Below are 103,026 nucleotides of genomic sequence, written 5' to 3'. Positions count from 1 at the left end.
GTCAGGATGATCTCATTTGCGGGGATTATTTGGTGTAAGATAAGCATTCCCGGTTCTTGGGATGGGGAACCAGGCTTCTAATTATTCCTAATTACTAAAAAATCTTAGAAGGGAGAGAGGAAGGAAAGGAGGGTCTTTCTTTTTTCACCTTTTCTATTTAGTCTTCAAGTTTTTCAGTAAACTAAGTAAGTGGATGCTCACACTTGAATACTGACTGTTTAAGTGCATTCCTTTTTCACTTGCAAGTATAGACTTTAGACCAAATATATTATTTAGGCCAAGCATATTATCCTGGCAGGTGTGCTAAGGAATGAGAAAAGAGCCTGAAGTTGGAAGAAATTTATCATGGGAATCAAAACAAATGGAACCTTCTGGAAAATATAAATGGCAGAGGAGTAATTTAAGAGAAAAGATCTCTGCAACCTGTGTTGGACAATCTTTCTAATAATAATCACTTTAGTTTAGACTCATTGATGCCTATCACTAAATCTTTATCATTTAAATTGCTTTTCACTTTTAGATACCTATTGCATTTCAGGACAGCTAGGTGGCACAGTGGATAGAGCATCTGACCTGGATTCAAATCTGTCCTATATGACTTTGGGCAGGTCACTTAACCCTTTTGCCTAGCCCTTATCCTTCTATATTAAGGGAGAAAGTATAGGTTTAAAAAGTGAACCCATTATCTATAAATATTTTGGAGTATATAGGGACTTTTTTCTTATTGATGGTTTCCTTGGGGGTATAAACCCAGTAATAGATTCTTTGATTCAAAGGGTTTAGGTATATCAAGTACTTTATTTGCATAATTCCACATTGCTTTCCAAAGAAGTTTTATTGTTTCATAACTCCACCAACAATGTATTAGTATATCTATCTTCCTGCAATCCCTCTCACATTGATTGTTGCCATTTTTGTCAATTTTTCCAATTTGTAGGTTATGAGATAAAACATAAAAGTTGTTTTGAATTGCATTTCACTTATTATTATTGATTTAGAAGATTTTTTAAAATGTGACCTTAAGTTTGCAGTTCTTTTGAGAATTGTTTGTTCATATCCTTTGCCCATTTAACTATTGGGGAATGAATATCAGTCCTTTCTCTATTTGTTAATTGTTTATATATCTTGGATACCAAACTCAGTGAAATTTGATACAGAGATTTTCCCCCATTAAATTGTTTCTCTTCTTATCTTTGATCCATTAATATTGTTTTTGCAAAAGTATTTCAGTTTCAAATGACCAACTTGTGTATTTTATTTTTTGTAATTATCTCTATCTTTTCCTTTGTCAAGAATACATTTCTTTATGTACAGCTATTAGCTATGTGATTGATTTCTTTTTTTATTTTTTAATAGTTCAATCTATATTATTAAAGCATGTAAAGTATTGTGGAGTGTGGTGTTGTAAGTGTTGGTCTGAGCCTAATTTCTATCAGTTTTCCCAGCAGGTTTTTCCCATGATAACTTATGGTTTTCACTTTCTCAAACACTGGGTAATTGAGTTCTATTGTTCCATCATCTCCTCTGTTCCATTGGTCTATCTCTATTCTTTAACCAACACCAGATGCTTTTGATGACTGTTGCTACATAATATAGTTTGAAGTCTAAAAGTGCTGTTTCCCTTTGCTCTTTACTGTTCATCATTTTCCATGATAGTCTAGGTCTCTTGTTTTTATATTTTCCAAACGAATTTTGTTATAATTTTATCAAGCTCTGTAAAGTGTCTTCTTGGTAATTTGACTGGTATATATGATTAAAAGTGCAATTAATTTTGATATTATTGTCATTTTTATTTTTTTAGCATGTCCTAGTCATAAGCACTGAATATTCCTCTAGTGATTTAGGCTGTTCTTTATTTCTTTAAGGTGAATTTTGTACTTGAAACTAAACAAGTCTTTTGTGTGTTTTGTGAGGTTGATTCCCAGATATTTTAAACATTTGGTAGTAATTTGGAATGGGATTTCCCTTCCTATGATTGCTTATTATGTTTTGCTATTATTATGTAGGAATACTGTTGATTTTTAGGGACTTATTTTGCAGTCTAAAATGTTTTTGAAGGCATTGTTTCAGTTAATATTTTTGCTGATTCTCTGGGGTTTTCCATGCAATCCATGAAGCCATCAGCAAACAGAATTTTCCTCTACTCTTTTCAGCCACCTTATCTATCTTTAATCCTTTAATTCTATTCTCTTGGGTTTTTTTATTGCCAGAATTTTCAGAATCATATAAAAGCATAGTGGGGAGAAAAGGTATCCTCATTTCACTCCCACATTTGCTAGAAAAGGTTCTAGTCTGACCCATTCCATATGGAGCTTGTTTTTGGTTTTAGGTAGATGTTTTTTATGATATTAAAGAAAGAACTTGCTCTGCTAATAATTAAGTATCATTTTTAGCACAAAAGAGTGTTAAATTTTGTCAAAGACTTTTTCTGCATTTAAAATGATCGTGTTAGGGGCAGTTAGGGGGCTCAGGATTGAGAGCCAGGCTCAAAGACGGGAGGTCCTGGGTTCAAATTTGAACTCAGACACATCTTAGTTGTGGGACCCTGGACAAGTCACTTAAACCCCATTGCCTAGATCTTACCACTCTTCTGCCTTGGAACCAATAAACGATATTGATTCTAAGAAAAAAGGTAACATAAAAAAAAAGATGATCAAGTGGTTTTGCATGTTTTGGTTTTAATATGATTAATTATGTTGATTGTTTTCCTAATTTTGAATCATTCTTGCATTCCTGGTATAAATCCCATCTGATCAAAATAAATATCACTGTAATATTTTTTTATAGAATTCTATTTAAATGTTTGGAGTCAATATTCATTAATGATATTGGCCTATGATTTTCCATTTGTGTTTTATCTTCCCCTAGTTTAAGTATTAGTACATATTAAAACTATAATTGTTTCATAAAAGGATTCTGATAGGATTCTTATTTTTTCTATTTTAAAAAATAATGTGTGAAAATACTGAAGTGGTTTGCCATTTTCCATTCCAACTCATTTTACAAATGAGGAAACTGAGGCAAACAGGGTTAAGTGACTTGCCCAGGGTCACACAACTAATAAGTGTCATTTATTAGGTTCCTAGTTATGTATCAGGATGGTACACTTATAGAGTTGTACAGAGAGAAAGGGCCTGTAGTCTTATTCTAAGAAATTTCCACATATTCTCTGAATAGGGCTTTACCCAAGGCTTTTTCTAACAGTTTTTATCCAAATGAAAAATTTAGGAAACTAAGACTACAGTGTTTCTTTTAAGGTTCTTAAAAGCCTTATTAAAACATAAGTTCATTTAACAAATTAATGAAATATATTTAGCACCCTAATAAAATCTGTTTGATACATAGTATAAAATATTGATATCTAAAAAAAGGAATAATTTGTGAAACATGAGTACTAACTGTTCTTTAAAAGTTTGATAGAATTCTCTTGTGAATCTATTAAGTCAAGGAGATTTTCATTAGATAGTTCCTTAAAAGTTAGATCTATTTCTTTTTTTTTTGATACTGGACTATTTAAGATCTCTTTATGGCAGTGGTAGGGAATCATTTAGAGATTGCATGCCTTGCCCTGTCCCCCATTAAATGTCAGGTGCACCCCCACCCTCCTCACCTTTACTCCACACAGGGGAGGGAGAAAGCGCTCCCATCAGACTGCTGGGCAAAGAGGCAGATGAAGTGAGGAATGTCCTCAGTCCAGGCAGAGATGGGGAAGGGAACAGCTTCACCTGAGTCCCTCTGCCATGCTAGGAATGAACTGGGGGTGGGGGTTTACGGGGAAGTTGGTGGAATTGCACAGAGTGCTCTTTGTGCCATCTTTGACATGTGTGCCATAGGTTCACCATCTTTGTGATATGGTCTTCTGATTGTTTGGATATTTTGTACACATTAGAGACTGTAGTATTAGAATATAAATGCCATGGTCCCACAATTACTGATGAATAAAATAATTTGTGATCAAAATCTCCACAGATCTTCATTTTTTAATCCCTGCATTTTTCTTGTCATTTCATTCCTAAATACCCTTGAGATTGAAGCCAATAGATGTGAAACAGTATTCTTTGTTCTCTTTGTCTGTTTACATTTGTGAAAAGCGAATCCTTTATTCTTTTTGCCTAGTTGGAGTTGACACTTTGGTTAACATTAACTTAAGTACCCCTACTTAGTATCTTACTAGACTGAAGACAGGATTACCTCTCCTTTGTCTACTTTTAAAATGAATCAACAAAAGATTGAATACCCTACTTAATGCTAGGTGAGAAACCAGCAAGATACTTGGAGAGCTTCATGCTTTTTTTTAACCCAATCAGTCAGAAACTTGTGAATTCTTTTTTTCTTCTTTTTTTAAACCCTTACCTTCCGTATTGGAGTCAATACTGTGTATTGGCTCCAAAGCAGAAGAGTGGTAAGGGCTAGGCAATGGGGGTTAAGGGACTTGCCCCGGGTCACACAGCTAGGAAGTGTCTGAGGCCAGATTTGAACCTAGGACCTCCCATCTCTAGGTCTGACTCTCAATCCACTGAGCCACCCAGCTGCCCCCCTGTGAATTCTTTTAAGAGTTCACACCCTCAGAAATGGTTCAATCAAGAAAATGTGAAACTTTTTGATGAGAAATTGACCTTCAGAAGTTGAGAAGTTGATACTACAGACACTGCCCCCTGGGCAGTGCTAGACACTTTGGAAACTGTGATTGGCCCCTGTAAAGAGGAGAAGGGACAAGAAGTCACCATACAATCAAGCCCAAAGTCCCTTAGAGCAGGCTGTCTGAAGAGATTGTCTTTTGGAGAAAGTTTTCTAACTGGGGAGAGTCTTTGAGGGAGTTTTGCTGGAGACTGCAACTTGGATTGTGGGCTTGGAGCTCACCTTCAATTTAGACTTTGACTCCTGGACTACTTTGTTGGGTAAGTGAAAGACTGACTACTTTCCTAGTTTCCTAAGAGACTAGCTTCCATCTTGGAGGAGGCCGCTTGGTTAGTCACCACCAGCCTTCCTGGTTGAGAACTAATTAATCTCTGCCTGGATTAAGCAGACCCAGGGCAAAACATTTAGGCTGATGGGATAGATAATTTCTCTATCCCCTTCACATTTCTCATCTTTATTGTTTCATCTCTATTTATAAATACTTATAAATAAAATTCTGACTTGAAATATAATAAATCAGAATCACTTATCCAGCAAAACTGAATATATTTTTTCAGGGGAAAAAATGGTCAAGATTTCCAATCATTCATGATGAAAAAGATAAGATCTAAATAGAAATTTTGATGTCCAAACTCAAGACCCAAGAGAAGTCTAAAATGGTAAATAAGAAAGAGAAAATTTAAGGTCAAATTGTATGTACCATTACATGGAAAGAGGATATTTTTAATTCTTGAAAAAAAAAATTTATCAGTAATAGAGCATTGATGAAAAGTACACATAGATAGAGGGTATGGAAGTAAACTGATTAAGATGGTATGATATGCAAAAAAAAAATCAAGGGGTGAAAAAAAAAGAGGATTGCACTGAGAGAAAAGGGAAGGGAGAGATGGAATGGGATAAATTATATAACATAAAGAGATGTGAAAAATTAGTACAGGGGAGGGGAGTATGAGAGTGGTGATGGACAATGCTTTAATTTTGCTCTCATCATAACAAAACATACATATCATATCATATCACAACAGAGAGGGAATATCGACTATATTCATTGAAGTACAAAATCCTATCTTACCTTATAGAGAGGTAGAAAGGGAATAAGACAAGGGAAGAGGAGTGGTAATAGGAGGGAAGGGGAAGTAGGAGGAAGGTTGATAAAAAACAAAACACCTGTGAGGAGGGACAGAGTAAAAGGAAAAAGGGCAGGATCAAAACGGGGTGGGGGGGGGTAGATGGAGGAGAATATACCATTGGTAATAATAACTATGAATGTGAATGAACACTCATTTCTGTTTTAAAAATAAACACTAGAAAGCAGAGGAATAAATGGTTCATTCCTTAAAATGCTAAATAGTATCTTCATAAAATATTAAGGAAGTATCATCTGTAATGAGGATGAGTTTGAAGCCTTCTAAATAAGATCAGGAGTGAGGCAAGGATACCCACTATCACCACTGTAATTTAATATTGTATTAGAAATGCTAGCTTTAGTGATAAGGAAAGAAAAAGAAATTGAAGGAATTCATGTAGGTAGTGAGGAAATTAAACTATCACTCTTGGCAGATGATATGATAGTATACTTAGAGAATCCTAGAGAATCAAATAAAACTAGCTGAAAATATTAATAACTTTAGGAAAGTTTCAGAATATGAAATAAATCCATATAAATTATCAGCATTTCTACATATTACTGATAAAGTTCAGCAACAAGAGTTAGAAAGAGAAATTCCATTTAAAATCACTCTAAACAATATAAAATACCTGGGAATCTACTTGCCAATGCAAATATAGGAATTATATTAACACAATTTCAAAACATTTTTCATACAAATAAAAGTCACATCTAAATAATTGGAAAAATATCAATTGCTTATGGGTAGGCTGAGCTAATATAATAAAGATGACAATCCTACCTCAATTAATTAATTTATTTAGTGCCATATCAATCAAATTACCCAATAATTATTTTAAGGAACTAGAACAAATAATAACAAAATTCATCTGGAAGAACATAACACCAAGAATATCAAGGGAACTAAAGGAAAAAAAATGTGAAGGAAGGTGGCCTAGCGATACCAGATCTCAAACTATACTGTAAAGTAGCAATCATCAATCCATTCTGGTACTGACTAAGAAATGTAATGGTAGATAAATGGAGTAGATTAGAGACACAATATACTGAGGTAAATGACCTTAGCAATCTAGTATTTGATAAACCCAAAGATTCCACCTTCGAAATAAGAGCTCACTATTTAACGAAAACTGCTGGGAAAATTGGAAAACAGTAAGAGAGATACTAGGTATAGACCAATATCTCACACTCTACACCAAGATACGGTCAAAATGGATATATGATTTAGATATAAAGAGTGATATCATAACTAAATTAGAAGGATACAGAATAATTTACCTGGCATATCTTTTAAGAAGAGAAGAATTTATCATTTAACAAGAGATAAAGAGATTTTTAAATGTAAAATGAATAATTTTGATTATATTAAATTTAAAAACTCATATATAAACAAAATGAATCTAACCAAGTTTAGAAGGGAAAAAACACACTGGGGGAAACATGTATAACAAATGTCTCTAATAAAGGACTAATTTTTCATATTTATAGAGAAGTAAATCAAATATCTAAGAATATAAGCCATTCCCCAATTGACAAATGGTCAAAGGATATGGACAAGCAATTTTCAGATTAAGAAATCCAAGCCATCAAAAATAATATGAAAAAATGTTCTAAATCACTCTTAAAAAAAAACCCAAAGAATGGTAAGGGCTATGCAATGGGGATTAAGTGACTTGTCCAGGGTCACATAGCTGGGAAGTGTCTGAGGTCAGATTTGAACATAGGACCTCCTGTCTCGAGATCTGGCTCTCAATCCACTGAGCTACCCAGCTGCCCCCTCTAGATCACTCTTGATTAGAGAATACAAGTTAAAACAATGATGAAGTACCACCTCACACCTATCAGATTGGCCAATATGGTAGTAAAGGAAAGTGGCAAATGTTGGAGAGGAGGGAACAAAATTGGGACATGAATGCCTTGTTAGTGGAATTGTGAACTGCTTGAACCATTCTGGAGCACAATTTGGAACTATACCCAAAGGGTTATAAAACTGTATCCTTTAATCTGGTAATAACACTGGTAATAACAATGAGTCTGTATCCCAAAGAGATAATAAAAACAGGAAAATGGCATACTTGTACAAAAATATTTGGAGCAGTTCTTTTTGTAGTGTAGTAGAATTGGAAATTAAGGGTATATCCATCAATTGTGGAATGGCTGAACAAATTGTGGTACATGTTGGTGATGGAATACTATTGTGGTATAAGAAATGATAAGCAAATGCAATGATCCTGGACAATTCTGAGGGACTTATACCCAAAAGGAAAACATATGATTGATCACATCGTTCAATGGGTATATGATTAGGGACGATGAATTTAAATGATCATTCTATTGCAAATATTAACAATATGGAAATTTGTTTTGAACAATGATACATGTAAAGCCACTGGAATTGCTTGTCGGCTTCAGGGGAGGGGAGTGAGGAAGGGAGGGAAAAAAACAGCAATCATGTAAGCATGGGAAAAGATTCTAATTTAATTAATTAAATAAATACATTTCAAAAAAATTGAAAAAAGAAATGATAAGCAAAATATTTTCAGAAAAAGTTAGATAGATTTACAGGAACTGATGCAGAGTGAAATAAGCAGAACTGGGTGAACGTTGTACATAATAACAGCAATATTGTATGATCTATGAAAACTTGGCTACTCTCAATAATGCAATGATCTGGGACAATCCTGAAATACTTATGACAGGGAATGCTATTCACCTCCAGAGAAAGAACTATTGGAGTCCTCTTTCACATTGTGTATTTATAGTTTTATTTTGGGGTTCTGGTCATGTTCTTGTGTGCTCTTGGAACAATGAGATTATCTGGTTTGATTAAGTATTTTTTCAAGTACTTTTTTTTTTGCTTCATTTTTTAATTACAAATGCTTTTAATGTAAATTAATGTTGTCCTTGGTTTCTATATTTCTCAGTATATTTCTCTCTCTATCTCTCAGTCAAGAAAGTAGAGTTGACTGAGGTGATTTCTAGGCTCTCTTGATCTCTTTGTCATGGACATTGATCTATCTCAGTTAAACTTCCACAGAAAATAGGAATAATCTATATCAACATCAGTTCTTTTATCCATTTGCATTTTTTGTGTTAACGACTAGTTTAAATCAGTCAGGTTGGAGTTAATTGTGCCCTAATATTCTTATCTTTATCTTTTCTTCTAATTTTGTGTTGATTATTATCTTTGCTCTAATAAGTCATATGCTAAAGGCAAAGTGATAATTAATATAAAATAATACATAGGAACAAAATAGAGTACAAGGTTAGATTTAAGGGGAATGATCATTATCAATTGAAGGAAATGCTTCACAGAGGAGATGATAAATTAAATTATTTATTTTCTGTCTATCAATACCTAATCAATGTAATTTTTTGTGATGGTATTTGAGGCTTGCTATCTTGAAGAGAATATTAGTTTTAAAGAGATAGGTTTTTGTGTTGTTGAATGTCCTATAGAATTTCCTAATTGGAAGATCATATAACATGTAACCACAATTGTTCAATGATCTTTTGGGTACCAATAGCAAATGAGGAATACAACATTTAAAAATATGTTCATCAAATGCATTTAATCCCATACTGGTGAATGTTTTTGACAAGATCCAAATGGAAGAGGCATTATCTGTAGATGGTAAGATTCTTCTGTTGCTCCTGCCTATGACATTGTCCTGATGGCTTCGATCCCTGGAAAAGTACAGGGTCTTCTCTGTAAGGGTTAAAATTATGACTGAGACTGAATGTAATAATATTTTTTGGTCGCTAAGGATTTTATTTATAAAATCCTAATGAGCACCCAAGTCAGCTGGGAATTTTATATTGATTTAATTGATAATGGAGTAGATTAAGTAGAAGGAAGAAGGAAAGGAGTAGGTCCCTCCCTCCCCCTCCCCCTATAGGTTAGTACAGAGTGGGGAGATTAGGAGATAAGATTTTGGAGTATAAAGGAGGAAGGAGTCAGGCTTGAACTCCAAAAGGGAAAGGGCTAAGCCAAGATGCCCGAACCTGAAATCAGCTCCAGGGAAAAACTCACCACCAAATCCAGACAATAGCTACCACAAGGCCAAGATGTCAGAACTTAGCATGCTGCCAGCCAGAGTCGTCTCTCCCGGGAAAGAGAGGAAGTGTCCTGCCTTGTATAGACAGTTTTACATCACTTTCCTGTGTCTCATTTGTACCAATGATGGCTTAGCTTGACTTAGGACAGCCCAGGGGTCTGTCCTTTTTCCTGCACATGTCTGTTGAAGGCCATTTCCTCAGATAATTAATCTTGAGTTTGATGCAGACCTCCCTAATCTTGTTAAACTAAGAAAAATAGAGAAATGTAGAGTTTCCAATACCTGATTCTGTTATTCCAAGTATCTCCATTGTTACTGATGAGGAAATAGCTAAATCACATTTTCTAAAGAATGGTCTGATTAGAGTGGAATAGTTTTAAAATTCACAACTCCATACTATTAATGATTACATAAAAGATATCAATGAAGTCAAAGAAGATAAACATTTTTTTAATTAAGAAAAACAAATGAAGGAAGAATCCCTTTAGAATATACTTTGGCATGCAGTAAATATGTTTGTTCCACTATATTATTCCTTCAGTTCATAAGTCTTGCACTTGAGATGAAGAATAAATTTATTTCATAACTGAATAGAATGGTACACTTTTATTAGTAAAAATTTAAAAAGTGTGTCCACAAAAGAAAAAAAATGTTCACAAATTTGACATTTCAATTAATAAAAAGGATTTCAGTTTGTAGGGAGAGTTAGAATGAGTTCCCCCCCCCCTTGATTTCAGTAAAATTTAAAAGAAAGTATTTTTAACTTTGCTTTTTAAGGCATAGCAATTCCAGGATGCCCAGAACCAGGTGTTTTGGAACAAAACTCTGGGAGGCTGTGGGTAGGTACTGATATTTGTTGGCAGATCATTCTGAAAAGGACAAGATGAAAGATGATTAAGAGGTTCCCTCTTAAGAGGGTAATAGTACTCAAATGCTTATTAAGAGTTAGACACATCTTCATAGAAACCTCTGACAAAGGTTTAATTACTCAAATTTATAAAGAGCTAAATCAATTGTACAAAAAATCAAGCCATTCTCCAATTGATAAATGGGCAAGGGACATGGATAGACAGTTTTCAGCCAAAGAAATCAAAACTATTAATAAGCACATGAAAAAGTGCTCCACATCTCTTATAATCAGAGAGATGCAAATCAAAACAACTCTGAGGTATCACCTCACTCCTAGCAGATTGGCTAACATGACAGCAATGGAAAGTAATGAATGCTGGAGGGGGTGTGGCAAAGTTGGGACACTAATTCATTGCTGGTGGGGTTGTGAATGGATGCAACCATTCTGGAGGGCAATTTGGAACTATGCCCAAAGGGTGCTAAAAGACTGTCTGCCCTTTGATCCAGCTATAGCACTGCTGGGTTTGTACCCCAAAGAGATAATAAGGAAAAAGACTTGTACAAGAATATTCATCGCTGCGCTCTTTGTGGTGGCCAAAAATTGGAAAACGAGGGGATGCCCTTTGATTGGGGAATGGCTGAACAAATTGTGGTATATGTTGGTGATGGAATACTATTGTGCCCAACGGAATAATAAAGTGGAGGAATTCCATGGGAACTGGAACAACCTCCAGGAATTGATGCAGAGTGAGAGGAACAGAACCAGAAGAACATTGTACACAGAGACTGATAAACTGTGGTACAATCGAATGTAATGGACTTCTCCATTAGTGGCAATGCAGTGATCCTGAACAACTTGGAGGGATCTATGAGAAAGAACACTATCCATATCCAGAGGAAAAACTGTGGGAGTAAAAACACAGAAGAAAAACAACTGCTAGAATACATGGGTCAAGGGGGGTAATGTTGGGGATGTAGACTCTAAATGAACATCCCAGTGCAAACAACATGGAAATAGGTTCTGATCAAGGACACAAGTAATACCCAATGAAATTGTGTGTTGGCTGCGGGAAGGGTGGGTGGAGGGGAGGAGGGAAATAAAGTGAATATTGTAACAAAAAAAAAAGTTAGATACTGTCCTGGACACTGAGGACACAAAGACAATAAATAAATAGCTCCTGAACTCAAGGAACTTACTACTGAGAGAAACAATATTACATAGAGCAGTAAACATAAAATAATAACAAAGGAAATACAAAGTATTTCTCATATGAAGGGAGAGCACTAACAGCAAGAGTGCAGGGAGGGGGTGGATCAGAAAGTACCTCATGTGTGAGGTGTCACTGGAGCTAACCCTTAAGGAGAAGTAGAGGCTGCAAGAAATAGGTGCAAGGAAGGAGAATGTTCCATACTTGGAGGAAGCCCTCATAAAGGCAAAGTGGCATGTGCTGGGATGCTGCATATGGGGAAAATCAAGTAGACCACTTTAAAGGGTATGCAAGGATAGAGATGATGAGTTGGCATCCATTTGAAAGTAGATTTAAATGCCAAATAGAGGGATTTGTACTTTTTCCAAGAGGCATTAGGAAGCCTCTGAAGCTTCTTAAGCAAAACATTTCCAAATCAGTGCTTTAGGGATATCAGTTTGGCAGCTCATGGGAAATGGCTTGGAAAGGGTAGAGATTAAAGGCAAAGAAACCAATAAAAAAGCTATGGCAGCAATTAAGATTAGGGGTGACGAAAGCCTGAACTAGGGCAAAGGCTGAGTGAATAGAGAGAAGACAGTAAATAGGGCAGATTTTTGTGGAGGTTAAATATACAAGTCTTGGCAACTGATTGGATGTGCTAAGGATAGCAGATGGGGGAGAGTGAAAAGTTGAGGATGCCCAGCAATGTGACTACTAGGTTCATATTCCAGAGATTAAAGATTGGGGAAAAGGCCTACTTATACAAAAATATTTATAACAGCTCTTTTCGTGGAGGCAAAGAACTGAAAACTGAAGGGATGTTCATCAATTGGGGAATGGCTGACAGGTTGTGGTACATAAATGATGTATGATGGAATACTATTATACCATAAGAAATGACAAACTGGATGATCACAAAAAAACCAAACCAAACCTGGAAGGACTCATAAAATGCATTATGCAAAACAAAGTGAGCAGAACCAGGAGAATGTTGTACACAGTAACGGCAATAATGTACAATGATCAAGTGTGAATGACTTGACTAGTATCAGCAAGTCAAAGATCCTGGACAACTCCAAGAAACTCAAGATGAAAAAGTCTCTTCCCCACCCCAGAAGGAACTGATGGAGTCTGAATGCAAATTGAAGCATAGCATTCCTCGCTATATTTTCTCCATGAATTTTTCTCTAGTGCAAACAATATTTGTCTTGTTTCACCACATGGCCAACATGGAATTCTATATTGTATGATGACATATACGACTTATATAATATTATCTGCCTTCTTGGGGAAGGAGGAAAAGTAGGTGAGAGCTAGAGAATGTGGATTGCAAAATGTCAGAAAACAATTATTAAAAATTATATTGACATGTAATCTGGAAAAAAAGTTAAAAGTGAAGGATGACACCAAAATTGTGAATCTGGGGAACTGGAAGGATTGTCTTCTTGGTAAGGGAAACACGTAAGATGTTTGAGGAAAGAAAGAGGAGAAAATGAGCTTTGTTTTGAATATGTTGAATTTGAGATATCCTTGAAACTGAGATCAAGGTATAGATGTTCAATATGAAGTCAGTGACACAGGATTGAAAGAAAAGAGGTCGGGACATGACGATTTAGTCATGGACACAGAGATAATAGCTGAGTTCCTGGAGGCTGATAAGATTATCAAAAGAGTAGAAAGAGAGAAGAGGAAAATGTCAAGGACAAACATCTGTGACATATGAAGAATGATCTAGAAAATGAGATTGAGAAGGAGCAGTGGAACAGATATGAGGAGTACCTGAAGATTGTAATAGATGGTAATTCCTGAGGGTGTATATTAATTCTCCTAGAGGACTAATGGATCAAGTTTGCCTATCCTCTTCCCAGTTTTCCTCCCTCTTCAAAAGCCTTCAGCTTCCCCTTCCCCTTTCCCTTCAAACTTCTTTCTAAGTCACTCAGGGTGAACTATGAGATTTCAGAGGAAATACTCTTTTCTCTTGATTTCTCAGGTAAGGGTTTATTGGGGAAGACAGGACAAGGGTAGAGGATAAGGTAAGAGAGATAGGTTTCCCTATTGTCTACAAGGAGGCTTGGTTTGGAGGATATTGGGGAAATGGCAGTTCTGTCACAACTGTGACACAGAGTCAGTCAGAGAGATATGAGGACAACTGTATGTCTTCTTTCTTCTTCTGTCAATCAGCTGTGAATTTTAAATTTTCTCAGACTCTACCTTGGAACATTATCTTAAGGTTATGGTTAAGTTTATTTCCCATTTAAACAATGGAGGTACTTGGTCAGGAATGTATTGGGAACTCTAACATTACTCCACCCATACTTAGGCATACTTTAGGGGAAGATAAAGTTGTAAAACTCCTTAGTGAACAATGAAGGTACTTAACTCATACTTATAGTGAGGCCAAACCCTTAAAGTAGGTCTATTTGTAGATCTAATACAAAAGGTGCTAAGTACCTATGAATGTCAAATTAATCACTAAAAGGTCAGGCAACTTGCAAAGAGCAAACTTAGCAAAGAGGTGTGAAATACTAAGAAGTTATAATCTTCCCAGAAGGTGAAAACTAAAAACTAAGAATGGGCTGTCCTAGGAAAAGCATCACTGTGATTGGTAGACGTGAAAATTTAGGGGAGGTGACACGAGAAATTTCTCTTTAAAAGAAGCTGTCTGAACCAGTTCAAGGGAATTCGATTTATTTCAGCTTAGGAAGCTGAATTGGATGTCTCTTGGTGGCTGAACTTAGTTGATCTCAGGAGCTGAACTAGAGGGTCCCTCTGAACACTAGAGTTTTGCTTGGGACAATCTTGTGGTGAGTGATTAAAGACTGACTTAGTTTTCTCTCTTAAAAGAAAGGCCTAGGCCATTGGCCTAGGCCCTGGCCTTCCTATTATTTCCTCTTACTCTGTCTCTCTCCCTTTCTTTAATTCCTTGATTTGTATTAATTAAAATCTCCATAAAACCCAGCTAACTTGGATATTTCATATTTGGGAATTTTTCCCATGGCGACCACTTATTTTTTATTTAAATCAAGACACTAAAAATTATCTTTATGCTTTTGGCAACTCAAAGTCTTGAACCCATATTTTTGCGGTCACAGTTTATGGCAACCACTCTTTTGTCTGTAACACAGCCAGATAAGTATCAGAGATGCAAATTAGCTCTTCAGGCTCAGATACCACCATCAGCCACCCCAAAAGCCTCTCTTCTTCTCCCCCACTCTGTCAGAAGCCCAAGGACAGTCCAGCCCACTTTTGCTGTTGGCTTAGCTCCAACTGTTTTTCCTGGTAACATTCCAAATGGAAGGTTCCTTTTGACTGACAGATGATGTCTTTTACATGCATGTATATTCTCTCTTTTACAAGATAAGAGGTTTACTAAGAAGGAAAGAATATCCAAAAGAAAAGACTGAAAAAAGGTCATTTTTATTTATCAGTGAAGGGATACGATGGAGGCAGAACATTACGTAATATTAGAGAAAGCAGTTTTAGTTAAGTGATAGGGAGATAACTAACATACAATAATACATGGAAGGAAAAAAGGCATTATCTGACATTCAACAGGGAAGGCCATTGTCAAGCAAGGGATATGGCTTCCCAGAAGAACTGGTTAATTAATTTTTTTTGTAGTAGCATTGTAACTCTCAAGCAGTGTCACAAGTACTTGAAGAAGACAGACTATCCAAGACAAATAGTTATCAATAGTGTCAAATGCTACAGAAGAATCAAGAAGAATAGGGTGGTTAGATTTAAAAGTTAGAAGATCATTGGTAACTTTAGAGAAAGTATGTGGACATGTTAGGGTCAAAATTTTAAAGATGAGGAAGACTAGGGCATGTTTGTAGATGGTGGAGGAAAAGTTAGTAGGTAGGAAAAGACTGAAGATTAATAGGGAGGGGAATGGTCAAGATGAAGAGTATGGGAGAAATGGGAAGTGATGGAATGACAGGTAGGAGTGAGCCTTACAAAAGAAAAGGTTCAACCAGCAGTGGAGAAGAAAAAGAAATTGAAGGTATTAAAATAGGCAATGAGGAGACCAAGCTATCACTCTTTGCAGATGATATGATGGTCTACTTAAAGAATCCAAGAAAATCAACCAACAAGCTAATGGAAACAATCAACAACTTTAGCAAAGTTGCAGGATACAAAATAAACCCACATAAACCCAGCATTTCTATATATCTCCGACACATCTCAGCATCAAGAATTAGAAAGAGAAATTCCATTTGAAATCACCCTAGACAATATAAAATACTTAGGAATCTATCTGCTAAGACAAATACAGGAACTATATGAACACAACTACAAAACACTCTCCACACAATTAAAACTATATCTAAATAATTGTAAAAACATTAATTGCTCATGGGTAGGACGAGCTAACATAATAAAATGACAATCCTACCCAAATTAATCTACTTATTTAGTGCCATACCCATCAAACTACCAAAAAACTTTTTTACTGAATTAGAAAAAACTAGAACAAAGTTCATTTGGAAGAACAAAAGATCAAGGATATCAAAGGATATCATGAAAAAAAAATGTGAAGGAAGGTGGCCTAGCAGAACCAGACCTCAAACTATAGCAGTGGTCATCAAAACAATTTGGTATTGGCTAAGAGACAAAAAGGAGGATCAGTGAAATAGACTTGGGGTAAGTGACCTCAGCAAGACAGTCTATGATAAGCCCAAATATCCAAGCTTTGGGGACCAAAATCCACTATTTGACAAAAACTGCTGGGAAAATTGGAAGGCAGTATGGGAGAGGTTAGGTTTGGATCAACATCTCACACCCTACACCAAGATAAACTCAGAATGGGTGAATGACCTAAACATAAAGAAGGAAACTATAAGCAAATTAGGTGAACACAGAATAGTATGCTTGTCAGATCTTTGGGAAAGGAAAGACTTTAAAAATCAAGCAAGAGCTAGAAAAAGTCACAAAATGTAAAATAGATAATCTTTGTTACATTAGATTAAAAAGTTTTTGTACAATCAAAACCAGTGGAACCAAAATTAGAAGGGAAGTAACAAATTGGGGGGATCTTTATAACAAAAACTCTGACAAAGGTCTAATTACTCAAATTTATAAAGAGCTAAATCAATTGTACAAAAAATCAAGCCATTCTCCAGTTGATAAATGGGCAAGGGACATGGATAGACAGTTTTCAGATAAAGAAATCAAAACTATCCATAAACTCAAGAAAAAGGGCTCTAAATCTCTAATAATCAGAGAAATGCAAATCAAAACAACTTTGAGGTATCACCTCACACCTAGCAGATTGGTCAATATGACAGCAAAGGAAAGTAATGAATGCTGGAGGGGATGTGGCAAAGTAGGGACACTAATTCATTGCTGGTGGAGTTGTGAATGGATGCAACCATTCTGGAGGGCAATTTGGAACTATGCCCAAAGGGCGATAAAAGACTGTCTGCCCTTTGATCCAGCTATAGCACTGCTGGGTTTGTACCCCAAAGAGATAATAAGGAAAAAGATATATACAAGAATATTCATAGCTGTGCTCTTTGTGGTGGCAAAGTTGGAAAATGAGGGGATGCCCATCAATTGGGGAATGGCTGAACAAATTGTGGTATATGTTGGTGATGGAATACTATTGTGCTAAAAGGAATAATAAAGTGGAGGAATTCCATGGAGACTGGAACGACCTCCAGGAAGTGATGCAGAGCGAGAGGAGCAGAACCAGGAAAACATTGTACACAGAGACAAACACACTGTGGTATAATCGAACATAATGGACTTCTCCATTAGTGGCAATGCGGTGATCCAGGACAGTTATGAGGGACTTATGAGAAAGAAGCTATTCACATTCAGAGGAATAAAAGCTCGATCACATGGGCCGAGTAGGATATAATTGGTGATATAGACTAAATGAACACCCTAGTGCAAATATTAACATCATAGAAATGGGTCTTGATCAATGACACAAGTAAAACCCAGTGGAATTGCACATCAGCTGTGGGAGGATGGTTGGTGGAGGGCAGGGAAAGAACATGAATCTTGTAATCATGGAAAAATATTCTAAATTAATTAAATAAAAATTGAAAAAAAGAGAAAAGGTTCACCTCTTCCTCTGAGATGAGAGCAAAAGGGGGAAGAAAATGTGTGATGAAAAGGATAGATGATAAAGGAGGATTCAACTGGGCAATCTATAGGGTCAACTGAAATGATAGAAGTGAGTTCCAAAGGAGGAGTGGACTATGAGAATAACAAGGGGTTGAGGAATTGTATATTACTGTAAAGACAAAGATTATATTTTAAATGGATGTGATAGAATGAGATGTTCTAGCAATCTGGAGGTGATGATCAAACAGAGAAATTATATGTACCAGATCATGGAAGTAGAACAATTATGAATAATAGTAAATCAATTAACAAGTATTTATTGATTTATTATATTGTTATTATTATTATATGGCAGTCAATCATTGTGCTTAGTACTAGAAATATAAATACAATGAATGAAAAAAATCCCTCATTGCAAAGAACTTACATTCTAATGGAGGAGACAAAGACATATAGTTGTACAAATAAAAAATGTAAATAAAAAGTAGTTTAGGAGAAAGGCCACTTGTAGTTGAGATTATGAAGAAAGTCTTTACGTAAATCATGCTAGAGTCATTTCCTTAAAAAAGAGGAATTCTTTGCTGCAGAGATGAAGAGCACAAAGACACAAAAATCAGGCAGAACAGAAGAAAGATCATTATTTGTTTGTTTGAAAAAAAAATTAATGCCTTTCTCATGTAAGTACACTTTTTGATAAAATATAATGTCTTTCCATTTAATTTTCCATGTAACACATATTTCCACACTATTCTCTGACAAAAGATACACATCACACATATAATAAAAAACTAATGAAGAAAATAAAGGGGGAAGTGGAATGCTTTGATTGCAGACTTTTTTTGCCTATAGCTAGCATTTTTCTTTTTTCCTAAGAAAAATGTTTTTAATTCACTCATTTATTCAGATTTTAGGTATCTATATATATTATTACTTCTCTACATTAGATCATAAAGAACTTTTGAAAAGGCAGTGTATCTTCTCGGGTAATTTAGTTGTATTCATTTCCTTCCTTGCATGGAACTCTAATAGATCATTTTACTTTCATAGTATATATTCAATAATTTCTCATCATAGAATCATAGAATTTTGGTGCTGAGATAATATATATAAAACACTTCAGAATATTTCCTAGAACCTAGTGATTTTTAAAATAGTGGATTTTCAACCACTCGTTTTGACTATTAACCATTTGAATGAAATGGATGACAGAATTTTTAGTTTTTTTCTTGCTCCAAAGAGCAATTTTCTAGGTGTGGAAGTCATGAGTTTTTTGTTGTTTTTTTAATTTTTTATTCTTGAGGGAAGAAAAAGTGGAAGGAATTAATGAGAATCAAAATTAACTCAGGAATATTTTTTATCTCAAATGCCTTTTCAAAGGCATTTTCAAAACCCTTTAAGAAATTCCCAATTATAAGTCATTTTCTCAGTTAGAGATCTTGTCATTCTGTCCAAAATTTCTCATTGTCTTAATAAATTTTCCTTCTTTTTTAGCTGTTGGTCTCTCTCTCTTTTTTTGTCTTAAATTTTTTTCAGTTACATGTAGAAACAGTTTTTGACAATTGTTTTCTGACATTTTAGGATTCATATTTTCTCTTTCCCTTCCTTCTGCCCCTGCCCCTGCCTCTAGTCAGCAAATAGTCTGATATGGGCTACACTTGTACTCTTACTTCTTTGGCTGTGGATAGCATTTTCATCATTAGTCCCTTGTGATTTTCTTAGATCTTGCTTTGCTGATAATGGTTTAGTCCCTCACAATTGATCATCATAAATATTTCTGTTACTGTATACAGTGTTCTCCTGATTCTGCTCACTTCACTTTGCATTAGTTCATATAAATCTTTCCAGTCTTTTTTTCTGAACTCATCCTGTCTGTCATTTCTTATGACACAATAGTATTACATTCCAATCATATATCACAACTTGTTCAGCCAGTCCCCAATTGGTGGACAGACCCATAGTTTCCAGTTTTTTATCACTATAAAAAGAGCTGCTAAAAATATATATTTTTTTACAGGTAGGTTTTTTTTCCTTATCTCTGATCTGTTTAGGATACAGACCCAGTACAATGGTATTGCTTGGATAAAGCGTGTGCATAGTTTTATAGATAGACCTTTGAGCCTGCTTATGTATTGCTCTTCAGAATGGTTGTATCAATTAACAGTTCCACCAACAGTGTATTAGTGTCCTAACTTTATTTTTTGGTCTTATTAGCCAACCTGATGGGTATGAGGTGGTAGCTCAAAGTTGTATTAATTCTCATTTTTCTAATCAGTAGTGATGTGGGGCATTTTTCATATAATTATAATTTTTAAAAATTTCTTCCCTTGAGAATCGCCTGTTCATATCTTTGAATCATTTATTCATTGGAGAATGCTTTATATTCTTATAAATTTACTCATTTCTCCATGTATTTGAGAGATTTGACCTTTGTTAGAGATACTTGCTATAAAATTTCCCCCACCCCAATTTGTTGGTCATAAATTCTTCTCTTATCCATGCCTAATAGGTAAACTTTTCTGTGTTCTCCTAATTTGTTTGTGATGTCACCCATTATTTTCTACATCAGGTACTCATTTTGACTTTATGTTAGCATATGGTGTGAGATGTTGATCTATGCATAGTTTCTTCCATACTGTTTTCTAGTTTCCGCAGCAGTTTTTGCCTAATAGTGAGTTCTTTCCTCGAAACCTCTTTGTGTTTAGCAAACCTTAGGTTACAATGGTTGCTATTTAATGAGATGATTACCTAATGTGCTCCATTGATCCGCTACTTTCTTTCTAAGTCATTAGCAGACTGTTTTGATGATTACCACTTTATAGCATAGAGGCTAGGCCTCTTATCGTCATTTAAAAAATTAATTTCCTTGATATTCTTTGCCTTTTGTTCTTCCAAATTAATTTTCTTCTTATTTTTTCTAGCTTTATGAAATACTTTTTTTTGGAACATTGATTGGTATGAATAGGTAAGTTTACTTAGGTAGAATTGTCATTTTTATAATATTGGCTCAGCCTATGCATGAGCAATCAATGTTTTTCAAATAGTTATGGCCTGACTCCATTTGTATTGAAAGTATTTTGCAATTGTGTTCATATAGTTGCTGGATTTGTATTTAGTAAGTAGGCTCCCAGGTGTTTTATTTTTGTGTATAGTTATTTTGAGTGGAATTGCTTTTCTATTTTTTGGTGTTGAGCTTTGTTAGTGATAAATAGAAATGCTGTTGTTCTATGTGGGTCTATTTTGCATCTTGAAACTTCACTAAAGTTGTTAATTATTTCTATTAGGGTTTTTTTGGTTGATATTTAGGTATACCATCATATTATCTGGAAAGAGTGATAACTTTGTTTCCCTTTTGCCTATTCTAATTCCTTCTGTTTCTTTTTCTGCTCTTATTGTTAGAATGAGAATTTCAAGTACAATATTAAATAACAGTGGTAATAATGGGAATTCTTACTTCACCCCTGATTGTATTGGGAAGAGTTCTAGTTCATCCTCGTTAGCAATAATACTTGCTGATGGTTTTAGACAGATTGCATATGTCACTTTAAGGAAAGCTTCATTTATTCCAGTGTTTTCTAGTGTCTTTTTTAAAGTAAAGAATGGGTATGTTATCAAAAGCCATTTTTGCACCTATTGAGAAAATCACATGGTTCCTATGGGTTTTATTATTTATATGGTCAATTATGCTGATAGTTTTCCTAATATTGAACTATCCCTTCATTCCTGTTATAAAAACTATCTGGCCATGGTAAATAGGCATTGTGATATAATGCTGTGATCTCTTTGTTAGTGTTTCATTTAAAAATTTTATATCAATGTTCATTAGGGAAATTGGTTTATAGTTTTCTTTCTCTGTTTTAGTTCTTCCTGGTTTAGATATTAATACTATATTTGGGTCATAAAAGGAATTTGGAAGGACTCCTTCCCCTATTTTTTCAAAGAATTTATGAAGGATTAGAATCAATTGTTCTTTGAATTTTTGGCAGAATTCACTTGTGAATCCATCTGGACCTAGGATATTTTTTTAGGGAATTCGTTGATGGTTTGTTCAATTTCTTTTTCTGTGGTGGGATTAAGCATTCTATTTCCTCTTTTGTTCATCTGGGTATTTTATTTTTTGTAAATATTCATCTTTTACATTTAGATGATCAGATTTATTGGCATATGTTTGGGGAAAAATAACTTCTAACTGCTTTAATTTCTTCTGTGATTTAGCTTTTGTTCATTTTATATGCTGGTAATTTGATTTTCTTCTTTCTCTAAATCAAGATAACCAATAGTTTATCTATTTTACTTATTCTTTTATAAAACCAACTCCTTATTTTATTAGTTTAATGGTTTTCTTATTTTCAGTTTTATTAATCTCGCCTTTGACTTTTTTGATTTACAGTGTGATCTTTAATTGGGGATTTTAAATTTATTCTTTTTCTAGTTTTTAAAGTTGCATGTTCATTATGTTCTTTTTCTATTTTATTGATGTAAGCACTAAGAGATATAAAATTTCCCCTAAATATAACATTGCCTGCATCTCATAAATTTTGGTATGTTGTCTCCTCGTTGCCATTTTCTTTAAAGAAATTGTTGATTGTTTCTATGATTTGTTCTTTGACCCATTCAGTTTTTAAGATAAGCTTATTTCATTTCCAATTAATTTTTAGTCCTTTTTGTTGCCCTTTGTTGAATGTAATGTTTATTGCATTATGGTCTGGGAAAGATACATTTAATATTTCTGTTTTTCTTCATTTGGTTGTGAGGGTTTTTTTATGCCCCACTATATGGTCAATTTTTGTGAAGGTTCCATGTACTGTAGAGAAAAAGATATATCTCTTCCTGTTTCCATTTAGTTTTCTCCAGAGGTCTATCATATGAAATGTTTATAAAGTCCTATTTACCTCCTTAACTTCTTTCTAGTTTTTTTTTTTTAATTGTATTCATCTATTTCTGCAAGGAGAAGGTTAAGGTCTCCCACAAGTAATATTTTACTACCTTTTTCCTCCTGTAACTTGTGTAACTTTTCCTTTAGGAATTTGGATGTGCCATTTATTTGGTGCATATATTTTTAGTATTGATATTATTTCATTGTCTCTGGTGCCTTTTATCAAGATGTAATTTCCTTATCTCTTTTGATTAGATCAAGTTTTACTTTTGCTTTGTCAGAGATCATGATTGCTACCCCTGATTTTTTTTTTACTTTAGCTGAGGCATATAGATTCTTCTTCAGCCTCTACTTTTTACTCTTTTGTATGTATTCCTGCTTTAAATGTTTCTTGTAGCTAGCATATGTTGGGATCCTAGTTTTTAATCTACTCTGCCATTCTTTTCCATTTTATGGGTGAGTTCATCCCATTTACATTCACAGTTATGATTACTAATTGCCTGTTTCCCTCCATCTTTATTCCCTTTGTTTATCCTTCTCCCATTCCTTTCAGTATTTCCGCATTTATAGATATTTTACTTTCAATTACTTGCCTCTCCCAATTTGACCTCCCTTTTGCCCATCTTCTCTTTTTCTTGTTCTCCCTTCCCTCCTACTTCCCTTTAGAGTAAAATAGGTTTCTATAGGTGATTGAGTGTGGATGGTATTCTCACTTTGAACTAATTCTGATGACAATAAGTTTTAATCACTGTTTGCCACTATCTTTTCCACTGTATTGACTCTTATGTGCCTCTTCATGAGATAAAGACAAAAGTCAGGATGACTAGCAATGGTCTGAGATGCAGTGGATGGCTTTGGTGTCTTCCATATCTGACCAAACTCTACACATTCCACAATACCTGTTCTAGTTGCCTACATGGCTATATAATTTTCATCTACCCTTTCCAAGCTAAAGGGGAACTATAGGTTTAGCCTATCTGTCAAGATGGTTTATTGGTATGTTGCTGCTGTGCATGCTACAACTTCTTGGAGCCATAGCTGAGAGCTGAGTGACAGGTAGGTACCAAAGGGGAAAAACAGCCCTTAGACCAGAGGTACTAGTCTTACCATAACACCCCATATACCCCTGACAGTACCAGTAATAACAGGAGTCCAAGATAGCTAACAATACTTAACATGGTCAATTCAGGCATGAATCCCAGTAGAAGGAAGATCTCAGAGACCAAAAATCAGGATGGAAACTTGCCATGGTACATAGAACATCTAAGTAGATTCATTTTCCTTATTTCAGTTTACTATTATATTATTTATATTCTACATATTATATTATTTATTTCCAACATTTTCCTTAATCTTATGCACACCTCCCACATTTCATTTCCCATACCTTCCCACAACTTGATGCCTTCCTTCAGGAACTAGTCAGACCAATTGCCTTATGTGCCTTCTGCTTGAGTTATCTCTCCTCCAGGTTCAAATTTGTAATATGTCATTTAGTACTATCATTTTATTTTTTTTTTAATTTTTTTTCACTTTTAAACATTATTTTTATTTGGTCAATTTCAAACATTATTCATTGGATACAAAAATAATTTTCTTTTCATCTCTCCCCTCCCACCACCCTTCCCATAGCCGATGCGCGATTCCACTGGGTATCACGTGTCCTTGATCCGAACCCATTTCCATGTTGTTGGTATTTGCACTAGGATGTTCATTTAGAGTCTACATCCCCAACCATATCCCCTCGGCCCCTGTAGTCAAGCAGTTGCTTTTCCTCAGTGTCTTTACTCCCACAGTTTGTCCTCTGGATTTGGATAGTGTTTTTTCTCATAGATCCCTGCAGATTGTTCAGGATCACTGCATTGACACTAATGGAGAAGTCCATTATGTTCAATTGTACCACAGTGTATCAGTCTCTTTCTACAATGTTCTCCTGGTTCTGCTCCTCTCACTCTGCATCACTTCCTGGAGGTTGTTCCAGTCTCCATGGAATTCCTCCACTTTATTATTCCTTTTAGCACAATAGTATTCCATCACCAACATATACCACAATTTGTTCAGCCATTCACCAGTGGAAGGGCATCCCTTCATTTTCCAGTTTTTTGCCACCACAAAGAATGCAGCTATGAATATTCTTGTATGTGTCTTTTTCCTTATTATCTCTTTGGGGGTACCATCATTTTAAAAACTTTTTTAAAGTTGTCTCTAGAAATGGTTTGAAATGTCTAGTAGGCAATTAGTGATTCACCACTAAACCTCGGGGGAGGGACTACGAAGAAACTAGTCAACAACATCAAATCTAATAGGTTGATTAGGAAAGATGAAGTTTGAGAAAAGACTGGCAAAAGATTTGGAAATTAAGAATTCATTTGTAACTGTGGAGAGAGCAGTTTGAGTTGAGTGATGGAGCTGAAAGCCAGATCACATAGGATTCAGGAGTGAAAGAAAACAGGCAAATGGAGGCAGTAAGGAGATCCCTTTTTCAAGGAGTTTGGCTAAGAAAGAGGGAAGATATGTAGAACAATAGATTAAGGGGACAGTAGCATCTACTGAAGACTTTAAAAGTTTTAGGTATGTTTGAAAACAGTTGGGAAGAAACCAGCAGATAGAAAGAGGGTGAAAATTAGAGAGGAGTTCATTGAAGTGGCAACCTGCTAGAGAAGTCAAGAATAATAAGATCCACAGTAGATATAGAGTGCTTGGTCTTGGGAAGGATTAGTGAATGGGAGAAAGGAGGAAAGAATAAGAATGATTTTGAGGGGTTTTGAAATGAAAGTTATATTTTTGTGGGAAGAGTTATGGGGAGAAAGGAAGGAGATAGTGATAGTGATGCTAAAAAAAAAGAAAAGAAAGGAGCATCAAGGCAATATTAGAAAGACATACAGAAGAGATCAGAAGGGAGTCCAGAAAATACAAACAACTTAGTCTTAGAACTATCCTGTTAAACTTATCATAAACATAAAAATGCTATGCTATATCTAAGGAATGTAAGTGGTTTTATACATTTTTTCCTATTTTTGTTCTATATTTTCTATTTCTTTTTTTCCTAGTTCTTTTCTTTTTAGCATATGAAAACATCCACATTTCTTGATGTCTCTTGGGGTCATAATAAGAAAAAAACTTAAAAAATATTCCTATCTCTTTTGTTGACTTAATGCTTTGTGGGGCTTTAGAGAAGGCGCACTGAATCCTGGAGAGCACAGGTTCTAGAATGTGAGCCAACTATGGACACCTCAGCAGTTGTGACCCTCATTTTATGCATGCCTATGCTGGAGAGATTGGCCAGGAATTTGGTTTTCATGATTGCTAGTAGATTAAAAGAATGCCAAGTGTGGGGAAAGTTTGTTAACAATAGATCAAGGATTCCTGAAGGGTAATTAGAATGGGAGTGAAGAGTAGGATATGGACTGTAAAGTGATCACTAAAGTGGATAGGGGTAAGAATACTCAAAAAGGTAGGAGCAGACAGATTTCCACCCCAAGTGTATTAAAATTCAGGGAAAAAGCTTGGGGACTCTGTGCCATAGGATGGGGAATGATCAGTCGATAAAGGACCCCTGCTCTCTCTGGTCCTGTCATGATAAGAGTAAGGATGGACTTGGGGGCTGCTCTTAGTATCTCTGATGCCCCACAGTCCAAGATCTAAGGCTCTAGTGAGCAGATGAAAAAGATAAAATGGTAACTATGTCCCTGGAGGCTGGGATACCTGTGCTCCAAAACCATTTTTTGAAACATCCAAAGATTTCAGGTGAGGAGGCACAAATATAAAATATCTATTTATATATTATATGGGAGCACACCCGAATTCTCAGGAGCAAAGGCTCCCACGATTCCTTATCATGGAAGGGCTCAGAATAACCTTAAGAGTAAGAATTCTTCTATGTTGGAATACTAGAGGCTGAGACCTGAGAATAGGAGAATCTCTTTGTGCCAACCCTCTCCTGACTCTGACTCCTAGTGTAAAATTTAGAATTTAATCTCAAATCATAAAAATATAATATTTTACAGCAGTTTATTAATGATCATTAGAAATCAAGGAATAAAGAAGATACAAAATAAAGACCATATGCTCATGGCTGATCAGCCAGTTCAAAAACCCGCCTTACCACCACCAAGCTTGGAACAGGAAGTAAAGATCTGGGACCTTCCACGTCCCCACCTAATATCCTCTATCTACAGGAAATACATAATGACAGGAAGTCAGTGGACTCCTGGGAAATGTAGTTCTTTTTTTCATGTAACAGATTTTCAATTATACACTAGTGGCCAGTATCTTTTCCACTCTAGTAGAGAGAGGACAAGGTTATATAATGGGTATCTGGAGCATTCCCCGAGCAACTTCCAGTTGCTGATTAATTTAGTTATTATTCTCTGGATTTCATTCAAGTTATTAGTGGCACCTGCATTGAAGACCATGGGCATAGCAGTTAAGACTAATGTCTATCATGGGATATGAATGGCTATATGACTCAAGAGCTTGAGTCACTCAGGGCTCATCCACTTTTCATTTTTGAAGTTATGATTATTTATTTAAGGGTAGGTTTTCACCTCTATCCTAATTAATATAACTAGAAGGTCCAAATGTCATAATTGAGTCAAAAAGAAATGAATATTCTCTTTAAAAAAAAACTCTTACCTTCTGTCTTAGAGTCAATATTGTGAATTGAGTTCCAAAGCAGAAGAGCAATGAAGACTAGGCAATGGGGGTTAAGGGACTTGCACAGAACCATACAGCTTGGAAATGTTTGAGGCCAACTTTGAACCCAGGACCTACCATCTCTAGGCTTGGCTTTCTATCCAATGAGCCACCTAGCTGCCCTAGAATACATTCTTAATTGTCAGCATGCTTAACTTAATTGATGGCTTTAGGTTAACATTGGTGCTCTTAAAGCACCATTATCCATTCATTTGAAATATTTAGACCTTTGTATTCCTTGTAACAGAGGCTGCCTTCAACACGATTCGTACTTTCCTTCCTATTCTCTAGGCCATTTGGATGATCCAATGATTTAGCTGTGTATTTCATGAACATTTAGCTCCAAGAAATAGCAACACTCATAATGGGCAAAGAGACATAAGACTATAAAAATTATGAAATTTGCCAAATCCGTTATCAAACCATCTTAACTTGGATCTTGTCTTATGGTGTTACCATGAGTAATCTTGTGAAAGAGCATCACTGGCCCTCATGACATCCATCTAAAAACTCACTGATACACTCTTAGAACATCACTAAATCCCTTAAAAGAAACTCCAATGTAGCGCTAAAGCATTGTGGTCAAAGTTGTAAATTGAGCCAAAAAATCTGCAGATTAATTTGGTCCACCAAATGGTCAAATGATATAAACAAACCTTTCTCAAAAGAAACGTAACAGGGGGCAGCTGGGTGGCTCAGTGGATGGAGAGCCAGGCCTAGAGACGGGAGGTCCTGGGTTCAGATCTGGCCTCAGACACTTCCTAGCTGTGTGACCCTGGGCAAGTCACTTAACCCCCATTGCCTAGCCCTACCACTCTTCTGCCTTGGAGCCAATACACAGTATTGACTCCAAGATGGAAGGTAAGGGTTAAAAAAAAAAAGTTACAAAGAATTAGTAGCATTTGAAAGAATGTTCCAAATCACTAATAACAGAAATGCACATCAAATAAACCCTGAGGTTTTACCTTGCATCAGCAAATTGTCCAAGACAACAAAATATGAGTATAGTCAATGGTAGGGGTTTTATCAAAAGATGATTATACTAATACATTGTTGGTAGAGCTGTGAATTAGCACAATCCTTCTGGAAATCAGTCTGAAAATGCTGTAAAGGCTGCTGAAGAGAGTGACTAAAATATTCATACACTTTGAGCAGCAGATTCCACTGCTAGGTACATGAGTCAAGGAGGTGAAACACAAAGAGAAAGGCCCATAGTCAGTACAATATTAATTGCCACATTTTTATGGCAGCAAAGACCTGGAAACAAAGGAGATGTTCATTCACTGGGGAATGACTAAACACATTGTGGGGCAGAAATGTGATGGAATATTACTGTGCTGTAGGAAGTTAAGAATTTAATAGATAGAGCAAAATATGGAAGAGCTTATATGAATGGTTATAATAATGATAATGTAATAATAAATAATACTTAGGTAGCACTTACTGTGTGTGAGGTGCTCTGCTCATTGTTTTATTAATATCATCTCATTTGATCTCACAATTTATCTCTATTTTTAGAGTTGAGGAAACTGAGGCAGAGGTTATATGACTTGCCCAGGGACAGAAAGCCAGTGAATGGCTGAGAGAGAATGTGAAAACTCAGGTCTCCTTGACCGCAGGACCAGGTGACATAATGGGAACTGAGCATGATCAGGAAGACAGTTGGCCCAATGAAAAAAAAATGTAAATAGAACAAAATAACTGACATTGCCTTCTACCAAATTATAATGACCAAGTTTAGCATAAGGACTTTAGAACATTGATTAATGAAGCATCTCATAGTGGCTTAGGGGGTCTGATGGGGAAACATTTGTCCTACCCAGAGAGATAATAAATTAAAGGTGCAGAATGAGTTTTACTTTACTTTTTGTTGCAAGGAAGGATTCTGTGGATGATTTTAGTCATTGGGAGATGACAATGTAAAAATAAGAAAAGAGCATTGCCTAATTTAATTTTAAATTTAATATTAAATTAAATTTTAATATTTAATTTAAAATTTTAATATTAAAATATTTCCTCTCTAGTAGGAATTATTTCATTTATTATCTTTCTAGGAATGCTTCCATTTCTCTCTCTTTTTAAATTGAACCTCCATCTTTAGTCACTTATGGGTAGCTTACCAAGGGCTTCATCTGGAGCTCCTTTGCTTTTTAGAACATATTACTTCATGCCTTCCTATGGTTTCTGGTGGGTGCAACAACATGGAAATGGGTTCGAATCAAGAACACATGTGATACCTAGTGGAATCACGTGCCGGCTATGGGAGAAGTGGTGGGAGAGGGGGAGGGAAGAAAAAATTATCTTTGTTTCCAATGAATAATGTTTGGAAATGACCAAATAAAATAATGTTAAAAAAAATAAGTATCTTCTGCAGAATGAAACCCAAAACTCATGAATAAAAGAAGGCCTTTAATCACTGGGAAAAAAAAAAAGAACACATTGGTTGAAGTGGATGCAGCTCCCTTCTGCCTCCCTATCTGTCACAGTAATGGCAACATCCAGAGCTCTACGTAGATACTCCGAGTCCTGGGAATTGTCAAGCCTGAGGAGGACCTATTCCTACTAAGCCAAGCTTTACAATGGCTCAAAAGGTCAGAAATGACATCACTGGTCCAATTCCTAATCCCCTAACAGTGCTGGTGAACATTTTCGGATTGTGTGCCCAAGTGCACCTTCATGCTGCCGGTGCCACCCCAGACAGTGGAGGGAGAGAGGGTTCACACAGGCTGGACAGAGGGGTAGGGCATGCGAAAAATGTCCTCAGGATGGCGTGGAGAGGGAGAACAGAGCAGCACCCTCTAGGCCACCCCAGCACCTATGCCACAGCTTTGCCAACATAACCCTCGGATGAAAAGAGCCCTCATGCTCCCTTAAAGGGAAAGCAACTCAGTCCATATAAAACAACATGCTGCTCTAACCATATGTATACCAGATAGAAATGATGGTGCTCCCAATGGTAATTCCTGTTTACATATGAAAATGTAATAGGCTAAGACTTAGCAGAGATAATCTTGTTTCATCTGTATTGGTCAATCATCAGACTGGTCCCAAGAGATACAATATTTGAGAGTGGGGATTCTTTCATTTTTGTCTTTTTCATCCCTAGTGCCTGGTAGGTAGCATGTGGTTAATACATGCTTATTGACTAAGTTGAAAAGATCCAAAGAGCTAGCATTCCCAACTTTTGCCTAATTAATAATAGAGCCAAAAATCTTGTACAAGATCTTGCTTCCTTAGAACTATAAACATTCACATATACATTATAAGCTAATTGTGCTTTATCAGGTTCTTAAAAGTGTATGGTAGAGGGGGCAGCTGAGTAGCTCAGTGGATTGAGAGCCAGGCCTAGAGACAGGAGGTCCTAGGTTCAAATCTGGCCTCAGACACTTCCCAGCTGTGTGACCCTGGGCAAGTCACTTGACCCCCATTGCCTAGCCCTTACCACTCTTCTGCTTTGGAGCCAATGCATAGCATTGACTCCAAGACAGAAGGTAAGGGTCAAAAAAAAAAAGTGTATGGTAGAGATTTCTCTTAGGGGTAAGTGGAGGAAGATTTGCCCGAGAGGTATATCTAAATCTTTGTAGTAATGCTGAACAAAAAAAGTCACAAGTTTTAAAATGCACAAAAATATTTTCAAGACTTTTCTTTAAACAAATTTATTATATTAACAACCCTTGCCTCAGAGAGCATTTATATTTTAGATTTCTTTAACAAGAAATGCTACAGTTCACATGAAAATAACTTATATTTCTACATATCCTTCTGCACAAAGATATTTAATGACAAATAACAGTGCTTCTAAAATTTTAATAAATTGCTTTAACTAATTATTAAAATTGAATTCTTAACTGTCTAAAAAAGAGCCAGCTAAATTTGTCAGTCTGAGTAAAACCTAAGTTCTTTTAGGATATTCATTCTAGAACAAATTTAAAAATAGTTCATTGCAAAGCTTTGCCTTTTAAATAAAATAGCACAAAGAAATGTTAGAAAAATGAAGGTTCTGACGTCACATTTTCACTTATGTTAAAGTAGCTTTCACAAGCTGAGAAAGCAGATCCAAATTTGTACAAAATTAACTCTGTAAAATTATTAAAGAACTGTGTGTGTATTCTGTAATCCCACTTTGCAGAGAAAATGCCAACTTTAAGAAAATGAACAACCTTTTTACTTCTGCAAAAATGGTGTAGGTTAGACTAATTCTTATGGGGAGGGGAAGAAAAGGGTGGCCAATTATGAGCAAATTTAATATATACAAATTTAGATTTACAAAAAACACCGGGACTAGCTATTCACTCTTTGAATAATTCTTCACTATACAAAAGAAATAAAATTTCTTTTAAAGTCAAGAGACCCTAATGCATTTAAAATATTTTACTTCTCTAAAGTAAAAAATGTACACAACTTTTTACAAATGTAGCTATTGCATAAAATAAAGCAGAGCTATAATCAGAAATATAATTATTAAAAGTTGGTGAGCCATAAATTATTACTGGTTCTAGTTATGTGCAAGGCTGCTAAAATCTTAGGTTTCTCATATAGCACAATAGCTCATATTACTGATTCATTCTTTGACTTCCCCTTACAGTATTTTTGCATATCAAAAAGTTTCAGGAGAGCTGACCAGTGTATTGCGTAGACATGTGGTAACATGATATTCTTTACAGGATTTCTCATTTAAGTATTCATTTCAAACTGGTATGAAACTGGTCAGGTTTCCAGAAAATAGCTTCCTAACTGCCAATGGGCACATCTAGCCCCATTTGCATTACTCACAAGATGCTTTAATATATCAGAGACAAGAATAGGGTGAAATGGTACCAAACAATAGGGTAATATCTGGAATGTTTGTCAAGTTTATTGTAACAAACAGTTCACTTTCTGAAAGATACACACCTCTCCCTTACATGTCTCTATGAAATGATAAAATTCTTATAAATGGAGTCTGTCCTGTTGGCTAATAACACAAGATGTTTTCATTTCTAGCACTGATTAATCTGAATTGGCATCGGCTACTAACAAAATTTACATATTTTTTCTGCAGTACACTTGAGACTTCACTTGCAATTATCTTTGTCAAGCTGATAATGGCTTTTAAGTAGGACGGCTTCCATTTAAAAGTGATAAATCATTTTGTAAAGCAAATTATTTTCTCATAATAAGAGTTTCACTGCCTAGCTTGTCAAGTTTTTAAGTTCATTTCTTTTTACATGTGACTTCTTAAAATAGAGTGTACCAAAAAATGTTTTTATAGGATAGCTCGAACTTGGTTCTTCTAAAAAGCAAAGCTTTAATCTGATCTCTTATGGAATAACATGTGACTATTTAAACAAATTGTTTAATAAAAGAGTGTGTAAGGAGTCATTCAGCATCAGAATTGAATCTCCAAATCAAGACTTCAAAAAATCTTCAGCTCCTGTTCAAGAATATTGTATCTTGATCAAAGATCCTATTTACTAAAGAATGTAGTTAACAGACAGCCGAAAGCAAAAGAATGAAGTAACATTAAAATGAGTATTCAAAGGTGAGATGATCAAAAGCAAACAGGCACTGTAAGACATGAGAACAAACACTGTTGATCACATTAAACATTAAAATTAAGCTGCCAAACTCGGAATGAACGAGAAATTCACACCACTTGTTTTAATGACAAATGCCTGACCTACAGATTACAAATCCAGAAGTTGCACAGATAATTTAGTCGTTTTGACGAGGTACCACAGGCACCATTAAATAAGAAACTTTCCATTTTTGCTTTCTACCCCCAAAAGGTAAATAAATAAACAAAAGAAGATGGGAATAAACTTGAGAAAAAGGCACATCCAGGCAAAATAGTCGAGGCGATCTGCATGATGCGTTCTTTTCAAAGCCATTCTACTGTGCATAATTGAGTGTAAATGAGTTATTTTGGAAGCCCCTACCACACGACAATGCCTATTTAGTAAGCTGTGCAAACATCCGGACTCGAATACTTGAACACCGTTTGTAGGGCCCATAAGAAGGCCTGTCACACTCCCGCAGAGACCCGGTTTGTCCGACCCTTCTAGACGACTCTCTTCACGTACTTAAGCGCCTTTCCGGTCTTGGCAAACACTTCATGATGGCAGCTTTCCACAATGCCGGGGCAAGTAGAAGGCTCAAAGTCGTCACACTCAATATGAGGAGGTAGACCTGGAGAGGAGAGAGTGCAAGAGCGTCACCGAGGCCAATGGACCGAGGCCTGCCCGCCGGCCCGAACTGCCATCTGACCAAGCACGGAAGAGCCCCGACCCTCCCTGGGCCCTCTCCTCTGGCGCTCCTCCTTATAACGACCACGTAGCCTCGGTGGCATTTCCGGGGCCTCCTAGACGAAATCGGGTCTTACTAGAAGAGGCTAACCAGCGCTTGCCGGAGAGGAAAGGAGGAGCGTTCCCGAGGGGAGGGGCAAGGCCGGCCCAGGGCCAGGGCAGAATGGGCGGGTCTTTGGGTGGGAGGGACCGCTACCTGAGCAGGAGCTCTGCCTGGGAGCACCACCACAGAAGCTGGAGGCCACCAAGTCCAGATCCCTGATTTCACAAGCGAGAAAAGTGAGGCCAGAGAAGTTAAGCCACTCCCCAGGGCTCTACAGTTAAGTACCTGGGGCAGAATTTGAACCCAAACCCCAGGTCCATCTACTAGACCAAGCTACCTTTCTTACTGATTATTATGCATCACAAACTGGAATGAATAGAATCACCAAGAACGCTTAATCTGTTCTTAAAACCTCACCTAGGGACAGCTCAATGGAGCACCGAATAGAACTCTTGGCCTCTAGTTGGCTCTAAGTTCAAATCTAGCCTCCATTACTTACTGGGTGTGTGAATCTGCCTCAGTTTCCTCATCTGTAAAACAGGAATAACAAGGACTTACCGAAAGGGCAAGTGCTACCTATTATTAGCTATTATAAATCCCACTCAGGCCTGAAGGGAACAACTAGACCTAATACTATTCAAAAGGCCCCAAAGGCTGAGCCATTGTAAATTAATCTAGTCATTTTACTAGGGGGAATAAATTAATGCTTAGAAAAAAGGGTTTTTAAATGCCAACTGTTAGGCATAAAAGGAATAAAGCCTTTGACCCACCACAAAGAGCTTTCTTGGCTACAATGTAGCCATCATCTCGCACATTTTGATTTGCATAAACAACACACTCAACCTTTCTGGGCTCTGCTTGTACATCTGCAGTGACTGCCTCTCCCAGGATGCCCAGCGGCCCCGCAGCCAGGAGGGGCCTGTCCCGTCCTCTCTGGTCCTGGTAGAGGCAAGGCCCTGCCTCCCTTGGCCAGGAGGAGGATGGCAGCATCCCCTCCGCCCCAGAGCCTAGACCCGAGCACAAGGACGCAGAGGGAAAGGCTCTCCGGCCTTACAGGGACTGACCACCCGAAGGAGCCACACAAGGGCCCTTCCTGCTCAGGGCAGCTCAGGCCCCGGGACCCCACCAGGTGCCGGTGCTCAGACATAACAGTCACTGGGGGAGACAGCTAAATGCATCCCCTCCTCCCTTCCCTCCCAGGCAGGCCGGCTTCCCTGCTAGCCTTCGTGGTCCCTCCTCCTTTTCTGAGTGCCCCCATCAGAAGGCAAGTCCTGAGGGGCAGGCCAGCAGGGCAGCTCCATTCCCAGACTGCCCAGGCATTAGTCTCCGAGCCTTCACCCTGGAGAGCGGCCTGCCCTGGCACTGGACGCACTGTCTGGGGCTGAGTATTTCTCTCTCAGTTGAGATATGAAGGCGAGTTTGTTCACTATACTGTGCTTGTCCTACTTTGTAGATGCACCCAGCAGGCAATAACAGGGCTTACGTGTTTCTTGGACCACTGCAGTAAGTATACAATTGAAAAGTATGTGAAAAGAGTCCACTTTGGAGGCTTTTTAATAAGTAAATACAGTAATTTATGTTCAGAGGATGATCCAACTCAGGAATGGATTTAAACTTTTAAACACTTAAAATACAACAAATGTTCACTTTTGCTGACTAGTGAAAAATTTTCTCCAAATAATACGATTATTTTTATCTTTTTTAACTTCTAAGAGGTTTTTCATAAACAAAAAGGTAATTCATCTAATAATTATGAATAATAATGAAGGTATTTCTTCCAACAGTAAGATTTAGGTTTTTGTTTTATGTTAAATATTTTAATCTTAAATAAATAACTTTTTATTTTATTTTTATAACAGGGATGGGGGGCAAGCTTTTCTCTCTGAAGAATCACTTCAGAAAACAAAAGTAAGATCAAATAAGTAAAAAAAGTTAACTTGAAAAATATAAAAGTTAGAAAAACATTCTTAAAATCATTTTCTAATCAACTTTTTAAAATTAATAAGGAATAGATCATCTTATTCAATAAATCTAATAAAATTGCTTTTATTTCTATATCACAGTTCATTATGGAAGAAAGAAAGAAAATATTAAACAAATTGGAATAGTAGGAGACAGAAAACTTAGGAAGCAGAGAAAATACAAACTAAGGGATAGAAACATAGCTAGATAGCTTACTACCCCCAATAACAGGACTCCTAGAAGGACACTTGCAGAGGGCCCAGGCAGCCAGGGAAACAAAGGTTCTCATCAGTCAGATGCAAATATAACAGCCAAGGGAGTAAATACAAATTAATGTGCCACAGTGGTAAAAATACAATCTGGATGCTTACCAAAACCCTCTGAAGCAAAGATCCTACACTTGATTAAAAGTATAGCTTTTTTGATGGGGAGAGGAATGAATTTTAAAAAGCATAAAAACATTTTAATTTCTAGATGACAATTTATCTGAAACTATAGATATGGGGCAGCTGGGTGGCTCAGTAGATTGAGAGCCAGGCCTAGAGAAGATGGTCCTGGGTTCAAATCTGGCCTCAGACACTTTCTAGCCTTATCAATATCTGCCTTGGAACCAATACACAGTAATGATTCTAAGACAGAAGGTAAGGCTTAAAAAAATCACCACCACCCTCTAGATACTATATATACTAGATATAGACTCTAGATAAAAGAATAATAAGTGCCATCAGCAGTGTTTTAATTCCCATCTACCTAAAACGTATACGTCTCAGTGTTCCTAAATACGACAAAAAGTTAAATGATCTGATCAAGTGGGTGAGGAGTCCCAGAATAGTTAACAGGAGAGTTTACCTCTCTTGAGATGATTCCTGCTCTCCGTGCTCTGCTTCCCAGAACAAAAGAAAACTCACTGACTTGTGCCAGTCCAGCTGAGACAATCCATTTGATGTACTGACCACTCTTGGGCAGAATAAGGGATAAGACAAGCACTGCCAAAACAAACTTTGAAAACAACATTCAGAGGATTATTTTTGAAAATGTTCATTTGAGAAACTTGCCATTAATATATAGAAACTGTACAGAAAACACCAAGTCAAATGAGATATGCATTCTAATCAAAGCCAACTGAGGTTTCCTATTGTGGACACATTTTACTTTCTCAAAGTAATACAAACATATTATTATGATTGATGCAAATATAAAGAACGAGTGCAATGAAGCTGGTGGCAATATGGTACAGTGGAACAAAAACTAGATGTGGAATCAGAAAATCTGAGTTTGAATCTTGGCTCTATCTTTATCAAATTCATCAACAATGTTTCTCTCATTGTTTCTCAGCTTCCTCACATGTAAAAGATTAGGTGACACTCGGGAGTCTTACTAGCTATAAAAAGGATGGCTCCATGCTCCATTTTTACTTTGTTTTTCTTTTTTCTCAAGGTAGCCAGAACACCTCGCTTTGAGTCTCACTCTACTTCCTAGATGTCATTTCCCTTCTGTAAATCTCTCTCTCTTCATCCCTATAAAATTTGGGTAATCATACTCGCTCTATCTCACATACGTGTTGTAAGAAAAGGGACTGATCAACCTACAAGCACTGTGTAAATGTGAATTATTACTTTTACCAGGAAGTAATTTAGGTACTACAGAAAACAGGGAAGACAAAGCAAAAGGATAGTATCCATTATACTAGAAACGAAAAAGCTACTACTAAAAATTATACCTTTAGGATTACCACTGACAGAGTGAGGAACATCAAAACAGTGAGTTCATATATTACAAAAGTGGGGAAAACATGGAGACCTGTAAGGAAAAGGAAAGAATAAATTAATTTCTTATGCTTCTTGTATACCCAAATAGGCTACCAATGAACTTTACTTCCAGCTTTCTTAATATTAACAACTAAAACATTTATCCTTCTCTACACTGTTCTTTAAAAGAACACCTAGAACTTTTTACACATAATTGTGTCAAGATAAATTTGGGTTTTGGAGGTTTTCTTCCTATTCTCTCCTACTTAAATGACTAGTAATCATTAAATATGTAATTATCAAGTTTCATTCCCTGAACTTCCCCATTCCAACTAGAAATTTTGGGGGTCAATTTAACAAGGAAAGTGTGCTCCCTCATATTCTGGGGGGGAAATTGATCAAATCAGAAGAGAAATGAGCTCTTATTCCAATTCTCCTTCATTAGTTTCTTATAATCAAGATAGAGATGCTTTTTAATGTCTGTAAATTAGAATCCATAAGGAAATTTAAATAAAAAAAATACAATATAGGGTCAATGCTACCATCCATAAACATAATATATTATACTGAACTAATACATATACCTCATGAGAACTTATTAGAAAAAATTATATGCAGTATAATTTTTACTGATTTTTTTTTACTAATCTACTTTCTGGATTCAATATTAATACACAAAATTTGAGAAAACAACAAAAACGTTTGCCTCGCACCGCTCCTTCAACCCATGACTACCATCCCCTGGTTTTCCTCCATGCCCCTGGAGAAAGCTCCTTGGTGCTGAGGCCTCCATTCCTGCCCAGTGGATTGTTTGTCCCCATCTTCCTGCCTTTCCTAGACTGGGGACACAGGGCTGCCATTGCTTCCCAGGGCCTCTTCTCCTGTCCCTTTTCTTCAATTCAACAAATACGCATTATTTGTTGTGTGCTAGTTCTGAGGACAGCAGGGCAAAACCAAATCGCTCTGGCCCTGAAGGAGCTCATGTTCCCCTGAGGAGGTGAGGAGAGAAGCCTTTCAGCCTTGGAGAGTGTCCGGCGTGGGGAAGAGACAGGAACCCCAGCAGATTGGAAGGGAGACAGTGAGGAAGAGGAAATGAACAGGACTAAGAGGTAGTTAAAGTGTATGGAATTCCAGGCTGACGGTGGCATTTCCCCCAGAGGTGATATGGAGCTATTGAAGATTTCCAGGAGGGGAGGTGGCTCAATTTGGCAACAGAGAGATCAAATGGGGACTGTTGCACTAAGCAATGATAATAAAATAACATTCCATATTATTAATACAGTAATTATGTATGAGCATTAGTCATTCTATTATTAATGTAGTATATGCATTATATTAATATAATTGTATGAAATTAAATGACTGTTATTTTATATTAAGAACATCATCATAGCAGTAAATAATTGGTGAGCGGAGAGGAGGGCTGGAATGAAGGCAGAGTATGTGGAAGAAGAAAAGGGGGTAGATACAAGATAGAGAGAGGAACCAGAATGTCTTTCCTTGGAATTCTCGAGAGCTGAAGAGATTTTCCCCATCGTTCACAAAGTATCTTTCTAAATGTCTCTTCCAGAAAGATCCCGGAGACAAAAAGCGCCTCGATTTCATCAGGCCGTAGCTTTTTAGAACAGGGAGCACAGCCTCTTCTTTGCATCCCCACAGTATGCAACACGGTAGAGTAGGCGCTTAAGAGTTAAATGAATGAATGACAGAGAAGTTTTAGAAGGAGATCTAGAGTCTAATTAAGCTTCGCCACACCTTAGCTTGGTCACTTTTAATAAGTAAAAGAGGCAACAATCTCCAAGAGGACTGATAGTTGCCAAGAGTCATAGCTAACAGAACTGAGATGCTTAAATAATTAACGGCCACGCCACTCATTTTGGAGTGGAAATACAGAAGAGGAAAAGTAGAAGGGAAAAGGGCGACATAAAGAGGGAAGTATCTTAAGAGGTGAAGAATGCAGAGGCTATTCTTAGGTTTTGGAAAAGGGAAATAGTTACTCAACCCCCTTTCCTCCAAAGGATGTAGGAGCTATTAGAAACCAATTATAACAATAAGCAAGCATGATATTACCCACTGACAAGATATAAGAGAGATACTAAAGTCTATTTAGATAAAACAGCTTTATTTAAATCCATCATTATATTTTCAAAAGTGTTGCTTGTAATTAATCTTTTTTCTACAGTGGTTTTTTTTTTTTAAACCCTTACCTTCCATCTTGGAGTCAATACTGTGTATTGGTTCTAAGGCAGAAGAGTGGTAAGGGCTAGGCAATGGGGGTCAAGTGACTTGCCCAGGGTCACACAGCTGGGAAGTGTCTGAAGCCAGATTTGTACCCAGGATCTCCCATCTCTAGGCCTGGCTCTCAATCCACTGAGCTACCCAGCTGCCCCCTTTCTATAGTGTTTTAAAAGTTATATGTAATAGTCTTTTTACTTTGTCCTTAAACCAAAAATATCCTAGAAGAAACTTCACTTATTAAGAAGTAATCAAGGGACAGCTAGGCTGTTAAAGGTTTTTTTTTTTTAATTACCATTAAAATATATTTGAATTATTTCACCCCACAAAAGTATTTGGTTTTTTGATAATAAACAAAGTTAAGGTACTTTCCTATTACTTAATATCTCCACTTGTCTGATGTCTAAATAATTGTACTTCCTAAGCAGATTAATCTAGAAAAGTCCCTAAAAATACTTAAAGGACTAGTTTTAGACAAATTTTCAGTTAACCAGATAGAGATGATTAACACAAACTAAACTGTCTTTTATATAATGACAGCTATAATTGTTATTACTTTATTGAGAAGCAATATTCCAACTTACATTAAAAACCCAATTTATAGACAAAAATTCTCAAATATCTAAACTTTAAAATGTAGGATGTTGATGGATAGTTCTAGCTCTTTAAAAAGTCAATATTTAAAATATACAGGGTAAAGCCTCTTATTTACACTACTATAATTTATACTTGACCTGCAACTTTTCAGACATTTTCTTTTATTGCTAATGTACTGAGAACTTCCCACTCCTATTTTTAAAAAGCAAGCAATGTTTCCCACTGCTAGATGTAAAATGTGTCTTGAAAAACAGGCAAGGTGTTTAAAATCTTATTTAGATATACAAAGCTCTCCACAAATTATTATTTCTAAGTGCTACACCTCATTAAAGATCATCAAACATGAATCTACAAAAATCTGTCTCCTGAGAAAAATGCCAGAGACTAAGGTTCTTTGTAACAATGTGGCTTGCAATTGACTTATTATTACTCATGTAGAGATCAGGAGATGACAAGCAAATGACATGCTTATGTTAAAAAAGTTTATACTTTTCTGAAGCTTAGGAGAAAAAGGTTTTAAATGGAAAATGTCAGACATTTTTTATCTATAACAACCAAAGTTAAGTTGTCCTGACTAAATCCTATTTTTATAAGCTTTTCCTCCCAACTACAGAAAATAAGGATATAGGCATTCCAAAAATTGAGATAAAATGTGTCTAGAGAATGTAGGCACGTCCCTCATCGATGTGTGCTGGGCAGTCTACTATGATTAGAGGGAGATCTCATTGACGTACTTAAGAGAATCTACAGATTCTGAAGTGGGGAGAGGGCACAAAGGGCACACAGGCATCCCTCCCCACTGATTTGTCTCGCAGAGGAAAGTTTTTGTGTTGTGCAAGAAGAGACCGTTCTCAAAGGACTGCAACAAGAGACAGACATACCAAACTGTACTCAAGGCATGGAAAGGCGCTTGTGCATCCCCAAAGTCTCTAAGGGGAAGCACGAGCACAGAGATTCAGGGTCAAAACTACAACAGGGCCACGAACCTTCAGGTCCTCCTTGGGTTAGTGAAACACACCCACGGCAGAGAACCACGTGGACAGGGGAAAACCCAAGACCGGGACCGCTATTACGGTCCACAGAGACTATAAAATTCTGGGGGGAGACAGAACACAAGAAGGACGAGGATGGCTTATACTCTGCTCAAAGCAAAGAATCTTTCCCCAGTGGTTGAGGGGCTCAAATGGGACCCCATTTTTAGTCAGGTTTCACACAGATCTTCCCTATATGTAGAGTCTTGTTAGCCCGAGTGCTTGTAGGAAGGCAGCATTCTTTCTGTTTGAAAAACATGAGTCTGATGCTGACATTTTCGGGTTTCCATGGGTTGAGGCATTAGCTAGAGAGAATTTTGACAGATCCCATACCTTTCACTGTCTAATTTATAGTCAGGTCTTTGATGGAAAAACCACACAGAGATTATAAGTGCTGGAAACAAAACTTATTAAATGAAATTAGGTTGTTACAATGACAATATAAGTTACCTATAGATGCAAAGAAAATGATGGCCAAAAAGTCTCGTATAGGTTCAACATAGGACATAATCTCTTCAGTAACCATATGACCTTGAGAAGAAATCAATGCTCCAGCCAAAAAGCAGCCCAACTCCATTGAAACATCAAGAAGCTCTGTAATCTGTCAAGGAAGATTGGAAGCTTAAAGTTTACTCTTGAAGTATACTATATGGCAGTCCTTTATCCTGAATTTTTATTCCAATTATAATTACAAATAGAAGTGTCTTTTTGAATATAATTGTTTTACATAAATAATTTCAATAGTGAAATATCTATAAATATTAGAATAGCATTAATAACCTTGCAGAACTAAAGTTTTCTTTAAGAATCAAAAGGAATAACTATTTTAAAGTATTTCATGTAAAAAACACCCCCCTCTAATTTTTAGATGACAAGGCATTGTCAATTTTAAAATATATATATATACACATATAAATTATGTATTTGTGTATATGGGTACCAGCTAATGTATGGTGAAAAAATACTTCATACCAAAATGAATTTTTTTACAATTACTAGATAATTATTTAAATCCTTATTTTGCCAATTATAAAAATAACCTAGCTATTTAACTCCATAGGTCAAATCTAAATAGGAGGGGTAGTTAGGTGGCTCGGTGGACAAAGAACCAGGCCTGGAAAATTGAGGTCCAGGTTTCAAATAAGATCCCAGGCACTTCCTAGCTGTGTGACCAGGCACTGAACTCTAATTGTCTAGCTCTTACTGCTCTTCTGCCTTAGAACAAATTGTATTGATTCCAAGAGTTGGTTTTTTTAAAAAAAGCTAAATAGGAAAGGCAAGCCAACAGAATCTATTTGTTCTTCCGATTGTTCCACATCTACTTGTTAAGCTCCAACAATGCAACATTATTTTCCTTTCTAAAATACCCTATTATAATTGTTTGTACCCTATCATTGTAGGTAGTAAGTTATAAATTCAAGTACTAAATTCTTTTTTGCCTTTGTGGTTATAGAGTACATTTTGAAATTTAAACTGAATTAAAGCACTGCTCATTCCAAGCAATCTTTTGTGTAAACTGTGCCTAAGTGGAAATTATATTGTTTGAATGTTAACCCAATCGTCCAGAGTCAACAGAATTCCATTTAAGGCAAAGATATATTGATATTTCTTTCTCCGATAAAGAATTTTTTCAGATGAGGTATTTTTCACTTAAATATTGAAAATCTAGGAGGATACAGAAATAAGACTTGATTAAAAAAGAAAACTATAAGTGCCTTTAAGATAACTGAAACATTATTCCTATAAAATACTATTTTGAATATTGAGAAATACTTTCCTGAATATATTTGAAATGTTTTTGGTACTTTTTTGTCACCTCAAAATTAAAGCTTTGGAATTAAGAAAAAGTATACTGTAAAATTACTTTCTTTTCCCAGAACCTAAGAAAATAGATATGATCAACAATATAGATAATGCTAGTCCCTGTCCCTTCCTCCAATGATTATATACAAATGGCTTTAGATGGCTTTATATACAAACTGGCTTTAGATGTCAAAAAATCAAGTTGCTACGTGGTTAGTAATTTCACTGCTGAACTGTTGGAATGAGATGGTATAAAGTTAAGCTTTCAGATATGATATCATCAATGCAAAGCAAATGGGAAAAAGCACAATGATTTTTTAAAGTGAATTTAACTTCTTTGATAATTCTAAGAATCTTATACTTAACATTAAGAATGTCTATATTATTTAAGTATACAGAATATTTAAAATAAATTTAAAATTTACATTAAAAAAACACTTCAAATAGTTTGACAGAAGAGGAATTAGAATAGATAACTGGCTCAAGATTCAAAAGTTCTCCAATTTCAAGGCTTGGCTGTACCACTAATCAGCTGTATCAAGTCACTTTACTTCTGTGGGCTTGAAATTATCTTGCCTGAAAAAATGAAAAGGTTGGACCAAGGGATTTCTAAGGCCCCTTGTAGTTTTAATGTTCCTTGTTCATTAGTGAGAAATTAAATTCAATATAGGAAAAGATTGTTTTAGAAAATTTTCAAATTTTTAAGACTATTTAAATTCTCACAAAGATAATATGATGTACTGGATAAAGAGCTTAGAGTCAGAATGCCTGGGTTCAATGATCAAATCTTATATACTAGCTGAGTGACCCTGGGCAAGTTGCTTCTTCAGAATTTCTCAAATACCTACAAATTACCATGGATCAAATGGCAATTGCCTTTAAACTTTTCTAAATCTTTATGTAGTGCTAAAAAAGAAACCCATTACTTCTTACTGAATCAAGAACTCCAAAGGAAAAAAAGTATTCTGAAAAGCTTGAATATATGCTATAAAATATAATATGGGGTCTTTATAAGACATAAAGCATATAAGAGTCAGCAGAGATTAGCAGATGTCTTTAAAAAAAGATGGGTTATTTTGATAATAGTTGTAGCTTGATGGAGGCTGGTTTTAAACTCCAAACCAAAAAAAAAAATCAATCATGACTAATGTCAGATATACGGTCAAATAAAAAGCATAAAATTATATATCAAAAAGGACTCCCAATTTCTAAACACAAGGGGAAATAAGAATCTGTGAAATGAGAATCATTTTTTTACTATTTTATATATCACCCATAGAACAAACAATGAAATGTTCTGGGTCTAAACAAGAAAGATTATGAAAAGGGAAAAAGAGTAAAGACAATTTTTATTACATGTACTTCAAAGAGAAAAATATTTAGGAATAGACAATCATTCAAATGCCCTGATGAAAAATGAAAATAACATCCCTCTTGATCAGAAAAATGTCATCAGATTGGCCAATAAGACAGTAAAGGAAAGTGATAAATGTTGGAGAGGATGTGACAAAATTGGGACACTAATACATTGTTAGTGGAGTTGTGAACTGATCCAACCATTCTTGAGGGCAATTTGGAATTGTACCCAAAGGGCTATAAAACAATGATCCAGTAATACCACTCCTAGGTCTGTATCCCAAAGAGATCAAAAAAAGGGAAAAAAGTATTGATAGCTGAATATTGTTGGTTGAACAAATTGTAGTGTATGATGCTGATGGAATACTATTGTGCTTTAAGGAACGATGAACAGGATGATTTCAGAGAGAACTGGAAAGACCTCCATGAACTGATGTGGAGTGAAATGAGCAGAAGCAGGAGAACACTGTACACAGTAACAGCTATTCTCAGCAAAACAACGAACCAGGACAATTCTGAGGGACGTATGATAAAGAATGCTCTCCACCTCCAGAGAAAGAACTGTTAAGAGCTGGCATGCAGATCAAAGCATGCAATTTTTCACGTGTTTATTTTGGGGTTTGGTTATAGATGATTATTCTCTTATGTTTTGCATGATATGTATAGCCCAGATCGAATTGCTTGAAGGGAAGGGGGAGGGAAGGAAGGGACAGAGACAATTTGGATCATATAACTTTGGAAAACTTATGTGGAAATGTATTACATGTAACTGGTAAAAATATCTTTATAATAAAAAACAGAAAAATGAACATCGCAAGGCCTGTATTTTGACATGTATAGGGGTTACTGAAGTTAAAATGACAGGATATCAAAACAATTTGACAAAGAATCTAGACAGGTTGTGAAGAAGGAATCAGATCAATCAAAAAGCATTTATTAATCATCTACTTTGTCCTTGTACAGTACTAGACAACAGGGATACATTCAAAAGTCAGTTCCTGGGGACAGCTGGGAGGCTCAGTGGATTGAGAGCCAGGCCTGGAGATGGGAGTCCTGGGTTCAAATGTGGCCTCAGACACTTCCTAGCTGGATGATCCTGGACAAGTCACTTGACTCCCATTGCCTAGCCTTTACCACTCTTCTGCCTTGGAACCAATACATAGTATTGATTCCAAGACAGAAGGTAAGGGTTTAAAAAAAAAAAAGTTAGTCTCTGCCCTCTAGGGGCTTACATTTGACTGGGGAGGAATTACAAAATACCATTCTGAGAATCTGAGATTTGAACAATATATAATGGTGGCATTTTTTTTCCTGATAGATCTGTGATTTCTCTGATGTCCAGCTCAAGAGGAAATTCCTCTCTCCCTCCCCTTTCTCTCCCTATATATGTATGTATATTTCTAATTTTTCAAAATAAAATCAATGCTGATTTTAAAGTTAAAGACTATTCAGGAAGATGGTTTTCTAACAACAAAGGCATTCTCTCCTTCCTCATCTCTATCTCCTGGCTCCCATGGCCTCCTCCACGTCTCAGCTAAAGACCCACCTTCTGTAAGAAGTCTTTCCCGATCAACTCAAATGCCAAGGTCTTCCCTCTATTGCTTATCTCCAAGTTGTTCTCATGTATCTTGGATATACAGCTTTTTGCATTTTGCTGCACATTGGTCTGGGAGCTCCTTGAGAACTACCTTTCCTTGTATGCCTAGAACTTAGCATGGTGTCTGCCATAGAATGTGTTCTTAATGCTAGTTGAATGACTGATTGAATGAAGGTGTTAATTAATTGCGGAAGACTTCCAGAGAATAGAAGTAAAAATGAGCACAAGTGAGAAACATTTACAAGTACTGGAACAGACAAACAGCTCTCTGAAAAGGACCCGGGTGTAAATCCCACCTCTGACACTGACTCGTCAAGCCAACAATGATTTTTAAGTACTTCCTTTGTGCCAGGCTGTACTTACTAACAATATGACCATGGACAAAATCAGTCTATGTAGTCCTTAGTTTCTTCATCTATAAAATGAGGACTATAATACCTCTAAAGTCCCTACCACATAGGGTTGTTGGGAGGATCAAATCTGGAAAAAATCTTCAAAAACCCTACAATCACTGTTACAAATTAGGGTTTCTTTAAAAAAAAAAGGCTGTGAGAAATAATAAAAGCAGAGGAAATACACATATTATTCTTTTATTGTCTAATGTAGCAAATGATTAAAATATCCTAAGCGATAGGATCAGTAGTAACACTTTAACATTAGATATTAAAATTTTAAGAAGTCAAAGTAATTGACTAATATTGTTATAAATCCAATACAACATCACAGCTTTGCAAACCTTTAAGTACTATATAGTACAGTATCTATTTAATATTGTCCATTACTGTTCCATCTAAATATATTTCCCTGGAACATTACAATGAAACTGAACAAAACTCAACACTCTCATGGCTTCTCTACAAAATTGATTTCTTCCATTTCTTTCATTGGGATCATCCTTCTCATATCTAAATCGAATCATTTTTAAACTCTTCTCACCCCTCTAGCCAATCGATCAATATACTCTGCTTTCTCCCTGTCTAGAATCTCTTCAATCACATGGCTCCTCTTCTAGTCCATGTTCCCTCCAATCTATGACTGCTCTACCCTCTGATATCTGATTCCAATTTACAGTGCCCAGCTACTACCAGATCCTCCACCCCAAAGGGCTCTTCAGTGCCTTTGGATTAAACCCAAGTTCGGTATTCTGACAGAGATGCATCTTATCTATGTAGCTTGTCTTCCACTCCCTGGAGCTTGTCTCTCTCCTCCTTGCTTGCACTCTCCTTCAGCCCCCTCCCTCCAGAGGACCAGGACCATTCTGGTAAAGGTTACCAGTCTCTGAGGGGGAGGGGGAGGGGGAAACCCAAATCAACTTGAATGCAACATATTAAAGTCCAATCTGCGTTACAAAGATTTTCTCTACCTACAATGTCTTAAGTTTAGAAATCGACAAAAGAATAAATCAAGCCCGAGTTGTGGCATTTACCAATTTCTGAAGTACAAATGCTGATGCTGAAAATTTGACAACCAGCTCTCACAAGTCAGGACAAGCTTTTCTGTTCTTGACTCTAAAAACGCTGCCCATTCTGCAAGGCTCTTACGTCCTTAGCTTCCCATAAAGCATTTCTCAATTACTTTGGCTCACACTGATCTGTCCACTTTCTACTGCATTGTTTGCCCATACTACTTATATGGGGATACCTGATATATATATATATATATATATATATATATATTCGTGTATACTGTACATGTCATTTCCTTAAGGACTGTAGTTTCTTCAAAGTTCTACATACAGAGGACAGATTAGGGATTTATTATTTATTGATCTGAGATACTTACAAATGACTCTTGATTTAATTCTTCACCATTAGTGCTTTCCCCCCCCAATATGCAAGATTATGTTTCCACTCATTAAATATGGACGTAGTTAAAATTTTGGATGATGAGTTGAAAGTTATTATCTGTATATTATATTTTTATGCATGATTTGTATCATGTACAATTTACATAATGAATAGAAACAAAATCAGCTCCGTTTTAGGGAAAGAAAAAATGTGTGTACAGAGCTTCCTGAAGACTTAAAGTATATAAAATTTTCACTGATTGATTCTTGTCTCAGTTATGTAGATTTTATTCAGAGAAATGTCTTCTCCAAATTTATTTATTTATTAAACCCTTACCTTCTGTCTTAGAATCAATACTGTGTATTGGTTCCAAGGCAGAAGAGCGTTAAGGGCTAGGTCATGGGGGTTAAGTGACTTGCCCAGGGTCACCCAGCTGGGAAGTGTCTGAGGCCACTTTTGAACCCAGGACTTCCATTTCTGAGCCTGGCTCTCAATCCACTGAGCCACCCAGCTGCCCCTCTTCTCCTAATTTATAGAGAAAAGTAATAATACATTTCAAGACTAGAATTTCTTTTCTTTCACTAAACTTAGACTATGACCTGTAGAATTCAGTGAATTTAAAATAAGGCCTCTTCAAAATATCAGCATATAAAGTTTTCTTTAAAAAGGATGTTTTTTTTTCAGAGATTTATATTTTTAAATTTGATAGTTTGGGAAATAATAGACTCAATAAAGTGCTGTGATTATCATTACAAAAGTACTATCTTTAAATTTCAACATTTATACACAGTCTAATACATAAACTTATTGTGAAATTCTTTTAAGAGTGAAGTGAAACACATATAACTTAGGTCAAGTTGCTGGCTGTCTCAGAAGTAGGGGAAGCAGGGAGAGAATTGGTAACTCAGAATTTTGGAAAATGAATGTTAAAAATTATTATCACATGTAATTGGGAAAAATATTATATATAAAAATAGTAAAGTGAAAATGTGCTTATTTGACATTTTTGTAAAATATTTTTAAAAGCTCAAATAATCTGTTTAGAAAAAAACTTTCTTACAGAAGTTAAGGTATGAGGCTTTTTCTCTCTTTAAAAAATAACTTACAAACTATTTGAGCTTATCAAAAAGAATTTTAGTAAGAAAGCTAGAGGAATCTGCATTTAGCAATTTAACAAACTAAACCTTTATCTTTTGATACAAATTATTATGACTTATGTGATGATATATGTTTTATTTTAAATTATTCATTAACCTTGGTCTTTTTTTAAATAATAAAGAAGGTGTTAAGTTAGGCCACATTATGGAAAATAAGAAAAAATTAAATTGCCTTCTTTTACCCTCATCTTATGTCCTTAAAACCTCATGAAATATATGTCCTTTAAGAAAACATTTAAAAATCCTGTTTACCTTTGAATATTTGGGGTTTAACATTGATTTCTGCATTTCTGGTTATTTACTATTTTTTTATTAAAAGGAATTAGAAGTTTCAATTCCATTAACCATATAATCAGTGAGTCAGTAGCTAGAAATTTTTTGTTATTAGAAAGGAGCTCTCAGAGGTGGAATTTCATAATGTACCACTTCCTTTATTATACTGCTCTTTTACCCAGTAAAAAATGCCATTGTGACTTTATATTAACATAAAAAAGAACTCTTTATTGCTTCAAGAAATTGCATATTACTTTAAAAAAATTTAAATCTGCTCTCAACTCAAGTGACTGTACTTTATCCAAAAGCTAGCATTGTAAAACTGCTTTTGTACTACTGAACTTTTATTTCAAATGTGAAACTGTCTGAAATAGAAAAAGGTCAGATTTGAAATTAGAGCTAATGTATTTCATTTCTTAGTAGAGCTTTTTAAATGTCAATTAAAAAAACTAAGTTTTAGTGTAGCATTTAAAAGTAAAATCACAAGATCCTTAGAGCTTTGTTAATCAACTTATTTTACTCTATGGAATAACAATGGGTACTATAAATAATCTCCATTTGAAAAGTAATTTAATTTAAATAATTGAGTAACAATAACTACATTGGTCCAAGTATAGAACTTACTGCTCCTATCTTCCCCCTAAAATTTGCTTGTAGAAACCCTGAGTAAAGTTAGCATTATCTTTCATCATATGTACCCTACCCACTAACAATTTTTTTTAAAACTTTCAAGGTATGACCTATATCTGGACCAATGTGGTAATGTTTAAGAGTTATAGAAGTTCTTAAGATCCATCACTAATTAAAACAAAGTATTTTTTCTTTAAGCAGAGTATAAATCTTCTCAAATGTAAGAAAAAATATATTATCATGTAAAAATTACCGTTAACATTAGAAAGATGAAGGCTGATATTCCTAAAACAAGGATTTCTTTATTTCCTTTGCTCTCCATATGCAACTTTCGATAATATGGCCCTATAAGATAAGTCTTTATAACAAGACACACAAGAAAAACAGTAACCAGAGAAATGAGGATTTGACCAATCAGTATCAATATTCTCAGTATTTCCAGGAGAATGCTGTAAGGAAACAAAAAAGAAAAATGTTATTCTACATTTAAACCATTTCTTCCATTTCCACTAACATTAGCTTACAACTTTTTCTTTTAATATGTTATTACAAATTAACTACCAGACCATCATTCTTATTTTGAAATTCTGAAATGAAATCCACAAAATCATATATCCCTAAGTCTAAACTTTACCTTTTATATTGTAGTTTGAATCAGAGATAGGAAATAAAATTACAAACTACCTTGTTTTTTTGTTTTTGTTTTTTAAAGTCCTTATTATCTGTCTTAGAATTTATACTTAGTATCAGTTCCAATGCAAAAGAGTTTTTACAAGGGTTAGGCAATTAGGGTTAAGTGACTTCCCCAGGGTCACACAGCTAGTAAGTGTCTGAGGCTAGATTAGGGACCCAGGACCTCTGGTGTCTGGTTCTATTCACTGAGCCACCTAGCACCCCCAACAAATTACTTTGTTAGGACCAAAAACCTGTGTTGAAAAGATTTTCAAATGCAAATCCTATTATCTACCTGTTGGGGGGGGGGGGCAATATTTGATGTAGCAAAATTCCTATACAACAAAAGAACTAATATCCATTCAAAGTTCTTGTACACACAACAAGGTTTGACTTATATCCCAGAGTTACACAATTAACGGAATCATAGCAACAAAGCAGCTAATTAAACTTCCAACAGCATATTCTTTTATCCTCATTTAAAACCAGAATCCTTTTATTTTCTAGTGAATTTAACATAATTATTGATTCAAACACAGTGAGAATAATACTGTTTTATTTTGCTTAATCTCCAAAAGGGCTTCAAAAGTTTATTATAAGCAGTTTTTACTAGTATACCAGGAACTAAGTACTAGTTCCTTTATAGTAATTACATTAAAAAAAAAACAAAAACACCTTTTGCTATCTTGCATATGTTGAGTGAAGATGCACTTAGCTCTCAGTTCTAGCTAAAGTGTTATAATGATCAGTGGAATAAATATACCCTGTGGGATAATGGGATAGTAATTATTTGTACATCAGGCATAAAGCCGTAGAGTTGGAAATGCAAATAGCCACAGGGCAGTAGTACAGTAGTACAGGAGATCAGAGTTCACCCTGAGGCAAGGACCATAAGACATAGAAAGCAAGAATGGAACCAAGAATGAATAGAGAGAAGAGGGAAGGAAAGCAAATGAAGTATTACTAGAAATTTCAAGCTATTTATCTGTCATCTCCCAATAACTTCTAAATGCTGTCAGTTTTCTACCTATAGCTTCAGACTTCATTATACTAGCAAAAACAATACAGATGTCTAATTTGAATTTCTATCACTGCCTCTATACATGATTCTTTAAAAAAATTTTTATTTTAAAAATATTTTTCCAGACTTACATTCCAGATTTGATTTATTTCTTTCCCTCCCTTTTTTTCTTTTCTCCTCTCAGAGCCGACAAGCAATTCCACTGGGTTATACAAATTCTATCACTTTTTCTATATTATTTATTTTTGCAATAGAGCAATCTTTTAAAACCAAAACCCCAAATCATATATCCATATAAACAAGTGATAAGTCATGTTTTTCGTTTGTGTTTTTACTCTCACAATTCTTTCTCTCAGTGTGTATACCTGATTCTTTTAACATCTAAAGTCATATCTTATTAACCTTCTTCACTTTCATTGCTACTGTGGAACTCCAATAAACTCTACACTCCAAGCTGAAAAATCCAGAATTATTTAAGTCCAAAGATCTATAGTAAAAACTCTCTATCTGAAACTTAAATGCATTTGTCTCATAAATTTCTAAATTAAACTTCAAACTAGTTTTTGGAAATAACTCATTTCTTGCCAACTTTATCTGTTTTCTACCCATGACATTTTGGGGAAAGATTTTATTCCATAGGTTTAATTTGATTACTTGAAAACAACTCAAGTAATCATTAGTTAATATTTTTAAATGGTCTCCTTCAGAATACTGACTTTACTATTGAAAAGAGTCTGGTTATTGGACTGAATACCTGCGGTGAAAATCGCATTAACTGAGAAGCCAACGAATATAAGTACTCAAATCTAAAAAAGGCAATTTCATCTCAACCCATGGGTGAACTATAGATTCAAAAACTTTGGTTGCTCATACTATGAATGAGTCCTCTATCATATCAGATAACTGAAGAGTTAATCTGCTTTTTAGCTGCTCCAACTCTTTTTCAGAACCACCTCAAGTTCAACAGAGTTCCATACCATAATATAAAAAGCATAGGTCCTGAGAGCTTGGGAGATGTAGGTTCTAGTCAAAGCTGTGTTACTCACTACCTTTGTGGAACTCATTAATATATAAAATCAGGAGTTGGATTAGATAATTTTTCAGGTCTCTTTCATCTCTAAAAAGTTAGTATTTACAATTACTAATAATCAAACTTCAAACTTTACTTTAGAAATTCCTGTCATAACTCATGTGTTTCTAAAATTTTCTACTCACATGAGATTTATGAAAAATTTTCCAGCAAATTTATTTTTTGAAGTCAGACACCTTTAATATTCATGAATTGTTACATCTCTTTCAAAGTATATTGACATTGAAGTTGAATTTTTGAAATTTTGTACTGAGAGAAATCCGGTTCCTACAAGTGGCTAGTAAAATGGCAAAAATAAAAGCTTTTTTTTAGATTTAGGATTATAAAATGAAAATTATAATTAGATGGACATTTGTGTTCCACAAGTCTTAATGGACAGTGAACTACCTTCTAGCTCATAAAGAAATGACCATCTCTACTATCTAGCCATGTAACTTTGGACAAGCCACCTAATCTAAATCTCAGTTTCATCATCTGTAAAATTAGGGGGTTGGACTAAATGATCTTTAAGTACCTTCCAGTTCTAATTCTATGATTCCCAAATGTGGTTTCCCAAGTCAAGTAACAAATCATAGCATACTCAAAACTCAAAACCTAGAATATGTATAAAAGGTTTCTATATTTATAGAAACTAACACACAGATCTTGGTCAAATTTTCATTAGCCAGATTATATTTTAAGTGGGTATGTACAAATGTATACAGACATGCCAAGCACACATGCTTATTGATTTGTTTGAGAGAGAGAGAGAGAGAGAGAGAGAGAGAGAGAGAGAGAGAGAGAGAGAGAGAGAACAAAACACGTAAGGACACAGTACCTGGAACATATTAGGCATGTAATAAATTTTTTGATCAACATATCTATGAGAATTCTTCTTTGAAACTACAAAGGCTAAGTTACTTGACTTTAAAAATAAAGACAACATAAATTCCTACATTAATTATGCTAAATGTCACAATTAAAAAAATGTTTCAGGATGCCTTTATTTGCTAGTTATTGCACATAACTTGGGGTCATTACTTTTTTATCAAAGGTTTCTGAAAATTGTGTTTTTCATAAAGTTTAACTGTTCATATCAATGAGTTTGTTTATTAATATTTTTAAGTTGTAAATTTCTGAATCATCCACCTAGAATTCATCAATTTCATCAATGCAGACATGCTTCCACTGACAAAAAACTGCAATCCCTTGATAACTTAGTAAGTGGTTTTCGATAGTTCTCATAAAGAAAAAAATGAATCCTCCCCAATGGCCAATTTGATAATGAACCTCTCAGAATTTAGTTTACCTAGTCCTTGGATGGCAAGCAGCCCCTTTCTAGATTTATATCTGAAGCCTTACCAGCTTGATTGAATCTGCCAGAGCTTCTGTTCTGCTAGCAAAACTGCCTACAGGACATCTCCAAATAGATGTCTAGTAAACACCTTAAACTCAAGATGACCTAAATCCTATGGCTGTGGAGGGTCCCCTCGCCCACATTCACAATCTAGTGTTATCCTTGATTCGTGTTCTCTCACTCTTTATAGAACAATCCGTTGCCAAATCCCATTGATTTGTTTTTTTGTATATACAACATGTCTTGTATATATCGTTCTTTGTTTTGACACTGCCACCAACCAGGTACAGATCCTCATCTCCTGCCTGGAATACTGAAACATCCTAGTAACGGTATCCCTGCCTCAAGTCTTTTGCCTCTGCAACTCATCTTCCTGTGAGCTAGGAAGGTAGTCTTCCTAAAGCACAGGTCTTACCATGTCACCCCTCTACTCAGGAAACACTATTGGCTTCTTAAGACCTCCAAGATCAAATATAGAGCCATCTGTTTGGCTTTAAAGCCCTTTATAAACTAGTTCCCTCCTCCTTTCCCATCCTCTTCTTCCAGGCACCCTGAAATCCAGCAACCCTAGCTGCCTTGCTTATCCCCAAACAAGACACTTCATCTCCTGATTCTGAGTCTTTTCATTGGCTCTCATCCATGCTTAGATTCTCTCCCTCCTCATCTGGCTTCCTTCAAGTCTTATTTTCTGCAAGAAGCTTTTCCTGGCCTTACTTAATCTTAGGGCCTGTCTTCTGAGACTAGCTCCAACTTATTCTGCAAATATCCTTTTTGGTACATAGCTGTATACCTGCTGTCTAGCCCATTTGACTGTGAGTTTCTTGAAAGCACGTTTCTGTCTTTTTCTTTTTTTCCCAGCACTTATCCTAGTGCCTGGTACACAGTAGACACTTAATAAAAGATTCTTGACTTTTGTGAAAAAGAACCCTTTTTGGGTTGTATAAATTTCTTGTATGTTTATTGTTAGGAAATCAGTTCTAGTCATGTTTTGAGCAGCAGTGAGGCATCATGGGTAAGTGGGCTGGCTGCCCATCCTTGGTTTAAAGTGCTGCCCTGGCACGTACTAGCTGTGTGATTGTAAGCATGTCACTTAAACTTCCCCTGCCCCAGACAAATCTCTGAGACTATAAATTGTGGAGATATTACAAACCCTCAGTTTTTCACATTAATGAATTAGAAGCATGAATCTTGTCCCCATTTCTCCAAAAAGAAGTAATGCCATATATACCAATATTTTAAACTGACAATGCTGCCTGCATCATTAAATTTGTCTTTTAATCACTTATATTATTGTTATATGTGATTCCCATCTGTTGTAGAACAATAGTAAGATTCTTTAAAAGGTAATAAAAATACCTAATTAATCAGTAGTCTACTGCAGAGAACTCCCAGATTAGATTAATTGCAGGGAGTTGCCCTGGGGCACAGGCACTAGCCCAGGGCTGCCAAAGCCATTAAACCTAGATTTGAACATATAGGTAGGTTCAAGCCCAACACTATAGCTACCAAATGTTACGCTTACTTTTTTACAAGAACTACTGTAACAAAACCTGCCAGGAGTATTTCATTTTGCCATCTAGCTTTCATTTTTCCTAATTCATTTCATGAATTTATTTTCCCCTGACATGAATCCTAATCAACCTCCAAATAAAAAAGAAACCCTTTTTTAAAGTTTGGAAATTCATTTTTACTAAGACAGACAGAATTATAGTGTTGGAAAAATCATAAGCTAAAATACGAGGGGGCCGTTAAGTAGGACTGTGGATAGAGTGTTGGGCTCAGAGTCAAGAAGGCTCATCTTCAAATCTGGCTTCAGACACTTACCAACTGTGTGAACTTGGGCAAATCACTTACCCTGGTTTGCCTCTGTTTCCTTATCTGTAAAATGAGATGGAGAAGGAAACAGCAAACCATTATATGACCTCTTCCAAGAAAACCCCAAATGGGATACATGACTAAAAAAGACTGAAAAACAACAAAAACATACGAGGAGATCTAGATAGCTATACCCTGAGAAGATTTTCATTTTCAGTAATATTTCATGAATAACTAATCTGAAAATAATAAACTGTAGTAGGAAATATAATAAAGTTTAACCTGGAATATGTATTAGCTCCTGCTTGTATGAGAGTTGGCATAATAGCTATGAATAATCCAAGCTGTACATCTTGCATTACCAGCATGCCAAGGAGCACACTGCTGTAGTCAATATCACCTATTTGAGAATAAAGAAAGGTATTAAAAATACACATTTAAGGTAGTATAAAATATCTTATAATGTAAATACTGTCATGCTGATTTGCTCTGAAACTTTAATCACTGTTTTTTTTACCACATAAGAACAATGCAGACGTTAATTTTTTCATGAGAAAATAGTCAAATATTCCAGATGATATTTTAATAAGGCTTTCTGGAATAAAGTTGCTTACATCATTTATATATGCCTATATTACCTTTTCACAAGTAACAATGGTGGGGATATTTTTGTATTTGAATCAATGACAAATTTCATTCAGTACCAGAAATGTGGATAAGCAGATTTTTCTTAATCCATATTTTGTCTCTGAGCTAATCAAAATAGCCTGACCTATATCTCTACTCTCAACCCCAGCTCGTTCTAAACCCTTAAAAAAGCTTTAAGTTCTCTTGCCAACAAGAGCAGTGTTCCTATTAAAAAGCCATCACCGTTTGCACAATTAACATAAAGTCAAAAGAAAATGTGTGCAAGAAGAGAAAGTAGATTTGAAGGTGAGTGGTTCAGAAATAACAATAAAATGCTGGTAAAAGTGCACAAGTAAGGGAAAGAACAGAGAAGAAAGTTGTTTTTGAAAACTAACCATTTTATATTTGCTAAGTACTTTAACAAGAAAACCCCGAGATGGCTGTATTTTGAAAAGGACCATTCTGGTTTTGATAACTATTTTTTATTACACCGTGTAACTAGAATTATCCTGGTTTACAAATATAAGCAGTGCCTCTGCTCTGAGTCACTTTTGGAGCATCTAAATCAGGGGCCTGAATTCACAAGCAGTAGAATCTATTTCACATACTTGAGTTTTATGAATCTAATAATCTGCAAAGTATTGGCAGCGGTACTCAATATTCAAAACCAAGGAATATGACAGCCTTTCTTGAAATAATTTTTTAATCACACATCATCTAAATATACCCCCCAAAATATATTTAAACAGTAGTGATACATTTTTTAAAAAATGTTTTGAGGAAAAACTTAATGCATATTTTATAAGAGATTATGTATATATGAAGACCACATTCCTAAAACAAGTCCTGTCATCTGTACTAAAATTCAGCCACTATTTTTTATATTTTATAACTAGTACACTATCAGCTAAAAACATCATTTAAGGTTTAGTTCTTCACACTGACTGCGATTTAAGGGGGAAAAAAGGATAATAGATTTAGAGGTGGAAGGGGGCTTTTAAGTCATCTAGTCCACCCATTTTATAGATAAGCCAAAGGGAAAAAAAAAAAGATTGAGCCCAAGAGCAAAGAGATCATTAAGTGGCAAAGCTCATAATTCAAAATCAAGTCTCTCTCACTCTAAATTCAGCAGCTTTTCCACTTATATTATTTCTTTCCTGATTTAAGGGCTCCCATGGAGGGCCTGGCAGGGAGATTGACAGAGGATCTGTCACAAGTTTGGCTGTAAGCAAAGACGGAACTCGGTGCACACCGATTACCAGATAATGGTAGCAAATCAGTAGCAACATTAACCCAGCCTCACTCATCTCACTTATATCTAGCTGAGCCTCTGAAAAATCGTTCTACCACAGCAGGGTTATTCCATGCTAAGTCTGCTAATCTTTTTAAGAGGTTTTACAGGATTTAGAGTACAAAATTAAAATCCAAGGGTCTGAAACACTCTAGTTAAAATTTGGAAACATTTTACATCTTTGATTCTCTCATAATTTTCTGCATCTTTTATATTTACTATATATTTTTAAAGCTCATCAAAACTGCAAAATAATCACCAACCAAATTCGAGAAATAGATTTTGGAAATGCTTTAAGCCAAACAGCATTTTTATCAGTCCTTACATCACTTAGGAGTATTAAGCATCAATAGTAGTAGTACCAGTATCATAAATCATAATTGTATTACATACTTATTTTTTAAAACTTAATTTCTTTCAGGACTACAAACTATAATTTATAAGGCTACATTTTTCAAAGCCAGTAGTAAGAAGGAGATGAATTTAGAGGAGCTCAATTCCATTTGTGATACAACCAAAAGTTTAGTCAAGACCTAAGAAGAAAAGTCTTAATGCTTTTATTGCTTGACTTAACCACTGATTTATAAAATAAACTGACTTTCTATGTAATTGAAGAAATTAATGTAACAGTATATCACCTACCTTCTTTATCACCTCGGGCACTACCAACGAGGAACCTGGACACCAAGGGTGTGCTTGATAAGGATAAACAAGTAGAAATAAAAACACTTTGTGTGGGTCTGATTTGTAAAAAGTGTCCCCACAATAAGCCAAATGTAATCATTAGGAATGTCATATAGCATGAGCCTTGCAAGGAGATCTTCCATACCTTAAAGAGAACACATTTATTTAAATATTTTAATAACTTAATAGGATATCTCCTTTCCAAAGCCTGAGGTGCCATATACAAGTAAAACTGGATTGCATCTTTAAAGTTTGCATTGAACACATCAGCAAAATGTTCCCGGCTAAGCATGAACATACGCTCACCTTGACTGAAGGCAGTACGGAGTCCTGGTCTGGGCACTCACTGGCTGTTGGCCTCCCATTTCTGTCTGTGAAGGGCCCTGCCCCGCCTTATAGGGTTCTGTGAAGCTTAAAGTGCTACGTGAGGTAAAGCAGCCCCAGCCACTGTCCTGGGCATTGGGAGAGACATTCAAGGCTCCTACCAAGGCTGTCCCTCTATAAGCCATTCTATCAGAAAACAAAGCTCCAGACCTCTCCTAGGAGTGGATACAGCCGCAGGCCGCCATCCATCCGTGAGGCCCAGGCGGCTCTCTCGGGAGCTGGACAGCTCTCGCTTCCAAGCCGTGCCCGTTTCCCTTGGGTGCCTCTGTGCGACTTGTCATTTGTAAGGCGTCGTAGCCCGCAGTTCTGTGCACGACCCTCACAGACGCCCAGAGACCCTGCGGGGCAGCGCCGCGTCCCGGAGAAGAGCTCGGGAGGCCCGAAGACAGGCTCCGGGCACGCCGCAGCCCTAGCCGGGTAGCCGAGCCCCCCCCGGAGGTCTCCTGGCACTGCGGTCATGTTCCCAAGGGTGGCTACAGGTCTGCCCATCATCAGGCTGCAGCGGGCTCCAGTCCGCGCCCCAGGCAAGGGTTCAAGCGCTTTCTCCATCACCTGTCAGGGCCCTTCCTTAAGAGCACAAATCGCAGAGCCGATGACACGGACAGAAGCGCGTTCGGGAGGCATTTATGCCAGTGAGACCACAGACCCGGTTTTAAAGCCCCTAACCGCCATGCAGCCAGGGCCAGGTCTCCGAGCTATCCTAAAACACTAACGCACGGTCCCTGGGGCCTCAGGTAGACTCCCGGTGGCGGACTGCGGGGGTCCTGACGACAAGCCCGCGATTTCACTGGGCGCAGCTGCTGCTTCACATACGCACCCACCTAAGAAATCACAGATCTGCCAAATTCCCTCATTTTATAGTAATTTCCCAAAGAACATGAGCTGAAAAGCAGTTGCTTTTTTACTTTTAAAGGCTATTTTTTAAAATCAAAGTTTACATTTTAAAAGCTGTTGAAAATGGGACTCGTTTTGATCAGGAAACAGAAGAAATGTCTAGTGAATTCTGCTATGCACCAAGATCCTGACAACGTAGCCTATAAATCCAACATGCAGATACAACGTCTATACCCATCAACATGACAGCCTATAATCTCGGTCCCTGCCCACGAGGGATTTATACTCTAGCACAGCTGTCCAACATGGGAAACATTAAGTAACACTGCAGGAGAGGTGATGTATTTGCCAAATAAGTGATACAGCCATCTAGGAGAGATATTGATAACAGGGAGGCAGCGTGGTACAGCGGAACACGGGTTCAAATCCTGCCCAACACGTATTGTCCTTGGGAACTTTGGCAAGTTTACCTCTCTCGGTGTCTTTTTATGTAAAATAAGAGGGCTGAATCATAAATGCCCCATAGTCTCTCACTGCTTTAAAACTATTATACTAATTGTTAAAGGAGTTCAAAGAAGGAAAGGATTATTTCAGACTAGGGGAATCTTTTTTTAAAAAGGATTTTTAATAATGTTTTTAATTTAAAAATTTTTTCTTTTAAAAATCAAAATTCCTCTTTCCCAGTTTAAAAGTAGACTGCCATTAGATACCTTGTCTAATGATTGAATATTACCTTTCACTGACTGAGATTCCAAAAATACACTGAATGGCCACAAGGTGGCATTAAGTACTTTTGTGGCAATAAGGAAACTGGTTCAGCATAAAACAAAACCTGTGAAATGATATGAACTGAATCAGAAACTTTGAGTAGGAAGGGGTAAAATTTATTTATCCAACCTCTTATTTTACATATGGAGCCCAGAAAAAAGGTTATGGATGCACAGTTAGTTCAATTCATGGTCAGTTCAACACCTATTAAAGGCCTCTTGTGTTTGCCACTCTCGTCTCTGACTTTTTGCCCAGTTATTTTCCCTTATTCATAATTAAGTGGATGTTGTACATCTCATTGAGTAGATATGTTTATGAGACAACCAAAATTTAAAAAAACATGGAAAAAGTATAAGTGATGGGAACATATAGAAAAGCAGACTATGCAGAATAATCAAATTCATCTTGAAAGTGGCAATTTTCAATTCTTTAAAGTTCGTGTCACTTCAATGAAACAAAGATCTTCAAGATCACCTAATTAAAATTACTTTTCTGAATAACAGGTAGAATGGTTCTATTTTTGCTTAGGAGAAGTGAAATGGTAAAAGTACAGGGGTTTAATTTAATTCCACAAATATTTAGGAAGTTCCTATTATGTGTAAAAGCTGTGTTAGGCACTTGGCAGGCAATTACTTTTTAAATGACCCTTTTCCTGATTACAAAGTACTCTGTAATAGAGATAAATAGTTAAAATTCTTGAATGAATCTGTGCTCTCACTGGACTAACTAGTAAAAGATCTTAGCACCTCAAACTCTTCTGTATAATTCTCGTCCAATATCTTTTCAATGATCCTCCACAAGAGCTACATTAAAAAAACTGAAAGACAACTGTTTCAAAATATCAAGATCTTGCTACAAGATAAACCCTATTCCTTTTCAAGTTCTATATGTCATTGGTAAATTATTTTACTCCTTTTCTCATTCACAAACCATCTTCAGGAACACCATAATCTATATAAAACAATCATTCATCATACATTTGACCTTTGGGTTACTTTAAAAATTTTTTATTTTTGTAATAAATTCCCCAAACCCTTCAAAACATATTACATTATAAATACTTAACCTTACACCAAAGCATTGTTCACCAAGGGGTCCACGTGGGGAGGAGAAGAGAATATAGGTAGAAAAAGGTAATGGGAAAGAACGGAAGGATTGAAGGCTTGGAAGACACACTGAGAATGAAGAACAGTCGGAGATACCAGGTAGGATGATGGACTGTGGTCAGATGAGAAGTAGTCCATTTGGCGATGACTGTAAGCTCAAGAGTAAGGCCATCTTCAGTGCCGCTGACGTGGGCGGAGGAGCAAGGCCTCAGGTGAGGGAGCTTGAGGGACTTTCAACATGTACAATGAAGTCCCCTAATCCAAGGCAAGGGTTGAGAAGAAATAGACGGGGGACATTGTGAAGGCTGGCAGAGAACAGCTGCGAGAACTGTGACGGGGTGGGAGACCCGTGTGGAATGAACCGAGATGGAGGAAGAACCTGAAAGTTCCGATGGGAAGCAAGGAATAGTCCAACGTGCCTGCCTCGACTAGTGAGTGGGAACGTAGCTGATGCTGGAGAGGGAGGACAGGGGGACTATGAACAGGAAGGAGCCAGGGGCCAGAGTGTGAAAGGAAAAGATTTAAGACGAAGGCAAATCAGTTTAGCAGCTGTGTGGATAACTGCAACTGGACTGCAAAGGGGAGACACTTGAGGAAGAGACACCAATAAGATGGCAATGATGGCAGTTTAAATACAGAGTAGAGGATGGCCGTGGAAGAGGTAGAATCAGCAAGGTTAGACAACGGGAGATAGGAGCTGAGGGAATCTGAAGAGTCAAGGATGACTTAGACGGTAAATGAAGGTAACTGAAACATTGGTGGTGCCTCCACACAAATACAAAAGTTAGGAAAGGAGGGTGGATTGGCCAGAGTGGGGGGGGGGGGGGATAAGAGAGATAAAAGGATCTTGTTTTTGATATGCTGAGTTTGAGGTACTTATAGGAACTCCAGTAGAAAGATGTGCAGCAGGCTGTTGGTGAGATGGTGCTGAAGCTATTGGGGAGAGGCTAGGGCTCTGTACAGATCTAGGAGTGATCTGGAGAGAGGAGAGCGGAACATATGACAGCTCAAGAGACACTGAAAGAATATAGAAAGAGCGGTGAGAACCCAGGCTATTCTCATAGGATATATCCACAATTAAAAAGGCACGACAAAGACGGTGATCCATCAAAGAAGTCTGAGGGGTGACCAGAAAGGGAGAGAGTAATGGAACAAAGATCCAGAAAGTCGAGAGTATCTAGGAGGAAAGGACGGGCAATAATGCCAAGTATTGCTTTCTAAGAATTATGGCTATCTAAAAGTGATGTGAGCTACCTCAGCTTGTAGCAGGTTCTCCTTCACTTAAGTTCTTCAAGGAAGGACTGCCTTATCCAGTATGTAATAGCACAGAATCTTGTTCTTATAAGGTTAGTCTAAACAGCTTTTGAAGATTCATCCAACTCTGAGATTCTATTCCTGTGATTTATTCAGATTCCCTCACTTTACACATAAGCAAGCAACTCGCTAGAAGGAAAATGACTTGCTGCAACTCTCACTGCTGCAACTCAGTAGTAAGTGGCAAAACTCCAATGTGAATCCTAATATTCTGACTTCAGCTCTAGTACTGTTTTCCACTGTGTCACCTATGTACTATGTAGTGATAGTAAGAAAACATGGGGGATATGAAGAAAACAAATGAAGAAATACCAGATTATTTGGGCAGCGATGACAGAGGGCTCAGAATGGCAGCCCTTTAAAGGCAAAATTAAAGTATTCAAAGTAGCAGGTTTTAAATTTACTAACAACTTAACTTCATTTTCATTGCTAAAGACCTCAGTATTGAAAGGAATATTTCACAGGGTGGGCTCATTTAGAAGAAAATAACCACCTCCTTTTAATTTTAACAACTCTTCACATATAGTCTAAACAACTACTTACCTTTCAGATATTTTTTAAACATAAAATAAATTTTAGAATTACTTATAGGATATGTGTCATTTAGAATTTTATTTCTATTTGTAACAGTTTTGTAGCTTTCTAGAGTTCAAATTTTCAAATCAACTATGTTCTTCCTCAATTATTATCTGAAGTCTGATGCATTTACATTTCTAGATTTCATTTACATGTAGTTTCCTCCATTGGGTTGTTATATTCTCTTAATGTTAAGAACTAATAATGCTACTTAATATGACCTTTTGTTTAAAGTAACTCAAGACTACTTGATTACATAGTTTAAATCATAGCACAGTCCCAAATTGAACAAGTTTTAAATAGTTAAGAGGATGAATGGTCCCAATACATTGTACAAAGATATTTCAGGTACACAGTATGATTTGGAGAGAAAATTCTCACTCACCTTTCTCAACTTTTCTGGGGAAAACTCCAAGCCAACAAGAAAGAGAGTAAAGAACACACCAAATTCTCCTAATGTCTCCACTTGCACAATAGACTATGAAACAAAGACACAAGAATCATAAATAAATCTGTGTTTACTGTGTAAAGCCTATATTTAAAAGTTTATCACTGGCTGATTTAATGGGCCTGTCCCAATATTATGATAAAATATAAGTAAGATAAAGTTCCAGTTGAAAACAAGTCTCTCTTATTTGAGGTAAATTAATTTTTTTCAGAAACTAAGTTGTCAGTATAGAAAGTACATAACTTTAATAGCCAAATACTTTATTTCCAAATGTATTTTATGAAACAATAGGAATGAGCTCTAAAAATAATGGCTTGTCATTTCAAAAAAGAAAAATTTTAAATTCAAAAGCACTTTGAAATTGCTCAGAAATATAGTTAAATAAAAATAAGGTTTTATTACCATATTTTTTCAAATTCAGGAGTGTAATCTAAATCAATCTAACATACTGACACCATAAGGATTTGTATAAAGGAATTCTGTAAAAGATTTAAGTAATACTTGTTACTGCACAAAGAACTGAAAAACTTTGTTTTTTTCTTAACCAAGTGATGCCAAAATATAACTAGAATATGATATGCTTCTTACAAATTATCAAATTTAATTCATCTACATGACAGCCCTTCAAAAACTTGGGGGCAGTTACCAATTCCCTTCCCCCCTTGAAATACTCATACTATTTTTAACTGCTATCATGACAGATTTCAATTAAGAAAAAATACTCCCTCTCTCACAAAATGTTTTCCCTGAAAAAAGTTAAGTAAAATAATCTAATATACATTACTCTTCAATTTTATAACTGATTTATCACAAAGGAAGAATATATACTCTAATAACACGAATATCATTCACTGTATTTGGTCTTGGGATTTTTTTCATGCCATTTAATAGTTTTTATTCACAGTTATAATCATTATGTACAGTTTGTTTTAAGATCAATAAACTTCATATGTCTTATTATGTTTCTCTAAATTCATTTCCGTACTCTTAAGTAGCAGTAATATCATGCTGAATTCTTGGAGCAGTTTGTTCATCCATTCCTGAATTACAGGGCACAAATTCTTTTTCTAGTTTTTTTGTCATTACAAGTATGACTACAGTAATAAAATGTTTTGGAAGGAACTGAGTGGTGACTACACTAACTATATTTGAATTTATAATCACCTTTTCTTTGTTCAAGATACAAATAAATGTTAACCAAAATTGTCTTGAGACAGACATTTTGGAGGGCATGGGGGAACCATGTCAACTTAGATCTCTCTCTAAGCCGGAAATGGCTTGAGTATTGTTACATTAATATTTATGTGGCTACCATTTACATAGTTTTAAGAACTGCAAAGCACTTTATATGTATTATCTCATTTGATCCTCATAACAACTCTGTGAGGTCTGTACTATTATGATGCTCATTTTACCAATAAGGAAATTGAGGGGTCAGGAGAAGTTAAGTGACTTGCCCAGGCTCAAATGGATAGTAAATGTCTACGGTTGGATTCAAACTCAGGCCTCCTGACTCATTCATTACCTAGCAGTTCTCTCCCTAAAACAAAGTATTCATCTTTTTCTTCCGATAGTTAAATGGTGCCAGTAGGACTCAAATTCCTGTGCCTGGTAGAGTCAGCATGGACCTAGGGCAACCTTCCCCCCCCTTCTTTATCTAGGTCTAATAATCAATCGTGCCTTGCAGGTACTATTCTTTTAATTCTATATTTAAGCTTGAAAAAGAAAAGGTTTGGGGACAAGCTAGGTGACTCAGGCCTGGAGATGGAAGGTCTTGGATTCAAATCTGAACTCAGACACTTCCTATCCCACTGCCTAAGTTCTCATTGCTCTTCTGCCTTAGAGCCAAAATATAATACTGATTCTAAGATGGAAGGTAAGAGCTTAAAAAATAATAATTAAAAAAAGGGAAATAAAGGAGCGTGTTGAAATTGCCTTGATCAACTGAGCGGTCACAAGAAAAACTGCTAAAATAGGTTTATAATCCAATTACTGTTAACCACAAAACAGCTGCTGAAAACCAGGTCTTTCGATACTGAGTTCATGAATTCCATTGTAAATGAACTTTTGCATTCATGGAATCCTAGGCAAAGAAGAGAATAACTGTGCTAGTCATCTGTCTCCTGCCCAAAGAGGAGGCTGTAACTACTCCAGGGTGACTCTGTAATAGTATGTCTACCACCTCCAGAACACAATAATCCCTTCTGGAAGAAATGTGAGATATACTACGTAAAATAACCAGCTGCATTTATTATGAATCTTTGCATATCACATCCTTAATCAGTGGCTGCAAATGTATTTTTTTTAAGCCTCATCTTCTGTCTTAGAATCAACACCGTGTATTGGCTCCAAGGCAGAAGAGTGGTCGGGGCTGGGCAATGGGGGTCAAGTGACTTGCCCAGGGTCACACAGCTGGGAAGTGCCTGAGGCCAGATTTGAACCCAGGACCTCCCGTCTCTAGGCCTGGCTCTCCATCCACTGAGCCACCCAGCTGCCCCCCAAGGTATTCTTTTAAGAACATATGTGCTAAGTCCTCCTACATCAGTCCTCAAAATGTCCATGTTTAATGTACAAATTGTTAGCGCTGACACCTGCTCTGTTTGGCATGACGTCATCTGTATTTTGTGAGGCTCTCGATATAAGCATGGTTTCTGGTGCTCGTGCTCCGAGAAGGGCACTCTACTGATACCTTGTCACAGGAGTAAATGTTGGGAAAGAGAGTAGGCTGTGTAGAGCCCGTCCGGGAGCGTAAAAATGCCTCTGTACTGCCTTGTCGCTTCCCAGGACTCCGAGGCTCTCAGGCGGTGTCCAAGGCCTGGTTTTAGAGAGCGGTTTCCCAATCACGTCCTGCACCAGCGGTCCCCAGGAACCTGCAGTGACTTCTAGTCCCTCCAGGAGGAAATGCAAAATGCTGTCTGGCATTCAGAGTCCTTCTCCCTCCTTTGCGCCAACTCCTCCCATCTTCTACAGGCAACTTCTCTGCCGATACTCTCCGACTTGTCCTCTCTACAGATGTTTTGGATACACGTGTTGGCCCGGGGCCTCTCCCCGCGGAGGGCAGGAACTAGCGTTGGCCTCTTTTCCTAGGCCAGCCCGCGAGAGGGCCTTCTGCCTGCGCCACCAAGCTCCATTCCCCTCCCCCGAGTCACTTGCGTTCCCTCTGCGCTGGGAACTACACCAAGAGGAGCTACTTAATGAATGTCTATTGAGTAACTGATCGATTCTTATTATGGGAGAGAGAAGTGAGAGCTAATTGTGAACTGTGTGATCAAGTAAACACGATTCTTCCATCAAGACACTTATCTCCTGGCGCCAGGAATCTTCAATGATGGTCCTCTCTTTTCCCGGCTTCCTTCAAGTCTCAGGGAAAGTTACACTTTCTACCAGAAGGTTTTATTGATTTCCCTCCATGTTAGATCATTATCTGCCATTTCTTCTGCATAGAGCTTGTTTATACATAGCTGTTTACAAAGTGTCTCCTCCAATAGTCTGTGGGCTCCTTGTATCCCCAGCACTTAACATAGTAGCACATAGTAGGTGCTTAATATTTACTGACTTCATTCACTTATCGAGACTAGCCAGTTATACCAGAGGTTCTCAGGTGTAAAAATAGATTCGAATCCAGGACTTCAATCCCCAGAAATCCTTGCTCCACTTCCCCAGAATGCCCTCAAATCTCACTGAATTCTCACCTGGGCCGAGAGCGAGATGGGGTATTTAAACCTGATTGTGAATAGGCTCGGCCTCTTTTGGACTTCCGTTTTGGAGCAGACGTGTCTCTTTCATGATGTGAGGTTATCTTGTCTAGGCCTCTCTGGCCTAGGCATGTGCTTTCTTAGTATGTATTTTCTTTAATCCTTAACCTTTAATAAACCTCATAAAAAGATAATACTCCTTGCAGAGAGAAACTAATTTCTACCTGCCTCAGTCTCCCCTAAATTTTAATCCTTACACAGGCTAGGAATTCAGGCATTCACAAGGCACAAGGTCCCATGAAGGTCTGGGCCCTGCCTCAGGAACTCAGAAGTACATGTGGAGGACCAAGTGGTACATACTGCTATGTGGGAGCTCAAACTCCCAAGGATCCTAGTTATTTCACAATTAAGTATTTTTGAAACCAGTGGACTTTCTGACTCTTATAACCAAATTTTAAGATGAGGATATAATAGTTGTAGTACTTGACAAGATTTGTTGGATTCAATAAATAATAAGTATACAATCTATGAATACTGGGCCTTGAGTCAGGAAGATATGAGTTCAAAACTGGTCTCAGATATTTATTAGCTCTGTTTGAGCCTGGGCAAGTCACCTAACCTTGTTTATTTCAGTTTCCTCATCTGTAAAATGAGCTAGAAAAGGAAATGGTAAACCATTCCAGTATCTTTGCCAAGAAAACCCCACAATGGGATCACAAAGAGTTGGACATGACTGAAAAACATCTACATCTAAAAAAATCTTCTAGATTTTTTTCTATATAAATTTGATAAAAAGTAAAAATCCCTTTCTCAACTTCCCTGTTTGAAAATGGTAGCTTAAGGAAGGTAATAAAGAATGGAAATTGAAAATTGACCAAAGAGAATTTCTAGTCTTTATCCTTTGAAGCATTAGCCTATGATCCATCCAAAAGAAGTGCCTTTTACTTTATTCCAGGGGAATTCTTCTAGTATTTCAAAGAGATTGTTGATACTAATCTCTAAGAGGAAAATGAAGAATTTTTAGAAGGGAATGGTCCAGGAAGGAATGAAATGGTGGTCTCAACTATAAATGGTTACTTTACTATTGTGGAATATCAGCCCCATAAATGGCATTTTACATATCTTAATTTTCTTTTTTGAGAATCTTATAAATCTTACTTAAAATTGTCCTGGGGCAGAGAAATCTACTGGAGGACATAGGAGAATTATGCCAGTTTGGACACTTCTCTTTATGACAGAATATTACATTAATATTGAAATGTTTCTAGCAGGCTTGTGCCTAAAAATAAATTCCTTGAGAGTAAACATTGTTTCATTTTTTTATGTTTGTAAAGCCTAACACAGTAGGTGCTTATTAAATGCTTTTAAAATTAAATTGCCAACATTATACAAGAAAATAAATATAAAACAGATATGTTCAGCACAGATAGCAAAACAATTTTTAGTCTATTTTTCAGACAATCTTTAGAGAGCACATACAATTTATTCTTACCTTAATACTGTTTAATCCTGAGGGTCCCAGTAGTACACCACAAATAATGTAACCAAACATTGTTGGCAATCCTATCATTGTACATAGCCAACCACATGGTAAAGATAACATTCCTATGGTAACAATATCCTAAAAATAAGAATATATAAAAAACACATAAAAATAACTGTTGAATGAACAAGAATACTCTTTTTAGGTGGATTACATGGCAGTGAGTACCATTATTAATTTTTTCATTTGTTCAAGGTCACCAGAGGATGCCTTTTGAAATTTTTAACTTTTTTTTTAAAAGTAACCCTTACCTTCTGCCTTGGAACCAATTTGGTTCCAAGGCAGAAGAGTGGTAAGGGCTAGGCAATGGGGGTTAAGTGACTTGCCCAGGGTCACACAGCTGGGAAGTGTCTGAAGCCAAATTTGAACCCAGGACCTCTAGATCTAGCTCTCAATCTCTGAGCAACTCAGCTGCTCCCCTTATTTTTATTTTTTGAAGCAAGTCTAAAGAAGAAAAACAGACTAAAACAGAAGATAGGTCCTCTATTAGCCAATGATATGATCCTTCACAGCACTTGCCCAATTATTTCTGTTTCTCTGAAATTACTATACAAACATAATGAGGTTGGCTTATATTTGTTTAGGATCTCAAGAAAAACTATCTTATATGTGCTATACAACAACCAGTCACATACTTGCTGTTTCTTATACCATCATCTACTAATAAGTGGCAACTGGAGAGAAACTATAGACCTTCCCTTCCCCAACCTTCACCAGACACAGAGCACCTACTTTCTGTTGGATGTTTGTCCCTACCATCCCTGCCTCTACTGGAGGTATTCCGAGCCCCATTTCACTGGCACTCTTGGACCCCCCTATTTACTTGGTCAGGGACCACCGCTACTGCTCCCAAATACATCTGTCACAACCTGAAAGTGAACATGAGCCCTCCCTCTAAGAAGCATCTCCCCATTAGTGTAAGCAACTTGGGAGCAGATAAGTCTCATTTTCTATCTTTGTCTCTAGTGCTTCACAAAGTGCTTGCTTAGACAAATACTTTTCCAGTCCCTTTCCTCCTTTGCCTTTGTGCCTCTGGCCACAACACAGGCTATTTTTCATGCCTGTACTGCTGTCCTTCCTAACCCTGGCCCCAAGAATGTGACGCTCCCTTGGCGCCTCAGCTCAATTGCCTCCTCCAACCCAAGATCCTTCCTGATCCTCAAAGTTGTTAGTGTTCTCCTTTTCCTCCCAATTTCCTTTGTACTTAATGTATTTTGAATTTACTTATCAGCATATGTGTTGTTTTTTCCCCCAAAGAATATAAAACTCTTTGAGGGCAAGGGCTGTTTCATTGCCCCCGCCTTTGTATTCTGATCATTTATCAGTGCCTGGCACATAATAGATACTTAAATATTTTTACATTAATTTGAACAATATTACCACCTTCTTTGTTAACAATAAGCATGATTACCTTAAGAGATCTATCTATGATGCCATGCTCAAATTTTTAAACCTAAAATAATAACCCATTTATATAGAAAGTTAAGAAACAGGACAGCATAGTAAATTATGTCAAAAAGACCTGGGACCAAATCTCACTTCTGAAACTTGTGTTGTGTGATTCAGAGAAAATATTTTAGTCTCTTTAATTTGAGAAGATATAATATAAATTTGTCATGTCCTACAAATTATACTGCATAATCACCCTCACTCACCACAGGCACTATGCTAATACAAAACAAAAAATAAAATAGGTCATGCCATAAAGGAACTTACATTCTACTGGGCACAAGTACTATTAACCATATTGTACAACTTCATAGAGTCACTACGTATTTAAGCATACAAATCCAATTCTCCTGACTTCTAGGCCAACAGTCTATCCACTAAACTATGCTGTATATTATTTTTATAAAGAATAAAAAATTTGTTCTAATTTTTGAATAACACCATCTCAACTTGGATTCTAGGGTGCCTCCAATTATCTTAGATACACCAAAATTCTCAAAAAAAAAGTCAATTTATGAAATAAAATTACTTATCACTTTTTTAGGAGGAAGAGTAGTTGTAATGAAAGAAATAAAAATAATTCATTTTATACCTTCAAAAAATTTGGGGATTACTCACTACTCTGTCAGAGTCTTCTATAATAGAAAACCTCCTTATTCTTTTATGTATTATCCAGATAATAAGACCTAATTGCCTGGTATGCTACAATTAAAAATTAGATATAAGAACTAGTACACAATTGTTAATTTTTTTAAAAAAATGTTACCTTTATAGACAATTCTGAGGGACTTATGAAAAAGAATGCTATCCACCTCCAGAGAAAGAACTGTTGCAGCAGAAATGCAGAGGAAAAATATATGACTTATCACTTGTTTATTTGGGTCTATGTTTTAGATTTTGGTTTAATGGGATTGTCCATTTACAAGAATGAATAATAAATTAAAAATTTTTTAGATTAAAAAAATAAACAAATAAATGTTACCTTTATAAAGTGGTGATCAGCTCGTGGAATTGTTGAATCTCTGGGCTTAGTTAATATATACTGATTGTTTTGAGAGTCAATTAGCATACTAAGGCCCAAATTATCTTCTACTTCATGTTTTGATACATTTCTCTTGGAATTGGCTTCTTCCTCTTCTACTCTCAAAACTGCCTCAAAATTGACCCCTCTTACCTGTAGTAGTAAATAAAGCAAGAATCAGTAGTGTGCAATTAAAACTCTTTAGAATTATGAGCATTCGTTTTTTAGTAAAACAAATGATATATTTTTCAGGTGCAAAATGGCAACGAAAGATTAATACCAATATATCTATTAAGTACAAATTTAATTATGTTATAGAAAAACAATTATTTATCAGTTTATCAGTTGACAAATGTAACCAGCATGAATAACTACATTTTGAAATTTTAAAATAAAATTAAGGCAACTCCAAATACTTTCTCCCTCGATTATCTATTTTATCTTGCCTAAAAGATACATTTAACAACATTTAAAATGTTTGCCAAGTTTTCTTCCTAACTTAAATGACTCAATTTAAAAAATATTTTTGTTGCTTTTCTGCCTTTTTTCCCTGACATCCATATTTTCCTTTCTTTGTTTATCAGTGACCACCCCCACCCCCCACAACTGCCAGATTTCCTATATTATACATACATTTCAAGATCCAGCACCAGTTTTCAGTTAGCAGTTCTAGTTTTTAATGATTATCTTAGGATCATCAATGCAACTTTGCAACATGGATTTCTGCTAAAATTATTTATTTTTTGGGTAATAGTTTATTTCCCCCAATTGCATGTAAAAACAATTAATACTTGCTTTTTTAAAAAATTTATTTTCTAATTCTCTCCTCTCCCCTTCTCTCTCACAGAGATATTAAGCAATCTGATATAGATTCCTCATGTATAATTATGTAAAACATTTTTCCTTTTGTGGAAGGAAATGAATAAAAAAATTTAAAAAGTGAAAAAAATTTATTTTGGTCTGGATTCTGACTCTCTCAGTTCTTCCTGTAGACATGACATTTTAAACATCACAAATTCCTTGGTATTATTTTGGATCACTGCATTGCTGAAAATTGTCAAGTCATTCACAGCTATTCATTGTACAAAACAGCTGTTACTGTATACAATGTTCTCTTGGGTCTGCTTACTTCACTTTGTATCAGTTCTGAAATCCTCCTGCTCATTCTTTTCTATATAGCACAATATTAGATTCAATTATAATCATGTATTACAATTTACTCAGCCATTCCCCAAATGATGGGTATCTCTTCACTTTCCAATTCATTGTCATCATAAAAAGAGCTGCTTTAAATATTTGGGCATATATAGATTCTTTTCCTTTTTGTTTTTTATCTCTTTGGACAAACCTAGTGATGGTGTTGCTGGGTAAAAGAATATGTAGTTTGATAGACCTCTGGGCATAGGTTCAAATTGCTCTCCATAATGTTTAAATCAGTTCACAACTCCAAGAGTGCGTTAGTGTCTCAATTTTCTCATATCCCCTCCAACTTTTGTCATTTTCCTTTTCTGCCATAATAGCCAATTTGATAGTTGTGGGATGGTAATTCAGAGCTGTTTTAATCTGCATTTCTCTAATTAATAGCAATTCAGAGCATTTTTTTCACAAGACTATAGATAGCTTTCAAATAAAATAATTAAAGCTATCTGCTCATATCCTTTGACCACTTATCAATTGGAGAATGACTTGTCGTCTTATACCTTGGACCCAAAGCTCTATGTATATTAGAAATAAGACCTTTATTAGAGACTTGTAAACATTTTTTTCACCATTATGATTACTGTGTATTACCCTTCCCCATTCTATTAAACTCCCTGTTTATCCTACTCTCTTCTCTTTTCATCCTCTCCATCCTCAAGAGTTTTGCTTTTGGCCATCACCTATCCTGATCTGCCCTCTCTTCTATCAGTCCCCAGCCCTTTCTCTTGACACCCTTTCCCTTATACTTTCCTGCAGGGTAAAATGAATTTCTATACCCAATTGAGTATGTCCCTCTTTGAGCCAATTCTGAAGACAGTAAGGTTCGAGCACTCTCTTCCCCACCTCCTTCACCTTCCCCTCCACTAGAAAAGCTTCTTTTATGAGAGCTAATTTACCTCATTCTATTTCTCTCTTCTCCTAATGCATTTCTCTTTCTCACCTCTTTATTTTTTAAATCATTCTATCATATTCAACTCACACCTTTGCCCTCTATCGAAGAATATTCCTTATTACTGTTCTAATAATGATAATTTTCTTTTCTTTTTTTAATTTTAAACATTATTTTATTTGGTCATTTCCAAACATTATTCACTGGAAACAAAGATCATTTTCTTTTCCTCCCCGCCCCCTCTCCCACCATCTTTCCCTCTCCCATAGCCGATGCACGATTCCACTGGTTATCACATGTGTTCTTGGCTCGAACCCATTTCCATGTTGTTGGTATTTGCATTAGAGTGTTCATTTAGTCTCTCCTCAGTCATATCCCCTCCACCCCTGCAGTCAAGCAGTTGCTTTTCCTCGGTGTTTTTACTCCCACAGTTTATCCTCTGCTTGTGGGTAGTATTTTTTAGATCCCTGCAGATTGTTCAGGGACATTGCATTGACACTAATGGAGAAGTCCATCACCTTCGATTGTACCACAGTGTGTTTGTCTCTGTGTACAGTGTTTTCCTGGTTCTGCTCCTCTCGCTCTGCATCACTTCCTGGAGGTCGTTCCAGTCTCCATGGAACTTCTCCACTTTATTATTCCTTTGAGCACGATAGTATTCCATCACCAACATATACCACAATTTGTTCAGCCATTCCCCAATTGATGGGCATCTCCTCATTTTCCAATTTTTGGCCACCACAAAGAGTGCAGCTATGAATATTCTTGTACAAATCTTTTTCCTTATTATCTCTTTGGGGTACAGACCCAGCAGTGCTATGGCTGGATCAAACGGCAGACATTCTTTTATCGCCCTTTGGGCATAGTTCCAAATTGCCCTCCAGAATGGTTGGATCAGTTCACAACTCCACCAGCAATAATGTCCCCACTTCGCCACATTGCCTCCAGCATTCATTACTTTCCTTTGCTATCATGCTAGCCAGTCTGCTTGGTGTGAGGTGATACCTCAGAGTAGTTTTGATTTGCATCTCTCTGATCATAAGAGATGTAGAGCACTTTTTCATGTGCTTATTAATAGTTTTGATTTCTTTGGCTGCGAACTGCCTGTTCATGTCCCTTGCCCATTTGTCAATTGGAGAATGGCTTGATTTTTTGTACAATTGATTTAGTTCTTTGTAAATTTGAGTAATTAAACCTTTGTCAGAGGTTTTTATGTAGATTGTTTCCCAATTTGTTGCTACCCTTCTGATTTTGGTTACATTGGTTTTGTTTGTACAAAAACTTTTTAATTTGATGTATTCCAGATTATTTATTTTGCATTTTGTAACTCTTTCTAAGTCTTGCTTGGTTTTGAAGTCTTTCTCTTCCCAAAGGTCTGACATATATGCTATTCTGTGTTTGCCTAATTTTCTTATAGTTTCCTTCTTTATGTTTAAGTCATTCACCCATTTTGAATTTATCTTGGTGTAGGGTGTGAGGTGTTGATCTAAACCTAATCTTTCCCACACTGTCCTCCAATTTTCCCAGCAGTTTTTATGAAATAGTGGATTTTTGTCCCAAAAGCTGGGATCTTTGGGTTTGTCATATACTGTCTTGCTGAGGTTGCTTGCCCCCAGTCTACTCTACTGATCCTCCTTTCTGTCTCTTAGCCAGTACCAGATTGTTTTGGTGACTGCTGCTTTGTAATATAGTCTGAGATCTGGGACTGCAAGGCCCCCTTCCTTTGTATTTTTTTTCATTATTTCCCTGGATATCCTTGATCTTTTGTTCTTCCAAATGAACTTTGTTATGGTTTTTTCTAAATCAGTAAAAAAAATTTTTGGAAGTTCCATGGGTATGGCACTAAATAGATAGATGAGTTTGGGTAGGATGGTCATTTTTATTATATTGGCTCATCCTACCCATGAGCAGTTAATGTTCTTCCAATTGTTCAAATCTAGTTTTAGTTGTGTGGAAAGTGTTTTGTAGTTGTGTTCATATAGATCCTGTGTTTGTCTCGGGAGATAGATTCTTAAGTATTTTATTTTGTCTAAAGTGATTTTGAATGGGATTTCTCTTTCTAGTTTTTGCTGCTGAACTATGTTGGAGATGTATAGAAATGCTGATGACTTATGCGGGTTTATTTTGTATCCTGCAACTTTGCTAAAGTTGTTGATTATTTCAATTAGCTTTTTGGTTGAATCGCTAGGATTCTTTAAGTAGACCATCATGTCATCTGCAAAGAGCGCTAATTTGGTTTCCTCCTTGCCTATTTTAATGCCTTCAATTTCTTTTTCTTCTCTAATTACTACTGCTAGTGTTTCTAATACAATGTCAAATAATAGAGGTGATAATGGGTATCCTTCTTTCACTACTGATCTTAATGGGAATGGATTTAGTTTATCCCCATTGCAGATGATATTAGCTGATGGTTTTAGATATATACTGTTTATTATTTTTAGGAACGACCCTTCTATTCCTATGCTTTCTAGTGTTTTTAGTAGGAATGGGTGTTGTATTTTATCAAAGGCTTTTTCTGCATCTATTGAGATAATCATGTGGTTCTTGTTGATTTGCTTGTTGATGTGGTCAATTATGTGGATAGTTTTCCTAATGTTGAACCAGCCCTGCATCCCTGGTATAAATCCTACTTGATCATGGTGGATGACCCTTCTGATCACTTGCTGGGTTCTTTTTTGCTAGTATCCTATTTAAAATTTTTGCATCTATATTCATTAGGGAGATTGGTCTATAATTTTCTTTCTCTGTTTTTGGCCTGCCTGGTTTTGGAATCAGTACCATGTTTGTGTCATAAAAGGAATTTGGTAGGACTCCCTAATTGCTTATTATGTCAAATAGTTTGTATAGTATTGGGATTAACTGTTCTCTGAATGTTTGATAGAATTCACTGGTGAATCCATCAGGCCCTGGGGATTTTTTCTTAGGAAGTTCTTTGATGGCCTGTTGGATTTCTTTTTCTGATATGGGATTATTTAAGAAATCTATTTCTTCTTCTGTTAGTCTAGGCAATTTATATTTTTGTAAATATTCGTCCATATCACCTAGATTGATGTATTTATTGCCATATAATTGGGCAAAGTAGTTTTTAATGATTGCCTTAATTTCCTCTTCATTGGAAGTGAGGTTCCCCTTTTCATCCTTGATGCTGTTAATTTGCCTTTCTTCTTTCCTTTTTTTAATTAGATTGACCAGTACTTTGTCTATTTTGTCTGTTTTTTCAAAGTACCAGCTTCTAGTCTTGTTTATTAGCTCAACAGTTCTGTCACTTTCAATTTTATTAATTTCTCCCTTAATTTTTAGGATCTCTAGTTTGGTTTTCTTCTGGGGTTTTTTAATTTGTTCGTTCTCAAGTTTTTTGATTTGCATTTCCAATTGATTGATCTCTGTCCTCCCTAATTTGTTAATATATGCACTCAGGGATATGAATTTTCCTCTAAGTACTGCCTTGGCTGCATCCCATAAGGTTTGAAAGGATGTCTCGTCGTTGTCATTTTCCTCAATGAAATTATTAATTGCTTCTATGATTTCTTCTCTAACTAACCGATTTTGGAGTATCATATTATTTAATTTCCAATTAATTTTTGATTTGGCTCTCCATGTACCCATACCGATCAATATTTTAATTGTCTCGTGATCTAAAAAGGCTGCAGTTATTATTTCTGCTTTTCTGCTTTTGAGTGCCATGTTTCTGTGACCTAGTGTATGATCTATTTTTGTGAATGTGCCATGTGGTGCTGAAAAGAAGGTGTATTCCTTTTTGTCCCTATTTATTTTTCTCCATATGTCTATTAACTCTAATTTTTCTAAGATTTTATTCACCTCTTTTACCTCTTTCTTGTTTATTTTTTGGTTTGATTTATCTAAATTTGATAGTGGTTGGTTCAAGTCTCCCACTAATATGGTTTTACTGTCTATTTCCTCCTTCAATTCTCCTAGTTTCTCTATTAAAAATTTGGATGCTATCCCATTTGGTGCATACATGTTGATTAGTGATATTTCCTCATTGTCTATACTCCCTTTTAGCAGAATATATTTACCTTCCTTATCCCTTTTGATCAGGTCTATTTGTGCTTTGGCTTTGTCAGATATCATGATTGTAACTCCTGCCTTCTTTCTATCAGTTGAGGCCCAAAAGGTCTTACTCCAACCTTTAATTCTAACCTTGTGAGTGTCAACCCGTCTCATATGTGTTTCTTGAAGACAACAAATGGTAGGGTTTTGGGTTCTAATCCAATCTGCTATTTGTCTACATTTTATGAGTGAGTTCAATGATAATTTTCTTAAGAGTTACACGTACCACAGAGACTGACACACTGTGGTACAATCGAATGTAACGGACTTCTCCATTAGTGGCAATGCAGTGACCCTGAATAACCCAGAAGGATCTAGGAGAAAGAACACTATCCACATTCAGAGGAAAAGCTGTGGAAGTAGAAACACAGAAGAAAAACAACTGCTTGATCACTTGGATCAGGGGATATGATTGGGGATGTAGACTCTAAATGATCATCCTAGTGCAAACACCAACAACATGGAAATAGGTTCTGATCAATGTCACATGTAATACCCAGTGGAATTGAGCATTGGCTATGGGAAGGGCAGGGGGAGGGGAGGGAGGAATAAAATATGATTCTTGTAACCAAGGAATAATGTTTGAAATTGACCAAATAAAAATAAATTAAAACATTAAAAAAAAGAGTTACACACACCATCTTCCCATGAAGAAATGTACACTAAAGGTATTTATTGAAGCTATAACCTATGATCTTTCCCACTTTTTGTATCAGCACCACACCTTCCCCTTTCTACAATTCCCCATTCTCCACAATATGTTTCCTCACACTATAAGGAGTGGAATCATAAGTCTGATAAGGGTGGCAAAGATGAAATCATTTTTTAAAATGTGTATTTAATGATAAATGGGGCTAACTGTATTTCTTGAAAAAGGAGCAAATAGGAAGGGAAGTGAAAGAAAATAAGCATTTATAGAACCAGATCTTGTGCCAAGTGCTTTTGATTCTCCCAACAATCCTGCCATTTTATATTTGAGGAATCTGAAGCAAACAGAGGCTAAGTGACTTCAAGGTCACAAAGTCAGTAAACTTCTGAGGCTACACTTGCACTCAGGTCTTTCTATCCACTGCATTTTCAGTTGTCTCTAAAATAGGCAAATATGCTACTCTTTGGGAGATCAAAACAAACTTCCTCGTATAGAGGATATTCAAAATTTCAGTGTAGTAACTCAAACTAGTGTAAATGTGAATATATAAAACTAGCTAAACAATATTGTTTGATTCAGTGTGAAGCTCAGATGTGGAAAAAAACCTAGAAATCTTTTCTATATTACTTACTGACTTGTTGTCATCAAAAACATGTTCCTCTATTTCTTCTTCTAAACGATCTGCTGCCTTTCTTACATCTTCAAGAATTTCATCAAGCATGGACAGACTTTTGTTCTGATGCTGCATATTTTTAAGGGCTTCAACTTGATGCTTTTCTGCTGCCAGAAGCTCAACATATTCTGTTTCTTCCTGATTAGTTTTCAGAAAATTAAGAATGAAATTTAAAAATACAACTATAACAACAGCAAATTCCAAGACAATGACATGTTCATAACAGTTTAAATTACTTTTCTGAGATTGAAAAAATAACTGCTTTGAATTAGCTTCACTAAGGATCCAAATGTTTCTCATCTAGAAGACATCAAATACTTGCCTCTCTTCTATCACCCCCCAAATCTTCTATTATTCCCTTCCCCTCCTACTTTCCTGTAGGGTAAAATAAATTTCTATACCCAACTGAGTGTGTCCTTCTTTGAACCAATTCTGATGAGAATAAGGCAAAACTTGTTAATCATTTACCATGTATAAGAATGTAAGTTCACTGCATGCTAGGATTTAATTCTTTTTGCTTTTACCCCCAGTTTCTGGAACAATGACTGACCTAGAGTAAACAGTAATAAATATTTATTTAATTGAATGATGAATTAAAGTTACTATGCCAGATACAAGAGATACAAAGATGAAGACACCCTCTCAGTTTACAATCTAAAAGGAATGACAAATATATAAACAATTATAATACAACAAAATCAATCAAAAAGCAAATATTTATTAAGCATTTACTATGTATGTGCCAGATACTGCATTATTCATGGTGTGGATTCAAAGCAAAAACAAAACCAATCCCTGTCTCCTAGGAACTTATCACCTAATTGAGGAAATAACACACATATACACACATATATATATGCTACATATATAAGTAATGTGTGTGTCTGACATATATATGTATATATAGGATATATACAGACTATATTGCAATTAACTTTAGAGTTGGGAATAGGAAAATCCTCCTAAGAAAGGTAGCATTTAAGCTGATTCTTGAAGGAAGTCAGGGAAACAAAGAGCCTGAGGCAAGGAAGGAACCAGAAGCAGGATACCAGCCATAACACAAAAAAAGAAACAGAGTAAGATATCTAGAAAAGTAGAACCAGATTGTGAAGGGCTTTAAAAGCCAGAGAATGTATCTAACAGGTAACAGAGTCACAGGAGTTGACTGTGTATAGAGTGACATTGTCAGACCTCCTCTTAGGCTAGTTTGGAGAGAGGAGAGATGAGGCAGAGAGGTGCTAAGTGCCTGAACTGAATTAGAGTGGTGGCTGGCTGGGTGGGTGGAGAGAATAGGATAGTACTAAAGTTGTCTGTCTGTCTGTCTGTCTATCCATTCATCCATCCATCTATCCATCTCATTTCCTTCCCCTGTCGATCCTTAATCACTACTAAACATCATTTCCATCAGTTAAAATAAGCTTCCTGTTGGCAAATCATCACGATATGAGATGCTCCCTTTGTACATTCACCTCTTCACCCAGATATCCAAGGTAAGCAAGCAGCTTTGATTTGGTGTGTTAGGCTAATGCTATGGTTTTATGAATTAGAATTGTTTTCAGTTCTCAATTTTATTCAGTGGGAGACTAAAATAGAAGGATATGCAAAGGGATATTGCCTACTAACTATGGAGCCAGGTATCTTTATGTGGCATCAGTTTCAGACGAGCAAGGGAGGAGTGAAGAATAACCAGAGGCATCAGGACCAGTTATTTTCTAGTCTGGAAAAAGATTAATCAGGATAGCTGAGTTCTCCTGGAGAACACTTAGAGGAAAATAATTGTTTATTATCCAGGTCATGGCTCACTTCCTTCAAGAATCATTTCAAGCACCACCTTCTACATGAAGTTTTTCCTAATTCCCTCCAATAACAACTTTGTATTTAACCACCCTGTATTTATTCTGTATATACTTACATGCATACATCTGTTTATTTCCTCAAACAGAAAGTAATCATAAGAGCAGGGATTATTTAATTTTGTCTTTATAGTTTCAGCATCTAACATGATGCCTGGCATACTTGATTCATAGAGCTGGAAGGAATCTTAGAGGTCATCTAAAATAAATCCCTTTTTTAAAAAAACGAGGCAACTGAGGCCTAAAAAGCACTCCCATTGGCTGCTGGGCAGAGGGGCGGGGTGGTGAGGAATGTCCTCAGGCACATGGAGAGGGGGGGGGGGGGGGGAATAGCTCCACCTCAAGCCCTCTGGCTTTCTAGTAACAAACTGGTGGGTGATGGCAGGCGTGCCCACAGAAAGGGCTCTTCTGCCTTTTTTGGTTCACCATCATGGGCCTAGCCTTTGAAATGTTCTCTCTTTGGGTAGCTCCTGATCAATGGTAGGATTTCCTCTGCCCTTAAGGAGCTCAGCTCCCATCTGTGAAGAGTCATCTGGTGGGGGACCCCAACATCCTATTTTATTTGTAATCACTATCAACATTAGACAATTTGGCCACTAGAGTAGAAAGGTGTCCTAGAAACAAACAGATTTCTTGGTGTGGCTACAAATGTTCTCATAAGGATGAGTCAACAACTAAAAAAATGTAAGCATATTTTTAAAATAACATTTCAGAAGCATGACCAAAAATGGAAACTATGACTGATACAGATTCAGGGACACTGATGTATACCGCATATATACAATGTCTATGAAAATGAAAGTTTATTCTCTCAATATATTTTCACTTTGATGTTTATTAGCAGAATATAGGTAACTTAAATTACTAGGTCTAAGGATTTGGTAATATGGAGTGCACTGACTAATTCATTACTCTGGGTACAATGTTATAATGTGAGAGTACTAAGATATTGAAGGGAAATGTTTTTATGTGAGACATGAGAATATATATTTTATTATAAGCAGATACTTTTGTTGTTTTACCTCTAATGAAATATTAGCAACTTAAAAATTCTTTTTTATTCTCTATACTTCTTCCTAGCTCAAAATGAGCAGCAGTATCTCCTTTGTGAATAAGTATTTAATAAAATCTCCAAGAACTAACCTTAATTGCAGCTTCCCTCAAAGCCTCCAATCGCTGTCTACTGCTTTCTTTCATGTTCACAACATCTTTGTAATCTCCTTGCAGGGCTCTTTGGAGTCCATGGATAGCTTGAAAGACTGAATTTTCACTTTCATTCAATTCCTTTTGGAAAATTTCAAATGTGTGTACTTGAAAGAGCTTCTCTTCATCTGATAGTCCAGAATTCTTTTCCACTGCTCTTATAGCATTTTTTAGTTTGTTAAGGACCACATTCTTTTGCCGAAGAAGACCAGATAGTTTTCTACAATTGTCTAGAACCCATTGTTTTCTCTGAGTAATAGCTGCTCCTTTCCCACGATGCAACTTTATTGCATGCTTTGCTACATCTTCATGTTCTGCAGCATATGCTACCAAATGAAACAATGAAATCAAGATCCAAGGACAAATTCTTCCCATTACTTTCATGATCCAAGTTTGCAGAGCAAGGTGATCCAAAGAGGGATGTTATTTAAAATGCACATTTTAAACACATGCTGGGCTGAAAAAGATAGTAAATACATGTATAATTTACAATGACTCATTAATGTGGAATGAAGTCAATTGAACACCAAAATTAGCAAGCTATACCCAGAAAAAATACTACCTAACAAAATATATTTCTATACTTAGAGCCTGAACTATTTAGCTACATTGAGGATATTTGCTTAGAAAAGTGACAATCCCTGCCATATCTGTTAAAAAAAACAACAGCCTAGTGATTCCTAAGTCTAACCCAGTGTCTTGACTGCAAAGTATTTTAAGAATTGATGTACTTACAAGAAATTGTTTTTACTTTTAAAATATTCATACTTTTCTAAAACAATCTGAAGTAATCAGTTTTCTGCAGACCATCCAAGAAGAAAAGCAAACTATCATTCTGAAACTCAAGACGAAAAATTTTCACTGTGCCCTTCATGTTTCGAATCCAAATTACAAAAAACATTCTATACATTATGTTGTTTTAACATTATTCATCTGATAACTTATAACCTTGTTACCATGAAACTATTTTACAATGTTGTATGCTTGTAGAACCAATGAATGACATTAGGTGAGAATGCCTGAAGTAAGGTACTTTATAAAAATGATTTTTTTAAATTATCACATATTAAATTATAAATTTCTAGTTCTTCATTAAATTGACATACATTATATCAAATTTCTAAGGATCAATCACACTATTATAATTATTAATTTACAACAGAAATTTAACAGAGCAAGAATTACTATTAAAAACAAGCTTTTTTATGAAAAGGCTATCATTTTCATGGAAATGAAAACAAAATATGATTTCTCATCTTTAAAAATCACAATACTTGTTTTCTTCAGTTTCTAATATGTAGACAAGCCAGTTTTCCCCACAGCCATATATACTTTACTGATACAGAGAAGATATTGAGCTTATCTCCTTGGTCTCTTGTCAAGCAGAATCTACAATAGTCAAAAGTTATTGGTCTCAGCTTATTCCACATTCCTGAATGCAAAGAACAATTGTGTGTATGGGGTCCATCAAAAATCCTAAGGTTTTATAATGGGCCTTGGTCTCACGGACTTTGACTGGAAAGAAAAGCATCAGTAGTAGTTAGGATTTTATGCATCAACCTTCCTTACTGATTTTGCACCACTGTTTTCCCAGGTTCCCAGGTTTGAAACTTTAGTCATCCCTGGCTCTTTCCTCTCACTCCATAATTTCTAAGACCTATGCATTCTTCCGTGATATTTCTCAGATCTATTCCCTCCCATTCTTATATACTGACACTACCTTATTGAAACAGCCTAGTGGGACTTCTGGCTTCCAGTCTTTCTATCCTCATTTATTCTCTAAACTGCCTAGACTTCCCAAAGCACAATCATGCTCTTCAAACTCCCTTGATCAAAAGTATTCAATGGCTTATTTAATAAATAAATAATTCTTCTCAACCTGGAATTTAAAGCTCTTCAAAATCTGGATTCAGCCTACCCTTTCAATACCCCACCCCAAGCCTGGGTGTCCCTTTGTTGCCTAAGCTAGAAGTATAGTAGTTATTGATGGCTTGAACCCACCACTAATCAGCAAGGGAGTTTTGACCAGCTTCATTTCCAATCTGAGTCAATTTACCCTTCATTAGTCACTTTAGTGCCAACTTCCCCCTGCCTCCAGCTCCTAAATCACCATACTGATGTCAGACTTAGTGTGGACACCTGATCAGTTTAGTTCACTGCTGTTCATGACTTTTGGGCTCAAAAGATAAGCTGGCCTTAGCTGTCATCAAAAGATGGCTGGAATTTGAAGTGTGCACTACCATGCTCAGTCAGACTTATTTCACATTACAATGCCTTCCCCCATGTGCTCTATACTCTAAGCCAAATTGATCTCTATCTGCTGTTGTCAAATCTGAGGGTTATTCTTTCTCCATGTCTTTGTTTATAACATCTTTTAATTCCTGGAATACTTTTCTTCCTTGATGCAAGTAGCATTAGTTAGAATTCTTTAATTCCTTCAAGGCTCATCTCTAGTACCATTTCCAAAGGGAAGCCTTTGCCATCTCCCTAGATGTGAGAACATTTTCCCTTCTCAAATCATGTATTTACCTACCTATTTAAAGTATTGTATCTACTAGCAGAATGTATATTCGTTGAAGTCAGAGGGAGCCACCTGGTAAAGTTTAAAGTGCATCAGGTTTGGAGTCAGATGACCTTGATCTGAGTTGGGATCTTTCCTATATATTTGACCTTGGGTAAATCATTTAACTTCTCTGTCTCAATTCATCATCTGTAAGTTAAAGGACTTGGCTGTCTATCAACTGGGGAATGGATAGATACAAATTGCAGTACAGGAATATGATGGAATGGAATATTACTACACCAGGCGAATTTATGTATATAAAGAATTCTGGAAGATTTGTAAGAATTGATACAGAGTAAAATAAGCAGGACTAAGAAAACAATATACATATTACTAAAATATTTTTAAAGGAAAAAAATTTTAATGAAACTAAATGTTGTATAATTAAAATGCCTAAGCTTGTCCCCAAATAAGAAATGTCAGTTGGTCAATAAACATTGTGCCAACTATGTGCCAGGCACTATACTAAACAGTGGCAATACAAAGGAAGGTAAAAGACAATCCCTGCTCTCGAGGTACTCAAAGTCTTATGGAAGAGGCAACATGCAAACAATTCTGTACAAACAAGCTACAGACATAATAAACTGGAAATATCAATAGAGAGAAGGCACTAGGATTAAGGAGGATTTGGAATGGCTTCCTATAGAAGGTGAGATTTTAGACAAGACTTGAAAGAAGCCAGAAGGCTGAGATGAGGAGGGAGAACGTTTTAAGACCCCAAGTGAAATTCTCATTTAGGAGGTGAGGAGTTCTTGTTCAAGGAACAGTAAGGATGCCAGTGCTACTGGATCTAGAAGTACAAAAGCAAGGGGTATACTGTATAAAAAAAGACTAAATAAATCCACATGTAATTCTACATTTGGTTATATAAAAGGCTGTTGTATAGATGAGAGATTTGAGTTGCTCTGCTTAGCCCCAATAGTCAAGACTGGGAGCAAAAGAAAGAAGTTGCTTTGAAAGCTGATTTTAGCTAGTATAAGGAGAAATTTGTTAATCAAAACTATCCCAAAACAGGCACAATCCTTGCCTTTGCAGGTGGTAGATTCTCCTCAGTAGAGAACTTCAAAAGAACACTAGATTACCCCTTGTCATTGATACTGTAGAAGAGATTCGTATTCAGGTATAGATTGGACTTTGTGACATGGGCATCTTCCTACTTCAAAATTTAAGTCATTTGCCAGCATTTCCTTCTTCCTTCTCACTTCACAATGTCATTTTACCTCACTAATTCCTTTCTTCCCACCTCTCATGAAGAGGTATCCTTTCTTGCCATAGCCAAACTCCTACACACACACCCTGGATCCCAACCCCTCCTATCTACTTTGAAGAATCATTTTGATTATCATCTCCATTTTCTCTCTAATCTTCAATCTTTCCTTATTTATTGGCTGCTTTTCCTGTTGCCTAAAAAGCCATCTATGTCTCTCTTATACTTAAAAAATATTCACTTGACCCTACCAGACTTACTAACGATGATCCTGTATCTCTACTTCCCCTTCTTGGCTGGATTCCTTGAGAACGCCATCCATGCTAGGTGTAGGTGTCTGTACTTACCCTCTTCTCTTCTTAACCTTCTACAATCTGATTTCTAACTATGTCATTCAATTGTAACTCTTTCCATTGTTATCAACTGTTCTGGACTAGACCTTTTTCAAGCTAGTGCTATGGCAGTTTTTGTTTGGAATAAGAAATGAGATACCTATAGTTCATTCAACAGTTAACAAAAAGATATTAACTTAGTTTGGGGTTTTTTGTTTATATACATATATATATTTTAACCAATTACATGTAATGACCAATTTCCACACAAGTTTTTCTAAGTTCTATGATCAAATTTATCTCCCTCACTCCCTTCCTCTCTTCCCATCCCCCTTCTAGTTGCTGTCTTGATTGTCTATGATGCTTGCTTTTGGCTTTAGATAATTTTATGATAGTAAAAAAAGGTCTCTCTCTACCTATACTATGTAGCAGGTTTAGGAAAAAAGTCTTGTACTTTATTAAGATTTTTTGCATTGAGATGGTAATGTAGTTTGATCTGTTTCTTTTTCTTGTGATTATGTTAATGGTTTTCTTAATGCTGGACCACCACTGTTATATTCTTAGTATAAATCCAAATCCAAATAATAGATAATGAATTCTTAAGATAGATCACTATAGTGTGTTTGATAAGATTTTACTTAAAATTTTTTAATAACTATTAATGATGGTCTATATTTCTTTGCTTTATCTGCCCCTGGTTTAGATATTAGGACTATATTTGTCTCCTAAAAAGAAGCTGTTAAGAGTGCTTTCTTATTCAATTTTTGAGAATAATTTGTGTTAGCATTACTACTAATTGCTCTTTAAAAGTTGTGATAGTTCCCTTGTGAATGCACTGAGAAAGAAAAAAGTTTCTTCCCTCTTGGTTATTTATTTTTATTATTATTATTATTATTTATATTATTATTATGGTTAGTTATTTTCCCCTCCTTTTATTATACATTGCTTTATTTAAAATCTCTATTTGGTTTAATTAGTTTGAGTATTTTTGAAAGTATTTCCCTATTCTATTTGTTCTGTTTTGTTTGCATATTACTCTGCAAAGGAACATCTGATAATTACTTTTATTTCTTCCAGCTCTGCTATGATTTCACTTTGTACATTGCTATTTTGTCAATTTGATTTTCTACCCTCTTCTTTTTATCAAGTTAGCTAAAGGTTAATTTTGTCTCAAAGAACCAACTTTTTTATTACTTTTATGATCTTTTTATTTCTAACCCACCTAGTTCTTTAACTTTTAACATTTCTTCATACTTATTTTGTTTTTCTCAATTTTAAAAAAATGCTCTATTTTATAAATTATGTTTTATGGATATAATTTCCTCCCAAGACTGCTTTAGATACATCCTGGAAACTTTATTAGGTTGCTTCATTATTACTTTCACATGATTATCACAATATTACTTATTCTGTCTTTTTACATTTCTTTACAATACTGCTGTGCCCTAAGACTTGGTCAATTTTTGAAAAAGTTATATGCATGCTGAGAAATGTGTATGTTCTTTAACAGTTCCATTTAGAAGTTCCAAGAAAAGACACTAAAGAATAAGTCTTTTAGCTCCTCTTTCTCTAGTAATTTGTTCAAATCTGTATTTTCTCTATTTTGTTGGAGCTTTCCTACTATTATTATAGTTGTTAATTTTTCCTTTATGAGGGTATTTGGAGGAGATATTTAATACTGACACTGGTTTGTTGCCTGTAGCTCATTTCAGCATAATGTTATTTCTTTGTTTATCTCCATGCTATAAAATTTGCTTTTGGTTCTTCTGAAAGCACAGTTGTAACTTATGCTTTTTTGGATACATCTGTTATATAGTAAATGTTGTTCCAGCTTCTTACTGTAAAGTGCACGTTAGTTTTTTGAGTGTTTCTTTAAATACATACTGTAGGGTATTTTTTTTAATCCTATCAAACTTTCATTTTGTTGGATTGTTTAGTCCCTTCACATCTAAAATTATGAATTAAGTTTACCTCAGACACTTACTGTGACCATAGGCAAATCACTTAACCTGTCTTGCTTGATTTCTCATCCATAAAATAAGGATAAAAATAGCACTTGCCTCCCAGGGTTATTATGAGGATCAAATGAAATCATATTTATAAAGATCTTAGCACTCTGTGTCTGACACATAGTAATAAAGCACTATATAAATTATCATTATTATTAAGAAGTCTTGATCAGAAATGAGGGGATGCCCATCAATTGGGGAATGGCTGAGCAAATTGTGGTATATGTTGGTGATGGTATACTATTGTGCTCAAAGGAATAATAAAGTGGAGGAATTCCATGGAGACTGGAACAACCTCCAGGAAGTGATGCAGAGCGAGAGGAGCAGAACCAGGAGAACATTATACACAGAGACTGATACATTGTGGTACAATCGAAGGTAATGGACTTCTCCATTAGTGGTGGTGTAATATCTCTGAACAATTTGCAGGGATCTAGGAGAAAAAACACTATTCATAAGCAAAGAATAAACTATGGGAATAGAAACACCGAGGAAAAGCAACTGCCTGACTACAGTGGTTGAGGGGACATGACAGAGGAGAGACTCTAAACGAAATTCTAATGCAAATATTGACAACATAGAAATGGGTTTGAATCAAGAACACATGTGACACCCAGTGGAATCACGCGTCGGCTATGGGGGGTGAGGGGGAGAAAAGAAAATGATCTTTGTCTTTAATGAATAATGCTTGGAAATGATCAAATAAAATATTATTTTTTTAAAAAGTCTTGATCAGAGAGAATGTCTATTTCTTCATCCTGTTAGTCATGTCCTGAAGATCTATTTGCCAAACATCTTTCAATATTTCTTGACCTCTCTGAAAAACACCTGTACCTGATCACCTTATTTTCCTGATACTCTTTCCTCTCTAAACTGATCTTATACTAGCCTCTCCTAGTTTTCCTCCTACCAGTCTGAGACACCTTCTTAGTCTCTTTTGTTGGATCTTCATCTAGAACAAACTGGTTAACTTTTGGTATTCCTATGAATGCTCTACTCTCTTCTAGACAAGAGGTCCTTAACCTGAGGTGCCTGCTTGTTTTTCTTTTTAATATTTGGTAAGTATATTCAATATAATTAGTTTCTTTTGCAATCCTAAATAGATTTATTTTATTTTTTTAAAACATTCTGAGAAGGGGTCATAAGCTTCATCAGGCTGCTAAATGGGTCCCCGATATAAAAAGGGATTAAAAACTCCTACACTAGGTTATCTCATTTGGTGATCTCATCAGTTCCCCTGGGCTCGATTATCACCTCTGAGCAAATGATATCCAAATCTAGTGTATCCCATCCTAGTCTGCCTCATAAAACCCAGTTGCATATCACTAATTTGCTCACATCCAGTCCGCTGCCAAATATGAAAAGTTTCTACTTCTATAATGTCTTGAAATTGGTCTCCTTGCCTCAAGTTCTTCCCTAATGCAATCCTTCTCCTCTCAGCTGCCAAAGTTGAGGACTTTCCTAAAGCATGTATCTAACCATGCCAACCCTCCAAAAACAAATTCCAGTGGCTCCCAGTTACCTTCACAATCAAATCTAAAATCCTGTTTTTCGCTTTTAAATCTCTGACCCCTTTTTACCTTTCCAATCTTCTTAACTTTAACTCTTCTCCATACAGAATGGTAGAACTATACTGGCCTGTGCTCTATTTCCTTCCCCTCTAGCTTTGCATTGGCTGTGCCCCCATGCTAGAATGCTCTCCCTCCTCATCTCCATCTCATAGTCTCCATAGCTTCCTCTGATACTCAAGTCAAATCCTGCCTTCTACAAGAGACCTTATTCAGTAGCTATTCTTCCCTTATCTTGAATCTTTTATATACCTAGTTATTTTCATATTTGGCTTCCCATTAGAACGCGAGCTCCTTGAGAATGGGTACTATTTTTGTCGTTCTTTGTGTGCCCAGCAGTTAGCACATCAAAGCACAGAATAAGCACTTAACAAATTTGTACCAAGGAACAGCTAGGCTACTTAGGGAATTGAGAGCCAGCCCTGGAGATGGGAGGTCCTGGGTTCAGATCCGACCTCAGACTTCCTAACTGTATCACTTAACCCCCATTGCCTAGCCCAGTGATGGGCAACCTTTTGAGCTTGGTGTGTCAAATTCGCCAAAAATCTGAGCATAACTCGGGTGATATATAACCTTGAGAAAAAAATGTCCATCTTGGCATGTGATCCCACACTTCTCTATATGTGGCCACATGCAGCCATGTGTCATCAAAAATGGCTATGTGTGTCAGTGCTGACACACGTGTCATAGGTTCACCATCACGGGCCTAGCCTATATTGCTCTTCTGCCTTGGAACCAATACTTAGTAACAATTCTAAAATAGTAGTTAAGAGCTTAAAAAAATAAATTCTTATCGACTGTCTTCAATACTTCAAACTATCTCTAGTTCCATTAGTATGGATGTTTATTCAGCTAACACAGATTGCAACCTTCCAACATTTCGGTAAATGATCTTCATGATTTACTATGGCCAAAATCATAAACAAGGAAAAAATTTTGCTACCTTGTATCTAATCTCTTGATAAGAGGGACTGTACCATTATGGAACGCAATTTGAAACCACATCCATTAAATCTCAGGCAACAAGTACTTATTAAGAACCTCTATGTCAAGCACTGTGGTAAGCACTGAGGATACCAGAAAGGCAACAGACAGTTCCTGCTGTCAAAGAGCTCACAGTCTAATGGGGGGAGACTACATGAAAGTAACTACATAGAAACAAGATATATTCAAGACAAATTGGAGATAATCAACAGAGAGAAGACAAAGGAGATAAGGGAAAGCATCTTCTAGAAAGTCTGGGAAGCCAGGAGGCAGATAAGGAAGGAGACCATTCTAGGCACGGAGGAGAGTCAGTGAAAATGCCCATAAAGGGAAAGAATCAGTGAGGGAAGAAGTAATAATGTAGCACCTACTATGCATTCAACACTATGATAAATGCTTTGCAAATATTATCTCATTTGAGTCTCACAACAACCTTGCAAGAGAGGTACATTTTATACTTGAGGAACCTGAGGCAAATAGAAGTTAAGTGACTTCCTAGGGTCACACAGCTAGTAAATATCTGAGGCTGGCTTTGAATTCAAGTCTTTCTGACTCCAGGGTCAGCATTCTATGCACAGCTTCTTGTTGGAAGATGGCGTGTTGTGTACAAGAACAGCAAAGGGGAGGGGTGTGTGTGTGTGTGTGTGTGTGTGACTAAATCAGAGTACATTGAGGTGATTAAGAAGAATAGAAAGGTAAGAAGTGTTCAAGTTATGAAGGGCTTTAAATGCCAAATAGAAGGTTTCATGTTTCATTATGGAGGTGATAGGGAGCCACTGAAGTTTACTGATGGGGGAGGGAGAGAGGTTGACACAGTCAGACTGCACTTAAGGAAGATTTATTTGACAGCTCAGTGGGCAATGGACTGGTGTGGGGACTTTAGGCCAGGAAACTAACTCTCAGGCCACACTGCAATAGTCTAGGTATGAGGTGATGAGAGCTTGTACTTGGAATCAGAGGTGGTGTCAGAGGAGAGAAGAGAGTACTTGAAGAACAGAACAAGGAGTCAAGGATGGTACCTTAGTTACATAACAGGCTACATAACAGGGTGAGGATGGTAATAATTGGGGCAGTAAATGGAAGTTTGACAAGGTAATAGTTTGCGATAGGGAAAGGGATAAGAAAAGTTAATTTTGGCTATGTTGAGTTTAAGATGTCTATGGGACATACAGTTTGAGATGTCCACTAGACAGTAAGAGATGCAAATTTAGACATTGGATGAATAGTTAGGGCTGGGTAAGCAAATCTGAGGTCGTCTACATGGAGATGAAAACTGAATCCATGGGTGATTATTAGTGGTAGTCTCTCGGTGACCGAGAATGACTACATGGGTGATTATTAGAGCACCAAGTAAGATAGTCTGAAGCAGAAGGCAGAAAAAATGTAAGAGATCCCAGAACAGAACCTTGGGAGACACCCACTATTAAGCAGGCAGATCCAATGATAATACATACTCATATGCCAACAAAACCAAAGAAAGGGAAAAAGGGCTTCAATATATAAAAGTATTTATAGTAATTCTGGACAGGAATTATGATATATGAATTTTATGGAGTATTGCTGCATAAGAGACATTTATGGAAGGGATGGTCTCAGAGAAACCTGGAAAGATGTGTGTGAATTGATACTTTATACCTTATACACTTTATATACTTTATACCTTTATAAACCTATATATACCTTTACATACCTATATATAAACACTTTATACCTTAATAGCAATATTGTGAAGACAACTCTGAAAGGCAAAAGAATTCTCCTTAATGGAACGATTACCTCATTATTCAGAGGTACTGATAATAAAGCATGCTACCTACCTCCCAAGAGGTGAGAGGCTCAAGATTTAGAACATGACACAGATTTCTGGACACGACCAATTTGGGAATGTGGTTTGCTTGACAATGCAAATATATTACAAAGATACTGTTTTCCTTTTTCTTTTCAGTGGAGTGGGAGGAAAAATAAGGCTGGGGGATAGGCTAACAAAGAAAAGGGGAGTCATTGAAGTATTTTTTAATAGCACAGACAAAAACAGAAAAGCAGAACTTTGAAACTTCCCCATACTTTAAAAGAATATCAAACTCTATAGTATAGATTCACCATCATATACTCAATCATCTTCTAACCTAGTATGAATATGGAAATATATTATAATTTTATCTGGTATCTGTTAAGTTCAGAATAAAGAAAAGTCCCTCTCTCTCAAATGAAACAAAACCATACCATAAGGGACTTCTAGCAGTGTAATAGTTAAAAGTGTTGGAGTTGGAATCTCAAAACTCAAGTTTCAAACCCTTTCTCTGACACTTACTTTATGACTTGAGCAAGTCACTTCTAAACCAGTGCAGATGATGAAACTAAAGACTCAAATACATGGAGTGAGAAGACCTAGATTTGAATCCTATTTCTGCCACTTGCATGCTGTGACTGAGAGTGGATCTCTCTAAAAAAATTTTTTTAATTAAGAATATTTTTCCATGGTTATATGACTTATGTTCTTTCCCTCCCCTCTCCTTCTTCCCTCCCAGAGCTGATGAGCAATTCCACTGGGTTTTACATGTATCATTATTCAAAACCACATTAATATTTGCAATAGTGATCATTTAAAGTCAGCATCCCTAAACATCTCTCTAACTAAACCATGTGATCAATCATATGTTTTTCTTCTGAGTTTCTACTCCCACAGTCCTTTCTCTGGATGTGGATAATGTTCTTTCTTATAAGTATGAAGGTAGATCTCTTAACCTGTCCAGACTTCATTTTCCTCTTTTGTACAATGGGATGGGGAGGAGAATTTGAACCAGATAACTTTCCAGGTTGCAGGCAACCATGAATCTCTAATTCTGTGTCATCTTTTGCCATGTCCCTCTGTCAGAGTCATTCCAATAAAAGCAACAAATTGGCAGGAGACATGGAGTTGCTGATGTCCAATTCAGTATACTACCAGGAGTTTTTTTTTTGAGTTTTAATTGCCTTTATTTACATATGGTCTTATACACTCATGTATATGAACTCAATAAAATTCAAGTTTCATATTCCTTTCAAGTAACAACAGAAAGGAGGCAGAAAAGCAAAACCTATTAATACTAGTCCAAGAACTCAAAGAAGTTTGAAGCTTACTTCTCCAGGAAGCAAAGAATTTTACCTACTTCAAAAGACCCTAAAGCTATATCTGTATTACAGCATATTGAAATAACTGAGGTTCACAGAAATGAACTATAATTGACTTCCGGTTAAGATGGCAGCTTAGAAGCTGCGAAAGTTCAGACCTCAGAAACCCTTCCTTACAGATTGCAAACTGAGAGCTCCTAGGACACCGAAATTCAAGCTGAATAACAGGACAGACCCGGGAAACCCTCCTCCCAGACCTGGATCAAAAGGTACGGCCCCCCCAAAAGCCAAAACCCTAGATCACTCGGAGGGGCAGGCAGAAGGTCCCAGGACCCATTCCCCCAAACGCAGAGTGCTTGAGCCCACGGCAGCATCAGGAATTTCAGGGTTGGCAAAAGGGCCCCAGGGCTGTCTATTTTGAAGGACTCACCTTGAAAGCAACCTGAGCCAGTCTCCGGGATGCCCAACACAGACGACAGGGAAACATAGAGAGAAGGGGGAAGCCTGTAGCCCCCTGGCTGGGTCCTTCCAACTGAGTCTCAAGGGAGGTCCCAGCTTTAGGGCACCAGCTGAACCCAATCCCATCAGGAGCCCTCAGAGCTACTAAAAGAAGAGAGACCTTAGGGCCGGCAAAGGGGTTGCTCTGAAGAGCTTACCTTGAAAGTAACCTGGGCCAGTCTCTGGCATTCAACACAGATTGTGGAGGAGGTTTTTTGCTTTAGGGCTCATTCAGTACAAACAAGCTGAACCTAATCCCATCAGGAACCCTCAGAGCCTAGGGAGGCCACAACCCCTCCCCCCTTAGAAAGCAGAGTCTTCTGAAAGAACCAGCTGAATCTAATCCCATCAAAAGTCTCCAGAAGGCAGGGAAGCCCAGGCTCCCCACCCATCCTCACTGACTGCTGGACTTTAAGCCAATCAAAAGCCTCCAGAGGACAGGGAAGCTCAAACCCCCAACAACCCTCCCCCAGAGACTACACCAAGAGATCTTCTGTTAAAGCTCCAAGAGGGGAGACTGATAGAAGTCCCCAAAAAACAAAGAAAATGAGAGGAACAAGAGCACAGACAAATACGGGGAGTAAAGAAGGGGGTGAATTTGAGCAAACAACAGAAAAAGAAGAAACTACAATAGACAGCTACTACTCAGCAAATGGAACAGAGGGGAAGAGATCAGCAAACAATAAACCTATGGGATGCAGCCAAAGCAGTACTCAGGGGGAAATTGATATCCTTGAGTTCATATATAAACAAATTAAGAAGGGCAGAGGTCAATGAATTGGGCATACAAATTAAAAAACTAGAAAGTGAACAAATTAAAAATCCTCAGATGAAGACTAAATTAGAGATCCTAAAAATCAAAGGAAAAATTAATAAAATTGAAAGTCAAAGAATTATTGATTTAATAAATAAGACTAGAAGCTGGTACTTTGAAAAAACAAATAAAATTGACAAAGTACTAGTCAGTCTAATTAAAAAAGGAAAGAAAAAAACCAAATTGACAGTATACAAGATGAAAAGGGAGACCTCACCTCTAATGAAGAGGAAATCAAGGCAATCATTAAAAACTACTATGCCCAATTATATAGCAAAAAATATGGCAATCTAAGTGATACGGATGAATACTTACAAAAATATAAATTGCCTAGACTAAAAGAAGAAGAAATAAATTACCTAAACAACCCCATATCAGAAAAAGAAATTGAACAAGCCATCAAAGAACTCCCTAAGAAAAAATCCCCAGGTCCAGCCGGATTCACAAATGAATTCTATCAAACATTCAAAGAACTGCTAACCCCAATACTATACAAACTATTTGACAGAATAAGCCAAGAAGAGGTTCTACCAAATTCTTTTTCCAACACAAACATGGTACTGATCCCAAAGCCAGGCAGGTTAAAAACAGAGAAAGAAAACTATAGGCCAATCTCCCTAATGAATATAGATGCAAAAATCTTAAATAGGATACTAGCAAAAAGACTCCAGCAAGTCATCACAAGGGTTATCCACTACGATCAGGTAGGATTCATTCCAGGAATGCAAAGATGGTTCAATATTAGGAAAACCATCCACATAACTGACCATATAAACAAGCAAACCGACAAAAATCACATGATTATTTCAATAGATGCAGAAAAAGCCATTGACAAAATACAACACCCATACCTATTGAAAACACTAAAAAGTATAGGAATAGAAGGGCCTTTCCTAAAAATAATAAACAGTATATACCTAAAACCATCAGCAGACATCATCTGCAATGGGGAAAAACTCAAAGCCTTCCCAATAAGATCAGGAGTCAAACAAGGATGCCCATTATCACCTTTATTATTTAATATTGTACTAGAAACACTAGCAGTAGCAATTAGAGAAGAAAAAGAAATTGAAGGTATTAAAATTGGCAATGAGGAGACCAAGCTGTCACTCTTTGCGGATGATATGATGATTTACTTAAAGAATCCCAGGGAATCAACCAAAAAGCTAATCGAAATAATCAACAACTTTAGCAAAGTTGCAGGATACAAAATAAACCCACATAAGTCATCAGCATTTCTATATATCTCCAACCCAGTTCAGCAGCAAGAATTAGAAAGAGAAATTCCAATACTTGGGAATCTATCTGCTGAGACAAACACAGGAACTATATGAACACAACTACAAAACACTCTCCACACAATTAAAACTAGATCTAAACAATTGGAAAAACATTGATTGCTCATGGGTGGGATGAGCTAACATAATAAAAATGACCATCCTACCCAAACTTATCTATCTAGTTAGTGCCATACCCATTGAACTACCAAAAAACTATTTTACTGAATTAGAGAAAAACCTTAACAAAGTTCATTTGGAAGAATAAAGGATCAAGGATATCCAGGGAAATAATGGAAAAAAAAATACAAAGGAAGGTGGCCTTGCAGTCCCAGATCTCAAACTATATTACAAAGCATCTGTCATCAAAACAATTTGGTACTGGCTAAGAGACAGAAAGGAGGATCAGTGGAATAGACTTGGGGTAAATGACCTCAGTAAGACAGTCTTTGACAAACCCAAAGATCCCAGCTTTTGGGACAAAAATCCAGGATTTGATAAAAACTGCTGGGAAAATTGGAAGACAGTGTGGGAGAGATTAGGTTTGGATCAACACCTCACACCCTACACCAAGATAAACTCAGAATGGGCGAATGACTTGAATATAAAGAAGGAAACTATAAGTAAATTAGGTCAACACGGAAGAGTATACATGTCAGACCTTTGGGAAGGGAAAGATTTTAAAACCAAGCAAGACTTAGAAAGAGTCACAAAATGCAAAATAAATAATTTTGACTACATCAAATTAAAAAGTTTTTGTACAAACAAAACCAATGTATCTAAAATTAGAAGGAAAGCAACAAATCGGGAAACAATCTTCATAACAAAAACCTCTGACAAAGGTCTAATTACTCAAATCTATAAAGAGCTAAACCAATTGTACAAAAAATCAAGCCATTCTCCAATTGAAAAATGGGCAAGGGACATGAATAGGCAATTTTCAGTTAAAGAAATCAAGACTATTAATAAGCACATGAAAAATGTTCCAGATCTCTTATAATCAGAGAGATGCAAATCAAAACAACTCTGAGGTATCACCTCACACCTAGCAGATTGGCTAACATGACAGCTATGGAAAGTAATGAATGCTGGAGGGGATGTGGCAAAGTAGGGACACTAATTCATTTCTGGTGGAGTTGTGAATTGATCCAACCATTCTGGAGGGCCATTTGGAACTATGCCCAAAGGGCGATAAAAGACTCTGCCCTTTGATCCAGCCAAAGCACTGCTGGGTTTGTACCCCAAAGAGACAATAAGGAAAAAGACTTGTGCAAGAATATTCATAGCTGTGCTCTTTGTGGTAGCCAAAAATTGGAAAATGAGGGGATGCCCTTCAATTGGAGAATGGCTGAACAAATTGTGGTATATGTTGGTGATGGAATACTATCGTGCCCAAAGGAATAATAAAGTGGAGGAATTCCATGGAGACTGGAACAACCTCCAGGAAGTGATGCAGAGCGAGAGGAGCAGAACCAGGAGAACATTGTACACAGAGACTGACACATTGTGGTACAAGAGAACATTATGGACTTCTCCAGTAATGGCTTTACAATATCCCTGAACATCCTGCAGTGATCTACGAGAAAAAAAAAATACTACCCACAAGCAGAGGATAAACTGTGGGAGTAAAAACACCGAGGAAAAGCAACTGCTTGACTACAGAGGTTGAGGGGACATGATGGAGGAGAGATGCTAAATGAGCGCCCTAATGCAAATACCAACAACAAGGAAATGGGTTCAGAGCAAGGATGCATGTGATACCAATCGTGCATTGGCTAGGGAAGGGGTGGGGGGGTTGGGGGAGGAAAGAAAATGATCTGTTTCCAATGAACAATGTATGAAAATGACCAAATAAAATAATGTTTAAAAAAAAAGAAAGAAATGAACTATAATTACTGAGAAAAAAGTAAAATTCTTGTTTGGTTTATGGCTTAAACAGTAAGATATGTCTGGTACATTTTTGAAATATTTTCACCCAAAGTAATTTTTAAAAAAAGTTTAGCACTTAACCAGTTAAATTTCAGTAATCTTGAGAATTCACATGTGTTAAGTTTAATTTCCTCAATGACTTGGCTAAATGGAGTATTATTTACATTACCTAAGTCACCTAGCTCCAAGTTTTTGGCCACTAATACATTTATCACACTATATACCACACTGCCACTGTATGTAATAGATGGTTACTATTTATTGGATTGGAAAAGAACTGGATAATATTCATTCAGCTGGCAAGACTGAATAAAAATGCTATTTTAAAACTGTGAATGCCTCCATACATAATTCAGGAGCTGAAAGGAAACTGTGAGGTCATCCAGTCCAACTCCATCCCTACCTCCTTCATTTTATAGATGAGAACACTGAGGATCAGGATGATTAATAATAGTAACTTCTAACATTTCTATAGTGTTTTAAGGTTTACAAAGCATTCTACATGCGATGTGGTAAGGTGGGATTATATACTACAGATGTCATTTGAACCTCACAACAACCCTATGAAATATATGCTTATTCTCATTTTACAGATGGGGAAACTGGGGCTGGTAGAGGTCGAGTGACTTGTCCAAGGTCACAAAGGTAATAATCATCAGAACTTAGATTTGAATTCAGGTCTTCCAAAACCAGGATCAGTGTTCTAGGTAGGTCAAGTAAAAAAGTGTGAAAGATTGAAAAGGAAGTAATCATTTAGCTGGCAGCTGAGAAAGCTTCCCAGAGGAAGAGGCATCAGAACTGCCAGGATTTCAACAAGCTGATGTATGGAAACCAGACACTCCATTTAACTAAATGTAGAATGTGTGAAATAAATTGGTATGAAACAAGGCTAGAATAGAATGAAGATGATCACAGAGGGCTTTGAATACTAGGTGAAGTAAGGAGTTTATATTCTATCCAGATAGGATTTTGAAGTAATGAGTTATCTGAACAGACTTGTAAATTAGGGAGATTTAATTTGGATTAAAATTTTGTTGTAGATAATCATGAATTATTGAACTCAATGGACTTCTAGCAGCAAAGCAATAAACTGGGACAATTCTGAGGCACTTATGAGAAACACTATCCACATCCAGAGAAAGAATTGTGGGAGCAGACACAGAGAAGAAAAACATTTTCTTGAACACATGGTTAAATATTATATAATTGGGGATCTAGACTCTAAATGATCATTCTCTTGCAAATATTAATAATATGGAAATAAGTCTTGATCAATGACACATGTAAAACCCAGTGGAATTGCTCATTGGCTACAGGAGGGAAAGAACATGAATCATGTAACCATGGAAGGATCATGTAATCATGAAAGGATACTCTAAATTAATTAAACAAATTAAAAAAAAAGATAAACATTAATTGATGATACAGATAAATCTCATCTTTACAAAAGAGGTAAGGGCATCAGCATTAAAAATTCTATAAAAGGGGCAGCTGGGTGGCTCAGTGAATTGAGAGCCAGGCCTAGAGATGGGAGGTCCTAGGTTCAAATCTGACCTCAGACACTTCCCAGCTGTGTGACCCTGGGCAAGTCACTTGACCCCCATTGCCTAGCCCTTTCCACTCTTCTGCCTTGGAGCCAATACACAGTATTGACTCCAGGACAGAGGGTAAGGGTTTTAAAAAAAAATTCTATAAAACAGGAGTTGGCAATATATCCAAGAACACACCGAAAAAGCATGAGATATGTACACATATATTAAGAACTTAAGAAAATGAATCAAATTAGAGCTGAAATCTGCACTATTATTTATAATAGTGATTATAGTCACCCTTCAAATTTTTCATCTACTAGGATAAGATTGGAGAACAATTCCACATAGTCTTTTATCTCAGAAAAGTCGTTTTAACAAAAAAAAAAGATAAAAATAAGACATCAAATGAGAAAGCACTGTTTCCCACTCTACAGAGGTAGGAAATCCACCAGTGACCTTCCTAATTTTCTTTTTTTCAAAACAATTCTTTGTTACATGGAATGGCTCTCCTGAAGGAGAGGATGGCATACAAGTAGAAATTTAGGTAATTTAAAAGCAAAAGATATCAATAGAGACTTAAAAAAATAAATCAAATGGGATGGCTTTTCACTTCAGTTTAATGGATGTCATCAGATCAATTCAGTTTAATGAAAAATTCAGTACTGTACTAATAAATGGTAAGCAACTCACTAATAATCAAGTTTTTGGTTTATTTAATTAGGCGAAAAGCCAAAAAGGCAGCAGTCAAAATGTGAACTAATAAAAAGAGAAGCATTAATGAGTAAGAGTAAAGAATACCGAACTAATCCCTCCAGGAGAACTAAGATTGTGCAAATCATTTAACTTGTCTGGTCTGATCCTCCCCGGTCAAAGGGTCTACAGAAAGGTGGATTTTAGAACTCCAATTTGCAAACCTCTATGTATCCATGAATTTCTCAGAAGGCCCCCCAAAGGAAATTGCCTAAGGCTGTACTTTTTCTCTACTAGTCATTCCAATTCATTTCTTAAACTAATATAAATTTTATTCTTTTAATTTAACCAGTCTCTAGGCATGAAACTCAGAAAAACAGATGAGCAATCTTATGCGTACCGAGTGCCCAACGACTTGTTAAGTAAGCAGCGCTGCAGGTGATAGATAATCTTGGCTCAACCCCCCCACCCCGTCCCATGGAAGGGCTGACTGAGAAGAGCCTCCAAAAGCCCACGGGCTCCAGTCGGGCTGAAGCATCCCTCCCACCTGGGCCAGTCTTCTGGGGGTTACGTGTCAACGTCTAGGCAAAGACTCATCACCTCCTCAACAGGCGCTGAACTAACCATTTCTAAAGCAGTACCTTGAGACTGCAAAAATCATTCCGGTCCAGCAAGGAGGACGGGGGGTTTGGGGTGCTGGTGGCACGAAGGCATTTAAAAACCGCTTAAGCCAGGGGGTCTTAACCTTTTCGAGGTCCAGGCGCTCTGCGGACCTTGGCGAAGCCCATAAGAAGAATGTTTTTAAATGCACAAAATATAATATCCGAGATTAGAAAGGAAACCAATTATGTGGAAATAAAGACTTCGTTCCCACCTCCCCCCAAGTGCACAGCCCCTCTGAATTCTGTCCTCGGGCGAAAATCTAAGATAGAAAAGGCGCGGAGCCTCCTTTCAGGCGGTCCCAAAAAGCAAAAATCCTACAATCTCCGCCCCCAGACCCCCAAGGCCTCCCCCAGTTTGGGGAGGGGAGGAGGCCGAGTCCCGGGGCCGCAGAGCCCACTGCCTAGCCACGGTCCAGAACTGTCCTCACCTCCTCGGGCGGGGCCTGCTTTCTCACCCGCGGCGGAGCACCGGTGCCAGTAGTCTGGGCTCCTGGACCGCGCCGAACCGGGCAGGGCAGGAGGGGCGGGGCGGGGCAGAGCCGCAGCCCTTCAGCAGAGAGGACGTGAGGAGCGGAGCTGTTAGAGCCGGAGGACAAGCTGCTGCCTTCTCCAGCATCTCTCTCGCAGGTGAGGAAGGTCCGCGAGGGCGGGAAGTGGCCGCCGCGGCCGTGGCTCCCTGCCCCTCTTCCCAACGGAAGCACAATCCAGGCACGGGCTAGGGGTGGGGGCGGGGGAGGTACCAATAAAAGAGGAGGGGGAAATAAGAGGAAGGAGGGATGGGGTAGATCTGGCTCCGCCCCTTTGAGAGTGGCCAGCGGGGAGGAGTCAAGATGGCGCGACTAAGAGGAAGAGTGATCTTGGCTGACCCCTACCGCCTCACTACATCCATCGGAAAAACTCACCAGGGAGAGTTCTGATGAGGGAAAGGTGACCGAGTCATTTTTCCAGCTAGGAGGTGGGGTTGTGACAGACCCTGAGGACTTGTGAGAGAGCTCAAGGGGGGCACCTTCAAATAACCACTATTTATGTACCGGGCAAAGAGCATAGTCCCAAACAGAGCAGTGTCAGGGCTGTGATCTCAGAAACCGAGCGGTAACTCATGGCTAGTGTTTAGCCCAGTACCCAAACCTGTAGGAAAATAACGAGGAGAGGGATTCTGGACCACATGAGGGTGGGAAAAGCAGTTCAGTGGCTTCGAACTGCCAGGAGACGAACAGGAAGAGGCCAGTAGCAGTCTACTGAAACTCTCAGTCCAGCACAAGCCAGTATGCCCAGCCCGGATTGGGAATTTGCACAACTCAGGTGAGTTAGGGCCGTGAGCAGAGTTTTCCTCAGATCACACCATTTTGGAGACACTGAAAACTTGAAGAATGAGCTGGAGAAACAGCAGCAGGTAAAAGGGCAGAAACTCGGACTAGACATCCACCTCCCACCTCCCAGAAGTGTGTAGAGTCTAGCACTAACCAGGTCCAAACTCAAGAAATAGTCCGGAAGAATGAACAAACAAAAGGATCCTATCTTAAAGAGCTGGTATGCTGATGGAGAAATGCAAGACACATAATGGAAGTGGACTGTGATAGGCACAGGACCCTCATGTTCTGAAATCTTGTATTTTTCACTAGTTAGCATAC

The 103,026-nt window shown here is 36.7% G+C and overlaps 1 protein-coding gene across 1 annotated transcript; it reads right to left on the bottom strand.

Moving 5' to 3' along the window:
• Positions 1–31,144: 31,144 nt before the first annotated feature.
• Positions 31,145–101,961, bottom strand: TMCO3 (transmembrane and coiled-coil domains 3). Its single transcript, XM_001373872.5, has 13 exons — positions 101,824–101,961; positions 82,160–82,676; positions 79,122–79,301; positions 71,643–71,834; positions 69,161–69,289; positions 63,911–64,003; positions 58,502–58,688; positions 56,224–56,341; positions 50,261–50,456; positions 41,855–42,005; positions 37,514–37,593; positions 36,643–36,792; positions 31,145–33,672 (listed from the first exon to the last, which is right to left on the bottom strand). The coding sequence occupies exons 2-13, from the start codon at positions 82,601–82,603 to the stop codon at positions 33,559–33,561; spliced, it is 2,034 nt and encodes a 677-aa protein (XP_001373909.2). The 5' UTR covers positions 82,604–82,676; positions 101,824–101,961; the 3' UTR covers positions 31,145–33,558.
• Between the last annotated feature and the right edge of the window lie 1,065 nt (positions 101,962–103,026).

Source organism: Monodelphis domestica, chromosome 8 (assembly GCF_027887165.1).
Source record: "Monodelphis domestica isolate mMonDom1 chromosome 8, mMonDom1.pri, whole genome shotgun sequence".
Taxonomy (NCBI): domain Eukaryota; kingdom Metazoa; phylum Chordata; class Mammalia; order Didelphimorphia; family Didelphidae; genus Monodelphis; species Monodelphis domestica.
This window is presented reverse-complemented; position numbering and strand designations above follow the sequence as displayed.

What these genes read in the sequence shown, in the direction of transcription:
- TMCO3 (XM_001373872.5), bottom strand. Translation starts at nt 82,603, where the DNA reads ATGAAAGTAATGGGAAGAATTTGTCCTTGGATCTTGATTTCATTGTTT. An exon ending in GGAGCTAATACATATTCCAG is followed by an intron (nt 50,457 to 56,223) that starts GTTAAACTTTAT and finishes GTTTCCTTACAG; the next exon opens with CATTCTCCTGGAAATACTGA. An exon ending in TCATCTTTCTAATGTTAACG is followed by an intron (nt 42,006 to 50,260) that starts GTAATTTTTACA and finishes CTTCCTTGACAG; the next exon opens with ATTACAGAGCTTCTTGATGT.